The 144179-nt window shown below is 41.4% G+C and overlaps 2 protein-coding genes across 4 annotated transcripts; both read right to left on the bottom strand.

Annotated features, from left to right (window-relative positions):
* Window positions 1-2398: 2398 nt before the first annotated feature.
* On the bottom strand, window positions 2399-109679 carry NUDT3 (nudix hydrolase 3). 3 transcript variants are annotated; one of them, XM_060162623.1, is made up of 6 exons: window positions 109304-109388; window positions 84834-84893; window positions 55260-55370; window positions 14976-15020; window positions 13766-13850; window positions 2399-10634 (listed from the first exon to the last, which is right to left on the bottom strand). In XM_060162623.1, exons 2-6 carry the CDS (start codon window positions 84834-84836, stop codon window positions 10456-10458), a joined length of 423 nt encoding a protein of 140 aa, XP_060018606.1. In that variant the 5' UTR covers window positions 84837-84893; window positions 109304-109388; the 3' UTR covers window positions 2399-10455. The 3 variants fall into 3 exon arrangements, with proteins under 3 accessions (XP_060018606.1, XP_060018604.1, XP_060018605.1); XM_060162621.1 differs by lacking the exon at window positions 84834-84893 and having other exon boundaries at window positions 109304-109673; XM_060162622.1 differs by lacking the exons at window positions 2399-10634; window positions 84834-84893 and adding an exon at window positions 10901-11127 and having other exon boundaries at window positions 109304-109679.
* Window positions 109680-129183: 19504 nt separating this feature from the next.
* RPS10 (ribosomal protein S10) lies at window positions 129184-134999 on the bottom strand. Its single transcript, XM_060162624.1, has 6 exons — window positions 134905-134999; window positions 133922-134071; window positions 133519-133690; window positions 131954-132031; window positions 129914-129969; window positions 129184-129278 (listed from the first exon to the last, which is right to left on the bottom strand). The coding sequence occupies exons 2-6, from the start codon at window positions 134069-134071 to the stop codon at window positions 129237-129239; spliced, it is 498 nt and encodes a 165-aa protein (XP_060018607.1). The 5' UTR covers window positions 134905-134999; the 3' UTR covers window positions 129184-129236.
* Between the last annotated feature and the right edge of the window lie 9180 nt (window positions 135000-144179).

The following is a 144179-nucleotide window of genomic DNA, read 5'->3' on the forward strand; positions in this document are numbered from 1 at the left end:
ACTGCTGTTTTAAAACCTTTGCTGGCTTCCCAGTCATGCGGAGTAAAGTTCAAACAGCCAGCCAAGCCACCTGACCCCAGCTGACCTTTCCCGTGGCACCTCCTGGCTCTCCCTCCTCCCTCCCCATCACAGCTATCATGTTCCAGCCCCCGCAAACTCGCTGTTAACCGAGCACAGCACCCTTGCACATGCTGTCCCCTTGGTCGAGAATTCCTTTACCCTTCATGAATCCTCTCAGACGGTGGCTCCACTGGGATGGAGTTAGTCACTCTCTCTGCCTTCTTTTTATTGCATTTGTCACTTTGCATTGTGATTGTGTCTGTTGTGACTTGTCTTATTTAGTGAACTCAGCACAGTCCTTGGCATTTTCCAAACAGGTGTTCACTCACAGCCACTATTTAATGATCACACACCAACTCTGGCATCACATACACTCCTTCACTTACTTAACGCTCACGACGACCCCACAAAGTAGACTTCTCCCCCAGTGAGTAGGAAGGAACACAGATGGTAACTTGCCCAAGATCACAGAGCTTGTCAACGGTTCAGCGGAGACCTGAACCCTGGTCTAATTCCAAAGCTCACACCTTCTATTATAGCAGGCAGCCTGCCCTATCCTCCCTCCCTTTTCCGAATCCCTTACTCATCCTACCCTTCCATGGTCCCCCTGCCCAAGCTCTCTCCATCGGCCCCTCACCCCACCTCCAGGCACCCCAGCAGGTGCCTCTGTGAGGACTGCATGTCCTGGCTTGAGCACATTGCTGGAATTCAGGCCATAGAACATGGAGCCTCATGGCTGCATCGCAGATGCTGAGATGTTAGCTGGGTGTCACAAGACCAAGGAGATAAAAGAAACCTTTCACACCTCAAATGTGTTTGAAACCACAAAGCAAACAAGTCCATGGTTTATAACAACAGGGTTTCTTCAGCATGGTTATCAGGTCTCCAGAGAGGATGGGAGCCAGCCTGACTGGGGTTTGGGCAGGAATTCTGCCAACTCAGTCTGGCTTGAGTTGGTCAAAGCTGCCACCTCAGAATAACAAAGGGCGTAGGAAGTGCAATGCGTGTCGCAGCACTGTCCCCAGTGCTGGTTTCAGCAATGTCAGGGAGGCATTCGTGTTCTTTGGGCTGATTTCCTCTGGTCACTCATGCTCAAAGTTTTGGGGCCTTTTGAGATTTCTCTCCCACTCGCCCTCCCTCCTGCCACAAGTCCTGCAGACTATTAGGAGACTGGGCTGCAGCAAGGTAATCCCAAAGTTTGCATTTACCCTGAGAATGAAGAACAATCAACATGTAGTGAATGTGATGGGGATGGGTCACCTTTAGAATGGCCCATCATGATCTGATGTGGGCGAGCGGAGAGTTTCCGGAACCCCAGATCCCAATTAGAGGTGGCCATTTGGTGGTTTCCTGCATGTAGCACTTGCATCGGCGTTCATAAGCTCACAGCCTCATCACACACACTAAATCTGGCAAAAGAATCCTTTGATAGAGGAAGGGACGGTGATCATCATGGGATAAAGGAGGCCTGCAGAATCAGAATTTTAGGAGGAAAGGGTGCTCTGACCAGTTGACTGGGAATTTGCCCTGGGGCTGAACGAAGTGGTGATGCCACCAGAGTCCCAGAGAGGCCAGGGGCCCTCAGTGGATGAACGCGTTTATCTGATTGTGATACGCTCTTTATTCTTGCTTCTCCAGCCCTCTCTCCATCCCCAGGTCCACTCCTTGAGTCTGTAAGGCCTGGCATCACAAGTTTCCAGGTGGCTCCCTTCCAACCTCTCCTGTCTCCTCTTCAAACATGGCTGATTCTACACGACTGCCCTGCTCAAGAGCACTTCACACGTACGCAGCCAAACTCCTTGGCCTGGCTTTTGCGGCTTTCCCTAAATTGGCCTCATCATGCTTTATTTTTCAGCCCATAATGCTTGTCATCTGTCTTCAGCCGGAGGGGCACAGCTAACTTCATGTTGCTCTCCCCCTGGCGGTGCCCTGCCTGTTCTCTGCCTGCAAGTCCTACCAGCATGCATCTTCAAAACGCCGCTCCAGCCCATCCTGACTCCACCAGGCCCAACTTCTGCTTCCACACAGGAGAGCACCCCTTGCTGTGCTCCCTTGTTGTCCTGGATGTGGCTCACCTCTGTCCCCTCATGCCCCTCTGGGCTCCTAGTGAAGCACTGGGTGTCTGCCGGGGGGTCCCTGGCACTGACTCTCACTACCTTCCTGGGCTTCACTTCATTCCTTACTTGAACTCCCTGAACAGCAAATCTTCCATGCGGCCACCTCTGACCTCTGGGGCAACTCTCAAGAGTCCAGCAGAGGGTGGTGGTAAAATCAAAAGAAGACTGATGAGAAGGACTCGAAGAAAACTTTTAGAAAGAAACCAGAGACTAAGCAGGGATGTGTGTGAAATACTGGTTTTTATTGGTTGGCACAATATTACAACCTACAGTTCCAATGCCCTTCCCTCCCACACAGTTCAAGTGGAAAGAAACTGATTAACACACAGAAAGGAACAGCACACTCACAGGTTTAAGCATTTGTTTTTACAAAAAGGAGTCAGATATAGGGGTGGTGGGATTTTAGGGATAGTACCAGAGCTCCAGCTAGACTATGGGGGAGGGCTTTGCTGTCCTCTGCTGCCGGCACACATGAGGGGATGCTTTAGTAAGGGGACGGTTACACACGGCTGGCTGGCTATTAAAGGGGGAAAAGGGGGACTTGCATCTGCTGTGCACCTGTCTCAGACCCAAACCTGAACTTTCTTTTCAGCCCTCCCCCACAACCCGCCTGCCCCCACGGGAAAGAGAGGTATGAAGGAAGCCTAAGAACAGCCTCCTAGAGAAAGGGTGCAGGAAAACTCAGTTTCCTTCCACCTCCTCTGGACCCATTCTGCTCCCCGCAGCTCCTAAGAGCACTGAGAGACTGGGGAAGAAGCCAGGCCTGGGCAGGCGGCTCCAAGTGGGCAGGGAGGAAAACTCGCTTTTCCATACAATACCAAGCAAGGTTGTTTTGCAAACGAAAAAATGGAAAACAAGACCATGCACCCCTGGGTTAGGAGCTCCTACGTCCTGGAGCACATTTGGATAGGGGTAAGGGCGACGTTATTCCAAACCCCAGTTGTGAAAGGTCGCAAGAGGCTAAGGGACCATAACCAACCCCTCCTCCCACACAAGCGCCTTTCCTTGGATTCCCTGGGGTTTTGTTGAGCTCATCTGGGGTTATTCTGCTACCCTCTCCAAGGATGAGTACTCAGCCCATTGGCCACTCCACTTTTTACCCTTTCTAGAAATATACAGCACACTGCCTAAACAGGTGATCCATTCTCACTCTGCAGAATGGTCACCAAGGAACCAGGTGACCCAGGGGTGGAAAGGCTAAGCTGTTTGCTTTTCTGGGTGGTCCTGATGGAAGGGGACAGCAGTGGAGTTCTGGTGGAATCTGAATAGTCTGGTTTGAGTCTGTGTGATCCCCAGGGGACTGGTCCCTGGGTACATGGGCCCCTGGCTCTGTCTCAGTTCTGGAGACTTTGTCATTTAGGCCTCAGCTAAAACATGAAGGGAAAGGGACAAAGACTTTGTCCTTCAGAAAAAGTTAAACTCAATACATCTTGGCTACTTTATCTCCATCCAAAGGGTTCCCTGGAAACACCTGTTGAACTTGGCCAAAGGGAGACTGCACCTGTGCGATACACTTGAGAAGACAGGGTTCGGAAGCACCTCTAGTTCATCTGTTTCAGAACTGGAATGGTCCCAGGGAGTTTAACCCTTCTGGTGCTGATGGTAGATGAGTGGAGTGGAGGTGAGCAGAGTTGGGAAACCCCTCAAATACGCCTCATGCTGTTTGGAGATCATACCCTGTAGCTCAGCAAATAGAGCTGGGGCCTCACTGCTTCTTCCTTAGAGCCCATCCCCTACCAAGGTGATTGAGTAGGTGGGAAAAAGGTCCTTGAAATAAAGACTGGCCTCTTTATACAAAATCAAATATAAAGATGCTACTAACAGGCTTCCACATCCTCCCTCTGAAACACTTGGGTAGGCCAGAGATACCTGCTTTACTTTTACAACATCCTCAAATGCTCCTACTTCCTTAAACACATGGTGTACACTGGTAGTTATCTTTAAGATAGATGCACTAACTGACATTTTATTCATTTTAACCACCAACTTTTTCTTCAATTATAAATCAGTTTGAATGTTTTCAGACCATGAGACAATAAAAACGGACCTGACATTTATAAAACTGCACCCCACACTGTGTCTCTTTTATAATAGAGTGGACCAACTGTTTTTCTAACTACAAAATGCAACACTGTGCAACTGCTGGGCCCTGGACTCCCTCGTGAATCTGTGCCCTGAGCAGCACTTCTATGGCCATGAATGGGTGAGTGCAAGGGTGAGGTTCTCAGAGGCAGAACAAAACACCTGAAGCAAACTGGATTTTGGAGGACAGAATCCCTTTGGATTCTGAGCAAAAAATGCTCTCAGTCACGTGGGAGGAGGCAAAAGGGCAGGTTTGTGTCTGCGCACCGTGGCTTAGGTGCCTGCAGCTCCCTCGAATCCTTCATGTCCTCAGGAGGAGCACAGGCCAGTTGCTGGCTGGGCGAAGGCCCTTGAAGTCCTCCCCTCCCCCCAGTGCTTTGGAAGCTCTCCAAGACCTAACTTCAACCTGCCCCCGTGGAGGCCTTACGTGGAGCAGGCCTATCTATTCCGGTTGTGGGTGTCTCCATAATCAGCCTCTATCTTCCCTGGCATAAGTCGTATCTATTATGTTAAGACCAAGCCTTAACACTGAAATGCTGTTTTTTTTCCAATGGGACAGTAATGAGGTAGAAGAGGCTACATGGATCTATTGCTTTAGGTTAACATTTTCAATTCAGCACAAAAGTGTTCAGAAAGCCAGGCTCGTATCAGTATTACTTCCAGTATTACTGGAGAAATGACTTCCTGAAGGTGAGCCACTCCACCCCACTGTACAGACAGGGAGTCCAGTCTCAAGGCCCAGCATCGGGAATGGGTATCTTGCTTTCTTCCTGAGAAGTTCCAAAGACTTAAGATTTTGATCTTAATGCCTGATTAGGGCCTCAAGCCCAGAAGAGTGATTTTACTGTATTGGTGAAAGGTTCCCTGAAAGGCGCATCCCATGGATAACGTCCACAGATGGTGAGCAATTTAGTAGGTAATTGTTCCAGAACCAGAATTTATGTTCCCCAACTCAAATATTTATAGAATCTTCACATCTGGCCTGGCTGCAGTGGGGGTGGAAGGGCGGGTAGCACATCAAAATGGTGATGAACCTGGAAAATGACAAGGCTGCTGCTTTTGTATCTTTTAAAGCCTATCTCCAGGGGGTTAAATGCCTTTTTTTTGCTGTTCTAGTGGCCCCTGTTTGGGGTTAAGAACTCAGAATGTAAACTGAAGGAAACCTATTTAATTCAACAACCTAATTGCTGGAGGAACAGAAGCAATGACTCGCCACCTTCTAGATATTAATCTTGCTTTTTCAGCCAAAAGCACTTCCTTCTTCCGCAGAGGCCCTCCTGCTGTGCTCAATTCTGAGTTAAGGAGGCTTGTCTTTGCGCTCCCCTTGCCAGGTGGACAGTCTCATTTTCTAGGACAAGCTCAGGCTCACAGATCATCACTATCAACAAAGATTTAGGGGAGAGACATGCCCTTTTCACTTCAAAAGCTTCACGTAGCAGACACACAAAATCAAATCACGTGACTGCCAGCCTCAGCTCAAGGAGTCTGTTATAATCAACACCAAATGGGATTCTTTATTTCTCTTTTTATTTATTAATTTTTAAGGGGATTAGGAGGACAAACTATTGGATTACTCTGAAGGTGAGAGATACCATTTTTTAAATGTCCTGATTAGGCTTCACCCATCCCTGAAAGGTTATCAAGCTAATGCAAAAACATTGTCGAAGTGTGAAGCCGCCTTTTCAGAGACAGGAGTGGAAGGCTCCTGGCTTCCAAAGGAGAGTCTGCCTAAAAGGAGGTTCCCAGGGCCTGTGATGACCTCAAGTCAACCTGATGTAGTATATTCTATAGATTGCAGTATTTAGCAATTAACAATTTACTTGAAAATCTCAAATGTCTTACTGCTTTAGGTGACATGTCAGGTGACATGGAAAACACAGCTCTTCTGGATGGTGTGGTCTCTGTTGCAAGCTCACCCCAGAGTGCAGAGGCTGACTCGGGTGCTTTCCCACCTACCCCAAGTGGCGGGGGGGGTGCCCTGATGGAGCAAGGCTAACGCCACTAAAGTTGACAGCTGCAGAGCCTTGGGGAAATAGGTTCCAACCCAGCAGTGCTCAGAAGAAACGACTGCCACCCCAACTGGGCAGTATAAACTGCACAGCCTCAGGTCTGACTTCTTTTAGAGTCTTCAAGAATAAGAACTCAAAGAGCCATCTGCATTATTTAATCACCATTAAACAATCTCCTCTCCCTAGAAATGCTTGAGTTGACTATCCTGCATGTCTCCTATTTTTTGTAAAGATGTAGATGTGAAATGCAGGTGGGACCAGGATATAGAGTTATATTATCAACTCTCATTTCTCTTTAAGCAAAAATTCATCCCACTGTGGAGATTTCTCCAGGTATTTCTTCTAATGCTAAATCCACTCTCAACTAGGATGGGCTTAGAGAACACTTCAGAAATATTAAAAATTATACAGTTGTGGCAAAAATCATATTGTGGTTATTAAATCCTTTTTGTAAATGAACAAAAATATGGCTCAGGCTAAGCTGTTTAAAAAAAAAGATCAGGTGGGGAGATCAACAAAGATATTAACACAGCACTAGATGGAGATGACAAATATGTTAAGTACAAGGTATGAAACGCACATCCATGTCCATCAGAAGACCGATTACTCCCCTCTGTTGAAGAGGTTTAGAAGAAGCCCCCAATAAGCACTGTACGTGGAGAAGAGAAAGGGGAAGGAGAAGGAGGAAGCATGGTTCTATGGGGAACTTCTTCCTCCTAGAATTCTCAAAACAAAAGGTGACTTTTTTTTTCTTCTAAGCAAGTCTAAGAGACTTTACATGGGCTGACTCCTAACACTGAAACAGAAAATATTTCTCTGCCATGAAGGAACTTGACTATGTAGCAACAGTGTACAAAAAACTGCAAACGCTCTCAGAGGGCAGTGACCCACTCTGCTCCCCAGAGGCTGCGGGAAGCAAGGCCTCCAGTGCCTCACTTTCCACAGCACTGGCAACGCAATGCAGAGGGCGGAAATCCTGTGGCGAAGCCACCTTCTAGGCCTTGCTCAGCCTTAGCAGGGTGATACTCCCACACTCTCTGATCCCTCCAGATGGCCTCAGCTCAGACTCAGCAGTGAGGAAACCCTCTCCTCACAGGGCAGATAGGGCAGCAGACACTTGTAAAAATAAAACAGTCAGTTCAGTAACTTTTCCATCCTGTTTTGTTTACCATGAGAAAAATCAAGACTCCTCTTTCATGGGCTGCACTGTTCTGAGAGGCGACCAGAAAACCTAACGTGGCCGACTCCTGGTAGTCCTCTTTCTCTCTCTCTCTCTCTCTCTCTCTCTCACACACACACACACACACAAACACACACACACACTCACTCACTCACTCACACACAGTCCTGGTCCAAAAAAACGGCATGATCTCACTGTTGTTTCCCCAAGGGCTGCAATTTATAAACCAAAAACAAATTTTAATTTAAAAAAAGCCATTGCTATCTTTCTCCATCCTGAGTATGGTGGACTCTGATGGGCACTCTGGTAATAATCAGAATCTAAGATGTGCCCGTTCACTGTGAGAGAGACTCGATATCTGCCCTGAACACAGGAACCTGTTTCTGCCAAGCCTGAATAAGGCGAGTACTTGCAGAATTAATGGCAAATCAGTGTTGTCTAAATATTCTGCAAGTAGGGTAAACTTTGAGCTTTCCTCTGTTTTTCCTTGCTTTCTTTGGGGGAGATAGAAAGGTTACTGCAACCATGTGTCTAAGTAATGTATCACAAAAGGGCTGTGACTACACGTCAGGAGATAGCCATGGTGTTTATGATGCCAGGGAGGGAAAAACACCGACCCCTGCTCACCAGAATCCCAGTGCAACAGATAACCGCATCAGTTTCAACAATTCTGGTGTTGGACAAAGCCTCCTTTTGTCAGTTAAGGAAGCATCAGCACAACCTCGCCAGTTAACTGCATTAATGGGATCCATTCATGTCACTGACAAATACTTCTTGGCACAGTTCACTTTCCTGACCCAAAGACGCCAACAACCATCCAAACAGGACTTTGTAGGGTAGTGTATTATTATACCAGCCCAGTGAAAACATCTTCAGGTCACTAAAAACTGCACAAATACTATTAACAAATGCAGTTCCTGTTTCAAGAGTACTAATCGTTTTCCTGCAAAGCTCTTTCAATCTGTATCATAAAGGTAGAATTTATTTTGAAGATTGTTTTGGGGACTCCATTTAGTGCTGAGCTGAACTTATTTTATTGTCCCCTTTATTTATTTGCACAGAACCTCAGAATGCTCTAAATCAGGTAATAAGCAGCAGTGTGTTCGTTTTTAAGTAGGACACATGAACAGTGAGTTGGCATTTAGATTCAAATCCCATGGTGCTTTCTATCCACTGGGACCCTTACTTAGGGACAGGATTCCTTTCCCAGAGGTAGAGCGGTCTCCTAAGGAAACTGCCGGCACTGCTTTTTGGCTCCGTGTTTTAAGACTGGGAGAGAAGATGCAAACCGAGAATAGATAGCAAAAATTTAAGTTCATCAACTGATGTCCCCTAAAACACTGAACATTAAATGACACAGGCCTACCAGATACTATATTTCTTTTAGTGGGAGGGAAGAGCAAAAGCTTTTCAAAGTTTGAGTATTTATTAGAATTTTTAAATAAAGAGAACTACGATTTTAATTTCACATCTTGGCTATGTTTTGACAAAGGAGATGCCACCAAGAGTATAGCAACAAACTCCTGTCCCAAGCCAGGGATTGATCAGTGCCCCCCACCCCCAGCCCCGGTCTCAAGACCCTTTTCTGCCTACTTCTCGACTAAACAACACAATTGGCAAATGAAGCCAGCATCAAACCTGTATCAAAACCCAACAAGACAGTTTGCAGGGAGCCAATGCATTATGTTGCTGTTCTAATAACTGATTAAGCATTCTCCCATACCACTTCTCAGCGGACGATGGACCTTTCACATCCCAGTGGGAGACATATTTAATATTTCTGAGCATGCTCCATGGTGCAATTACAAGTGCTATAACATTACAAAGACAAGCAAACATCTGAATTTTCCTCCTGTGTACTTTTCAGGAACGTAACATGGTTACCCAGAACAGGGACAGGACTGTACAGCTGCACTTGCCAAGTATAGTTGGATGCTTCAGAGCACAAGGACAATATCCAGTTCAGCACGGTGTAAGGCATGGATGCACAGGGAGAGAGGCCTTTGTCGGCGATAAGTAGCATTATGGAAAAAACTCCAAACCAGCAGGATAGAAACAGTGCTCGACGCTCCAGTTTTTTAGATAGTAATCCCAAGAATCCAGTTCAAATCCCTATTGTCAACATGTAGGGAGGAATTCAATTTCTAGCATTGTTTCTCCAGATCTGAGCTGAGGCCATTTGCTCCTGGCTTGGTAATAAAAAAGAAAATAGGTTTCTTCCTGTTTCTTTCTTGGCATGGAAACACAGCTTTGAGAAGAGAAGGCCATGAGTCCTGGGAGCACTATGAAGGTAGCTAAACTCTTCCCATACCCTACATAACTACAGTCGATGACTGGGAAAAGAGAGAGGACAGGGAACTTTACCTAGCCACTAGCATCAGAAACAAAAAAGTAAATTAATTGTGAGGCTCTCCACTTCAGAAACACCCTGAATTTAAAAAACAAAACTTTGAAAAATTAAACAGTTAAATCCCTCTTCTAAAAGTCATTTATTTACATATTATATGCCCAGTATATAATGTGTAGATAAATGTATCTTAGAGTGAAAGTGACCAGCCTACCAGACTTAACAGCACATTACAGGACAAATTCTTGAAAGATTTCATCTCATATTGGTATCTTTTAATAAAAAAAAAAAAAAAAATTAAAAAAAAAATCTGGCCAGGGCTGGGATGAAACAGACAGGAACACTTCAGAATCCAAGGCAGAGGGAAGGCTGTTTGCCTCTTTAGAGAATTGTAGGGGTGTGAAAAGGGAGAGACAGATCATGCACAAAAGTACTGACAAATTACACATCCACCCCCCACCCCCTCAATAAAAAGAGAAGAAAAAGCCCCATCACTTAACACCAAACAGCAACATTATCAATAAACCCTTTCTCTGCTGCCCATCATGCCTTATTTGAAAGAGGAGGCCTGTGAGGAGAGGTGAAAGAGCAAGGGTGAGAGGGAAGACCTGCACTTCAGTCTAGTTTCCAATTTCCATTTCTCTTACAGGAAATCTTCAGTCATCTGATGCCTGGCATCGAGCTCTGAGCAGAAACTGAGTAAGTGGTGGCCACGAGCGGGGTGCCATTGTTGGCTGAGTAGCCTTGCCTCAACGTTTCAAAATACGATGCTTGCACCGGTTTGTGATACTGCAGCACTTTTATGGCATCTTCTATTTTAAACCATTCCCGCTTCCTTCCTGTCGAGGCAGAGAGAAACAGAAATCAGTACAAAAGGAAAGCAGCAGGTTTCTGACCCTAAAACTTTTGAGAAAATGTAGAAAAAAACACGGAAGCAATGGTTATCAGTGTTTTTCTTTTCTTTTTCACATTGAAGTATAACTGACCAACAACACTATGTTAGTTCCAGGCGTACAACATAGTGATTTGATATTTCTATACATTACAAAATGACCACGATGGTTATCAACATTTAAAAAACATGTAAGTTTATTTTTCCTTATTTTCTTTTCCTACAAGGGTGATGCAAGCACTTTATATGCTTCAAATATTACACAAATGTCTAATGCAGAAAACAGGTAAGAAATCTGGAAACTGAAGAGCTGAAAGTCATTGTGTGAAACCTGTCCTCTAAAGAGAACCACTGCTAGTGGTTTCCTCTTGAGCTCCGGGGCCTCTGGGCCTTCCTCGGCTTGTACATAAGTGCCTGAAGCCCGCCAGCAACCCCATCTCCTGCAGAAACAGACATGAGCATCAGCTTCCAGAATTACCAGGATGGCTGACTTGTAATCAGTTATTTATTTTAAAATTTTTGTATAAGAGTGATATATCTACAAAAAAGAAAATATTTTCTCAAAAAGAGGAAAATATAATCTCAACACAATCATTATTAACTTTTCAGTGTATTTACATTTTTTTCAAATGCATGTTTTAAAATCCTCCATTATTTTTTCTCTTACAAAAATAACAAAAGATCATTGGTTAAAATTGGGAAAACAGAAGAAAGCATAAATAAGATAATTACCTGTACTCTTATAAACCAGAAGTAACTACTCTTAATACCTTAGTGCATTTGCTTTTCTTTCATCTTATTTGAAAAAGACACAGTTATTTGAGCAACTATAATTGAGATCATGCTTTAAGGTGCTCGGAATCCTCAGAGGCCCTGATGGAGTGCTGTTGTTAGGAACATGGACACTGAAGCTAATATGCTGGGCTCCAATCACATCAATGGCTCTAATGAGCTGCACAGCTTTGGGCAAGTTACTGAACCTCTCTGGGCCCCACTTTCTTCATCTATAAAATAGAGATAATAAATAATGCCTATCTCACAGGTCTGTTGTGAGGGCTAATATGTAAAGCATTTGAACAATACCTGGGACAGAGTACATGCTGTAAGAGTTTGCTTTACTATTACTGTTGTTATTGCTTCTTTTCCACTTCACATTGTTTCTTAAGCATTCTTCTCTGTTGTAAAAGTATGATATTTAATGGCTGCATTACATCATAATATCTAGCATGGATATAATGTCATTCACTTAACCATTTCCCTATCATCGGACATCAACAGTCTGCAATTTTAGTTATTATAAATAATGCTACACTTAAAAAAAATTTGAACACTATAGGGCTTGTGATACTGTCAAACAGCTTTCCAGAAGGATGTACTGATCCCCAATCCTGCTTTTGTGTGTTGGAATGTCAGTCTTACCACACTCCTGCCAGCACTGTTAACTTTTGTTTGGCATTGCCAATTCTTTAGGTGAAAACCAGTACCTCATCTTTGTTTTCACTTCAAATTCATATTTTAATGTAGTTCTAATGAGTGTATATACAATTCTGTATCCTGTTTTCAGTCACCAACACGATCTCATAAGCACTTTCCCATGGTGTAGAGCTTTCATAAGTATGCGTTTAACTGCCTAACGTTCCATCAGATGAATGGACCTTAGATCACTTAACATTTGCTGAACTGTACATTTTAAGACCCAATTTTTCATCTGAAAAAGGCTCATCTGAAGGAAGGCTCATAGGCTTATTCCCATATTCAGATTGTTTCATTAGAGTCAATTCTCAGCAGTGGGAGTACAGGTGAAAGGCTTGTTTGGATATTAATAGAGCAATGGTACCTTAAAAATTAGTATCACAAGTGTGTGACTCCCACCAGACAGAGTACTCTGAGGACAGGGCCAGCCACACCACTCACCTCTGTTTCTTTTTCAGGCCCCAGCACCGGCTGTCAAGGAGTCTATTTTTAATACCCCCCACACTGAATTTATTTATACTTAAGTTTATTGCATTCTTACCAAACACAAAGCCATTAAAAGCTGAAGAGCTATGAAATGCCCAGATCAACAATGTGAGAGGCAAGATGGCAAAGCATATACTAGCAATAAAGGGAGAGGCTTTGGTAAATGAATTATATCTGTTTGCCAATTTACAACAGAAGATAATAATATTATACTTTTCTAGAATATACTTTCCTTCAGAGCTAAAAGATTAAACCATGAGCCAACCATTAAAATCACCTCAATTTTTAGGTCAAAAGACATATATACAGACTTCCCTAGTGGTGCAGTGGTTAAGAATCCGCCTGCCAATGCGGGGTACATGGATGGGTTCGATCCCTGGTCCAGGAAGATCCCACATGCCACAGAGTAACTAAGTCCACGCACCACAACTACTGAGCCCACACGCCTAGAGCCTGTGCTCCGCAACAAGAGAAGCCACAGCAATGAGAAGCCCGCACACTGCAACAAAGAGTAGCCTCCACTTGCCTCAACTAGAGAAAGCCCATGTGCAGCAACAAAGACCCAACACAGCCAAAACAAAAAAAAAGGACATATACATGCAATAGTGATCTGAGATCAAAGAAAATGGCTCCTTAGGAGAAAGTCACGTGCACCTGAAGGGTAACATGAATATAACTGGAAACTACTCCCATCACTCTACACCTACTATACAGCTCTGGAGGGAGGGGCTCACACAACCAAACCGACAGTTTTCTCTAACAGTATGAATAAGCACTGCAAGGAACAGCCACGGCCGTGCTCCCGCCTAAGGTTCATGGCCAGCAGCGGGCCTAGCATTGCGGAGGCCTTGATCAATACCTGCTTGGGAGGATCCAATTTGGTTTTAGAATCAACAGGTCTTATTTTTATGGGCCGCATTTCTAAATGTTGACTATGTACCCAACTCTGGCTTCCTCTTAAACATTTCAAAATAGTACCTTTCACAAGTTCAGAAATGGACATCCTTCTGTTATTTCTTTTCTTTATCAGGCTCTCATTTGTGGTTGTGGGTAATGACCTACGGCACGGCCAGGGCCGGTTGTGGGGAGCTCTTTGGAGGCCATCTGGGGATAACTTACCAATGTTAACTGAGTCTTCCCAGTCTTCCAGCACTTCTGTGACAATGAGCACATAGACATACGTTCTGTGCTTCCTCTCCTGGTTCTGAAGGGCAAAGAGGGACAGAGAGAGTTTTTCCTTAGAGAGCTGAGATTATGTAAACGTCCAGAGAGCTTAGACCCAAGGATTCCTTTCACTTTTTATCGTCCTACAATCAGATATGGAATAGCACCAACTGGCCTATTTAAAACATGCCACACTTGAATCTGAGGGTGAGCTCTTTGCCTGGGCTTCCAAAGCCAAGGCTTTACCCTCTTTTTTCTGCGCAACTTCTCAATACTGAGAAATGGATTTGGGACCTCTTGAGAAAAAGGCACCAGGTAAATTTAACTAGCTAGAACACCAGAAAGAGAAGAGACTGTGGTGGGCAGGGGTCCCATCAATGTGAGCAAGCTGATTATCTCACACATCTCCCCTCCTCCTACTAACCCTGCTCATCTTTATTCCCTGATTTCCTACTTTCTCCAAATCTCTAGTCCAGACTATGTCCTTGTTTGTCTCTTGTGCTATAGCTACTTATCTTCCACTTCTCCTCTGTCTCCTTTACACTTATCTATCCCTCCTCACATCCTGGGAGGAGAGGAAGAGAGGTAGACACGGGAAAAACAATTCTAACAAATAATTCTAGTTAATTGGAGGAGATTATGGGATTTTAAAAAGAACGCATGTTATTCTCTGCTGGTGCTGCACTGTTGTGAAAACTTGGTGAAACAAAGATGGCATCTTTCCTAGATTAAGACTGCAATGGACAATGTTTATGTCCTCCCCCGCACCCCCCCCCAATTCATATGTTGAAATCCTAACCACCAAGGTAATAGTATTAGCAGGTAGGGGACAGTGGGAGGTGACTGGGTTATGACAGAAGACCCTCATGAATAGAATTAGTGCTCTTATAAAAGAGACCCCAGAGACATTCCCTCTTCTGCCATGTGAGAACACAGAGAGAAACCGCTGTCTATGAACCAGGAAGTGGGTCCTCACCAGACACTGAATCTGCTGGCATCTTGATCTTGGACTTCCTAGCTTCTAGAACTATGAGAAATCAATTTCTATTGTTTATAAGCCACTCAATTTCTGGTATTTTGTTACGGAAGCCTGAATGGCCCATGGTGAAGATATACGTGGTTATTAATATGATACCAATTGCACCAAAGATTTTAACAGACTTACCTCAAAAATTCCGACTAATCTTCCCAATGTCCCTTTCACTCCAGCCTGAAAAATAAAAAAGAAAGATTCATACATTGACATTGCTTACATTGCTGGCTGGTCTCATTCTGAATCTTCTTTTTCTTTTTTTTTAAAATAAATTTATTTATTATTTTTGGCTGCGTTGGGTCTTCGTTGCTGTGTGCGGGCTTTCTCTAGTTGCAGCGAGCGGGGGCTACTCTTCCTTGAGGTGCGTGGGCTCTAGGCGCACAGGCTTCAGTAGTTGTGGCTTGCGGGCCCTACAGCACAGGCTCAGTAGTTGTGGCGCACAGGCTTAGCTGCTCCGCGGCATGTGAGATTTTCCCAGACCAGGGCTCGAACCCGTGTCCCCTGCATTGGCAGGAGGATTCTTAAGCACTGCACCACCAGGGAAACCCTCATTCTGAATCTTCTTGACCAATTTGTAAAACAGAAGTAAAAAAACGAGAGGACACAGCTCAGGTGGATTCTAGGTCTGTGGGGGTCATACCAGAGTGTTGTCTGTGTCACAGACTGATAACAGCAGGGTATGCTCTAGGGAGAGAAATTCCTCTCATCTCTTCCCTGTCTCTCTCACCAATGCAAAACTGGCCAAACAGAGAAAGATAATCAAGGCCATAGCCATACAAAAGATATTTTGAGGTATGAATTACTTCTTTCATTTACCCATTGATTGAACCAATATACCTGAATGCCTAATCTGAGCCAGACAATGGTGTAGATGCCAGAGGTATAGTGATGAATAGGCTAGAACACAAAGTCCATGAGAGCAAGACCCCTATCTGACTCGTTCTTGGCTGTCTGTACCCAGCATGACTAGAAAAGAGCTCAGCACCTGGCAGGAGCTTTATAAAGAATAAGTCAATAAAAACATAGACCTGGTGGGACTTCCCTGGTGGTCCAGTGGTTAGGAGTCTGCCTTCCAGTGCAGGGGATGCAGGTTCGATCCCTGGTCACAGAACTAAGATCCCACATGCTGAGGGGCAACTGAGCCCGCATGCCTCAACTGGAGAGCCCATGCGCTCTAGAGCCTGCACATTGCAACTAGAGAGAAGCCCACGCGCCACAACGAAGATCCTGTGTGCTGCAACTAAGACCCAACACAGACAAAAATTAAAAAAAAAAAAAAAAAGATCTGGTAATTCTGCTAAATGATAGGTTTTATGACAGGAATGCACAGAGCATGTGATGGACAGAGAATTAGGCGAGAGGGGCAACTTTACACAGTGATTAGGACTTTGTAGTATATACTCTGTTTATCCCATCAGCCCTTTAGTATTTTTTTTTAGATCTGCGTCTTTCTGAGGCATTATAGGTGACTTTTTCACTCTATTCCAACTTACTAATTTTCTTTTCAGCCATATCCTGGTTAGAGTTATCCATTTCTGGTCCACTTTTTATTTGATTTTTTCATCTTTACTTGTTCTTTACATATCTACCTGCTTCCATTACATACAGCTCTGTTTCCATGATTTAAAAAATATTTATTTATTTATTCATTCATTCATTCATTTCTGTGTTGGGTCTTTGTTGCTGTGCGCAGGCTTTCTCTAGTTGCAGCAAGCGGGCTTCTCATTGTGGTGGCTTCTCTCGTTGCAGAGCATGGGCTCTAGGTGTGCAGGCTTCAGTAGTTGTGGCATGTGGGCTCAGTAGTTGTGGCATGTGGGCTCAGTAGTTGTGGCTTGCGGGCTCTAGAGCACAGGCTCAGTAGTTGTGGCACACAGGCTTAGCTGCTCCGTGACATATGGGATCTTCCCGGACCAGGGCTTGAACCCGTGTCCCCTGCATTGGCAGGTGTATTCTTAACCACTGCACCACCAGGGAAGCCCTTCCATGATTTTTGTTGTTGTTGTTCTTTTAAAATAAAAGTTATTCCTTTATTTACGTTTTGAACATTCTGAAAATATTTAACTTCTTTGTCAGGTCATGCTATAAAATTCATTTTACCTGAAGTAAATTCACGTTCCAACTGGTGAAGGGCTTACTTGTGACGCTGCTTTCACCAGGCTCTCCAGAGCCACGTCTTAAAGTGAAAATTTAGGGGTCCTGCTTCAAGGTCATATAGTGAATACTGTAGATAGAGCCCCATCCTTTACTGTGCACTGCATCTGCATCCTCTCCCTACCTAGGCCCATATCTTTTTTTTATACAGCAGATTCTTATTAGTTATCTATTTTATACATATTAGTGTATATATGTCAATCCCAATCTCCCAGTTCATCCCACCATCACCCCCCCACCCCGCTTTCCCCCCTTGGTGTCCATACATTTGTTCTCTATATCTGCGTCTCTATTTCTGCCTTGCAAACGGGTTCAGCTGTACCATTTTTCTAGATTCCACATATATGCATTAATATATGATATTTCTCTCTCTTACTTCACTCTGTATGACAGTCTCTACATCCATCCAGGTCTCTGCAAATGACCCAATTTCGTTCCTTTTTATGGCTGAGTACTATTCCATTGGTATATATGTACCACATCTTTATCTATTTGTCTGTCGATGGGCATTTAGGTTGCTTCCATGTCCTGGCTATTGTAAACAGTGGTGTAATGAACACTGGGGTACATGTGTCTTTTTGAATTATGGTTTTCTCAGGGTATATGCCCAGTAGTGGGATTGCTGGGTCATATGGTAATTCTATTTTTAGTTTCTTAAGGAACCTCCATACTGTTCTCCATAGTGACTGTATCAATTTACATTCCCACCAACAGTGCAAGAGGGTTCCCTTTTCTCCACACCCTCTCCAGCATTTGTGGTTTGCAGATTTTCTGATGACGCCCATTCTAACCAGTGTGAGGTGATACCTCACTGTAGTTTTGATTTGCATTTCTCTAATAATTATTGATGTTGAGCAGCTTTTCATGTGCCTCTTGTTGGCCCATATCTTTCTAAAAGTCTCAGCTCCTGGTGTCCTTTCCATTGGGTACTTGGCCTCCCCCTTACTCCAAGGGCTCCAACCACCAGCCATGCAAGGCCATGGAGGCTGAAACTTTCCTCTGCTGTTCTGCAATTCTGCTCTGTTACTGATCTACGGAGGTATCCACTTTGCTTTGAGTCAGGCAGTCTTTTTAGCTTTTGCCTTTTATATCTGTCTCTGCTAGGAGTAGAGGGGGTGAGAAGTGAGGGAAAGATTTCCCTGGAAATGCCTGGGGGATGCAGTAACTTCTTTTCTATTACAACTGCCATGTTATTTTGTACAATACATTAAAAATCAAGGCAAATATACTTTCTGGGCTTCCCTGGTGGCGCAGTGGTTGAGAGTCCGCCTGCCGATACAGGGGACACGGGTTCGTGCCCCGGTTCACGAAGATCCCACATGCCGCGGAGCGGCTGGGCCCGTGAGCCATGGTCGCTGAGCCTGCGCATCCGGAGCCTGTGCTCCGCAAGGGGAGAAGCCACAACAGTGAGAGGCCCGCGTACTGCAAAAAAAAAAAAAAAAAAAAAAAAAAAATATATATATATATATATATATATATATACTTTCTAAAGACAGTAGGTGCTCAATAAGTTTGTACAGAATGAATAAAAATTTAAAATAAGTACTCCAAAAGTTCCTTAGAGATATTCAATAATAGAAACAACAGAAGCCAATTTAAAGGCCTAGATTCCTAAATGAGCTCTATTTTGAAATTAATTTTTGCTAATTATCTGTCAAGGAATTACTTTCCTTTCTCTTGCCAACATGCCTATTTCTTTTCCTATTCTTTTCCCATCTATTCTTTTCCCCATGTGGCTTTTGGTCTACTTCAATAGAAGTGTGTACCTTTTCTTATTTAAATTGCTTTTCTATGTTTTTAGAAATAATTGCACTCCACAGCCAGCTAAGACTAGCTAGACTGTACTTCATGAATTAACCAATGAAGCTGCCTGAACAAGTGGGACGAGCTGGCAGGCTCTCCTCATCTGGAAAGCCAATGCTGTACTCTGATCCTAGGCAGCCCAAACATGCTCAGATCAGCTCCTGAGATGTGTCACCTGTGCTCTTGCCACAGGCCTCCACTGACAGGGCCTGGGAATAGAGCCGTCAGGCTTTGGGGGAAGGAGGCCCGCAGTGGGTTGGCAGAGGGGAGGCGGCACAAGGAAAGATTCATAGAGGTTCACAGAAGACATCATTCACATTTCTCTTCTGCAAAGTGGAGAAAGTTATCTTCAGCAGTTACTGTTCAATTATTTACTTTTCTTAAAAGAAAACAGAAATGCAGAAAAGGAAATAATCTCCAAATTTTAAAGGCATAAATCAACTTAATATTATGACAATACAATTTACTTAAAACTTTTAATTATAGTAATTTCTGCATTCAACACCAACATGTATCTATGATTTACTCTGTGTCAGAGGCAGTTGGGCAAAGTATAAAAACATTTTTCTTAATGAAATAGATGCATTTTTATAGTCTAGAGTAAATCAAATAATGCTGTCATCCGTACACTGAAATACACTGGCCTTTTCACTTCTAATTAATCTAATTAATCACTTCTAATCAACACTAGTGTTTTTTGTTTGTTTTTGTTTTTTTCTGTTTTGCAGTACGCGGGCCTCTCACTGTTGGGGCCTCTCCCGTTGCGGAGCACGGGCTCCGGACGCGCAGGCTCAGCAACCATGGCTCACAGGCCCAGCCGCTCCGCGGCATGTGGGATCTTCCCAGACCGGGGCACGAACTCAACACTAGTTTTATTTCTTAAATGTTTCTTTCAAGTTTTATCTTGAAAGATCTACTTGGGAGAATTCTATCAAAGGTGATTCTACCAATGATTATCTATGGTAAAAAGCAAAGAAATATTCCTATATTTACCAGTTTTTAAAACTGGGCTTTAGCAGTTTTCTTAGGAGGAGGCTCCTCTTTTGTAAGAAAATGGATTTCAGTTCTTTAAAGCCATAGTGCCGATAAGAGGAAGATTCCTCATAGGCAAAGTTTCTCTGAGACAGAGTTCACTGTAACCATTTTACTTTTTCACAATCTTCCACAGTCCAACTTTCATATCCTAGCTCTCTCTCAAATGCTGCCACAAGCAACTGGAGAGAGATATTTTTACCTCTCATATGATTCTTGCACGCAGGATGGGGTAGGTGTCAGGGTCACATCTGACAGATATTTGGCTCAGACATTTGGGGATAAGATTTGATTCAGGGTATATGTAAGTTTGGTCCCGTCAGGTTACTGGTATAGACCTGTTTTTCTAAAAATCATATGAAAGCAGTTACAATTTCTGTCTGTATTGTCAAAAGCCCCTAATCTAGAGAAGTCTTTATTTAAAAGCCCATCTTAGCTAGGAGTAAGAATTCCAAATAAAATATCTACTACCCTTCATTATTCAACCATATGCAGATGAGTGCTTTCTTGAACTTCAAAGTATACAGTATCAATTCTAATACTTGAGGTCTAGTTGACAAAAATTACCTGAGTAACTGGCTACTTTTTAAAAAGGAAAAAACACAAATGTCTTTTTTCCTTTCGGGGTGTTTTACTGAGATTGGAAGTATTGGGTTGGCCAAAAAGTTCCTTCGGTTTTTAAGTAAAAATAAAAGACACATTTTTCATTCTCACCAAGAACTTTATTGAATAATGTACTCACCATGTTGTTCCACTACCTTCTGCCATTTTTCAGGCAACTTTGTAATTCTACCTTCCCAAAACGTTTTTTTTTTTTAACATCTTTATTGGGGTTTCCCAAAACTTTTTATCTTTTTGAGCAAAGAACTGTTCTACGTGCCTTTTACAGTCTTTCAGGGAATTGAATTTTTTTCCATTAAGAGAATTATGTAAAGACCGAAATAAACAGAAACCTGAACGTGCAATGTCTGGTGAATATGGTGGATGAATCAGAACTTCCCAGCCAAGCTGTAACAGTTTTTGCCTGGTCGTCAAAGAAACACGCAGTCTTGCGTTATCCTGATGGAAGATCATGCGTTTTCTGTTGACTAATTCCGGATGCTTTTCATCGAGTGCCGCTTTCAGTTGGTCTAACTGGGAGCAGTACTTGTTGAAATTAATCGTTTGGTTTTCCGGAAGGAGCTTATAATAGAGGACTCCCTTCCAATCCCACCATATACACATCACCTTCTTTGGATGAAGACTGGCTTTTGGTGTGGTTGCTGGTGGTTCATTTCACTTGCCCCAAGATCTCTTCCATTCCACATTATTGTACAGTATCCACTTTTCAAAGCCCATCAAAATTTGTTTGTTTAAAAACAGAGTGTTTTCGTTATGTTTAGGTAGAGAATCATGTGGAAATATGGTCAAGAAGGTTTTTTTCGGTTAGCTTATGTGGAACCCAAACATCAAAGCAATTAACATAACCAAACTGGTGCAAATGATTTTCAACGCTTGATTTGGGCATTTTGAGTATGTCGGCTATCTCCCCCATGGTATAACGTTGATTGTTCTCAGTTAATGTCTCGATTTGATCACTACCAACTTCAACTGGTCTACCCGACTGCGGAGCATCGTCCAGCGAGAAATCTCCAGCATGAAACTTCGCAAACCACTTTTGACACGTTCAATCAGTCACAGCACCTTCTCCATACACTGCACAAATCTTTTTTTGTGTTTCAGTTGTGTTTTTACCTTTCTTGAAATAATAATGCATAATATGCCAGAAACGTTGCTTTTTTTCTTCCATCTTCAATATTAAAATGGCTACACAAAATTCACCAATTTCGATGTTTTTTTTAAATGCATGCTGATATGACAGCTGTCAGAATACAATCTAACAAATTTTTTTTAAACAATTTATTTATTATTTATTTATTTTTGGCTGTCCTGGGTCTTAGTTGCGGCACATGGCATCTTTGTTGAGGCATGCAGGATCTTCATTGTGGTGCGCGGGCTTCTCTCTAGTTGTGGTGTGCGGGTTTTCTCTTCTCTAGTTATGGCGTACAGGCTCCAGGGCGTGTGGGCTCTATAGTTGTGGCACACGGGTTCCAGAGCATGTAGGCTCTGTAGTTTGCAGCACACAGGCTCTAGTTGAGGCACGTGAGCTCAGTAGTTGTGGCACGCGAGCTTAGTTGCCCCGTGACATGTGGGATCTTAAGTCCCTGACCAGGGATTGAACCTGCATCCCCTGCATTGCAAGGCAGATTCTTTACCACTGGACCACCAGGGAAATCCCAACAAAATTGTTTTGAATGAAGTTAAAGATAACTAAGTGCTACTACAGTCATCTTACAGAAAAAACCGAACTTTTTGGCCAAACCTATATTTATCTGTAAAGGGCTGGACTGATCAGGGACACTCCAGTACCCCCTCTTTCCCTCTAGCAGTCTCCCGGGGTGTGTAGTTGAGGTCTAGGCAGAGGCACTGATGTGATGGGCCTTTGAACCTGCCCCTAAAATGATCTCCTACCACAAAGATCCCTGGCTTTGCTGCTTAGTTTGGATGGGCATAAAGTGGACCATCACCTTCTGAAACCAATTTTTTCACTCTCAGGTGGATATGGTGGCAGACACAGATGGCTGTCTAGTCCACAAGAATTCTCCCTTCCTCCTTGCTACCAGTAAGACTCAGATTCTGTTCAGGTGAGAGCTATGGCACACTTGGAACCGCATAGGGAGTTCTGCTGCCCTCTGCAGTGACAGGTTTAGGGGTGCTGTGTATGACCCAATTCTGGGTCAGTGGTTCCTGAGAGGACGTTTCTTGGAGGCTTCTAAAAAAGATTTCCCATCATGATAAAAAGAGCTGTACAAAAAGAAACCCTATACCTCCTTGCTTGTCAGGTGGGGACCTGAAACTTGGAACTGCAACAGTCATCTTGTGATCATAAGGGTAAGGCCTAGAAAATCAATAAGAAGTGAACCAAAGTCCTGACGGCTGAGCTGCTGAAGCAACAGGGTAATGGCCAACCCCTGGACCTCTTATGTGAGAAAAATAATTAGTGATGTTAAAGCCACTTTTAGTCAGATACGCTGGCACCTGTATCTGAAAGCTTCCTGCTACTTCCCTTGATTTAAACGGCAGCTCTCTGAGGAAGACTGCATATCCCAAAAGAAAAATTCTGTACATTCAGGGGGCTGTAGTATAAAATCTTCCTCTATTAAAGCAGTAAGCCCAGGTGCAAAAGGAGCTCAGGGGAACAACTCTAATGCAAGTGTCTATATGAGGAAACCTATGAACAAAAATACATGGTCTTCAATACACATAACTTTCTGGTATCCACCAAACTTGTCAATTATAGAAGGAAAGAATCACAGTGAAGACAGATGGAAGTAGATGAGAAGACAATTTAAGTCCACTGAAATCCCATCCCAAGGTTTTTTGTTTTGCTTTTTAAATGAAATATTTCAAGTATCAAAAAAGTAAAGAAAATAATAAAATAAACATTCAGGTAGTCAGGTAGTCACTAACCAGCTTTGTCAAATAGTAGTGTATCATTCTATGTCATTTTTTTTCTTAAGAAATAAAACTACTAGTACAACAGAAGCCTCTTGTGTATTCCCCACCTCCTGCCAGAAGTAACTAACTACTACTCACCTAAATTTGGTTTTTATCATTCGACTGTATGTTTTTACACTTCTACTACTTAGGTATATATCCACTAGTAATGGTATATAGTATTTCCTGCATGTTTCTCTACTTGATTAAAAAAAAGGATTATAAAGTCTGCAACGTTTTCCTCTTCAATATCATGTTTCTGACTTTTAGCTATATTAATACATGTGGTTTTAGTTAATTCATTCTAACTCTTGATCAATAATTTTAAGAATTTATCACAATTTATTAATCTGTTCACTTGTTGGTAGACATTTAGTCATGCTATTATAAAAAACATCGCCGGGCTTCCCTGGTGGTGCAGTGGTTGAGAGTCTGCCTGCCGATGCAGGGGACACGGGTTCGTGCCCCGGTCCGGGAAGATCCCATATGCTGCGAAGCGGCTAGGCCCGTGAGCCACGGCCGCTGAGCCTGCGCGTCTGGAGCCTGTGCTCCGCAACGGGAGAGGCCACAGCAGTGAGAGGCCCGTGTACCACGAAAAAAAAAAATTGCCAAAAAAAGAACTTCTCTTACAGATATCCTTGTTACTTACCATGTGTGGGAGTTTCTCCAAGATCTATAACTAAATGTCAAATTTCTGAATCACAGGGTAAAAGTACATCCAATTTTCCCACTTATTATCACGTTGCTCTCTGCAGTAGATCAGCTGCAGAAATGGCTGCAATTCTCTCCCTGTATCCATGTCCTTTTTTTTTCCGGCTGTGCCGCGCAGCTTGTGGGATCTTAGTTTAGTTTCACTGCCCTCAGCAGTAAAAGTGCAGAGTCCTAACCACTGGACCACCAGGGAACTAACTCCCTGTACCCATATCCTCTGAAGTGTAATTTTGCAGTTCTTCCTATCAAGAGATAGAATCTATTTTCCCACCCCTGGCCTTGTGACTTGCTTTGGCCAACAAAATGCAGAAGGATGGTATACCAGTTCCAAGTCTTGGCCTCAAGAGGCCTTACAGTTTCCACTTTTTCTCTTGGAACTCTGCCACTGCCATGTGAGCTAGTCTCCTAAAGGATGAAAGACCAGTCTCAGCTGAGGATATCACAAAGCAGCCTACAGCCAGCTGACCGCCAAAGTGAGATAGCCTAGCCAAGATCAGCACAGCTGCCAACTCAACGCAGAGCTGGCTATAGATAACTGAGTAGTCCAGCTGACACGAGAAGCTGACCCATGGGCTTGTGAGCAATACTTGCTTTTTTAAAAAAAAATTTAATTTATTTTATTTATTTTTGGCTGTATTGGGTCTTCGCTGCTGTGCGTGGGCTTTCTCTAGTTGCGGAGGGTGGGGGCTACTCTTCATTGTGGTGCATGGGTTTCTCACTGCAGTGGCTTCTCTTGTGGCGGAGCACGGGCTCTAGAGCAAGGCTCAGTAGTTGTGGCACATGGGCTCAGTAGTTGTGGCTCGTGGGCTCTAGAGCACAGTCTCAGTAGTTGTGGCACATGGTCTTAGTTGTTCCGTGGCATGTGGGATCTTCCCAGACCAGGGCTCAAACCCATGTCCCCTGCATTGGTAGGTGGATTCTTAACCATTGCGCCACCAGGGAAGCCAATACTTACTTTTTAAGCCAATGAATTTTGGGATAGTTTGTTTTACAGCAACAACTAACTGACATATTCTCCCAGTTTAGAGGCAGTATACAAGTTCTTGTACCTTGTACCTCTTGTTCCTCTTTAACACTGGTGCTTGTTATCAGCTTTTTTTAAATTGTGGGTCAATATAGTGAGTGTAAAATTATAATGCATAATTTTAAAATTGAAATCGTGCACTTTTCCTATGTTTAATGAACATTCAGATTTCTTCGTCTGGGATTTCATACTCTTTATCCATTTTTCTTATGTGTTCATTGACCATCTTAATGATCTTCAGAAATTATTTATATCTTATCCTCTGTGGTAAATATTTTCTCCCAATCTGGCATTTGTCTTTTATCGTTACTTTTGAATGTCCTTTGCTAAACATGTTTTTACCAGACATTGCTGATTTTACTTCTTTTTTCCTTTGTGTGTGTGTTTAATGTCTTTTTAAGAAACATGTCCCCGTCCCCATGGCATAAAGTTGGTCTCCCGTATGTTTTCTATGATCCAGCAAAATAAATTTGGGAATTTATTCCCAAGTAGCCAGAAGAGTCCCATGGATATTACTTTGTTTTACTAATATAGTTGTTAATTTGTGTACTAATATAGCTTTATCTTAATACCTGGAAGAGTAGTCTCTGCCTCTGTTCTTTTTCAAAAATTTCAAAGCCATTTTTGCACCTTTATTCTTCTATGCGAATTTCAAAAATCAGTTTTTCAGATCTCTTGAAAAATCCTTCGGGGATGTTTACTTTTATTTTTGAATTTTGGTGTTAATTCGAGAAAAACTCACATCTTTACAATATTTAGTTTTTTCATTCAAGAATAGACTCTCTCCATTTATTCAGGTCTTTTTAAATTCCTTTAATGAAGTTTTATTATTTTTATTGTAAAGATTCTGCATTCTGTTAGTCTACAGCAAGGTATTTCAGTTTTAGTATAGTTTTGTTGCTATTGTGAATAATGTATATTTTTTAAAGTTGCATATTTTCTAGTTGATTGTCACTTGTTTAAAGAAACATTGCTGGTTTCTGCATACTGATCCTTTATCTTGTAACCTTTTTAAATGCTTTTACTAGTTCTACTAGTTTCTGTTGTGTTTCTTTGGTTTTTTATAATTAATGGTCACACCATCTGCAAATAATGACAATTTGCTTCTTCCTTCTGAATCTTTATTTTTGTCTTACTGCAGTGGCTAGGACCCCAGTTCAATAACAAATGGCAGCATGATAGCAATCATAACTGTCTTATTCCTGTCTGCCATAGGAATGCTTTGAAAATTTCAAAAATATAATGTTTGCTGTAGGTTTTATTACTCTATCAAGTTAAGGAATTTCCTTTTATTTTATGTTTGCTGACAGTTTTTAAGATGAAAGGGTACTGAATTTTAATAAATAATTTTTCTTCATTTACTGAGATGATAATTTTATCTGTTTTAAACTCTTACTGAAGTAAATTACATAAACATATTTTCCAAGACCGAACTATCCTTGTACCCTTGGGATAACCCAGTTGTATGATATTTTGACAAAGCATTAGATTCTATTTGCTGTTATTTTACTTAGGATTTTCATATCCATGTTCATAGTTCAGAATTTACTGTTCTTTCTACTTTTAAGTATCAAGATCAGGGGTCAGCAAACTATGGCCCACAGGCCAAATCTGCCCTTCCATCGGTTTTTGTAAATGAAGTTTTATTGGAACATAGCCACGATAATTCATTTAAGTATTGTCTATGAGGGTGTTCGCATTACAACAGCAGAGTTGAACATTTGTGACAGAGACCATATGGCTTCTATATCTCAAGTATTTATTATCTGGCCCTTTATAGAAAAAGTATGCTGCTTGCTGAATCAAGATCATACTTGCCTTACAAGAGGTGTGTAGTTATCCTTCTCTGGAATAGTTCTTTAAGGTAAGAATATATATTTTTGGAAGTTTTGGTAAAATTCACCTCGTCTGATCTTGGAATCTTTTTGCTGGGGAGATTGGCGATTACCACTTAATTTCTATAAGGATTAATGATCTACATATAGGCTTTCTAATTTTTCTTAAGTAAATTTGGGTAGTTTCTCCTAGAAAATTTTTATCGAAGTTTTCAAATTTTTTTGTTTGCAGCTTTTCATAGCATTCTCTTAATTTAAAAATCTCTATTATATCTGTGGTTATTTCCTTTTTTATTGCTTATTTGTTGCCTTCTCTCTTGTTTCCTTTATGGATTCAGTGAGAGGTTTGTGTATTTTATTAGACAAATAAAAATAACCCACTTTTGGTTTTGCTGATCATTTCTGTTTTCCCCCATTAATTCATGCTCTTTTCCTTGTTATTTTCATCCTTTTACTTCCTTTGAGAGTATCCTGTTGTTTTTATGCTAGTTTCTTGAATTGACTGCTTAGTTTATTTAATGTCTATTTTGCTTTCTAATAAAATCATCTAGGGCTCAAAGTGAATGAGCTGCATCCATAGGTCATGATATGAAGTTTCATGATATGAACTTTCATAATTGTTCAGCTCTATTTGCTTACTAGTTTTTGTGATTTGTGCTTTAACTCAAGGATTATTTAGAACATTTTCTTCTGTTTCCAAGTATGTTTCTCCATCAAGCTGGCTCTATTATTGATTTCTAATTTTACTGCACTATATCACAGTATGTATAGTCTATATTATGGATGCTCTGGGATTTTTAATACCTCTTTTATGGCTTAACATAGGGTTACTTTTTTATAATTCTTTCATGTGTGCTTAAAAATTTACATATTCTTTCTTGGATGCAAGATTATTCCTCAATATAGCTATTTGATCAACCCTATTAATTGTTACTCAATCCTTTCTTTTTTTGCTGCTTTTCCTATCAGTTTCTAAATGAGATGTTTTAGTCTTCAATATGGCTGGAGATTTGTCAGCTTTTCCCCATAACTCTGTCAGTTTTGCTTTATGCTGATGAAGAGCTTGCCAGGTACACACAAGTTCATGACTGCTATCTTGTCCTGGCAGATTGTTCCTTTTATCAATATTAAATGTTCCTCTTGTCCCTTTAATGTTTTTCACCTAAACTCTGTTTTGCCTGATATTATAGTTACTATCTCAGTTTTCTTATGGTTAGTATTTGCCTGATATATCTTTTACCAGCCGTTCATTCTTAGTCATTCAGTATTACTGTGTTTGAAAACAGCCTATGGCAAGTTTTATTTTTTTTTAAGTCTAAAAGTACGTGTCTATTAATTAGTCAGTGTAACTAAATATAATCAAGTTACATTTATTGTGATTTAACCTGGAAACTTAGCTTTAATACTGAGCCACATGGGGTCCCTTGGAGATAAGTTAGAATGAGAATCCTTGAATTTACTTCCTGTGTAGCAAGCTCTGCACTAGGCAGTTTGCGTTTGTAAGTTCACTGAATTAAGAGGAAGCTGTTAAGTGGCACTTTAGCCAGATAAGTTAGACCTGTCCAGGTCCAGTGGCTGTTAGTAGTTTAAAGACTGAGGAGTCTCTAGAGGCAAGGATTGCACTTAGTATTTGCTGAAGCCACTGTGAATTGTATTGGAGTCAACGGAATATACTTCCTGATGACTAAAAATCCTTTCCTGGAATGTGGAGCTGGATGGGAAAGCAAATACATCTGTTTTGGAAGAGTCATCTGGAATCAATTCATTTAGCAGAAGGCAACTGGCTCCTATCCCAGTAATTCAGTCTCTACTCAGGTTTCCAATAGAAACCAGCTCAAATACAGTACTATAGTCTCTAACTGGGCAGATTCTAATCTCCACATTAGACCACTGAATTAACTATTCATCAATGTGTAGCATTCAATTATGTGTGATAATGTAGACAGATAAATTGAGTAAAAAGATATCTTTTTTAAATTCCAATGTTTAAAAACAACAGCTGAAAGATAATTTAGGAGTAGTTACTTGCAGTAAGAGAGCTAACCTTTAAATTCGGTTCTCCTAATAAGCTTAAAATAAATAAAATATCAATTCCTTGATTTAAAAAGTGATTCTTTTAAAAAGCTGCTAGTGTTTAAGATAAATCAGAAATAAAAATGAGTCAATTTATAAACACATGACCTACCTGCGTTATTTTTTTATTTTTTCTTGCGGTACGCGGGCCTCTCACTGTTGTGGCCTCTCCCGTCACGGAGCACAGGCTCCGGACGCGCAGGCTCTGCGGCCATGGCTCACGGGCCCAGCCGCTCCGCGGCACGTGGGATCCCCCCGGACCAAGGCACGAACCCGTATCCCCTGCATCGGCAGGCGGACTCCCAACCACTGCGCCACCAGGGAAGCCCTACCTGCGTTATTTTTGATGGGGGATATATCTATTGAAAGAAAGATACTCCTATTTAGTACCTTAGATGATTAGCTTAAACAAATAAAAATATTTATAGCATTACTTCAGAGTCAAAGGCAAAGAGGAGATATAATTCTAAAAAAAATTTTTTTTTTTTTTCGATACACGGGCCTCTCACTGCCGTGGTCTCTCCCGTTGCGGAGCACAGGCTCCGGACGCGCAGTCCCAGTGGCCATGGCTCACGGGGCCAGCCGCTCTGCTGCATGTGGGATCCTCCCGGACCGGGGCACGAACCTGTGTCCCCTGCATCGGCAGGCGGACTCTCAACCACCGCGCCACCAGGGAAGCCCCCTAAAAATAATTTTAAAACTTGTTAACGTGCAGGCACACCTTGTTTTATTGTGCTTTGCAGATGTGTTTTCTTTACAAACTGAAGGTTTGTTGGCAACCCTGCGTCAAGCAAGACTATCAGTACCATTTTTCAAGAGCATTTGCTCACTTTGTGTCTCTGTGTCACATTTTGGTAATTCTCAAAATATTACAAACTTTTTCATTATTATTATATTTGTTATGGTGATCTGTGATCTTTGATGTTACTTCTGCAACTCGCTGAAGGCTCAGATGTTAGCATCTTTTAGCAATAAAATATTTAAGGCATGTACATTGTTTTAGGCACAATGCCACTGTACACTTAACAGACTACAGTATAGTATAAATATAACTTTTACATGCACTGGGAAACCAAAAATTTGTGTGACTCGCTCTACTGTGCTATTTGCTTTACTGCATGGTCCAGAATCAAATCCACAACATCTCCGAGGTGTGCCTGTAGTGGTATACTGACTAAGCATAGTATCTCTTCTTTCTCCTAAGACCTCATTAAAATGGAAGTAGAGGAATACGACTGGAAAGCAGGTACTGGAAGAAAGGAGATTTCAAAAAAAATTCCAAGAATGTGCAAAGTGATGAATGAGGGTTGAAAGATGAAGAAAAGCAAAAGAAGCCAGCTTAGCTTCCAGACTCTGGAGAGATTCAAGGATAGGATATGGCAGGAACACAGAGAATGAGAAGGGGTCCTGAAAGCCAAAGGTCTAAATACCAAACAACTATGCCCATACATGGAGAATGGTCTGGACCCAGGCATCTATCACCCAGACAACTCTGAGGGCTCTAATCGAAGCAGAAAAACAGAAAAACTGGAAAGAACTACTGTAGCTTATATGTCTATACACATCCCCAGAATAAATCCCTCCTATTGTGGCACTCTTTTAGAAAGGTCCTGGCACAACTGCTCCACTTCCCTCCAGGTCACTCTATATGCCCACCCATTTACACAGAGCTCCCACTCAGCGCTGCTACTGCCTCAACCCTAACTGTGATGAGACAACCATGGGTCACGAGACATACAAGGAAAGTTGCCAAAAGAAAGATCAAAATAAGTTAATGAAAATTGGCTCTGGTCAAAAGAAAAATTCAAGAAACAGAAGAAAACTTGGGGAATATTAGTTATCCTTTAAAGAAATTAGAGAAGCTATGGCATGCTAAACAAGCACAAAATGTATGTAAAAGCAAACAAGAATAAAAATGATATCTTAGACCTTAAAAATATGACTGCTGAAATAAAACACTGATTAGAAGAGTTAGAAGATAAGTCAACGAAACTTCCCAAAACATATAGAAGAAAACAAGATGAAAAATATGACCAAAAAAGAATAAGAGTAAAGGCTCAGTCTAGAGGTTCTAATATTTAATTAATAGAAATTACAGACAAATCAATGAGATACTTCAAAACCTCAGGGGTAAAGAGAGAGAAAAAATAGGTTATCTCCAGAGGAATAAGAACCAAACTGGTATCAGACTTATATCCATAATATTGATAATAATACTCTTAATTTTAAGCAACAGTGATTTTCTTTCTTTCTTTTTTTTTTTGGTACGTGGGCCTCTCACTGTTGTGGCCTCTCCCGTTGCGGAGCACAGGCTCCGGACGTGCAGGCTCAGCAGCCATGGCTCACGGGCCCAGCCGTTCCACGGCATGTGGGATCTTCCCGGACCGGGGCACGAACCCGTGTCCCCTGCATCGGCAGGCGGACTCTCAACCACTGCGCCACCAGGGAAGCCCACAACAGTGATTTTCAATAAAAAAATTCTATTTAGCAAAACCTACAGTGAGACAGTGAAAGTGTGAAGCAAGAAATAAGATACTACCTACTGGGTGTTTTTCCTTAGGGAATTACTTAAGGAATATTTCTTTTCATTCAAAGTCTTCCAGCCCTATTTTATTTTTGAGCCATGTACCATGAACAAATATTATTTTGATACAATTTTAGAACTCAAGGGGGAAAAATATCTTTTAAGACATTCTATTAATAGATGGATAGGTGTATTTATTATGCTTGACTCCCTCAGTCTTAATTTCCTTCTGTAATAACCAACACATAAGGAAACACTGAATCTTAGCAAACTACTGCGCAGATAAGAGTGGAGTGAATGGAAAAGCATCAACAAGAGGAAGTGAAACCTGTGAGGAAAGTAAAGGAATCTCTGCCCAGGCCCCCGACACACTCCCTGTAAACGCCCCTGACACACACATACACAGTCCTACTAAACTCTGCATGCATGAAGCAGAGGTTAAACATTCAGCAGAACTCTAACCTTGTAGGGTATGGGGAACAGGGGTCCTGTAAGATGAATCAGTTTATAAGGAGCGAGCTTGGCAGGCTGGTTTAGCATGGGTCACTGCTGAGGCAGATGAGCTGGAGAAGCTATTGTCATGAAGAAGAGACTGTTTCTAAGGAGAAGATTCATAATCATCAGAAGCATTTATTTCAGTTATTAACTACCAAACAAACTCAGACTTCACTCTAAAAATGAGTACTCAGAGAAAAGTTAAACGTATGGAAAGATACTAGTTCAAAAAAAGGGAACCAATCTGATGATTTAAGAAACAAGGTTATTCCAAGAAAAAACTAATTCTTATTCAGTAAGATTCAAGATGTTACAATTAGAAAAAAAAAAAAAAAAGGCAAGCTGTCACAAATACAGAGCAATGTGAAATCAGAAAACAGTTCTTAAATAACATCACCATTATTATTAACAAACTAATAACCCTAAAAAGGCAATCAACGGTTAACTGGATACAGCAGAAAACTAGAGATATAGAAGGCCAAAATTTGAAGAATTCTCCCAGCACACAGAGTAAAAACGCAGAGATCAAAATTGTCACAAAAGATAAGGGGGACTTCCCTGGTGGTGCAGTGGTTAAGAATCCGCCTGCCAGCGCAGGGGAGATGGGTTTGATCCCTAGTCTGGGAAGATCCCACGTGCCACAGAGCAACTAAGCCGCGCACCACAACTACTGAGCCCACATGCCACAACTACTGAAGCCCGCACACCCAGAGGCCATGCTCCACAACAAGAGAAGCTACTGCAATGAGAAGCCTGCACATCGCAAAGAAAAGTAGCCCCCGCTCGCCACAACTAGAGAAAGCTTGTGCTCAGCAATGAAGACCCAATGCAGCCAAAAATAAATAAATAAAAATAAAAAATAAATTAAAAAAAAGATAAGGGAATATAATGTCATAGGAGTTTCAGCAGAAAAAAATGAAACTGATGAAGATGGGGTAATAATTGAAGAAGAAAAGATATGAATCTCCATACCAAAAGGGCTTGCCAAATAGGAGGCATACTCCAGTGACATCTCTGCGCCAAGAATAAGAAGAAAAGTTTTCATGTGTTTACATAGGTGAAAATTTTTTTGATACCAGACTTTTCCTCTATAACACCCAATGCCTGAAGTCAAGAGTCCTGAGGAAAAAGATTATTCAAGGAGTCTAATAATTAGGCAAACCATTCATGTGTGAAGAAAAAAATTTTTTATCAAACATTTAATGACTCTCATATTTTTCTTATAAATAATTACCAACTGGGGCTTCCCTGGTGGCACAGTGGTTCAGAATCCACCTGCTAATGCAGGGGACACAGGTTCGAGCCCTGGTCTGGGAAGATCCCACATGCCACGGAGCAAACAAGCCCGTGTGCCACAACTACTGAGCTTATGCTCTAGAGCCTGAGAGCCACAACTATTGAGCCCGCGTGCTGCAACTACTGAAGCCCGTGTGCACAGAGCCCCTGCTCTGCAACAAGAGAAGTTACCGCAATGAGAAGCCCGCACACTGCAATGAAGAATAGCACCCCCCCAAAAAAAGAATAGCCCCCGTTCTCCTCAACTAGAGAAAGCCCGTGAGCAGCAACGAAGACCCAACACAGCCAAAAATAATAAAATAAATAAATTTATTAAAAAAAAGAATTACCAACTGGTTGACTATAGTCCTCATTATAACTCACCACCAAAGGTAAACAATTGAACTGAACCACCTGGTCGGTGTTACAGTAACAGATAATACTTTTATCTATTATTATTTTTAAATAAATTTATTTATTTATTTTTGGCTGCGTTGGGTCTTCGTTGCTGTGTGCGGGTTTTCTCTGGTTGCGTTGAGGAGGGGCTACTCTTTGTTGCGGTGCTTGGGCTTCTCATTGCGGTGGCTCCTCTTGTTGCAGAGCATGGGCTCAGTAGGTATGGCTCGCAGGCTCTAGAGCACAGGCTCAGTTGTTGTGGCGCACGAGCTTAGTTGCTCCGTGGCATGTGGGATCTTCCCGGACCAGGGCTTGGACCCGTGTCCCCTGCATTGTCAGGCGGATTCTTAATCACTGCATCACCAGGGAAGTCCAATACTTTTATTTTTTGAAATTCCAAGTTTGCTTCCTTGATCTATTGCAAGGGCAAACGTAGACAAGAAACCAGGTCTCAAAGCATGCTCTGGAGCATTATCATTGGCCAATAAGTCATTAGTCAACCAATAATGCATGAGAAAAAAAGCACACAAGAAAGAAGAATATATTGGAGGCAAAGCAAGAAAAAGCTGTGATTAATGAAAGCAATAAAAATTATTGGTCTTAAATTTAAATAATTATTGTTATGGTTGTTATCAATGTAACAAATAACTTTTTGTATTTTCAAGAATAATATCTTATTAATAATGATAATCTATACCCAAAGTTACAAACTGAAACAAATGAGAGCTGGGCAATAAAAGGATACTAGTTATGTGTGTGTGTGAGTAGACTGTTTTATCTGGTTGGAAAAATAAATACCTGTTCAAATGTGTTATTTAAATGTAAAGGAGACTTCTAGTTTCTGGTCCAGCATGTAAGGAGCTTAGAAGGTCCCACACTGTCACAACAACAAATAAAAAGCTGAACAAACTGAAAAAATAACAACTATTCTTAGATTTATCAGAAAAGTGAAGCCAAGGGGCAAACCACTGCCCTCAAATTGGAGAGACAGCCAAATCAGAGAATCTCAATTTACCAGAGCAGAAACCACCAAGGGAAGGGAGTGAGGGGCGGGGTGGAAGAAAACCTAAACTGTAACTGATCAATCACTGGAGGTTCAAGGACAAGCCTAAAATCTTCAAGGGGGGCCACCATGCTTTTTGTGTGTTTTACCTCCAGGAGCTCTAACCAGGTTTTCATAGTGAATACTGGACAAAAATCCCCTCCTGCTTCTGGAAAGGAGAAAAATAGCCATTTTTAAATACTCCGTAACATTTTGCTCTTAACAAAGGCTGACTTCAAGAGAAACTATTTTACCAGAGCCTAATCTATTGGGGTTTTATCAGAGTCTAGCCAACTTGGGAGAAGGGAAATACCCAATTACAGCCCCACCATCCATCCTGTCCCATCTTAAGTGGGGGTGGGAGGGCGAGGAGCTGGAACTACTACGAAGCACTTCTGAAGTTCATAGCCCAAGGACACAGGCTCACTGAAAGACGGAGACCTAATCATCACAGGACTACAGAATGCACAACTTACCACTATACTACTAAAGGCCTATTACCACAGCTCCTTACATCCAGTCATCACGTTCAGCTTTCAACAAAAAATTACTCTTACTAAAAGGAAAAAACACATTTTGAAGACACAGAAAAGCATCAGAAGCAGACTTAGATATGACAGGGATGCTAAAATTATCAGGCCATGAAAAAGAACCATGATTAATATGCTAAGAATTCTAAAGGAAAAAGTAAGAAATAATGGCTAACACAAGCAGAGAGAAATTCTAAGAACGAATAAAAAAGTAATGCTACAGATCAAACACACGCTGTCAACAGAAAGGAAGAATATCGTTGATGGGCTCATTAGCAGACTAGACATGGCTGAGAAAAGAAACCTTGAACTTGAGGATATGTCAAGAGAAACTTTCAAAACTGAAATGCAAAGAGAAAAAATACTGGGGAAAAAAAGCACACAGAACAGAATGTCCAAGCACTGTGGGACAACTATAAAAAGTATAACACTGTATAACACTGTATAATGGCAATACCAGAAGAAGACAAAGGAACAGAAGCAATATCTGAAGCAATAACGACTAAGAATTTCCCCAAATCAATGTCAGACACAAAACCACAGATCTAGAAAACTCAATCAGGATAAATACACAAAAAGTTATATCTAGCTGGACATACTATATTCAAATTGCAGAAAATCAAACATAAAGAAAAAAAATCTCAAAAGAAGCCAGAGGAGGGTGGGAAACAGCTTACCTATAGAGGAACAAAGCTTATAATTATATCCAACTTCTCCTCAGAAACCATCCAAACAAGAAGAGAATGGAGTGAAATATTTTAACATGTTGAAAAGAAAAAACCATCAACCTAGGTACTCTTTAAAGTGAAGACAAAATAAAGACTTTCTTAGACAAACCAAAGTCGAGAGAACTTGTTGCCAACAGACCTGTCTTGAAAGAAGTGTTAAAAGTTCTTTAGCGAGAAGGAAAACGACAGAGATTAGAGACTCAGATGTACACAAAGAAAGGAAAAGCATTAGAGATGGAATAAGAAAGTAAAATAAAATCTTTATTTTTCTTACTCTTAATTGTGCTAACAGACAATAGTTTGTTAAAAATAATAACAGCGGGACTTCCCTGGTGGTCCAGTGGTTAAGAATCCATCTTGCAATTCAGGGGACGCCGGTTCGATCTCTGGTTGGGGAACTAAGATCCCACATGCCGCAGGGTAACTAAGCCTGTGTGCCACAACTAGAGAGCAAGCATGCCACAACTAGAGAGCAAGCGTGCCACAGTTACAGAGCCCACGGGCGTCACAACTAGAGAGAAGCCCGCACATTGCAACAAAGAGCCGGCAATGCTGCAACGAAAGATCCCATGTGTTGCAACTAAGACCTGACACAGTCAAAAAATAAATAATTAAAAAAAATAACAGCAACACTGTATTCAACTATGTATGCACAGACATATGCATGAGGATAAGTGAAATGAATGACAGCAACGACAGAAGGGAGGGGAGGGAAGCATTAGGACTATTTTGTATTATAAGGTACTTGCATAACCTGTAAAGTGGTATAGTGTTATTTGAAAGTGGACTTGGATCAGTTATAAATGTGTATTGCAAGCTCTAGGGCAATCACTAAAAAAGAAGCATAACTGTTATGTTAAGAAAGGAGAGAAAATGGAATAATTTATTCTAAAGTACTCAACTTTATAATACACACAAAAGGCAGAAAAGGGTGGAAGACAAAAACAGAAACAAAAAATAAGGGTAACAAATAGAAAACAGTATCAAACATGGTAGCTATTAATTCAAGTATATCAATAATCACTTTAAGCATCAATGACCTAAATATATCAATTAAAAGACAGACTGTCAGGGGGGACAAAAAAATAATCTGTTGTCTCCAAGAAACCCACTTTAAATATAAAAACACATATAGATTAAAAGTAAAGGGATGGAGAAAGATATACCATGCTAACACAAATCTAAGGAAAACATAAGTATATTAATTTCAGAGAGAGCAGATTTCAGAGCAAGGAAAATTATCAAGGATAAAGAGTATTTACATAATGCTTCATAAGAGTGTTACATAAGGGGTCGATTCTCCAGCAAGAGAGCATAATGATCCTTAAAAGTACATGCATCTAACAACAGAGCATCAAAATATGTGAGGCAAAAACTGACAGAACTGCAAGGAGAAGCAGATGAATCCACTAGTACTGTTGGGTGACTTCAACACTCCTCTACCAGAAATGGACAGATCAGCAGGCAGACAGGCAATCAGATATAATTGATATTTATAGACTACTTAATCCAATAACAGCAGAATACACATTCTTCTCAATTTCACATGGCACAGTCACCAAGATAGACAGCATTATGGGCCATAAATGACACCTTAACAAATTAAAAAGTATAGAAATCATACAATATATGTTTTCAGGTCACAATGGGATTATGTGAGAAATCTTTAACAGGAAAGGTAGCTGGAAAATCCAAAATACTTGGAAATTAAACGACACAATTCTAAAAAACACATAGGTCAAAGAAGAAATCGCAGGGAAATTTTAAAACACTCTGAATTAAATGAACATAAACACACAGCTTACCAAAATTTGTGGGAGGCAACAAGTAACAGTGCTTAAAGGTAAATTTATAGCACTGAATGCATATATTAGGTAAAAAAAAAAATCTAAAACCAATAATCTAAGCTTCCACTTTAGAAAATGAAGAGCAAATTAAATCCAAAGAAAGCAAAAGAAAATAGGCAATAAAATTCGGTAGAAATCAATGAATTTCAAAACAGAAGATCAATAGAGAAAAAACAAAAAAACTAAAAGCTGATTCTTTGGAAAGATCAATACAACCAAGTTTCTAACAGGGCAAACCAAGGAAAAAAGAAGACACAAATTACTAATATCAGAAATTAAAGAGAGGACATCACTACAAATCCCATGGACATCAAAAGGATAATAAAGGAATAAAATAAACCAAGGAATACTATATCCACAATTCAATAACCTAGATGAAACAGACCAAGCCCTTGAAAGATACAATCTGCCAAAACTCACACAAAGGACAACCTAAATAGGCCTATGTCTATTAAAGAAATTGAATCAATAATTAATAATCTTCCAAAACAGAAAGCATCAGGCCCAGATGGGTACACTGATGAATTCTACCAAACATTTAAGGAAGAAATCATACCAATTCTCTATAATCTCTTCCAGAAGATAGAAGCAGAGAAAATACTTCCAAACTCATTCTATGAAGCCATCATTACCCTAATACCAAAACCAGACAAAGACATTACAAGAAAAGAAAACTATAGGTAATATCTCTCATGAACACAGATGTAAAAATCCTCAACTAAATGTTAGCAAGTTGAATCCAACAATGTACTGATATTAAAAAAAGTATACACCACAAGCAAGTGGGATTTATCCCATGTATGCAAGGCTGGTTCCATATAAAAATCAATTAATGTAATCCATCACATCAACAGGCTAAGGAAGAAAAATCACATGATCATATGAATAGTTGCAGAAAAACCACATGAAAAAGTTCACCTATTTATGATTAAAAAAAACCTCTCAGTAAACAAAGAATAGAACTTGATAAAACTTGGTAAAGAACATCTAAAAAAAAAAAATCTACAGTTAACATCAAAATGAATGGTGAGAAACTAAAAAAGCTTTCCCACTGAGATCAAGAACAAGGCAAGGATGTCCCCTCCCATGATTCCTCTTCAACATTTTATTGGAAGTACTAGGATAAAGTCTAGAATAATGAAAAATTACAATCAAACTAAATGCTCAACAAAAAATGATCAAGCAAACTATGGTATATTTAAACATGGACTATTATATAGTCTTTCAAAATAATCATTCACATGTAAGCCTATTACCACAAAAGGATGTCCACAATATAATGAGCTAATGAAATGGCTAAATTCCCGTATTATTTTTAAAAAGAAATACACATATTTTTAGATGTGTAAGCATGTATGAAATTACTAAAATGTTAACAAAGGTTGTCTTTAGGTGATGGAAATATAAATGACTTTTTGTTGTTGTGTATTGGTTATTTCTTAAGGTTTCAATAACAGATGTAAGTTAAGTGATAAAGCAAGTACAGTAAAGTGCTAATGGTAGATAGAATCTAGGTAGTGAGTTATATGGACGTTTACAATAAAATTTTTTCTGTGTGGCAATATGTCTGAAAATTTTTATAATAAAATACTGGAAAAATTTTCAATCTTGAAAAATTACAGAACAAAAAATCATTTTAAAATCGAAAAATAAAGTATCCCCCTTTGCACTTCAATCTTTTTGACACTTCACAAAATATGCTACAGAAAACTCTAAAAGGTGGTGGTGGCAGCATTTTTGCCAATCATATGAGCATTTTAAAAAATGCAACAATAAAACAATTTAAATAAACCCAATGCCAAAAATATAAATCAATTTTCTTTCCTAAATATATATTCAAAGCAACCTAAAATGCTCATATAGTTCAATAATCTCACTAGCATCCTCCTGATGAGGGTATCGGGAATGGGAGTGGGGGAGATGAGGGCTTTAATACGGTTGGTATGTGTACAGGCTTTGGAATCAAATACACCTGAGTGGTCAAGTCATGCTTTGCTGTGTGATTCAGGTCAAATCATTCATCTTTTCCAATAATAATAACAACTAGTATTTGAGTTCTTACTAAATGTCTACCTATGAAGCAGGTATTATCATGATTCCTATGTTCCAGAAAAGAAAACCGATGCTTAGAGATGATAAATAATTTGCCAATGCCACGCAGTTACGCGGCAGCACCAGGATTTGGACGTAGGGGTCTTTTGATTCCACAGTCCGTGCACCTACCAACCATACCAATGCCCTCCTCATCTCTGCTGCTGAGAGAATAAATTAGGACACCTTCTGGAGGGCAGGCAAGATTATATAAACGTTATCTTATATAAACGGAATCTTAAACGGAATTTTAAATCTTAAAAACGGAATCTTAAATCTTCCGTTATATAAACGGAAATCTTAAATTTTTTGAGTTTGCAATAACTGAGGGTGTATTACATAAATCTGCCCTCTAGACTACCTGAGAATCTGAAAAAATAGTATGAGGATCAATTTTAAAAAGGAGGGGCTTAAGAGAAGCTGGTCTAGCAATTTTAAGTGATTCTGGTGTTCTTTACCTGATAGGCCCCTCAATTTTCTTACCAATAATCTAGGTTTTATTTTAAAGGCAGAACTGGCAATTTCAGTTTGAAATGACAAAAAACTTCATGTTGCCAAGTATCACTGTAAAGGTGATCTTGCTATTTCTGAAACATTTAAAACTGCATATATTTAATTCACTCAACAGGGATGAACAGTTTATTTGAAAGCAGCAAGAAACTACAATTGCATTTCTTACTCTCCATCTGCTGTTGAATGGCATGCATTTAAAAATTTTAGCCATTCTAATAGGTGTGTAGTGGTTGTTTCATTGCTGGATGGCATTAAAGGTTAACTCATTAAGATAATGTACAAGAGTTAGTATATTTCAAACATACATATTCAAAAGAAAAAAATGAAGGCTTGAATGTTAGCTATGCTTGACTAAAAGTGTAGATTTAAACCAGATAACCTCTTGATGTCCTTTTCAACAACGTGCTTCCATAACCCTATAAAAATAAATTCCACTTAACATCATAGTCCTTACATAGACAGGCACACCCGCTGTCTACAGATCTTCTCAGCAAGGTCCTCATTCAGTTTTGCACCCAGAACTTTGCTGGTCATACAGGCATAAATAGTTGATCGTCTTTCTTTCAGCTCTCATAAATCTCAGTGAAACCATGTCATGGAGGAGCTCTTGGTTGAAAATGATACTCTTCCCTTCTTTAACTGCCTCCCTCTCCATTCTAAAAAACCACTTCAAAAGCTCAGCCCTTTTTAGTGTTTTTATGACTTACTTTGAAACCAAAACCATATCTGTTCTAGGGCCTGACATGGAACCCTACCAAATCTCTAAACTGATAAAACTGGCTGTTCAGATGGCATCCTAGACAGCCCATTTATGTCCTCAAGTCACTCCTCAAGCCCAAAAGGGAGTAAAGAGAAAGAAAAATCAAGCCAAATGAAATGAACAACTGCCACCTCATCTGGATTGTTTAGTATGGAAGAGCTCTAAATGAGCAAGAATGGCGGGTAGATAGGTGGAAAAGGTATTTCATTTGGCACAGACGTAAATGTGTAGACCTGCTGGGTATAGTACAAACACATCTGTTTTTTGAAACTGTTTATTTCCCATCTTCAATACTATGGTATTTCTTCACCAATAAAGGGCAATTACTATATAAACCATTTGGAAAAACCAGCAGGATGGAGGCTCTCTACTCTAGATTCAATGTCTAAGACTGTATATACCACGGTGATTACAGGCAGAAGGAACAGCAAATCTGTTGCTGGAGGAGCAGCAAGGGTGCTACCATGGTGGGTGAAGCACAGTGATCAAGAGAGAGGAGTGAGAGATGAGGTGCCAGAGGAAGCCAGATCACAGGCTACTCTAAGGCTAAGAAGGCCTTCGAGTGGCATCATCTGACCAGGTTTTTAAAATAGGATCATTCTGCCTGCTGTGCTGAAAATAAACTTAAAGGGGTAAGAGTACAGGGGGGAGCAGAGGAATTGAGATGAGAGGTGATAGTGGCTTGGACCAAGGTGGTAAGGACAGAGATAGTGAGAAGTGGTTAGATTCTGCATATATGTATTTTGAAGGTAGACCCAACAGAATTGGCTGATGAACTAAATACTAGGTGTGAGAAAAGAAAGAAATCAGGGATGACTCTTAGTTTTTTGAGTTAAGCAACTGGAAGGATGGAGGTGACATTTACTGAGATGGAGAAGACTGCTGGAGGAGCAGCAGTCTTGGGAGAAGATAATGGGATCACAAGTTTAGTTTTATACATCTTAAGTTTCAGATGCCTACTGGACATCCCAATGGAAATACCAAATAGGCAGGTTAAGGAGAGCTGTGGTTGGGGATGGATGGGTCATCCATCCACCCATCCACCAACCTACCTACCCACTAACCCAACTACCCACCTACTATATTTAAATCCTTGAGATTGGATGAGACCACCAAGGAGTAGATGAGAGACAAGGAAAGAAAAGACAAAGAACTGAACTTCAGGACATTCAGCCTTCAGGGAGGAATCAGCAGACAACTCAGATGGAGGGGAAAAATCAGAAAAGTGTTGAGTCCTGGAAGCCTAGTAGAAAAAGTTATTCAAGCTTTTTTCTCAACAGTATTCTGTTCCCAGTCTTTGATTCTTCCCGCTGAGGCGCCAGACATCATGGACAAGCCATCCCTGCTGCATGCTGTCTGAATTCATGTCTCACAGAAACTATGAGATAACATGATTATTCTTGTTTTAGGTTTTGTGAGGCAGCAATAACTGTTTCTAAATACACAACTGTGTCAGCATCACCAATAAAAGAGTTCACATAAATCTATCCAGCTGCAATACTCTTTAGTTCTCAGGAAGATTAGCACATTTGACGATTCTTCATGGATTACTTCTATTCATACTCCTTTAAGGATTAATCTAGTCATCTGGAAACAGTAAACTGTCTTGATGATCTCCATGTGAACCATCCCTTGCCCCAATAACATTATCTTCATCAATCATTCTAACTTAAATTAAAAAAAAAAATTCTTTGAAGAACAAGATCAAGTCTCAAGCCTAAAAAAAAACCAAAAATAAAAACAAAAAATGTAACTGAAGCTTTGTCATCTGCCCCCAGCGATGGCTTTGCTTTCATTTCCTTGCACCCAAGAAGACAATACAGGACAAAATTTCAGCAATGCTAATTTTGATCTTTCTGAACCCAAATATATCCCCTTAGAATTCCTTGGGGGATTATGGCTATGCCATTAAGCACTTTAAATACTGACTTTTTCAACTGCTTGATCTCTTCACGTTTCTGCCCAGACTCTGGGGTTGTAAAAAACTAAAAAAAATTTAGATAAAATTTCCCAGGGGCTTCCTTCCAGTCCAACTTCGTTCCCCCAAGGCTATTTATTTACTTATTTATTTACTTATATGACCATTCTCTCTCCAATGACTTTATTTATTTATATATTTTTGGCCGTGCCACACAGCACATGGGATTTCAGTTCCCCGACCAGGGACTGAACGCGTGTCCCTGCAGTGGAAGTGTGGAGTCCTAACCAACCAATCCATTACTCCAGTGGGGTTATTTAAAATAAGGAAAAAGGGGGGTGGGGAGGGAGGAGGAAGAGGGCTTTCTTTTAAAGAAGAATTTCAGCTTAAAAAAAAAAAAGAATTAGAAAATCACTGTTCTTCAGTCTCTGCTCTTTTATCTGATTTGGTAAGGTTCAGCAGTAGATGCTAAAACTGTTAGTTGAAAGACTGCTGGGGGCTTCCCTGGTGGCTCAGTGGTTAAGAATCCGCCTGCCAATGCAGGGGACACGGGTTCAAGCTCTGGTCCGGGAAGATCCCACATGCCGCGGAGAAACATGTGCCACATAAGCCCGTGTGCCACAACTACTAAGCCTGCGCTCTAGAGCCCGCAAGCCACAACTACTGAACCTGCGTGCCACAACTACTGAAGCCCGTGTGCCTAGAGCCCGTGCTCCGCAACAAGAGAAGCTTCTGAGATGAGAAGCTGGTGCACCGCCATGAAAAGTAGCCCCTGCTCTCTGCAACTAGAGAGAGCCCGCGCGTGTAGCAACAAAGACTCAACACAGCCAAAAATAAATAAATTAAAAAAAAAAATGTTGGGTTGTTGGGAGACAAGAGATTCATATAGCCTGGAAGAACTGTTCAACAGATTACTTACCAATTTTGCTACATAAGGAGAAATGTACTTCTACAATGGAGAGACTGTCAGTTATTACCTGATCAAACGTTTTATCACGAATGGCAAGGCAACCTGACATTATGTGCCTCATGACATTAAGTATTAGGAAGTACTTGACATCACCTATGCAGCAACTTGTCAAAAATGCTTACCCTAAATCTAATCAAGCCTCTAGACGTGTGCTATTCAAAATGGTAGCCACTATCCACATGTAGCTACTGAACTTAAAATATGCCTAGTATGACTAAGGAACTGAATTTTAAATTTTATTTAATTTTCATTCATTTAAATAGGCATATATGGCTAGTGGCTACCACACTGAACACCGCAGATATAGAACACTTCCATCATTTCAGAATATTCCACTGGACGACACTGCTCTAGACTAAGTTGCTGGAAGTACAGAGGATAAGGAAATAAGTTAAAAGACACCTGGAAGAAACAATCAAACAAAACCATAATATGAGACATTCTATCAGACAATGATCCTGGACTCTTTTAAAAAGTCAGCATCATAGTGAGCAGGGTGTGAAAACGCTGAGATTATGGTTCTATTTATTGTATAAATATATCTATATCATTTAGCCTGAAACGACATACCTCCAATTGTAATGTGTGAGGAAACAAACAGATATAATAGACATTTCATGATAGTTGGGGACATTTGAATACGGAGTAAATATTAGATGATGTTATGGAATTTTCTTAGGTGTGACAATGGTATATAGTTATGTAGGGGACTGGCCTTATTCTAAAGAGATGCATGCTAAATAAAGAACAGAACTTAGAGGTAATGTGCCATGATAGCTACAACTTATTTTCAAATGGAATGGCCAAAAAAAGGGTATGGATATAAACACAGAGAGATAAAGCAAATATACAGCAAGTCAACAGATATTATACCTAGAAGAAGATATACAGTGTTTGTTTCACTCTTTTAAAATATTACTTACGTGTTTGTAAAATTTCTTAATTAAATAGTTGGAGAAAAACTAATCAGCCAAGGAACTATGGTAACATACCATCATCTTTGCACTGTCTGGCTTTTCATTCTGCTAGGAGCATGTATTACTTTTATAACCAGAAAAATGGTGAGCTGAAGTAGTCACCAGCTTAATTACTTAAGTAATCAAACTGGCTACACTAATAGCATCACTAAATGCTAGAGTGAGCACTTAAAAGCCCTCAGAATAAGAGTCCTGTTCAGATTATACTGTTTCTATTCTTAATATTAAAATTTTTACAAATAGCTCTAATGGAAATTCCTAGTCAAAAACAGCTGTGTAGGACTTCCCTGGTGGTGCAGTGCCACCTGCCAATGCAGGGGACACGGGTTCAATCCCTGGTCCAGGAAGATCCCACATGCCGCGGAGCAACTAAGCCCATGCACCACAACAACTGAGCCCACATGCCACAACTACTGAAGCCCACGCGCCTAGAGCCTGTGCTCCGCAACAAGAGAGGCCACTGTAATGAGAAGCCCACGTACTGCAACGAAGGGTAGCCCCCACTCACCGCAACTAAAGAAACCCCGTGCGCAGCAACGAAGACCCAACACAGCCAAAAATAAAATAAATAAATAATAAACTTTAAAAAAAGCACCTGTGTATTTAAACAAGGTCAGTAACACAAATATGTAATAACATTTTGAATAACACTTTTCATAAAGCCAAGAGTATCCATTAAGTATTTTTACAAAAGCCAAAATGACAGTCACTAAAAATTCTCAATCATTTTAAGGTTGACTCCAGAAGTCATCGTGGAAGTAACCTAGGAGTAGCCATTTACCATTTCGAGGCAGCCTAGGAGCAGAGAGGAGTCCTCCTCTGAAAGGAGAAAGAGGCCTCCCTTGCTCTGGGGCCAGAGTTGAATTACATTCTCGGTCATGTGAGCACAGAGCAAAAACTGAGCACAGGGATTATCACAGCTGCCTCAGCCAAGCCCTTCACTGGAGGCAGTGTCTATGCCAAGGTCTCCTTTCATCCCTGAACTGTAACTGAGAGGAAAGGCCCTTTCTAAGTTCTCAGCTGCCAGAAACAGGAGATTCAATACGGATTTACTTAAGGGCCTTTGCCAGAGATCCGCGGGATTCAATCTGTACTCTAACATAAAACGGCCTCACACCAGCGGTTTTCCACCTAAGACATGGTATGTTTTCCCTGATCATTTTATATATTCAAAATGACTTTTTCTAAGGAAAAGCTCTTAACTTCTTTTGCTATATTTTGCTATATTTTGCTATATTTTGCTATATTTCTGTGTATATGCAGAAATGTGTATAACATGTGTATAAATGTGTATAACATGTGTATAAACATGTTGCCACACACAAACATGTATCCCCATGTTAGGTGAACAAAGGTTTTCCTGAAATGTTTTACCACTGAGGCACATTTCCCATTAAATTCTTAAAAAAGAATAAATTACCAGGATAAGATAATTAAATATAATGCATTAAGAGACATGACTCTTACATTTTATAATGCTTTGACCAAAGAAGCTAAAAATATCTATCTTTTTACCAAGTAAAAATAAAGACATGGTAGTACTTATAAAAACACAATTTTTCTTGGGGAAAGTAGCATCCATCATTGTTGTATTTCGTGGTTTCCACCTGAAGACTTTGAGTGTAGGTGGCAAATGATAAGTGTTTAAGCTTATTTTCTTCCGAACTTTTTATTTTGAAAAATTTCAACCATAGAAAAATCCTTTGCCTACTTTTGAAAAAAATTTTTTTAATTTATTATTATTAATTTTTTGGCACGTGGCTTGTGGGGTTCTAATTCCCTGGCTGGTATCGAACCTGGGTCCCCTGCAGTGGAAGCATAGAATTCAAATCACTGGACCACCAGGGAATTCCCTTAAATCAATTTTAAAGATAAATCTATAGGTGCATATAACATACATGTACATCATTATTAATAATTCATTTTCATGTGGTTTTTAAAATTAAAAATTAAATAACAGAAATTCAGAAAATGCTATCTAAATAAAGCCTGCTTTTCAACAAACAAATGGGGTTGGTTTGTGATCTCTCTTGATTTACAGTAATTTACATCTGGATATATTTTCTCATATTAACATTTCTATTAAACAATGCAGTATTCCCAAGGTTAAAAACCTTTATTTGCCTTCATTTATCATTTAGGAGACTAAAAAATAAAACTACCTTCTTCCAAGAGCTTGGAGTTTCTCAGTTTACAGTTCAAAATAAAGTAAAAATCTGCACAACAGATCATCCACCTAATTAAGAACACATCTTTTGGTTGTTTTCCATTATGAGCCTTTTAGTACTACTACTGCTGTTGTTTCAATCTACTATGTGTATATTATTTGATTGACATTTTAAAAACGAATTATAAAAAATTAGTTGCTTATGTTGAAAGATCAGGAGATCTCACATAAGAATCCAGTTTTTGGGGCTTCCCTGGTGGTGCAGTGGTTAAGAATCCCCCTGCCAATGCAGGGCACACGGGTTCGAGCCCTGGTCCGGGAAGATCCCACATGCCGCGGAGCAACTAAGCCCGTGTGCCACAACTACTGAGTCTGCGCTCTACAGCCCGCGAGCCACAGCTACTGAAGCCCATGGGCCTAGACCCTGTGGTCCGCAACGAGAAGCCACCGCAGTGAGAAGCCCGCTCACTGCAACAAAGAGTGGCCCCCGCTCGCCGCAAGTAGAGAAAGCCCGCGTGTAGCAACGAAGACCCAATGCAGCCAAAAATAAAATAAATTTATAAATATATATATATATTAAAAAATAAATCCAGCTTTCATGCTTCTCTTAAAACAGCAGAGTCACACTGCGTCTTAACTGCCACATGAAAACTACCGGCTGGGCCTGAAGAGGACCGTCTCTGGTCTAGGGTAGGCTCTCCCCACTTTACCAGAGCTACACCCACCGTCAACTGCCTGACTGCTTCCCTACAAGCTTATGAGCTGGAGACCCCTGGTCTACATTACTTCCCCCTGTTTTATTTATCATGTTGAAATGACTGAAATTATTCTTAATATATTATGATATATATTTTGTGGTTAAAGTTCTAAATAAAAAAAAATTAACGTATTTCCCTAATAAATTCTGTGATACACTATCCCCATCTTCCATTCATAACTGTTTAGGCTGGGCCAAAAAGTAAAGATGAAAATACAACACAGTCACACAGAGCCTTCACTTTTTTTTTTTTTTTTTTGCAGTACGTGGGCCTCTCACTGTTGTGGCCTCTCCCATTGCGGAGCACAGGCTCCGGACGCGCAGGCTCAGCGGCCATGGCTCACGGGCCCAGCCGCTCCGTGGCATGTGGGATCTTCCCGGACCGGGGCACGAACCTGTGTCCCCTGCATCGGCAGGCGGACTCTTAACCACTGCGCCACCAGGGAAGCCCCAGAGCCTTCACTTTTTTCTCCACTCCAAACAGAGTCTAACACTATGAGCTAAGAAAAAGGCTGACAAAACTGTATTTCAAATTATTCCCAAGTAGTCACAGGCTTTTCAAATGTTCTACTTGCATATAACAAGAGACATGAAACACTGCTTCCCTGTCAGAGACAGTTCTGAGATACCAACGGGAGCCTTCTGGTTGCTATGTTACATAAAAAAGAGAGTACAACCTTTTTTTTTTTGCAGGGACAGGGAACACATAGTACAGGAATTGGGATAAGAAGATATAGATTTTAAAAATAAAGTTCACTATGGCATTTTCCCTGGTCTTATCTGAAAATACAAATGAGATCAAGAAGGGTTACAATAAATTCTTGATAGGCTGACATAAATAAGATTAGTAAGGCTAGAGATAATCAGGAAGCAGCTCTGGGCTCAAGGCAACCAGATCCTTGATACTATATTAAAGCATCTAGATGTTCAAAAAACTATCTTAAATGAAGGTGAATTCAGTCAAACATGCTGTGAAATGTTTACATAAGACAGTGTATCAAAAACTTAACGGAATTCCCCCCTGGCGGTCCAATGGTTAAGACACCATGCTTCCACTGCAGGCAGTGCAGGTTCGATCCCTGGTCGGGGAAATATAAGCCATGAGCTGCGCGGTGAGGCCAAAACAAAACAAAAAACCCCAAAAACTTGAGGGAGGGCAGCAAGGTACAGGGAAGTTTAAGGCGACATCACTGACTTGAAAAAATTTCCATGATGGTGAATTTATGTGGCAAAGCAACAGGTGGTAGGAGACAAAGGAGCAGCACAGAAGTGTGATATTAGGACACAAGTGAGGAAGTCAGAGAACAAGTTCTTTTTTTTTTTTTTTTAAAGCTAGGCCTATGTCACAGGTTAATTATCAGGCTGCCTACAAAATCTTTATAATTTATATGCTAGAAATGGATATGGATATGGACCTTGTCCAGACATGAGGCAGCAGATAAAAGGAACTGGCATTTGGCCACACTCTCAGTTATCACTGGCTACATTCCTCTAAAGGCAGAAGGTACCCATCTTTGTCATCCTTGAAGAGAATGCAGCTGAAGTTTGCACATAATATTTTCCTGTTTCTGTTTTCAGATGTACTGTATCTTTGTGATAACATTCCTGGTTTGGCTGAGGTCAGAATGGATGAAAGAAATGGAAACATAACAGCTGAACAGAGGACAGAACAGTTTCAGATCCAGCGTCTCTTCTTCCCTGTCAGCCAGCAGTTTTACCTTTCCCATTGAATTAGCAAGAAAGAATAGCTCTGAAAACCTCACAAAGAAGTGCTTTTCTTTTTTATTACAGAGGGCGCATCACATGGCTGGCTCATACTAGCCTTTGCTAGAGATGCACTGTTACCAAGGCCCATGGTCAGTCCTGGGAGAAAGCCTCATCCCTTTGAGGGGTCACTACAATAGGACTTTAACTAGAAGCAGCTAAAAAATGGAAGCTAGTTTCCAAAAGGGAATATTTCAGCCCTTTAAAGATTTTGGTTTTTTTTTTCTTTGATGTGGACCTTTTTTAAGTCTTTACTGAATTTGTTACAATATTGTTTCTGTTTTATGTTTTGGTTTTTTGGCCGAGAGGCACGTGGGATCTTAGCTCCCTGACTAGGGAAGAACTGTACCCCCTGCATTGGAAGGTGAAGTCTTAACCACTGGACTGCCACGGAAGTTCAGCCCTTTAAATGTGACTGGTAATGTTTCAAGTGCTACAGATTTATCTGTTTCTGAGATTCAGCCAATATGCTAAAAGTTTTAAGCTGGGTTGAACAAAGCTTCAGAACAGGTTGAGTTTTATGGTATGTAGGACTGACAATGCCATGATAAACTACTTAATAACCTCATTCCATTCACGTTTATACAGAAAATTTTTATAGTAACAAATATATGTTCAATGTAGAAAACTTGATAATCTAAGAGCTAACCCAAAGATAACCACTGTGAACATCTGATGGGCGTTCTTTCAAGGCATTAGGAGTGTGGGTGCTAAGACTAGATGTTCTGGATTCAAATCTTACCTTGAGCATTTGAGCACATTTAGCTGGGCACAATTTGTCCTGGTGTGCCAGGACAAATTACTTGATCTCATTGAATCTCAACCTGTAAAATGTAGATAATAACAGTTCCTACCTTATTGGATCTGGTGAGGAAATGAGGCGACATATGCAAAACCCTTAAACACAGCTTGGCACATAGTAAGTGTACAAGTAGTGTTATCTGTTCTTTCTGTACAAATAGACACACATATTTCTTCCCCACTAAATGGTTTTCTATCATAAATATTGTTTCATAACCTGCTTTGATCACTTAGGAATGTGCTACAAATATTTCCCTGTGTTATTAAATATCTTTTTACTACATACCATTGGTACAGCTGCTGCAGGCAGTACTTAAGCACAGGCTGTCATGGTTTTTTTGTGGTTTTTTTTGCGGTACATGGGCCTCTCACTGTTGTGGCCTCTCCCGTTGCGGAGCACAGGCTCCGGACGCACAGGCTCAGCGGTCATGGCTCACGGGCCCAGCCGCTCCGCGGCATGTCGGATCTTCCCGGACTGGGGCACGAACCCGTGTCCCCTGCGTGGGCTGGCAGACTCTCAACCACTGAGCCACCAGGGAAGCCCCAGGCTGTCATGTTTTATAGCACATGACCTTGCCACTCTGAGCTCAGTTAGAGGAATAAGAAATCAGCAACTGATGCAAAGGTAAAGCAGACATCTTCAAAATGGCTAGAAACTGATGTGGCCTGGCAGCTCTGAAGGTTGTAAGTAGGCAAAACCCATCAAGTCCTCTCTCAGGAAGGCTGAATGTGAGATACACAGACAGAGTGAGTCAACAGACAGGTTAGTGATGCACAAGGGAGGAAAAACACCAAACAAAAAGTAGTAAGCTGGGACTTCCCTGGTGGCGCAGTGGTTGAGAATCCGCCTGCCAATGCAGGGGACATGGGTTTGAGCCCTGGTCCGGGAAGACCCCACATGCCGCGGAGCAACTAAGTCCATGCGCCACAACTACTGAGCCTGCGCTCTAGAGACCGCGAGCCACAACTACTGAGCCCACGTGCTACAACTACTGGGCCCTCGCACCTAGAGCCCGTGCTCTGCAACAAGAGAAGCCACCGCAATGAGAAGCCCGTGCACCGCCACGAAGAGTAGCCCCCGCTCACTGCAACTAGAGAAACCCCGCTTGCAGCAATGAAGACCCAACGCAGCCAAAAATAAATAAATAATATAAATTAAAAAAAAAAAGTGGTAAGCAGAAGCTGGGAGGCTAAGAAGACATTAGAAAGGCAGCGCTCCACAGTGGAAGAGAGGCGCTGGGCCTCTGGTATGGTGACCAGGCTCTTGAGCTACAGTGCGTTCCCACATCCATCCACCCACTGCGAGCAAGGCCTGCCTGTGCTCTGTGACCTAAGTTTCCAGTTCTGCACAGCCTGGCTGGACAGCTGCTGTGATACTGCCATATTCTTCTCCCTCAATTAACTGAGGGGCCTGTAGATGTTATGTCTACTCCTGACAACCCAAAAGGGCCTACCTCAATTGCATTTATGTGGCTGCTCTAGCGGTCACGCCAAAAACTGCAGCACTTATTTTGTTCAGCACTTGTTATGTGTTAAGCATTGGGGATTCAACAGTGAGCAAGAAAGAATGGTACCTGGCTACACAGAGTGTAAAGTCTAGCACAGAAGACAACTAGACAAGCGATATGAATAAAACATGATAAATACGATGCTAGAAGTACAGACTGCAATGGAAACACATACGGAGAACAAGTCTGCAGCGAGGAATCATGAAGACTACAGGGAGGAATCATGAAGACTGCATGGAGGAAGAGACCTTCAGGGTGAAGCACAAAGTTAGCCTAGTATGCCAGATACTACAGATGGCTCACTCAGTACCCATCACCACCCACGTGGATTCCATGACCGCTAGTCAGCCTTGTGAAGTTATAGTCTTGACTGAGCTGCAGTGAACTGGATCGACCTTTCCTAACAGGCCACCCCTGAGTCCTGGCCTCATTTAACAGGAAAGATGAAGGAGACCAGACATATTTTATGATTTTCTAATGTTTAAAAGAATTTGGCCTATTAGACGGTAACCTCAACTTTGAAAGTATAACTGAATAACTTATTTCTGACTTGTGATTTTAAGTTGAAAATCTCAGTAAGTTTATATATACTATGGGAATATTTAAGATTCATCTGATTTATAAGTTTAATACATGACATTCACAGGACTTTTTGCTGAAGAGCCTCATAAGGTTTTCATTTTTTTAAAGTCAGACAACTGACGTTCTTTAAAAAGCAATCAAATTAATTAAATTTATAAATGTAATTTGAAACATCTAAAAGTCTTCAATGAACTGGCCTAAGCATTATCCAAAGGCCCCTTAAAAATGACATTATCCAAAGGTCCCTTAAAAATCTCCTATGCTTATAAATATAGCAATCAGATCTGCAAGCATTAGGAAAGAACAAAGTTTTTGAATGTGTGCTTTTAAAAAGTCATAACATTTTGAAAACTAAATAAACCCCTGAACAGTGGTTTCTGCTTACAAAAGCTACCCTTCAAGGGTAATAAAAAACATCTACCTACATCCTCTCTGATTCAAGTCTTATTCTCCATTGATAGACGTGGAATTAGAAAAGCCACCCCCTCCATTTTATTTTGATGTAAGCCATGGAAATGTTTGTCTTTATAATGACACATTTCTCTAATTTATAGTGTTTGTACGAATATTTGGTTTATTTGGTACCTTATTCTTTATCCTCTCAATAATGCTGGAATAAAGAACAGGGTATGATATGACTCTTGACTGGAGAGTAAAAAATCTGCTCAAAGTCAGGCAGGATTCTTCAGGGCTGAGAATGGCAGGCAGCGTTTAATTTCAAGCTTGGGATTCCCTTTAAGACAGGAGGTAGGTAAGATACTGACCATATGAAAAGTATACTTTAATTATTTGTGCTGCATTGTTCACCTTCTCATGTCCCAACTCCACTTTATTCTCCACTTTATTCCCCCTTTTACCTACTGAAGGATGGTATGTAATTTCCAGGAAACAAAAGGGTAACCCTATATCCTTTTCAACTCCCTCACGTACTTCCTATTGCAATCATCTAGTTTTCTACATTTTAGTTGCAATTATATAACCCAAGGACAATTCGACTGTAGCACTCAACGAAACAATAGTAACAACAACGGGTATAAGTTTTCCTGAGACAGATGCCAAATCCAAATGTGCTCTGCAGAGGTAAAGCTGTCACACTTCACCCACAACTTCTAAACCAGGCAGCAAGTTTTGCCCAAAGGTCTCTGAATTTTTTCCTTCCTCTCTATTCTAGAACCATCAGTCTATTTCAGGTCTTCCAACAACCTGTCTGAATCCACAGAGCCGCAATAACTCTGTCAAACATCACTTTTGCCTTAGGTGCCTCAGAACTCACAGAAGCCAACTGGATTGAAATCAAAATTATGTAGCTTAGGTCCACCAATTGGCCCTACCACACTTATTTGAATAGTCAAACCTTTGAGATCCTCCAGAAAGAACTCTGATAATTTCCAATTGGGGTATTTCTTCAGGACTTTTATGTTCCATCTGTCATAGAAGCATGTATTAATTACTTTCTATTCACCCAGCTGTGTACTAGGCACAAGAAGGGAGGATTTAAAATGGGCAATATAATCTTTGCCCTTAGAGGTTACAATCTAGTTATAGATACACAGATATATGATAAAATGAGAGTGGCACAAGTCAACACAAGTTTGCAGGACTTCAGAGCAAGGAAAGAATTCCTTGGGTATTCCAAAGTAAAATTAGTCGAAGAAGACTTCAGCAAGGGCTTGACCCAAAAGAAATGCAGAATTTAGACTTTTTCTAAACTCTACTTTATGTCCTTAGAATCAGTCTTAAGTCCCTTCTGGAACAAGGAAATGGATCTAAAAAGCACTATGTAGTCAAGGCAAGTAAATGGAGGTAGTAAAACTTACACCACTGAGTTAGGACTCCTAAAGGAGATTAGCATAAGCAGAGCAGAGCGTGGTATTGCCACAAGAGGCTATGGAGAAACATTAGTTCCTTCCTCCTGGTTTTGAATTGCAATTTGTTTCTCAGTTTCCCCAACGAAATTGTAAGCCCTTGAAGTAAGGGAACCAAGAGATTTGACTTCTGACTGTTTATTCTAGAGTATCTAGTAAGATATACTGGGCATGGCCCAAGAACTCAATATATATATGTTGAATATCATGTGCCCAAATAAAAAAGAAGATACTATTGTCTCTCAAGGTGCACCATTAACAACTTCTGGCTAACAGAAGTATTGCTTTAGCCACTGCTCTATTGCCAGGACCCAAGGAGCATAGGAGAACAAGGGCTGCCTCCTCCTCACCCAAAGGTTAATGAGAATAAGCCATTAATACCAATACTGCTTACTCCTCTTATTTCTATGGGCTGATGAACTATTTGATTCTTGATCTTCTGCCACAGGTAACAGAGACAGTGTGGGAAAAGATCCATAGGAAATCACAAAGGCCTGTCTGGTATAATCACATACGGTCACTACTATGAGCCCTCCCCTTGCACAGAGTGCCTGATAAACATCACCATGTCACAACCCGACTGCCCCTTTAATCAAGGAGGCATGTGGTAACTGTTAAGTGCTTTCTTTCTGTGATCATGAGTCTGTTCATTCAGTGAGTGGTGATAAATTAATGAACTACACAGACATGACAGGTTCATGATGACAAGGTACAGCCATGCCCTTGTTTGCAGTGCACACCTCCTCACAGACTTCACGGACTGCTGCCACACTTGGCTCCTCCTCGGGCTCCATGCCTCCTCCAGGGACAATCCATCGGTCTGGATGGCGACTACTGCTCACGAGTAGCACCTGAAAGTCACAGAGGTCACATGGGTAGTTAAAAACTCAAAAAGACACATTCATACAAATTCAGAGTTTAAACACCACAAAAAAATACCTAAGATCCATTCTTTGTTGATACCTCTCCAAATCACTTCTTGAAAAGTAGCTTTCATTTCTGTATGAAAAAGCAGACAATCTGCCTAGTAAAAGCAGAAGGGCATCTGAACCAGTGGCCATTATGTGTTCCCCCCTCGGACTCTCACTCAGTTGTCCAATCTATCCTCTCCTTTGTTCGTTTCTCTAAAGCCCTTTGAACACACAGCTGACAAAGACACTCAAAAAAACACAAAAAACAAAGATTGTCACTGATGAGCCTGTGAGTGCTATGAAGAGCTGGCCTTGGCCCTAGTTGGCACCACAGTCCCAACTTTCCCTCCAAGGTTCTCACTCCTGTGTGCCCCAGTTCCTGCTCCATTAGATGGCCATAGGCCGATACTACACATCACCCTAAGCTCTAAGTATGTGCTGAGAACCTAACTCTCTCACTGACATGAGGACTAGAAAGATTTCTTTTCGTCATTCTTTCAGCTGAGATAAAACTGGAATTCCTTTACTAGGAAACTTTATCAAGAAATGACATTTAATGGCCATGATTAAAATGTCTACAAATAATAATGCTGGAGAGGATGTGGAGAGAAGGGAACCCTCTTAAACTGTTGGTGGGAATGTAAATTGGTGCAGCCACTATGGAAATCAGTATGGAGGTTCCTCAAAAAACTAAAAATAGTGTTGCCATATGATCCAGCAATCCCACTCCTGGACATATACCCAGACAAAACCAAAAGGATACATGCACCCCTATGTTCACAGCAGCACTATTTGCAATAGCCAAAACAAGGAAACAATCTAAATGTCCATCAACAGATGAATGGATAAAGAAGAGGTGGTACATATATATACAATGGAATACTACTCAGCCATAAAAAAGAATGAAATAATGCTATTTGCAGCAACATGGATGGACCTAGAGATTATCATACTTAGCGAAGTAAGTCAGAAAGAAAGACAAATACCGTATGATATCACCTATATGTGGAATCTAAAATATGACACAACTGAACATATCTATGAAACAGAAACAGACTCACAGACACAGAGAACAGACTTGTGGTTGCCAAGGGCAGGGTGGGGGGGAGCAGTGGCAGAGGGAAGGATTGGGAGTTTGGGACTAGCAGATGAAAACTAGTATATATAGGATGGATAAACAACAAGGTCCTACTGTATAGCACAGAGAACCATATTCAATATCATGTGATAAACCATAATGAAAAAGAATATGAAAAAGAATATATATATAACTGAGTCACTTTGCTGTACAGCAGAAATTAATACAACATTGTAAAGCAACTATACTGCAATAAAATTAATTTTAAAAAAAGAAATGAAAAGAAACCAAACAAACACAAAATATTGATACAGAATATAGGTTACTAATTCAAACTTAACCAGTACTGGAGTCATGGTTGAAATAAAATCTAGAATTTCCTTAGTTTCTTTTCCTTAACCCTCCCTAGGACAGATGTTAAATAAAGTTAGCTTTACTCCTAATTCGGAGGTAGCACTGGGTTGGCATTATTTCCAAAACTAAAGGAATCCTCAATTGCTCCCTAAACAATCACTTTCTGATGATGTCTTTTGGGCTTCAGGCCCTATTCCAAACCGTATTCCCCACCCACCCCTCCACTCCCCAGCACTTAACTTCTACTCTGCAGTCATCTTTGTTGCCTGAAAGAAATCACTCCTTCCTCTCTGGCACTCACAGATCCCACCACTAACTTCCAGTTACCTACCTTCCAGTATTCTCTCTCCCACTTAAGGTCTCTGCAACTATGAGCCCTTGGAAATTCTACCTTTTTCTTCATCTTTAATCCCTTTTCTTCTTGCCATGATAGATTCTCCTGATGCTCTTCTACAAAATCTATGATCTGCAGACTTAGACGGGACCACAACATATAAGAAGGTGGGCCATCCTGGTGGCGCAGTGGTTGAGAGTCCGCCTGCCGATGCAGGGGACACGGGTTCGTGCCCCGGTCTGGGAGGATCCCACACGCCGCGGAGCGGCTGTGCCCGTGAGCCATGGTCGCTGAGCCTGCGCGTCCGGAGCCTGTGCTCCGCAACAGGAGAGGCCACAACAGTGAGAGGCCCGCGTACCGAAAAAAAAAAAAAGATATAAGAAGGAAATCCATGAATCCATATACAGTCACCAATATATAGCCCATGGACTGAGAAAATAATGTCTTAAACTTACAAGCACTATTTTTAAAAAATATATATAAACTCTGCTTTGATTAATAGAACATGGAATAGCTTAAAATAATATAAATCCACAGTAGTTTTAGGTTGGTGTGTATATATATTTAATCAAGGGATATTAAAAGTACCATGTGAGGGAATTCCCTGGCGGTCCAGTGGTTAGGACTCGGCACTTTCACTGCAATGGCCTGGGTTCAATCCCTGGCTGAGGAACTAAGAGCCCGCAAGCCACAGGGTGCGGCCAAATAATTAATTTTTAAAAAGTACAATGTGGAGGTTTCATGAAATTATGCTTTTAAATAAGAGTCTTTGTTGGACTCCTACTTCATGCCATATACAAAAATTAACTCATAGTGGACCAACAACCTAAACGTAAGAGCTAAAACTATAAACAGGGGTAAATCTTAATGACCCTGGATTTGGTAACATAGGCCAAATTCTTAGACATGACAACAAAAGCCTGAGAAACAAAACCAAAAAATTTTTGATAAATTAGACTTCATCAAAATTAAAATCTTCTGTGCATCGAAGGGCATTATCAAGGATGTGAAAAGACAACCTACAGAATGGGAGAAAATATTTGCAAATCATCTGATAAGGGTCCAGTATCCAAAATATATAAAGAACTCATACAACTCAAGGACAAAATGACAAACAGCATTTCTCCAAACAAGATATACAAATAGCCAACAGGCACATGAAAAGATGATCAACACCATTAGTCACTAGAGGAGTATAAAGTAAAACCACCACGAGATACCACTTAACACCCACTAGAATGGTTACAATTTTTTAAATAATAAGTACTGACAAGAATGTAGAGAAACAGGAACCTTCATACACTGCTGGTAGGAATGTAAAATAGTTTAGGCACTGTGGAAGTTAGGCTGTTCCTCAAAAAGTTAAACATAAAATTACCATATGATCTAGCAATTCCACTCCCAGGTATACGCCATACCCCAAAGAATTGAAAACGGGTACCCTAACACTTGGACACAAATGCTCCTAGAAGTATTATTCACAATAACCAAAAAGCAGAAATAATTCAAATGTCCAACAATGGATGAATGGATAAACAAAACATGGCATATACATACAAGGATTAGTTTTCAGCCATAAAAAGGAACATAAATGTTACGCTTGAGAACATTACGGTAAGTGAAAGCCAGACTCAAAAAGTCACATGTTGTATAATTCCACTTATATAAAATATGCAGAATAGGTAAATCCATAGAGACAGAAAGGAGATTGCTGGTTGCCAGGGACTGGAGGAAGGGAAGAATAGGGAGTAACTGCTTAATGGATACAGGTTTTATTTTGGAATGATGAAAAGTGTTTTGAAACTAGACATAAGTGGTGGTTGCTAAATGCCACGGACTTATTTTAAAATGGTTAATGTTATGTGAACTTCAGCTCAATAAAATAAAACTAGTTTTAAGATCACAGTAATTTTTTAAAAGCTAAAGTAGTCAGTGTCATCACTATCTTCTTCAGAGTCTACACTCCAGAGGAGTGGCCTCTCAGGTTACCCTTAGTTTTACTATATTAAATCATTTCCATAAAGGAAAAAGGGGATCACTGCCATACCCATTCTCCTCGATAACTGTGGCCAATTTTATATTTTCAAAAATTCCTTATCAAAAGAAAAATAAACCCAAATATAACCATCTTTGTTAATTCAAGCCAAAAAGTTTTTAAAAAGTCCTCCAAAGACTCTCTAGACAATGGCATTTAAGTCATATCTATCTAATCTGTAAGGGAGATTCAAGAAGAAAAAGTAGAAAAATGGGTTAATCCTTCACTGATTTGTTATATAAATAACAACATGTAGTCTTTCTTCCTAGAGATTTCCCACTTCTTGGCAAAGTGTTTACCAGCCATTCTAAACCTAAGCATTTGCTTCAAAGCCTGACTAGGGCCATCCAATTAGGTTATAGTCCAAATGAAAGACCTTTAAAGGGACATTTCAAAGCTAAAGCAAAGAAAAGCAAACTTGTACCACAGAGTATAATTTAATTTCTAAATATCAGTAAATGTGCAATATTAATGAGTAAATCTAGCCAGTGTTATTGCTTTGTACATTCAAAGCATGACTATATGAGGTAAGACTACATATAACACTGCAGCTGGAGGAAGAGAGCTGCATTACTTTGTAGTCATACTTCAAAGCAAACACTATTACCAGCAAATAGTTCTTCTCCTCAGTAAGTTTCCTTGACAACCCATTGAAAATTTACTGCAAAAACCAAAACAAAATATTCTTTATTTTAGCCAGAGGGTTTACTCCCTCCTACCTTACAAAACAGTAAGTGGTGTTCTGGTCAGTAAATTCTTATTCTGAAGCTTGATTTTTAAATACAAATTATCTAAAAAGAAATAAATGGCAAAGCTCCTAAGAGATTCTGAAAATGACACACTAAGAAAAAAAATTTTGTCATTTATTCAATATTCATTAGGCATTACAATGAGCCAGGAACAGGAGATGCAGAGGTTAGAACCTCTGCAATTTTGAGGCAGATCAAACTGGGGGACTAGCCAACCAAGTGTATCAGACCTCTTGTGAAGCTCTTTTCATCAAGATAGGTGATATCCCTGCAGAGATGGAGAAACGAACCCACAGAACACACCCATCCATATATGAACTCTTGGATTCATGACATTAGGTGGTCCTCCTCGGACAACTTAATATCCTCATGGACACAGAAAAATCATTATATTGATTAGGGACAAGGGTGTAGTGAAAAAATAAAGAAATGTGGGGAGATTTACATAAAGGGCTTCAGCTAAAACAGTAATATTTTATTTCTTTTTTCTTTTTCTTTTTTTTGCCTGCACCACGCAGCTTGCCAGATCTTAGTCCCCCGACCAGGGATTGAACCCACGCCACTGCAGTGAAAGCACCGAGTCATAACCACTGGACCGCCAGGGAATTCTCAATAATTTAATTAATTAATTAATTAATTAATTAGGCTGCGTTGGGCCTTTGTTGCTGTGCACGGGCTTTTCTCTAGTTGCAGCGAGCAGGGGCTACTCTTCGTTGCAGTGCGTGGGCTTCTCGTTGCGGTGGCTTCTCTTGTTGCAGAGCACAGGCTCTAGGCTCACGGGCTTCAGTAGTTGTGGCAGTGGGCTCAGTGGTTGTGGCTCACGGGCTCTAGAGCGCAGGCTCAGTAGTTGTGGCGCACAGGCTTAGCTGCTCTGTGGCATGTGGAATCTTCCCAGATTCCACCACTTCCCACCACTAGGGAAGCCCAATGTTTTATTTTTTAGGTTTTAAAAAATTGCTTTAAAATTGTTTAATACGAATTTTCAAAAGAATATAAAATTCATATTTCTTTTAGAAATATGAATTTCTAAAAGAAAGCCATAGTCCCTGACCTAGAGAAACTGAGTATCTAGTGGACAGAGGAGAAAAAAAAAAAAAGTACTAATACAGGGTGAGGAGTGCTATGGCTGAGGTATGCACAGGATACCACAATGACAATGGGAAGAGACACCTAACCCAGGTTGGCAGGGGGGGTGGTAGGGGGATGGTAAGGGAAGGTTTCTTAAAGGAAGTGACGTGAGTTGAATCCAAGTTCAAGGACACTCATTCAACAAAAAAATCATCAGAAGCCTACTGTATGACCCTGTGCTTAGGATACAAAGCAAGGCAGATACAGCCTCAGCTCTTGAGAAACTTAAAGTTCAACGGATGAGGGACTTCCCTGGTGGCACAGTGGTTAAGAATCTGCCTGCCAATGCAGGGGACGTGGGTTCGATCCCTGGTCCAGGAAGATCCACATGCCGCGGAGCAACTAAGCCCAAGCACCACAACTACTGAGGCTGCGCTCTAGAGCCCGCGAGCCACAAATACTGAGCCCGCATGCTGCAACTACTGAAGCCCGCGTGCCTAGAGCCCGTGCTCCCCAAGAGAAGCCACTGCAATGAGAAGCCCGCGCACCACAACAAAGAATAGCCCCTGCTCGCTGCAACTAGAGAAAGCCTGCATGCAGCAACGAAGACCCAACTCAGCCAATAAATAAAGTTCAATGGATGAGATTGACAATAAGTCAGGTGACCAATTATATTTCAGTGACTGTGCTACAGACCACAATGCTCACTAGATATTGCATGCTCTTGCCTACGGTACCCAGCCTCCCCTTGCTGTTAGGTGGGACCATTTGACTAGTTTTGCGTAATGAAATATGAGCAGAAGGGACACGTGTCACTTTTGGGCTGAGACAGGGAGAAGCCCATCCAGTCTCCTTCCTCCTCTGTTACAGTGCCCAAGAACATTGTGAGTTCCAGCTGGTGTAGCTACAAGCCTGAACCCCTTGAATGGAAGAGAGTTCCTGTGTGGAGCAGAGCCTCTGAAAACCCATGACTGATAAGCATCATCACAAGTAATAAAACTCTGTTGTGTTAAAACAGTGAGATTTCAGGATAAATGTCACGGCAATATAACCTAGTTGATCCTGATTAAGAGTGTGAAAGATCAGTGAAAGGTCTAAGGATTGGTTCCGTTGATTGCCTCATACTTAAGCATAGTGCCTGACCCATATAGGTGGCCAATAAATGTTTGATGAGCAAATGAAAGAATGGACCATTGACTGAGGGAACAAACTATTTTAAAAAAGGAATGCAGAGAGCAAATAGACAAGGTTAATGAGGGAAGTTGAACAAAAAGGCAGAGGTCCAATTATAAAGAGTTTGGATCGAAACCTGAAGGCAATGGGTAAGTCACTGAGGTTGTCAGAAGAAATGACATAACCCAATTTGGGTTTTAGAAAGGTCACTCTGACTTGGGATGGATATGGGCAGACCTGCAGAAATACATTTCTGCAGTTGATTCAGAGAAAGAACGAGGACAAAAGTGGGAGTTGGAAGGAAGGGACAGATTTCCAGATATACAGAAGGGAAAAGTCCACAGGACCAGGTGACTGACAGGATGTAGGCCAGGTCAATGGTGAAGCTGCCCTCCAAGGAGAATGTGGAAGGGTGGGGGGAGGAAGGAACCACAGGGAAGCTGTCCTCCGAACATATGAATTTGAGAGTTCAATAAGATGTCTAACAGATATTTCTAGTAGATAATCATATAAATGTTGGACAGGCACTAAAAAGAGGGGAAGAGACAAACACAAGGGAGAAAATGTGCATTTGCAAAGCTCTAGCTGGAGGAGTTATCCCCATTCCCCCTACTTACCCTCCACTCCCCGTGGTGTCCAGCAAGTTTCCAATCTCAACTGCCAACAGTGTAGTAGGGGTAGATATATTCTAGGTATTCCAAGTTAAAGTTCTGGAAATATTTTTCTTAAAAAATCAATTATCTATGGTGATAATCTACAACACGGAAAATCCTGATTAGCAAGCTATATATCTTAGACACATTACTAATTTCCAGAAAATTGCAGGCAGTAACGCACCTAACATAATCTCATTTCCAACAACGCAATGCCCCTGGCATTCGACAGCCCCTTAACAATGCCATTACTGCCAGATAGCTCTGCTGGTAGCCCAGATGGCACAAGGGCTGCACCCTATCAGATCTGTGACATGCTCTGCAAACTGCTTTTACAGTTAAGCCCATTCCAACCGTTTATGTGTCCCTTCTTAAAAACAAGAAGACTTCCCTGGTGGCTCAGTGGTTAAGAATCCTCCTGCCAATGCAGGGGCCACGGGTTCGAGCCCTGGTCCGGGAAGATCCTACATGTTGCGGAGCAACTAAGCCCGTGCACCACAACTACTGAGCCCGCGTGCCTAGAGCCCGTGCTCCACAACAAGAGAAGCTCACGCACTGCAACGAAGAGTAGCCCCCGCTTGCCGCAACTAGAGAAAGCCCACGCTCAGCAATGAAGACCCAACACAGCCAAAAAATTAATTAATTAATTAATTACTTTAAAAAAACAGATCCATAATAGTGAATAATTATCTGCACTTGTTTGGATTCCAGATAAATTTACCTTTTTTTTTGGCTGCGTTCTCTGGCTCGTGGGATCTTAGCTCTCCAACCAGGGATCGAACCCGTGTCCCTTGCAGTGGAAGCGTGGAGTCCTAACCACTGGACTGCCAGGGAATTCCCCAAATTTACCATTTTTTACAGAATGTTTTAAAGAACAGCTGCCACAAGTTCTTGGACACAAGGACCCTATAAAATGTCTAAAAGATGAATAATGCTGAGTATGAGGTGAAATAACTTGTTCAAATTAAATCAATAAATTATCACAGGGCCAACCAATAGCAGTTTCAGTTCTTAGAGTTTTAAAGCCATTTTACCCTTTAGCTATTTTTTTTCCCTACACAGGAGCTCAGAATACTGCTAAAAAGGAGGAACAAGTAGACATAAACAGTTTACAAAATCCCTTCATTTTATCTAGCTAATCAGGTTGTTTATTTAACAAAAGAGGAAATTCTCTGCCTAGTACACAGACTGTGATATGACCAGATATTCTGCACAGTTTTCACTTTGGGAGGAACAAGGTATTTTAAGAACAGATATCCCAGGGTATGGCGTAAACTGCTAGAGGTCTATGTGATTGAGTGTCCTACCCTGTCTTTCCAAATGAACGTCCAAATGTTAAGATAACCACACACAGCACTTTATATTACCTGGTATTCAATGACTTTTTTAATTTCTAAAAAGACGACTAAAGAAACCCAGTAAAGGGACTTCCCTGGCAGTCCAGTGGTTAGGACTTCACCTTCCAGTGCAGGGGGTGAGGGTTCAATCCCTGGTCGGGGAGCTAAGATCCCACATGCCTCACGGCCAAAAAACCAAAACATGAAACAGAAGCAATATTATAATAAATTCAATAAAGACTTTAAAAATGGTCCATATCAAAAAAAAATCTTGAAAAAGAAAAGAAACCCAGTAAACTTGGCTGTATTTGCAGGTTATATAAAAATAAAAACAAAGACTTAAAGTTGCTGGATCACACTGTCTGAACATAACTTACTGGAATGATTGAGTTGTTCCTGTAAACCTTAACTCCCTCCCACAACTCTTGTAAATAATGAAAAAAAAGACTAATACTGGGGGAAACAAACAAAAACAACAGCAGGTAGTATTTATTCAGTGCCTACTTTGTGCTAGGTGCTGCCGTTTTACATGTGTTTTTAATATACTATCCCTAATTTTCAAACAATCATACAAACCAGGCATTATGTAATTCTTGCCATTATACTGATGAGGAAACCAAGCCTTAGATGATTTGGTGATGTGGTGAAGGACATAGAAAGGATAGCACTGAGCCAGGATTCAAACCACAGGCTATAGGCCTGACTGACAGCCAGACGACTGAGAGCCTGTTACATCCATGATGTAGCTAGCAGCATATGAAAAACCTTCTGAAAACTTAGCCACCACTGGGTAAAAGCCATGACATGATTTTCTCCGGGCCAGGTACAAGGAAAGGATGGAGAAGCTATTTTAATCTAATCTCTGATTCAAATCAAGAATTTGGAGCACTTTCCACTATTCTCTTCTGTGAACAGAGACTATTTGCTTACTTATTATATCTTTCCTGGCCAGAGCTGTCTTCTACATAGAGAGGCACTACGAGCTCCTCTATATTATGCAACTTTTTAACACTTTCTTTTCTGAAAATGTTTATTAATAAATATAAAAAATGACTAGTAATTCTCAATGTGAAGTTCCATTAATCTTCACATTTGTTTAGAAACTACATAAAAAAAGAATATATATATGTGTATAACTGAGTAACTTTGCTGCACAGCAGAGACTGGCACAACATTGTAAATCAACTATACTTCAAGTTAAAAAATATTGGAAAAAAAAAAGAAACTACATATCTCAAGTGATTCTTTACTTAAGTATTTATTCCACAAAAAAATGCTATTCAGTCATTACTTGCTTAGAAATGAATTGAGGCATGGGGGGTTGGGGTGGGGGTGATGTACAAAAATATACAAAGCCTACCCTTGAACGGCCCACCCCCTAATGCAAACTATGGCCCCTGGGTCAAATCTAGCCTACCACCTGTTTCTGTATGGCCCATGACTTAAGAATGGTTTTTACATTTTCAAAAGGTTGAAAAAAATCATAAGAAGAATATTGTGACATGTGACCTGATATGAAATTCAAGTTTCAGTGTCCATAGATAAAGTTTATTAAAACACAGCCATGCTCATTCATTTACCAACAGTCTACGGCTACTTTCAAGCTACAGTGGCAAAGCTGAGTAGTCCTCACAGAGATCAAAAATATTTACTATCTAATCCTTTATGGAAAAAGTTTGCCAACGCTTGATCTAATGAAGGGCCCAAGCAGCCACAACATCATGTTGATAAGGACTATTATGAAGGAAAGAAGATTCTGAAAGGGTCCCAGAATACCTCTCAAGAGGGAACATTTGAGTTGGGCCTAGAGGAGAAATTTACTGAGCCCAGAAAGGAGAGGTGTTCAGGCAAGAGGCACTGCAAACACAAAGCCACAGATGCAGGAAACAGTATATTATATCCAGAGAATGCTGAGAAATTCAAGTAGTTTGATATGGTGAAGGGTACATGATGGGAAGGAAGAAGAGGGCAACAGAGGAGCTGATAAATTAACTGAGACCAGTATAAAAAGTTCATATAAGTACATCAAAGAGTTATGGCAACTGAAGGCAACTGGGAATCCTCCTTGGTTTCTGAGGAGGAAGAAGGCTATCTCACCTGTGTTTCAGAAGCTTGAATCTGGAGGCTGAATGAGTGATGGGTGGGAGGTAGGACAGAGTTCAGTTAGAGAGGATAAGGGAGCTGGATGTAATCCGCGTCCCTGGAGAAGGGGAGCAGCAAGTGGATTCAAGTCATATTTAGGAGACAGCAATGATAGGAACTGGTAATTAAACAGAAATTAGGGCGCCGTGAAAGGGATGCAGAGGCTATGGCTTCTAACTGGGGTCAGTAGGTGGACAGAGATATCCATTTCTCAAGAGAGAGAAATACAGGAGAGAAGCAGGTGGGAAAGGAAAAAACAGTTTGAGATACTACAGGAAAACTTAAGTTTCCTACACTTTCCGTATATTATGGGAACTTCTAAATCTCAATGTAAACGTCCATTTGAAAGCATTCACCCAAGAAACAGTGGTTGCCTCTGTACAGTGCAATTGGTGGCACTGAGGAGGAGGAGGCATTTCACTTTAAAACCTTGTGTATAGCTTGAATATTTTAGAACAAGCATTTCGGACTTTTATAATTGAGCAAGAAGAATGCCAAGCATTATTCCCTAGGAAATTTCTGAAAGCCAAACGGAGTGAATGAAATATTCAGAATGCTCAAGTTTCTTCAGGTCATTAAAACAATGCCACAGGAACAGCATTCCTGACATCCATAAACTACCTTTATGTTCAAGTCCTCTCAATAACATTTTTAAAGTTTCCTTTGCACAGATCTCGCCCATTTCTTAAGTTTACTGTTTTTTGTTACTGATATAACTCTATCCTATTGCTTATTATTTAAAAGAAGTCATAACAAATTTTTACAGGTTACTATTAAAATAATCTTAATTCCATACATAAGCACAATCACAGGACTAAGAGAAATTATTTTTAAAAGCAAAAAAGAAATTTTTACTTTACACCAGTGTATTCTAAACCATGACGGTTTATTTCATGGCTATAGTTTGCCCAGCTAAACTATATTGATCAGATATAGATAGACACAACCAGATGTACAGGAAAGGCAGGCCTTATGGTGGGGCCAGAAGAGCAATAAGCAGGGGCAGGCAGGTCATAAACAACTGTTCTTTTGCAATTCTGACCACATGTGTGTGAACTCCAGCTTATCGTTCTTACAAAAAATAAGAACAAAAACTGGGCCAGATATACATGTGCACCAGGAACAAAACAAACATTTAACTATACAAGAGTTAAGATAGAAAGATAGTTTTAAAAAGGAAAACAGTTTTATGTAATTTCAAGTACTATATTTCACAAATTTTTGTGTTCCTAACTGAACTAAATTTAACTGTCAAACTTTCATTTTACCTCAAATTACACTTTACTTACTCTATTTAGGAAGGTGCGGGAGGCTCAAAAAGGAGGGGACATGGGGATATATGTATGCATATGGCTGATTCACTTTGTTGTACAACAGAAACTAACACGGTATTGTGAAGCAATTATACTCCAATAAAGATCTATAAAAAACTAAGTAAATAAAATAAGAACAACAACATAAAAAGGAAGATGGGGGAGTATCACTAGAAATCACAGAAGAAAACTAGGTAGCAACTGCATTAAGATTGAGAATTCTTGGCTAAGAGTTCTTTACTTGAAGACAATCCAGTGCTCTAAGACTCAGAATAGACAGAAGTAAATGTAGGAAGAGGGGGTTTATTACAGACCCAAGATGTTTTAATTACTCCAAATCCACAGAAAATGAGTATTAATAAATCTTTTTTTTTGCAGTGCGCAGGCCTCTCACTGTTGTGGCCTCTCCCGTTGCGGAGCACAGGCTCCGGTCGCATAGGCTCAGCGGCCATGGCTCACGGGCCCAGCCGCTCCTCGGCATGTGGGATCTTCCCAGACCGGGGCACAAACCCGTGTCCCCTGCATCGGCAGGCAGATGCTCAACCACTGCGCCACCAGGAAAGCCCTAAATAAATCTTATATAATTAAACAACTACTGTAAGAGTCACAAGAAACTGATAACACAGGTTGTCTTATGCGGAAAGAAACTGGGTAACTGGGGGAATAGTATGGAAGGGAGAATTTTCACTGTATCCCACTTGTGCCTTTTAAATTTTGAACCATGTAAATGTACTGCCTATTCAAAAGTAAATTTAACTTAAGAGCTCATTAAACATTATAAATGACCAAATGAAGAACAATTCTGAATCTTCTACGAACCACATTTTTTTTTCACATCTTTATTGGAGTATAAATGCTTTACAACGTTGTGTTAGTTTCTGCTGTATAACAAAGTGAATCAGCTATATGTATACATATATCCCCATATCCCCTCCCTCCCACCCTCCCTATCCCATCCCTCTAGGTTGTCACAAAACACGGAGCTGATCTCCCTGTGCTATGCAGCAGCTTCCCACTAGCCATCCATTTTACATTTGGTAGTGTATATATGTCAGTGCTCTCTCTCACTTCGTCCCAGCTTCTTCTCCCCACCGCCCCCCAACCCCGTGCCCTCAAGTCCATTCTCTACATCTGCGTCTTTATTCCTGCCCTGCTACTAGGTTCATCAGTACCGCTTTTTATAATTCCATATATATGCGTTAGCATATGGTATTTGTTTTTCTCTTCCTGACTTACTTCACTCTGTATGACAGACTCTGGGTCCAACCACCTCACTACAAATAACTCAATTTCATTCCATTTTATGGCCGAGTAATATTCCATTGTATATAGGTACCACATCTTCTTTATCCATTCATCTGTTGATAGACATTTGGGTTGCTTCCATGTCCTGGCTATTGTAAATAGTGCTGCAGTGAACACTGTGGTACATGATTCTTTTTGAATTATGGTTTTCTCAGGGAATACGCCCAGTAGTGGGATTGCTGGGTCATATGGTAGCTCTATTTTTAGTTTTTTAAGGAACGTCCATACTGTTCTCCATAGTGGCTGTATCAATTTACATTCCCACCAACAGTGCAGGAGGGTTCCCTTTCCTCCACACCCTCTCCAGCATTTATTGTTTGTAGATTTTTTGATGATGGCCATTCTGACTGGTGTGAGGTGATACCTCATTGTGGTACAAACCACATTTAAAGGCATTATCATATGTTCAAATTCCCTACATATGATAATTTGCTCTATAATGCATCTTAAAATGTAATGTCAGGAAAAGTCTATTTCTATATTAACTTGTATGTGTTCTTTTATCAGACATTAAAAAGCCATTACGCCTATCATCTTTTCTTCTTTCTTTTTAGCTAATGCATGGGAGAACTAGATTTAGCAGACAACTGTTCATTCCTGGAACATCTCTTCCACAGATCTTTCTTAATTTTTAGCTGATCTGTTTCATATATTTTTTATTTATTATTTTTTTAATTTTTTTGGCCACACCACATGGCATGCAGGATCTTAGTTCCCCAACCAGGGATCAAACCCACGCCCTCTGCAGTGAAAGCGCGGAGTCTTAACCGCTGGACTGCTGGGGAAGTCCCTGTTTCATATATTTTTAATGCAAGCTCTCTCAAATCTTTTTCTTAAAGTAAAGAATATCAAAATTATAAATTAGGGCTTCCCTGGTGGCGCAGTGGTTGAGAGTCCGCCTGCCGATGCAGGGGATGCGCGAATGCCCTGGTCGGGGAAGATCCCACATGCAGCGGAGCGGCTGGGCCCGTGAGCCGTGGCCGCTGAGCCTGCGCGTCGGGAGCCTGTGCTCCGCAACGGGAGAGGTCACAACAGTGAGAGGCCCACGTACAGCCAAAAAAACACCAAAAACCAAAAAACCTCACAATAAGAAAATGACCAACCTAATTAAAAAACAGGTAAAAGACCTGAACAGTCACCTCACCAAAGAAGATATACAGATGGTAAATAAACATATGAAAAGATGCTCAACTTCATTTGGCATTAGGGAATTGCAAATTAAAAAAAAAAAAAAAAAGGCGATACCGTTACACACCTATTAGAATGGCCAAAATCCAGAACACGAAAACACCAAAGGCTGGTAAGAATGCAGAGCAACAGGAATTCTCATTCACTGCTGGTGGGAATGTAAATTGTACAGCTACTTTGGAAGACAGTTTGGTGGTTTCTTACAAAACTAAACATACTCTTACCAAAGGGTTCAGCAATCATGCTCCTTTGTGTTTACCCAAAAGGGTTGAAAACTTGTGTCCATACAAAAACCTATACACAAACATTTATAGCAGCTTTATTCATGATTACCAAAACTTGGAAGCAACCAGGTGTCCTTCAGCAGGTTAATGGATAAATATCCAGACAATGGAATATTATTCAGTGCTAACTATTAAGCCATGAAAAGACATGGAGGAACCTTAAATGCATACTACTAAAGGAAAGAAGCCAATCTGAAAAAGCTACATACTGTATGATTCCAACTATGACATTTTAGAAAAGGCAAAACTATGGAGACGGTAAAAAAGATCAGTGGCTACCAGGGACTACAGGAAGGGAGAGATGAATAGGCAGAGCATGGAAGATTTTTAGGGCAGTGAAACTATTCTGTATGATACTCTAATGACGGACACATGTCATTACACATTTGTCAAAATCCACAGGATGTACATACAACACCAAAAGTGAATCCTAATATAAATTATGAACTTTGGGTGATAATGACATATCAATGTGGAATCACTGATCGTAACACACGCATCACTCTGGTGGGTGATGTTGATAGTGGGGAAGGTTAAGTGCGTGGGGGCAGAGGACATATATGAGTACTCTGTACTTTCCACTCAGTTTTGCTGTGAACCTAAAATTGCTCTAGAAAATAAAGTCTATTAAAAAAAAAAGTATTAGGGACTTCCCTGGTGGTCCAGTGGTTAAGACTCTGTGCTTCCACTGCAGGGGGCACGGGTGTGATCCCTGGTTGGGGAACCAAGACCCCACATGCTGTGTGGTGTGGCCAAAAAAAAAAAAAGTATTAAAATATATTTTTTAAAGGTATTGAATATATTTTTAAAAGTTATTGCTGGATTCCTTTAAAGGACTAGTAAAGGCTCAATCTGAACTCACAGGATTATTAGTAACAGTTGTAACTAACATTTTTATAGCAATTTAGAATGTCCCAAGTGCTATGCATGTAAATATAATCTAACTTAATTCTCACAATGACCCTAGGAATGAGATGATGTTAGTGGACATATTTCTATTTTACACTTGAAGAAACTGTGGTTTCAAGAGGGTACAAACCTGAAGTACACACATGACTACAGTAATCAAGACGGTGTGGTACTGGCACAAAAACAGAAATACAGATCAATGTAACAGGATAGAAAGCCCAGAGATAACCCACAAATATATGGTCACCTTACCTTTGACAAAGGAGGCAAGAATATACAATGGAGAAAAGGAAGCCTCTTCAATAAATGGTGCTGGGAAAACTGGACAGCTACATGTAAAAGAATGAAATCAGAACACTATCTAACACCATACACAAAAATAAACTCCAGATGGATTAAAGACCTAAATGTAAGACCAGATACTATAGAACTCTTAGAGGAAAAACACTCTTTGACACAAACTACAGCAAGATCTTTTTTGACCCACCTCCTAGAGTAATGAAAATAAAACCAAAAATAAACAAATGGGACCTAATGAAACTTACAAGCTTTTGCACAGCAAAGAAAACCATAAACAGGATGAAAAGACAACCCTCAGAATGGGAGAAAATATTTGCAAATGAAGCAACTGACAAAGGATAAAACTCCAAAATATACAAACAGCTCATGGAGCTCAACATCAAAAAAACAAACAATTCAATTAAAAAATGGGCGGAAGAACTAAATAGACATTTCACCAAAGAAGATATACAGATGGTCAAGAGGCACATGAAAAGATGCTCAACATCACTAATTATTAGAGAAATGCAAATCAAAACTACAATGAGGTATCACCTCATACAGGGCAGAATGGCCATCATCAAAAAATCTACAAACAATAAGTGCTGGAGAGGGTGTGGAGAAAAGGGAACCCTTCTGCACTGTTAGTGGGAATGTAAATTGATACAGCCACTATGGGGGTTCCTTAATAAACTAAAAATAGAACTACCATATGACCATAGTATATGCCACAACTGGGCATATACCCTGAGAAAACCATAATTCAAAAGGACACATGTGGGCTTCCCTGGTGGCACAGTGGTTGAGAGTCCGCCTGCTGATGCAGGGGACATGGGTTTGTACCCCGGTCCAGGAAGATCCCACATGCCGCGGAGCGGCTGGGCCCGTGAGCCATGGCCGCTGAGCCTGTGTGTCCGGAGCCTGTGCTCCGCAACGGGAGAGGCCACAGCAGTAAGAGGCCCGCATACGGCCAAAAAAAAAAAAAAAAAAAGGACACGTACCCCAGTGTTCATTGCAGCACTATTCACAATAGTCAGGACATGGAAACAACTTAAATGTCCAATGACAGATGAATGGATAAAGAAGATGTGATACATATATACAATGGAATATTACTCAGCCATAAAAAGGAACGAAATTGGGTCATTTGTAGAGATGTGGATGGACCCAGAGTCTGTCATACAGAGTGAAGTAAGCCAGAAAGAGAAAAGCAAATATCGTCTATTAACTCATATATGTGGAATCTAGAAAAATGGTACAGATGAACCTATTTGTAGGGCAGGAATAGAAACGCAGACGTAGAGAACAGACATGTGGACACGGCGGGGGAAGGGGAGGGTGGGCCGAATGGGGAGATTAGGTTTGACATAAATACACTGCCATGTGTAAAATATATAGCTAGTGGGAACCTGCTGTATAGCACAGGGAGCTCAGCTCAGTGCTGTTATGACCTAGATGGCGGCGGAGCGGGGGAGGTCCAAGAGGGAGGGGATATAGGTATACATATAGCTGATTCACTTCATTGTACAGCAGAAACTAACACAACATTGTAAAGCAATTTTACTCCAATAAAAAAAAATTAAAAATTAAAAAAACAAACAAAAAACATGTTCTTTCCTCCACACCCGACTCCATTTGACGGCTGTAGCACTATCCATTAGCTAACACTCGTGAGAGTCCTGGGAGTCTGCAGCTGAATAAAGGGCAAATAACACTTGTTGCAGCTTCAGTTCTACAGCAAGTGGTTTAAATTTGCAAAACATGCTCAGCATATACAGTAACAATCACAACACTCAAAGCTAGCGAGAATATCATCTTCCTCTCCACTTTTCTGGGTAACCAAAAGCCAACAGATGTTTATAACTGGTTTATGATCTGTGAGGCTGTATTATACACTAGCAGGCGTGCCAAGGTTCCTTCGGTTCCAAGCCAGCAGAGCTTGGGAGTCCTCCAGATTCACACACTCACCTCAAGAAGGATAAGGGGTTACTTAGGTCCCTTTGCAAGTTAACAAGTACTGGCTTTTAGTCACTTCCACTAGAGGAAGGTAGCTATGCAAAATATATTAGCAGAAGTGACAAACAAGGGAAATAAAAACACAAAGGGCAGACTTAACTCCTCATTCACCTGCAGCATTGATAAATAACTGAATTTTTATCCTAGCCCATTAAAAGGAGGGAGGGAGGGAAGCAGGCTTCTCATTTAAGGGTAGGTAGCAAACTCAGCAGTTGTGGGAGATTAGGGAGTCTTGGCAGTGGGAAGTGGGCCCAAAATAGACGTATTAAACACCACTAGGTGAGAGTTCCGATCAGCACATATTTTTAGTAATTGCACATTTATAACTTTCACATGTCCAGTTCAAAATTAGTCTAGCTATCAGTCTCTTGAAATGCCAGAAAAATGATTCCTACTCCACAGGCATCCTCACAAAGGAAAAAATCATGTAGTCAAAGCCCAGCACTGATTCTGCCGCTGCGCTGGATGGAACCTTGTAACCCATCTTGACAGTTACAACTGTCACTCCCACCATTCACCTTTACTCACCCTGCACCCCTGCCTCCAGTCAAAAGGAACTTCCTCTACCCTCCATGCTTGATTTGTGGGTGGGGGTGATGGTGTGGCAGCCTAGGGAAAGCAGGAAGAAGAGAAATGTGGCAGAGACTCCTGGTTGTCTCCCAAAATCTGTTCCCAGCTTCATCCTTGGGAAGCTACACAAGGAATCCATTTGCTAACTAACCAGATTGAGTTAAGTTCTCAAACTTGACCACACTTTGTTTCAGGTCACAAATTTCTCTGCTGGTATTTTCTACTGCTGTCAAATTACAATATTACGAAGACTGTTTTTATCTACCTCTGTTGGACATCAAGAAACATGTTTAGATGATTGTAAAAAGTCAGAAAACAAGACTGGCATAGGAAATTGTAATAGCTCTTAAGTTGTCCTTATTGTCAGTCACTGCAAATATAACTAAATTTAAATGAACTAAGGTTTTGCTCTCACACAGAAACTCAAGCCTTTTGTTCTCTAGCACTGAAAAGACTCCTGCATCATTTTCAATGTTTCCAACAAGAGTTTAACCTGTTGTTTCCCTTCTGGAGAAGCTTTTTTAAAAATGCTTATATTTTTAAATATGTATTTTTACTAACAACAATTTCGAAATTGATGACAGCACCTAAATCTAAACAACAAAAAAATCAATATGTAAATCCTACCCATCCTTTGAGATACTATCAAAACAAATGATTATCATGTCACAACCTATAATAGATCATTGAATCTATTATAGTTGAATACAGGATAGAGAAGGAACACTAGTATAAAAATGTAAGTTTACAAGGAACATAAATATATTTATGTAAATTTCTTTCAAAATTATTTCTACGAGATCTGTAAGTTGCATTCAACGGATCAAAATCTGTATGTGACATGAATATGTCCCCATACAATAGCAAAAGAAAAAATATAATGATAAGTAATATCTCCATCTTGACTTTTTACTAGTGGGAATTAAAGGTTACTCACACCTTCAATGTTATATACTGAAAGATACTGTACTTGCAAAAAGCATCCTGAAATCTCTCATTTTTCATCAGTTAGAAATAAAATTATTCTAAAATAATGAAACAAACTAGTAGTTTAATTTAATGGTAAAAATTCCAAACTTCATGTTAGCAACTTTTGTCTGTTTTGTAAACCATAATGCATAGCTACATCTCACTGTGCGTTTTAATATGCATTAAGTACTAAACAATTTACCTGTTGACAAATCACTTCTCTTATGTGATTATTTTAAACTATGTGAATGAGAAAGGTAGAAATATATATTGACATTCACTGATTCATTCAAAAACTATCTCTTGGGAATGTGTATTTGTCTTGTCTAGGCACTGGGCTACACTGGTAAGCAAGACAGAGGAGACTGCTGCTGTCATGGACTCAGTGTTAAGGGAGGGAGCCATGTAAAGGGGAAATATGGTAATATTAGACAGTGATAGGTGCTAGGAAGAAGATGAAAGAGCATGATGTGACAGTGTGTGACTTGGAGAGCTATGTTAAAGAGAGCCAGGGAAGACCTCTCTGAGAAAAACCAATAAATTGATCTAAAGTGATTCATCTTTTACTTAAAATCATTTGTTTATCACATGCCACCCCAGGATGGTGAAGAGATTTTTAAAAAATTTCTACAGACGATTACAGCTAGCCATGAGCTGAGCAGGGGCCAAGAGGGTCTTCTCAGGAACCGTAAGCAGCACAAGCAGCTAGCTGGTAGAGACTCCAGAGACAGGAGACTAATCCTGACTTCTCCCTAAAAGGACTAACACAAGTGCCTCTGCTAAGACATGTAATACTCATAATCTTGGAGACAAAGCCAAGATTTCCTAGAGGCAGTTTATTATAAGTCTATTACCCGAAAGATTAAAAAGAAAGGAAATTGTTGAATAAGACCCTGAAACAATATTTAGAAAGTGTTACATTTTTTTCTGGTTTATTTTAAAGAATTGATGACTCCTCAAAGAACATGGCAAGTGTTACTCAAAGTCCAAAGAAAATGTTTCTGACTACTTGCACCTGTCCATTAGGACAGACTTTGCTTTGCTGCCTTCCTGGCCCCATTCTACAAGACATCTTCGGGATGTTCTCTGAACCCAAACATGACCATATCCTTTGCTCTGAAGAGGGTTAAGAGAGCACAGTTCCAATTCAGCTTAGTTCTTTGGCCTCAGTGTGAGAAACCATGCTGTCACGTAACCTGGAGAAAGGCACAGAATTTGAAGTTTAAGGAGTTGGTAAGATGGTGAAACTGGCTGCCTTCCTTCTTCCTGTGCTTGGTCTTCACACTGTGATACCACCAACCATCCTTCAAGTTCAGGATCCTTCAGCCATCCTAGATTCAAGTCAGAAACCTAGGAGTCACCAGAGTCAACTTCTCCCTCTCCTTGACCTCTCATATCCGACCTGTTACCAATTCTGGGATCTTCCTCTCTACATCTCTGAAATCTGTCCACTTCTCTCAGCTCCTCTGCCACTAACCTGATTCAAGGCATTTACCTGGACAGAATTACTATAGTGACTGCCTAACTCGTCTCCCAATATATGTACTCTCCCCGCTCCAGTCTACTCACTCTCTGCAGTCCAAATTATCTTTCAAAACAAAAATCAAGTTTCCCACCTACTCCTGCTCTTATTAAAACCCTTCAAATGCCTTCCATTACTTTTAAAATCACAACTATAATCAGATGAAACAAGATTGACCAAGTACTGATGAAAGCTAGATGATAAGTACGCTGAGTGTCTCTCTTCTGTATATGTTTGAAATTTTCCACAATAAAAAGTTTAAAAATAATGAACAACCAAAAAAACAAAGAAAGACCATGGCTGACAAGGATTCCATGGTCTGGCCCCACCTACCTCACTTCATGCTTGTACTCTGCACCTCTGCAGCACTGGCCTAATTTCATTCTTCAACTGCTCTAAGCTCCTTCTTACTACAGAGTGTTTGCACATGCTGTTCCCTCTATCTGGAACGCTTTCATTAACTCCTACTCAGAGATCAGGGCAGCCTCCCTGAGACACCCCTGCCCACTATGTCCATATCAAGGTCTTTTGTCAAATGGTGCTATTAATTGATGTTCCTTTTTCCTAGACAATGTCACCTCAGTTTGTGAGCAAATATTTCTGAATGTGGTTAACTGTAAACTTCATAAGAGCGGAGTCTGTATTTTTGCTTATCAGTGAATACTAAGCATTTAGCACAGGACCTGGAAGAGAGCCAGCACTTTAAAAGTGGTTGTTGAATGATTACTATCTAAGACTACCAAGGGAATCGCTTTCAAATTTTTATAACAAAACACATTCTAAATTTATAAAAAATTATTTGTTATTTTGGTCTCAGTTTCCCTCAAGTTGCTACAGAGAAATCGTTCTTATTTATTCCCTTTGGAGAGTCTTTCCTTTGAGATATTGGAGTACTCAACATTCCTGTGATGGAAGTATCATGATTACCAACCAAAAATAACCACACAAATCCACACCCTGGTCTTGTCTCACTCTTCTTCATAGTTGCTTCTCCTCCTCCCTCACCCAAATCAACATCAAAGGACTAGAAGACACTTGCAGATAAATTCCCTAACAGACCCCAGAAACTTCCTTTCAGTTCCTGCTCCAGATGGCTGGCAAGCAGATATCCCTTAGGGATGCTTCAGCAGAGGCCCCAGGACTTCGCTCCGTTCTGCTTCCCTTGTGATTACCACTAACACTCCTTCTGCAATATATTCCAGGCATCATCACAGGGCCATTTACTTTGTATCATGTGGTAAATTGACATTAAAAGGGCTTATCTTTTCATTTTATCAAAACTTCTAGGAGACAGGCATAAAACAGAAGCTAGAAACTAAATCTGATTTAAATGATTTTATTTTATCATGTTAACATTCAGTGTAACAATTCATGTAACTAGAGAGTGACATCCTGAACATTAATTCAATATTTCTTAGAACTACAGGGCCATTAAGACCCTAAGAAATAAATGGCCAGCAAGGAGACTAAAGTTATCAAAATATCTTCTAGACAAAAAAGCACATGAAGCATCTGGCACAGGCTTCATGAATTAATTCAGACATCATCCAAATTCCAAATTTATAATTGAGGAACCAAGTAAAAATTTAACTTTAGTCTATCTATGACCTGTGAAGTAAATCAACAGTAGAGTCAAAAAAAAAATGTGAACATCCTCAAGTACTTGTTCATATGAAAATAATCCGTGTTAACTACAAATCACTCTTGTCAGGTAAGGCTAAACAGGGAGGACCCCCCCCCCACCCCGCTGACAGGGAACACTCTAATGCTATGTAAATATGTATCTGTGAATCAAGAAAGCTCCACAATATGTTGTTCAAACTGCTAACTGGCATTATTACTGGTAGATAAATCTGAATTAAGAAGGTTCTTTAAAAAAAAAAAAAAGAGGTCCCATTATACTTTTAAATCATATTTTTGAACACAAAATTGGCTTCTAACACCAGAGCAGGAAAGTAAGCAAATTTTAGAATTCCTCTTAAGGAATTTCTTTGAGGCAACCATTCTTCATAAATTAAGTAATTACCAGGACATCCCTGGAGGTCCAGTGGTTAAGACTCCGCGCTTCCACTACAGGGGGCATGGGTTCAATCCCTGGTCGGGGGACTAAGATCCTGCATGCTGCACGGCACAGCTAAATAAATAATTACTAAAATTATAAGAATAAGACTGTCTACTCAAAAGCTGAATAAGGGTACTTAAAGACCTTCATGCATTTTTAAAAACTTTTTTGCCAAGTTCAGTAAATAAAAAAAGTTTAACAGAAATTATCTTTTTATCTAGAAAGGAGAGTTAAGACTGCTTTATCATTTGCTAATTATAAAACCAGTGCTAGAGGAGAAACCTTCTGAAAACTAGATAATTCTCTTCCTGCAGGTAAGGCTGCATTTCAATTTTAGACAGATGGAGCCCATCTTTAAGGAAAGACTTAATAGCCTATTACAGTGTTTATTTGCTGATTGTCACTGGTGTCAGATGTTTGCCCTTGTATTTAACTAACTCCCCCTGCTATCATTAGTCCCATTCTGGTGTTTACTGGATGTTGAGTAACCTGCTTACATATACCAGACCACTTATTAAGTAATCCCTCTTCTGTGGCTCTTCCTCTGGTAGTTACTAGAAGACTTAGGTATCCTGTACTGCCAATTAATTGTATGCATGGTGGCACTGACCAAATGTTTAAGTAAGCCATTCAGTGTGTCTACACCAGCCTCAAGTATCAGAGCCCTTGAGAAGGCTGTTCATGTCTATCACTCCACAGAGCTAACTTCTTTGGCAGAGAACTTGGTGTCAAATTCATTGTATCAATACAATTTGCCTGCCATATCTTAAAATGTGTATAGACATTTTTTTTTAATCAGTCTTCTATTTCTTTGTCTGTCAGCATAATGCCTATGGGTGGAATTAGATGACAGCTTCCAGTTCTGAACTCCCAGGGAACCAGGGAAAAGCTTTGCCTGTACACATGATTCTTCTGGTAAAGTTTGAGCTTTTTTTTTTTTTATTGGAGTATAGTTGCTTTACAATATTGTGTTAGTTTACACTGTACAGCAAAGTGAATCAGCTATACGTATACATATATCCCCTCTTGTTTTTTAAAATTATTTTATTTTATTTATTTTTGGCTGCGTTGGGTCTTTGTTGCTGCATGCGGGCTTTCTCTAGTTGCGGTGAGCAGGGGCTACTCTTTGTTACAGTACACGGGCTTCTCATTGCAGTGGCTTCTCTTGTTGCAGAGCACAGGCTCTAGGCACGTGGGCTTCAGTAGTTGTGGCTCACGGGCTCTAGCGCACAGGGTCAGTAGTTGTGGTGCATGGGCTTAGTTGCTCCGCGGCATGTGGGATCTTCCTGGACCAGGGCTCGAACCCATGACCCCTGCATTGGCAGGTGGATTCTTAACCACTGCACCACCAGAGAAGTCCCTATATCCCCTCTTTTTTGGATTTCCCTCTCATTTAGTTCACTACAGAGCACTGAGTAGACTTCCCTGTGGTATACAGTAGTTCTCATTAGTTATCTATTTTATACCTAGTACGTCTACGTCTAGGTCTGTGTCTCTATTTCTGCTTTGTAAATAAGATCGTCTACACCAATTTTTTCAGATTCCACATATATGCGTTAATATACAATATTTGTTTTTCTCTTTCTGTGAAGTCTGAGCTTTAACCCCAGCCAGCTTCAGAATTACTCAGTCCAAAATATAGTGCCAATTCTGCAGAAAGGGCTGTGATCTTCCTGAGCACAACCAAGACAATTATCATTATCAAGAAGCTCCTAGATCATCAATCCAGAATGCAAAAGAAACAGGTTAATAAGGACACTAGAACTCAACCTACAACAATGTAACAGCTGGGGCAGGCAGGGAAACAACTGCAACAGTAAGCTGATCAGCCTGATCACTTCAGCAGGGATAGCCAGCTCTTTCCTAGCATGGTCACTGTGCTATCTTTAAGAGGTGACACCAACCAAGACGAGATCCATAAATCCTGGTCTCAGCCAGACAGTAAAATTCTCTCCAAATAAGAAAAAAGAGGGCTTCCCTGGTGGCGCAGTGGTTGAGAGTCCGCCTGCCGATACAGGGGACACGGGTTCGTGCCCCGGTCCGGGAAGATCCCACATGCCGCGGAGCGGCTCGGCCCGTGAGCCATGGCCGCTGAGCCTGCGCATCCGGAGCCTGTGCTTGCAACGGGAGAGGCCACAGCAGTGAGAGGTCCGCGTACCGCAAAAAAAAAAAAAAAAAAAGAAAAAAGAAAAAAGGGGTAATCATCTATGTATTGTCTTTTCAAACTTACATATGAAATAACACCAGTCTACAACATCATTTTTAAACACAAAAAAACCGTGATAATATATGACATGCTAAGGATCAAGAGCAAAGAAAGAACTGCAAAAGCATGGAAGAGGCAGCACTGGTTTTTGTTTATTTTGCTGCTTCTCCTAAAGTTAACTGTTTAAAGGCTTTGACTTTGATTATACACTTTAATAATGAACCTAAATTTGGATTTCATTCAAAAGAGTAAATATTAAGCAACATACTTTCAAATGCATAAAAAAAATCATTGATTAGGCGAAGTCCTTAAACAGTTCTAGGAATGGATGACTTGACAAAAATGTGAGTTATGAATCTGTTTGCATTTCTTCCTTCATTAGGAATCATTTGGGGGAGTTACCGGTGGTCTAGTGGTTAGTATTCGGCGCTTTCACTGCCGTGTCCTGGGTTCGATCCCTGGTCAGGAACTGAGATCCCACAAACTGCGGGGCATGGCCAAAAAAAAAAAAAAGAACTCATTTGGCCACTGGTTTTACAGATCTGCGTTTTATATCAAAGTTAATAAACACATTTATGGACTTCCCTGGTGGTCCAGTGATTAAGACTCCGCGCACCGGGAGCCCGGGTTCCATCCCTGGTCAGGGAACTAGATCCCGCGTGCCACCAACGAAGATCTTGCACACAGCAACGAAGATCCTGCAAGCAGCAACTAAGACCCAGCGCAGCCAAATACATATTTAAATATTTTTTAAAAAGTTAATAAACATATTTTATATAACTGATGGTTTTTTTCATTAGTGTTATTAGCATATAAAACAGACCTGATTAATCAACTGTTTTTACCCTTTTGATTTCCTATTAATAAATTTTTCTAACATTTTTATACATTACCTATAAAAAAACCTGTAAGTTATAATATGACCATTAAAACAAGGATAATTCTAGGGTAAAACCTGACTGTGAAAGCTAATCATTGGAGCACATATAAAACATTGCACCCTAATCAGACAGTACACTTAAAAATATTCCTTGACATGGAGGATAAGATGTTATAAATTTAAATAAACTTAAAGAAATTTAAGGGCTTCCCATGTAGCACAGTGGATAAGAATCCGCCTGCCAATGCAGGGGACATGGGTTCAAGCCCTGGTCTGGAAAGATCCCACATGCTGCGGAGCAACTAAGCCCCGTGCACCACAACTACTGAGCCTGCACTCTAGAGCCTGAGAGCCACAACTATTGAGCCTGCAATCTAGAGCCCACGAGCCACAACTACTGAAGCCTGTGCGCCTAGAGCCTGTGTTCCGCAACAAGAGAAGCCACTGCAATGAGAAGCCTGCGCACCACGATGAAGACCCAACGCAGCCAAAAATAAAATAAATTAAAAAAAAATAAATTTAAGTATACCTCATTTAGTGAGAACCTTGAACCAAAATGGGAAGTTCTGTAATGGTTAATCCTAGAATTCACTTGAGATAACCAGATGTGAAACTCACAAGTAGGCTAATTTGTTGCTATATTACATTACCCCAGACTGTCCTTTTGCAGCTTCTTTGCCATTTTCACAGCTGTATTTGACATTGTGTATTACCCTTAATTGCCCCACCCTCAATCTCTTGGTTTTTTGTTTTGCTGAGAATATAGAACACCCACATGTTTCCATCTCTACATTCACCTACCCACCTACATCCACGCCCACATACCCTGCCTCTCCTTCTGGTACTACAGAGGCACTATCTGTGCTCCAGGTGAAAATCAAACCCTCCACCTGTGCATTAGATCTTCTCTCTGCCCTACTTAAGGACATTGCTCCAACAATTCTCCCCCCCTCTTCTGCACCATAACATTTTACCTTTCTCCCAGATCAAATCATTTCCATCATCATAAAACATGCTTTAATTTCTCCCTTAAGAAAAAACAAAACCCTCTCGACTCTACATCCCCCGTCTATCTACTGCTCCTCTTTATAGCAAAGTTATTCAATAAAATTGTCTACAATAACCGATGTATATTCTCCTTTACCCATTCTCTCCTGAACCCACCACAAACAGAATTTCATTCCCTATCAAGGTCACCAATTAATGACCTCCAATGGTCAACTCTCAATCTTCATCCCACTTGACGCATCAGTAGCCTTGTCATGGTGACATTCACTCTGCGTTGAATCAATCTTTCCTTGGCTTCCAAGACACATACTCTTCTGGTTTTGTTGCCCCCTTGCGTGCTACTCTTTCTTTAACTCCTTGCCTCTAAATCATGCAGTGCTGAGGGACTTGGTCCTCAAGTTGTCTTCTCTTCTATACCTACACTCTCTTTGTGATCTTGTCCAGGCTTGTGACTTAAAATACCACTGACAGGCTGACAACTTCCAAATTTATATCTCTAACCCATACTTCTCCCCTGAACACCAATTTCTATGTACAGCTATTTTTCCCCATCCCAAACCTGCTCCTTCAGTAGTCTTCTCCATCCCAGGAAATGGCAGCTCCACCCTTCCAGTTACTTTGGTCAAAAACCTTAGGGCCATCCTTGACCCAACTCCCATTTCACACTCAACCAATTAACAAAATCTCACCTTCAAATATAATCCAATTGTGACCTCATACCACCTCCTCTGCCAGCATCCTGATCTAAGCAATCCTTAGCTCTTACTTTGATTAAAGTAGCAGCTCCCTAACTGGTCTCTCTGCTCCCATCATTGCCCCTTTGCTGACATAGGCTATTCTCAACACAGAAAGAAGGGAAACCCCTTTTAAACTCAGATCATGGGCTTCCCTGGTGGCGCAGTGGTTGAGAGTCCGCCTGCCGATGCAGGGGACACGGGTTCGTGCCCCGGTCTGGGAAGATCCCACATGCCGCGGAGCGGCTGGGCCCGTGAGCCATGGCCGCTGAGCCTGCGTGTCCGAAGCCTGTGCTCCGCGACGGGAGAGGCCACAACAGTGAGAGGCCCGTGTACCACAAAAAAAAAAAAAAAAAAACAACAACTCAGATCATATCCTTCTTCTGCTCAAAACCCTCTAATGACTCCCCATCTCACTCCAGATCCACATCCTCATATTTCACTGCCAAAGTCCTTACAAAGACTTTGATTAAATGAGATTATATCTTGTAAAGCTCCTAACACAGTACCAGGCAAAAAAGCACTTGACTAATAACAATGCCCTTCCTCCCATCAGAGTTTCACATCCGGCTGCAGTTACAGTCACTTAGTGCAGCAGTTCTCAAAGACTCCTGAAGGGCCACAGGCCTCTGAGGGGCCGGTACTATTTTCATATTAATACTAAGATGTTATCTGCCTTTTCCACTCTTATTCTCTCAGGTGTATACAGTGGAGTTTTCCAGAGGCTACATGCCATCACTCTGACAACTAATGGAATGTGTGCTTGTATAGTCTTGTGTTATCTGGAATTTTCTAAGATAACAGGTTTAGGGTACAAATACGTTTTTCAGAGATTAACTCAGTTTCATCTCAGTTCTGCACTCTTACCAGCTATCATCACTTACACATGCTATTCCTATAAACTGAATATTGTCTAATATACATATCGATAACTTCAATTCTGAAGCTTTGCTTATGCCTACACAAAAACACAAGCAGTACATTTTGTTTTATTTTGCAATGTTTTTAAATTTTTTAAACTTTTCTAAATTTTAAAATTTTATCTAAAACTGCTATTTTAACATTTTATGCCTGTAACAACATTTTATTCCCAAATAAAAGAAAATGTGTCTATAATAACTTTTTTAGATTTAAAAATGAATTGTTTCCTTAAAAAAGGAAGGTTAGAAGACATGATTTCTCAAACCACAGCTGTACCATCCACGTCAAAAGATGATGAAAAAGATGAAACTGACCATAGCAGGGAGTTGTCTGATTCATGAAAGAGGAGTCTATGCCAAGAAAACTGGATGAAACTGAAATAAGAAACAAAAATATGATGGCTTGATGATGTTAATTATTTACCTTATTGTGTCTTATGCAATGACATTTTCTAATATTATTACTGAGGTACCATTCTGAGGCTAATCATTTCGAAGTTTTTTTGGTTTTGTTTGTTTGTTTTACTGCTATTTATTTATTTTAGATTTTTTGATGTGGACCACTTTAAAAGTCTTTATTGAATTTGTTACAATATTGCTACTGTTTTATGTTTTTTGGTTTTTTGGCCCCAAGGCATGTGGGACCTTAGCTCTCTGACCAGGGATTGAACCTGCACCCCCTACACTGGAAGGCAGAGTCTTAACCACTGGACTGCCAGGGAAGTCCCTCAAAGTTTTTTAAAAAATAATATTTTATACACAGTGATTAAGCAGGATTTATTCCAAGGATGCAAGGATAGTTCAACGTCTGCATATCGATGAATGCGATACATCACATTAACAAAATGAAGGATAAAAATTTATATAATCATCTCAATAGATGCAGAAAAAGCTTCTGACAAAATTCAACATCATTTATGATAAAAACGCTCAGTGAGGGGCTTCCCTGGTGGCGCAGTGGTTGAGAGTCCACCTGCTGAGGCAGGGGACACAGGTTCGTGCCCCGGTCCGGGAAGATTCCACGTGCCGTGGAGCAGCTGGGCCCGTGAGCCATGGCTGCTGAGCCTGTGCATCCGGAGCCTGTGCTCTGCAACGTGAGAGGCCACAACAGTGAGAAGCCCGCATACCGCAAAAAAAAAAAAAAAAAAAAAAAAGCTCAACTTAGTGGGTATAGAGGAAACATACCTCAACATAATAAAGGACACATATGACAAACTCACAGATAACATCATACTGAAGGCCAAAAAACTGAAAGCTTTTATTTTAAGATCAGAAACAAGACAAGGATGCCTACTCTCACCACTTATTTTCAACATAGTACTGGGAATCCTAGCCAGAGCAATTAGGCAAGAAAAAGAAATAAAAAGCATCCAAGTCGGAAAGGAAGAAGAAAAACTGTCACTATTTGCAGATGACATGACCTTCCTTACAGAACACTCTATCCACCAAAGTTAAACAAATTCAGTAAAGTTGTAGGGTCCAAAATCAATATATAAAAATCAGTTGCATTTCTACACACTAACAATGAACTATCAGAAAGAGAAATTAAGAAAAAAATCCCATTTATGATTGCATCAAAAAGAATAAAATACCTAGGAATAATTTAACTAAGGAGATAAAAACTATAAGAAACTGAAGAAGGGCTTCTCTGGTGGCACAGTGGTTAAGAATCCGCCTGCTGATGCAGGGAATATGGGTTCAAGCCCTAGTCCAGGAAGATCCCACATGCCACGGAGCAACTAAGCCCGTGCACAACTACTGAACCTGCGCTCTACAGCCTGTGAGCCACAACTACTGAGTCTGTGTGCCACAACTACTGAAGCCCACACACCTAGAAGCCGTGCTCTGCAACAAGAGAAGCCACTGCAATGAGAAGGCTGTACACCACAATAAAGACTAGCCCCCATTCACCACAACTAGAGAAAGCCTGAGTGCAGCAATGAAGAACCAATGCGGCCAAAAAAAAAAAAAGAAAGAAACTGAAGAAGACCCAAATAAATGGACAGTTATTCCATGCTCAAGGATTAGAAGAATATTGTTAAAATGTCCATATTACCCAAAGCAATCTACAGATTCAATGCAATGCCTATTAAAATTCCAATGGCACTTTTCACAGCAATAGAAAACAACAATCCTAAAATGTGTATGAAACCACAAAAGACTCCAAATAGCCAAAGCAATCTTGAGAAAGAAGAACAAAGCTGGAGGCATCATGCTTCCAATTTCAAACTATATTACAAAGCTATAGTAATCAAAAGAATATGGTACTGGCATCAAAACAGACACAGATCAACAGGAAAGAATACAAAGTACAGAAATAAACCCCTGCATTTATGGCCAATTAATGACAAAGGAGCCAAGAATATACAATGGGGTAAGGATAGTCTCTTCAATAAATGGTGTTGAGAAAACTGGACAGCCACATGCAAAAGAATAAAACTGGGCTACCATCTTACCCCATATACAAAAATCAACTCAAAATGGATTAAAGATTTGAACATAAGATCTGAAACCATAAAACTCCTAGAAGAAAACATAGGGGGTAGCTCCTTCGCATCAATCTTAGTGATGATTTTTTAGATTAGATACCAAAAATAAAGGCAACAAATGCAAAAATAAACAAATGGGACTATATCAAACTAAAAAGCTTCTGCACAGCAAAAGAAATCATCAACAAAATGAAAAGGTGATCTATTCAATGGGAGAAAATACTTGTAAATCATGTATCTGGGGACTTCCCTGGTGGTCCAATGGTTAAGACTCCACGCTCCCAATGCAGCGGGCCCAGGTTCAATCCCTGGTCAGGGAACTAGGTCCCGCATGCAACAACTAAGACCCAGTGCAGCCAAATAAATATTTTTAAAAAATCATATATCTGATAAGGGGTAATATCCAAAATATATAAAGAAGTCATACAACTCAACAGCAATAAAAGATCTGATTTTAAAAACAGGAAGAGGAACTAAATAAACATTTTTTTCAAGGTGACATCCAAATGGCCAACAGGTACGTGAAAAGGTGCTAATCATCAAGAAAACATCACTAATCACTAATTATCAGGGAAATGCAAGTCAAAACCACAATGAGATATCAGTTCAGACCTGTCAGAATGGCTGTCATTAAAAAGACAAGAGATAACAAGTACTGGATATGGAGAAAAGGGAACTTTGTGCACTGCTGGTGGGAATGTAAATTGGTTTAACCACTATGGAAAACAGTATGGAGGTTCCTCAAAAAATTAAAGATAGAACTACCATATGATCCAACAATCCCATTTCTGGGTATATATCCCACGCAAACAAAATCACTATCTTGAGAGATACCTGCACACCCGTGTTCAATGCAGCATTATTTACAATGGCCAAGACATAGAAACAAACTAAGAGTCCATGAATGGATGAACGAGAAAAAAAAATGTGATACACACCCCCACACACAATGGAATATTATTCAGCCATTAAAAGGAAACCCTGCTCTTTGTAACACTGATGGAACCTCAGGGAATTATGCTTTGTGAAATAAGACAGAGAGAGACAAATACTGTATGATCTCGATTATAGGTGAAATCTAAAAAAACTGAACTCATAAAAACAGAGAACAGATTGGTGGCTGACAAAGGTGGGGGTGGGGTGGTGTGCCCATGGTCAAAAGGTACAAACTTTCGGATTTTGGGGGGGTTTTTTGCCACGCTGCATGGCTTGTGGGATCTCGGTTCACCGACCAGGGATTGAACCCAGACCACAGCAGTGAAAGCTACCAGGGAACTACGTGGCTAACCACTAGGCAACCAGGGAACTCCCCAAACTTTCAGTTTTAAGAGAAATATCAATAAGTTCTAGGGATGTAATGTACAGGATGGTGACTACAGTTAACAATATTGTATTATATATTTGAAAGTTTCTAAGAGAGTAAATCTTAAAAGTTCTCATCACAAGAAAAAACATGTTACAGTGCAGAAACCAGAAAGACCTCACCTTAACCAAGCAATCAAGGTTAATATCACCAGTAATAAGACACACTGACATCATGTACCCTTTTTTTTATGGTGGTTTTGTCTTTTATTGATTTATTTTTATTTATTTATTTATTTTTGGCTGTGTTGGGTCTTCATTGCTGCGCACAGACTTTCTCTAGTTGCAGCGAGCAGGGGCTACTCTTCGCTGCAGTGCACGGGCTTTTCCTTGCAGTGGCCTCTCTTGTTGCAGAGCATGGGCTCTAGGCGCGCGGGCTTCAGTAGTTGTGGCCTGTGGGCTCAGTAGTTGTGGCACACTGGCTTAGTTGCTCTGCAGCATGTGGGATCTTCCCAGACCAGGGATCGAACCCATGTCCCCCGCATTGGCAGGTGGATTCTTAACCACTGTGCCATCAGGGAAGTCCCCATCATGTACCCTTTGATATGATGCAATGACAAGGGCACATCACTTCTGTGATATTATTGCCAAAAATGCATGACCTCAATCTAATCATGAGAAACCACCATTAGACACAAGTTAAGGAACATTCTGCAAAATAACTCACTACATACTCTGTGTGAGACTCAATTTTCTTCAGATACTTATATTGAAAGACTCTGAATGCAGTAATGAAAACCCAGCTATCTTCAATTAATTCAGACATTAAAGAGATTTGTAAAACCTGTAAAATACCACCACTCTTTTCACTAATCTCACATTTGCTTCTTATTAATGAGCACTAGGGGAAGAGGGTGGTAAACGGAGGGTGGTAATTCTTTAAGATGGTTGGTTGCCATATTCCAAAAAAATGTGTACTTCATGAGACTGGAGAAAGATAAGCCAATAATTATTACAGTTGCCAAATATTATCTTCTTTTGTGATTTAACAATGTCATTTACAACAAGAGTGGAACATTTAAGTAAATTTTTCATCCACTCAATGGGTACATAAACATTAAAATGTGTATGCAGAGTTCAGATTATAAAAAATGTTTATTATACAGGAAAAAACAGATTATAAAATTGTATTTAAATAAATCACAAAGTTATAAAAACTAAAAAACCATAATGATTAAAGAAAAGAATTTCCTCCTTATGTTTTAGAAGAAATTATTTGGAGGTTGAATGGTATTTATCCGCACAACAACTGTGGGCCTACTATGTGAAGAGCACCATGGAGAATAAACTATGAGAGACACATTAGAACTCTGGTAATTTATAATCTAGTGGGCTCAAAAGAGGGGGTGTTTTTCCCACATTTGCTACAGTGAGTGTGAAATATCTTTATAATGGAAGAAAACTAATAAAACTGCCTTCAAAAATATTTCGCTTTGGTATTCAAAATATGCCCAAAAAATCCATGTTTCTGATAAATTCAACTTCTTCCCACAATACACACATGCTACCTCCGGATGCATGATCAGCTGCAGCTAAGGGTGACAATGAGCAACAGATGCTGCTGAAGTTGGTACAGATTATGCTCCTATAATTGTATCACAGCCTCTCATTCCACCTGCTTTGTTGTGTTTTGTTTTGAATGCTAGTGTGGGGAGTCAGTTTTAGAAACATATCTTTATTCAAATTTCTCCATTCCACTCATTTAACTCCTTTTGTGGATCTGTCAAAAGAAATTTATATTCTTTCTACCTCTGTACATTATTTTACCAGAAATATCACAGTAGACGGGTATGAACACCCTTCTGGTTTCAGGTCCCTTATCTCCCTGAAGTGACTAGAAAGACCATGTCTTAGTTTACTTCTACAAATTTAAAGATTCTATAAACTTAGGTCCTACCTCCTTCCATATAAAGCCCTTTCAAAGTAAACCCACACAGCTCCATTTATGCATTAAGTCCTTTCTTTCCCAGTTCCTATATTTTTGGATCACAGTCCACACCGAAGTCTATCTTTGTGCAGCTGTGTTAGGCTGTCATGATCAGGATCTGACTTTTTTTATGCCTGCACAATTTGCATTAATGTAATGACAACAAAATTCTACTCACCCTTCAATACCCAGATTTACTTCTTTCCCGCTGTTTCCAACTTCCCAATTCAGCACTAGTCACTCCTCTGTAGCCTAAAGCCTTCGGGAAAGGGTTTTCTTACAATACTTACAACTATCTGTTGACCATTGTGATTCAGGCCTTAGTAACAATGGCTAACAATTCCTGAGTGCTCAAGATGGACCGGGAGGCACTTTATCTATCTTTCTTCACTCAGGTTTCATAGCAACTATAGGAATTAGGCACGACTTATTCCCATTTCACAGATGAAAAAACTGACTCTAAGCCTCCCACTCTTCTGATCTTACACGATACTCCCAAATCAGTCCCAGACCTTGGAACATCTCCACTGTTCCCCTTCCCCTCTCCAGCTCCTATGTGAAAAGGGATAAGGAAACATACAAAAGTTAAACACCATCAACTCTATCCTCTTTTGAGCCCAATAGATTATAAGTTACCAGAGTTCTACAAGTGTCTCTCCTGCTCATAGTTTACCCTCCATGGTGCTCTATACACAGTAGGCCCACAACTGTTTCTAAGGATACATACCATTCAACCCCCAACCTTAGAAACTATCATTTCAATCCCAACCAAACCACTGCAACTCTGCCAGACTTCTTGCCTCTCAAATTCCTATCACCAGACCACTTCCAGTAAATATACTTCACTTCTCTTTCTCAGAAGGATGGGGTCATCTGGAAGGAGTTTTCTCAAATTCGCATCAGTATAATTCAGGCTCTAGGTTTGTTTCCTTTTTTCTTTTCTTTTTCTTTTCCTTTATTTATTTGGCCGCACTGGGTCTTTTTAGTTGAGGCACATGGGATCTTTGTTGCTGAGTGGAGGATCTTTAGCTGCGGCATGCGGGATCTTTACTTGCAGCATGCAAACTCTTAATTGCAGCACGCGGGATCTAGTTCCCTGACCAGGGATCAAGCCCAGGCCCCCTGCATTGGGAGTCCAGAGTCTTAGCCACTGGACCACCAGGGAGGTCCCTAGGTTTTTTTCTTTTATCCACCCTCCAGTCTCAGTAGAAAGTGCATTTCTTTCCTAAAACCTGTCCTAATCAACCCAAATCTATGAGTCCATCTCACCATTTTACTGGAACAGCTTTCGAGAGCCATCGTTCATTCCATTACTCCATCTCACGTTCACACTATTTGACTGCTCTAGGTCTGACACTATCGCCCACCATTCCCTTCTGAAATGTTCTCCTCCCTCTCTGGCTGCTATGGGGCCCCAAGCTCAGGCCCTGCCCTCAGCTTTTCTCCTTGTGCATTTTCTCTTATGCTGACTCTCCATTCTCCCAATCTAAGTCCCTGACACTCAACTCTCTACCCATAGTCTTGACTTCTCACTCCTCTAATCCCACAACATCAGTTCACTGCATTACTTCCAATTTGACATGACAAAAACCAAAGTCTCATCTTCTCTCCAAAACCAACCTCTCTTCTAAATTTCCATTTTTCCTGTCACCCAGGATCAAAATTTTAAAGTCATCTTTAACCAAAACCCCCTTCAGGGATTTCCCTGGTGGCCCAGTGGTTGAGAATCTGCCTTCCAATGCAGGGCACACAGGTTCGATCCCTGATCGGGGAACTAGGATCCCACATGCCACGGGGCAACTAAGCCCACTTGCCTCAACTACTAAGACCGTGCGCCACAACCAGAGAGCCTGTACGCTCTGGAGCCCGCACACCACAGCGAAGGATCCCGCATGCCGCAGCTAGGACCTGACACAGCCAATAATAAATAAATATTAAAAACAAAAACAAACCCCCCCTTCATCTTTAACATACCATCCTTCACTAAATCTGTCCATTCCTTTGATTGCAACTCCTCCTACTTCAGTCCTTCACTTCATTCCCCTGCTGCTATGGCTCTCAATTCTAGCACAGAGTAGCATTCTCCCAACAGTTCCTTGTGGTGAAAAGCCCAGCGTTTATCCTACATTCCAATCTCAAGCCTTTCCACAACAACCCTTTGAAGGACAATTATGGTTCCCCACTGTGGGATCAAACCAAAGTCCTCATCCTCTGAAATCAAGGTTCTACACCATAAACCTCCCCCTTCACCCTGCCACACCACTAGCCCCACCCCAGGCTCAGGAGCTCAGTCTCGAGCATGCAACAAGCTCATTCCCAACCCCAATCATAGTGAGCCCCCTTCTCCTAACATACCCTTTCCCCTCCTTCCTATCTATCTAAATTCCATCCATTTCTTAAAGCCCAAGATTGACTCTTTCAGTATTTTGCCTCCAACCTGATGTACCTCCAAAACACAGCTCTTTTTTTTTTTTTGGAGGTACCTCGCAGCTTGTGGGATCTTAGTTCCCCAACCAGGGATTGAACCTGGGCCCCAGCAGTGAAAGCACCAAGTCCTAACCACTGGACCACCAGGGAATTTCCTACATATTTTTCTATTTGCTCCAAGTACTGTTAAGTCTTGCCTTTTCAATTTTTCTATCTGACCCCACACAAGACCCACAGTAGCCACATGTTCAACTGTACTGAAATGGCTAAAGAAAATTTAATTCATCAGTTTAGAAAAGTATCTTCCTGGAGACTAGGGAACATGTCCACAGTTTTAAAAATCATCACTGCACCTAGAATAGTGCTTTGTATAAAGTAAGGACTCAATAAATTCTTGTTAACCAATATAGAACTTGGTTACGATGTGCATTTTAAGAAGCATCCTACAGGGCTTCCCTGGTGGCGCAGTGGTTAAGAATCCTCCTGCCAATGCAGGGGACACAGGTTTGAGCCCTGGTCTGGGAAGATCCCACATGCTGCAAAGCAACTGGACCCGTGTGCCACAACTACTGAGCCTGCACTCTAGAGCCCACGACCCACAACTACTGAAGCCCACGCGCCCTAGAGCCCGTGCTCCACAAGAGAAGCCATGGCAATGAGAAGCCCGCATACCACAACAAAGAATAGCCCCAGCTCACTGCAGCTAGAGAAAGCCCGTGCGCAGCAATGAAGACCCAACGCAGCTGCAAATAAATAAATTTATTAAAAAATAAAAAAGAAGCATCCTACAGTTTTCATAAGCTTGCATTTTTAAAATTCATTTTTTATCTGAACCTTGACACCCATAAGTTTTAAAATATTAAAAATTCACACATTCTCATGGGGCTTCCCTGGTGGCGCAGTGGTTGAGAGTCTGCCTGCCGATGCAGAGGACATGGGTTTGTGCCCCGGTCCGGGAAGATCCCACATGCCGCGGAGCGGCTGGGCCCGTGAGCCATGGCCACTGAGTCTGCGCGTCTGGAGCCTGTGCTCTGCAGCGGGAGAGGCCACAACAGTGAGAGGCCCGCGTACAGCAAAAAAAAAAAAAAAAAAAATCACACATTCCCAAATATTCTATAGCTCAACTCTAAAAAGAGAAACCATAAGCATCAAGGGTAGGTGGGTATGATGCTGGTAAGCGTTTCATAAAAATATCAGTTCAGGTCAGTGTTAGTTAAATTTGCTCTAATTTGACTGGATTATTTTTTGGCCATTTAAATTTTACAAACTTTAGCATGAAAAAATTTTTACCACAAAAAAGGGAGGGGGGATGTTAAAGTCTGCTCCATAAATAAAACGGAAAAGCTCTCCCAGAAAAATAAATAAATGAAAATTCTGACGCAAGACACAGACATCTGTCTGGTACACTGGATTAGTAAGGAGGTTACCTTAAAAAACGACCCAGGGGGTATATTAGACAGGGTTCTTGGGTTGCTAGAACAGAAACCAAGTCTGGCTGTCTGTAGCCAAAAGGAATGTAGTGGAAGAAACATCAAAGGCTCAGAAAACTGGAGTGGCAGGGACTATAGGGCCAGGTTTGGAAGATGGGCCCATACCACGGGCACTCCAGGGCTGGCAGCAAGAGGCACAGCCTGGGTCTACAACACAGACATCTGGTCAGCATACAGCCATTGCCCTCCACTCGCCCTCCAGTAGCCTCCTCAGAACCCAGCCTCCAAGCACTGAGCAGCCAACTAGTGGAGCCTGAATCCTATACCCACACAGGCCCATCAGAGAAGGGAGCTAGCACACCGGCCCATTTGGTTTCTGGGGTGGTAAGTGGGCTCTTCTTCCTCTCCAAGAGGGGCTTTCTCCAAAAAGCAGAGAATGCTCTGAGGAAGGAAGAGTGGGCCAGAGACCCTAGAAATAATAAACACTTACCCCTCTCTCCAGAGACACACCCACTTCCAAAGTTATTCACAGAACGACTCCAGAAACATTATTCTATGCTCTCTGATTTTCTGCCAGAAAAATCATTCAGTACACTCCAAATCCCTGCACCATAGCCCCAAACTCTTCTCCAGAGGCTCTCCAGTGTATGCCATTGCCTCAACTGCCCTTGGCCTCTTCTGCTCAGTCTGACCACAGCATACTCTCCCCCAAGTCTCCTGATCAAGTTCTCTGCCAAGTCCTTCCAAGCCACACACCTTCTCAAACCCAAGAAGAATTCATCTCCCTTCTTCTTTCTCCCATAGCACTGTATTTCTACTTAAAAAAAAAAAAAAAGTTTAATTATAAAAGCAAAGCAATCCACAGGAATTATTTTAAATAAATATAAGTTGTCACATTGGTTTTCTTTCATGCATTTAAAATTATTTCTTAGACATGCAACAAAGTACTAATTTTTAATGGTACATCGTATTAACATCATGAAATAAAAATAAGTTAAATTTTGAAAGATTTTCCTGGTTCCAGCAGCGGCTCCAAAGTTCAAAACTGGTAGGGTTCTCTGCTGAGCTTTTTGTTTTCAAGTCCGTGGGGATGAGGAGGAAAAGTATCTTTCCCCCCACCCCAGATATTGGTTGGGTTGGTCCCTCTTAACTTCTCTCTCTCCCAGCACAGACTGGGGGCAGAGCAGGGAGGCAGGCAGAGGATAAGAGCTTTCTTTATCCAGAGAAAGGCTTCTCTTTCCCTTTTTTCCGCCTTATCAATGGTAGCTGCTCCATAAACGATGATCTAAGTGAAGAAGGAAAGATGGTGGACCACTTGCAGTGCCATGCTCCTATGAACAGGGCTCACCATCACCAAGTACTCTGTCTGCCCTGTCTGGTACCTTTTCTAACACTAAAATTGCCACAAAAGATGAAACCAGAGGATCACTGAACTTACTGTAAGATCTTCTACTCCAAATACCGCACTATATTGCAATTGCTGGCTTATCTATCTCCACTGTCAGATTGTAAACAATGTGAAGGTCGGGGCCTTGTTCACTGAACACAGAACAGTGCCTACAGCTCAAGAAGCACTAGCTAAATTAACAAACAAATACAAACAACTGAGGTTCAGAAACTCCCCAAACCATTTTCTTATCACAATTTACTACAACCCCAAGTTAGAAGTAGAAATTGCCTTTTTCTTGGTTTTATATTTACATAGCTAACACTGAATATTAACTTGTGCCAGCCCCTGGACTAAGTGTTCTATATAATAAATAATTTCACTTCATTTTCCCACACTACAATGAAATAGGAAGGTACTATTATTACACGGGAGGAAATGACATGTAGAGATGTACAGTAATTGGCTCAAGATCACAGACTAGTGAGTGTAAGAGCCAGGGCTCCCTCCCTGACTGACTCCAGGGCCCAAGCTCTTCACCACCACAGACACCAAAACTCAAATGCCACCATATGGGGCCTGGGCAGGGTATAAGTGTGTGAAGTCCATCAGATTATTCTGACAGAGACACATCATGTTTCCAAAGTAAAGAGGTAAGAAGAATATTTTCATCTCCACAAAGAAATCAGCACTCTCCCATTTTTCTTGAAACATGTAGCCTTTTTTATCTTCCATCTTCCCACTTTTGAGAGAAATTTACAAGGGTACGAGAAATATTTGACCTTCCTCTGAACTCTACCTTCAGAAGGCAAGAACATCTCAGCCACCACAATAAATGGCAGCTGACCCTGGGCCCTGGTATCACAGAGACCACAGGGAATGGGATAAGGGCTGTTGGCCAACTGAAGGGGGCGGAAAGTCCAAAGAGCAGCCACCACTCAGCTCTGGCCATAGTCCTCACATAGGAATGCTAGCCCAGTGCTGCTGGATCTTCTGATTTTTCAAGAAAACCCTAAAGACCAGATTTCTTATTTGAAATTTTTCAATATTAGTATGTTGGCTACTAATTTTTTAAAATTCTTGGGCTTCCCTGGTGGCGCAGTGGTTGAGAGTATGCCTGCCGATGCAGGGGACACGGGTTCGTGCCCCGGTCCAGGAGGATCCCACATGCCGCGGAGCGGCTGGGCCCGTGAGCCATGGCCGCTGAGGCTGCGCGTCCGGAGCCTGTGCTCCGCAACGGGAGAGGCCACAACAGTGAGAGGCCCGTGTACTGCCAAAAAAAAAAAAAAAAAAAAAAAATCTTTAATCATCTTGCAGCCCAAACACAGCCACAAGCCAACAATCTGTGGTCCTCACAACACTTTAGGACAAACAGGCTTTCAAGGGCTATATATCCAGGCCTCTGACTTTCCATGGCCTACCTGGCCCCATGTCTCCCACCTGGAATATTCTTTGTCAGCTACTCAAATCCAACCAAGACATTTAGGTGTGGTGCCACACACCCCATAAAATTGTCCCTAATATTCCATCTCATCTTCACAGACTCCTTCAAATTCCTCTCCATCACTTTTGTATTTTACATTTTATAATCTAAACTGCATCTTGCAAAAGTTTAAAGCTCCTCAAGAGCTCGGATTCTGTATTCTACACATCTTAAACCCCTCAGTTTGAAGTATTCTTTATAGATACAATTACTTTTGTACTAAACAAAAAAATTCCTTTTTGAAAGAAAAAGTCACTCAGAGTGCCTGGCTGAAGGATGATACTAAGCTTGCTCCTTATTAAACAGTGTCAACACCATGACAATACCACAGAAATATAGTTATTACATACAGAGACCTCCTAACTCATTTTACCAATGAAATCTAAAGGTTCCGTCTTGGGCTTCCCTGGTGGCACAGTGGTTGAGAGTCCGCCTGCCGATGCAGGGGACACGGGTTTGCGCCCTGGTCAGGGAAGATCCCACATGCCGCGGAGCGGCTGGGCCTGTGAGCCATGGCCGCTGAGCCTGCGCATCCGGAGCCTGTTGCTCCGCAACGGGAGAGGCCACAACAGTGAGAGGCCTGCATACCGCAAAAAAAATAAAAATAAAAAAAAAATATATATAAAGGTTCCGTCTTATTATTTTATTTATTTATTTAATTTTATTGATTGATTGATTGATTGGCTGCGCCGGCTCTTAATTGCAGCACTCGGGATCTTCGTTGTGGCATTCGGGATCTAATTTCCTGACCAAGGATCAAACCCGTGCCCCCTGCATTGGTAGCGTGGAGTCTTAGCCACTGGACCACCAGGGAAGTCCCTCGTCTTATAATTATTAAAGGCAGTCTACTCAAACTACAAAACCTACTGGGAAGAAATAAGCATTGCAGTGATAGGTATAAAAACCCTGAGTCAGGGCTCCACACACTCAGTAAATGATGACTGAATATAAGTCTAGTAAATGAGTCATTTCTGCAAAGAAGAAAATGAAAAATTAAATAATCAAAAGTTCCCATTACTTAAAATATATTAGTTCATACTACTCACTATAAAAAGTGTTTTATAAAAGCATATAACTTTTCTTTTAGCATATTTTACTAGGATTCTTAAATATTCAAAGAAACATCACCATCCTTCCTCCTTCTTATAGAAGTAGAAGCACTGTATGTCTAAGTTCACATCCATTTCTGTTCATCATTGCTAAGCTGCTCTCATAAAGCAAATGAGAGAAGTGTTAAATAACAGACTCAAAAAAGATTTTCCAGGCATTTTTTTTTTTTTTTTTTTTGCGGTACACGGGCCTCTCACTGTTGTGGCCTCTCCCATTGCGGAGCGCAGGCTCCGGACGCTCAGGCTCAGCGGCCATGGCTCACGGGCCCAGCCGCTCCGTGGCATGTGGGATCTTCCCGGACCAGGGCACGAACCCGTGTCCCCTGCACTGGCAGGCGGACTCTCAACCACTGCACCACCAGGGAAGCCCTCCAGGCAGTTCTTTAAAAGGACTTTACCCTTTTATGAACAAAGACATCAACTAACTGTATACAAAGAAAGTCTACCTAAGGGATCATTTCTTTTTTGTTTATGTTACTCTTCTTCTCTTTATAACATTTTGTTTCTACTTGCTTTAAATTTTTATTCTTTTTGTAATAATTTTTTAATATGGAGTAGAAATTCACTGTCTTTATCTCCTTTTGGAAGTGCTCACAAAATACTTACCACAACATAAGATAATGCTTTTTTTAACATCTTTATTAGAGTATAATTGCTTTACAATGGTGTGTCAGTTTCTGCTTTATAACAAAGTGAATCAGTTATACATATACATATGTCCCCACATCTCCTCCCTCCTGCATCACCCTTCCTCCCACCCTCCCCATAAGATAATGCTTTATGACACTTGAGTTACTAATTTTCCACTTTAAAAGGAGTTAAAAAGCATCCTACACTGCTTACCAATTTTTTAAAGTATATTTGGACAAAGCACACAAAAACCACGCTCTTACCCTGCCTCAGATACCTAACCAAAAGTGGACTGTTTCTACGAATCTGGTTACACTAAGAAAGCAGCAGCAGAACACAATTTAAAAATAAGATGTCAGGGCTTCCCTGGTGGCGCAGTGGTTAAGAATCCGCCTGCCAATGCAGGGGACACCGGTATGAGCCCTGGTCCGGGAAGATCCCACATGCCGCAGAGCAGCTAAGCCCATGCGCCACAACTACTGAGCCTGCGCTCTAGAGCCAGTAAGCCACAACTACTGAAGCCTGCACGCCTACAGCCCGTGCTCCGCAACAAGAGAAGCCACCGCTATGAGCAGCCTGTGCACTGCAACAAAGAGTGGTCCCCGCTCTCTGCAACTAGAGAAAGCCTGCGTGCAACACGAAGACCCAACACAGCCAAAAAAAAATAATAAACAAAAATATAAATTTTAAAAAATAATAAAATAAATAAACGATAAGATGTCCAAAAAAAAAGGAAAAAACCCACTCATGTTTGCTCTGAAATACTTTTGGTGCTTACATTTGAATATAGGTGTATCATTCAGTAATTTGTTTTTACTTCCAATTAAATCAGGAGGTTGCACTGTGATGACCTTTTTCTGTCAAGTCCTCCCATACCCAGCTCTGGGTTGGCACTTTGTGGGGAGTGTTAGGAAGAGAGAGAAAAGAAGTTTAAGGCATGGTCTATGAGAAGGAAAAAAATCCAGTTTTCTTCCTTCTTGAGTACAGAAGAACCTAGTTCTTCCCTGCTGTGTATTTCTTCCCTGTGAGTCTCCTTTACTACTCACACAGAATGCTTCACTTCTGGGACTTCCTTGGTGGCACAGAGGTTAAGAATCCGCCTGCCAATGCAGGGGACATGGGTTCAAGCCCTGGTCCAGGAAGATCCCACATGCCGCGGAGCAATTAAGCCCATGAGCCACAACTACTGAGCCTGTGCTCTAGAGCCCACGAGCCAGAACTGCTCAGCCCGCGCTCCACAACAAGAGAAGCCACTGCAATGAGAAGCCTGTGCACCACAGTGAAGAGTAGCCCCTGCTCGCGGCAACTAAAGAAAGCCCGCGCGCAGCAACAAAGACCCAACACAGCCAAAAAAAAAAAAAAAAAAAAGAATGCTTGACTTCTAAGACTTCTGATTACCAAATACGTGTGTGGTTTTCCACACCAAGCAAGTCTCTGCAACACCAGCTGGGTGTCCTACAATTTAACTCAATTTTGTCACTATCTACCCAGAGGAAGTGTCTACCTGAAGATCCCACAGATTAAGGGCTCAGTCCTACAGGACTGTCCCTCTCCCCCTTCAGACGCCAGTCACAAGCCCAGGTGCTTCTGACCAACCAGCTATAGATCGAAAGTTCCAATCACCCCCACTCCTTGGGTTCCATTAATTTGCCAGAGCGGCTCACAGAACTCAGGGAACACTTGCTTACATTTACCAGTTTATTAAAGGATACAGATGAACAGCTAGATGAAGAGATACATAGGGTGAGGTCAGGAAGGACCCTGACCTCAGTGCAGGAGCTTCTGTTCCCATGGAGTTTGGGTACACCACCCTCCCAGTGTGGATGTGTTTGCCCACTGGAAGTTCACCGAACCCCACAGAGGCTTCATTACATAGGCATGATCAATCATTAACTCCATTTTCAGCTTATCTCCCTTCTCAAGAGAATGGGGGGTAGGGCTGAAAATTCCAAGCTTCTAATCATGGCTTGGTCTTTCCAGTGACCAGTCCTCATCCAGGAGCCATCCAGGTGCCCACCCAGAGTTGCCTCGTCAGAACAAAAGACACTCCTATCACCCAGGAAATTACAAGAGTTTCAGGAGCCCTGTGTCAGGAACAGAGGTCAAAGACTAATATTAGATTAAGAGACACTCCTAACTGTTCTTGTCACTTAGGAAATTACAAGGGTTTAAGGAGCTCTATGCCAGGAACCGGGGACAGAGATCAATATATATTTTCTGTTATCTCACAGCCTGTCTCAAGAAGAGCTGAAAAGCCACAATTCCATTCAGAATTCTACTTGCTCCCCATTCCACAGTTGGGGACAAAGGCACATGGCTAAAGCGAACAGCACCCTATATTTAGGCTCATACATTACCTTGAGAAGGAAGGTACTATGGCTTAATCAACTCTGAGTAGTCTAAACGATGAGAGTTCAGAAATCAGTAAACCCAGTCGGACTCGGACGACTGCTCAGCTGCTTTTCAACACACACACACACACACACACACACACACACACACACACACACACACACACACACACACACACACACACACACACACACACACACACACACACACACACACACACACACACACCACTCCATTCCCAGCAGTTCCCCACTCTAGAAGAATCCCTGGCACTTAAGGTAACCAAACCCTCAATAAAACTAGGTAAGTGTTGAAAAGTCATACATACTCGAGTGGCCTGGGTTCAAAAACATTTCTAGGAAAAACTGGCAAGCCTTTGTTCTATTAAACAAAAAATGTCCTCCAACCTTTTATTAGCAATGCATTGCAGTACTAACTTTTATAAGCTAACTACCTGACTTGTGTGCAACTGCCTACTACACACACACACACACACACACACACACACACACACACACACACACACACACAAAACCTCTGAAAGAAGAACTGAGGGTGAGAAACGGTGTGGCTAGAGAAGACAGGTGGGAAGATTTACCTTTCACTCCATATCCTTTGTACCTTCTGAATTTTGTAGTGTGTGCATATATATTACCTATTCAAGATAGTCTTTCTGAGTAAACTACCCTGAAAAGAGTGTAAAGAAACTTTAGGGTCTCTACTTCGTGTCCTTTCAGACTTATCTCTTGAAAAGATTACAGTACTTTATTTTATCTCCACCTGGATATTACTTAAATACAGCTTTTTCTCATAAACTCTTTTACCATGCTATTCACTTTACACCTCATATTCAAAGGAAGGAAGGTGGTTTCACGGGATGTTACTGGTTTGTTTGCTGGCTGGCTTTGCAGAACGGGGTAAAGGAGAGCCAGGAAAACTGGAAAGGTGACAAAGGCCCCACAGGATCTGGTTCCCTCCCACCTCTCTAACATCTCCAGCTATACTGGCTGGCTTCCAGTTCTTCCTCCTTCCCAAGCTCATTCTCCACTTGGGGCCTCTGTAATTGCTCTTCCATCTACCTTGCCTTTCAGGGACCACCCTATCAAAATTTGCCAATTCCCCCCCACACACACCAGTCTCAGCCACATCCTACACTTACTTTCTGCTCAGCACCCGCCACTGCCTAAAATCATCAAGTTCACTGATATTTTTGCTCATTTACTGTCTCCTGGCATTTATATCAGATGCTTCACAAAAGCAATGACTTCCATTCCACCTTGTTCATCACTGTGTCCCCAGAACAGTGTCAAACTTGGAAGTAGGCACTCAGTAAAAGTCTGTAGAACAAATGAGTAAATGAATGAATGAATATAAGAATAAACACTTTTCCCTATTCAAAGGGTGAGGAAGCAAAGGCTTCAAGAAGGCTTGGAAAAACATTGTGAACACTCGAGCACCCATGTTACTTTAAGGCAGAAATTCTCAAACTGGATTCAAGAAGTTTTCTTGGATGTTACGAGGATTTTACTCAGAAACTCAGGTGCATATGTTTTATTACTAAATTTTAAGTTTGAACCTTATTTCCAAATTCAATTCTTTATTCTTCTTTTAACCGCATAACATCTTATTATCTTTTTTGCCTATGATGGTTTCTTTGTTCTGTTTCACGTTAACCACCATCAATCAAATGCTTTAGACTCAGCACCCATAAACTTTACATTGTGTTTCTCTTACTCTGACCTACATAAAGAACAAAGCAATAATGACAGGAAAATTTAATGGGCATCCCTATCAACCTTCATCTTCAAATTAATTACGTTAATATTAACTAAACTTTAGAATACCGATTTGACATACATTGTTGACTATGAACCAGTACCAACAAGTCATTAAAACAGTATCCACTACTTGATTGTAGTCTGTTGGTGCATTTATTTACTTATTAATAAAGGGTTCCAGGCTATGAGCAAAATGAAAATCCTTTTCCCTCAGGTACTGCACCACTAGGGCTGGGGATCAGCACATTATATCAGTTAGCCAACACAAATCTTGTGAGATGGCACAGACTCTCAAGTTCAGCATCTGAAAGAAATCCTAAATGCCCTATGATGGGATGATCCAATAAGATTCTGAAAGTATTTACAACCAAATACACACATACGTTCGATGCGCTGATACTCAAGATTATCAGCCACCCTGTCACTAAGACTGGAAATAAGAAAAGAACTGGGAGACTTCTCTGAAACCTACATACGAACACATTATTGGTAGACACTAGCATTCGGTATATTTTGGTTATTTTCAGTTCCTCCACTAGACTGCAAGCTTCTTCAAAGTAGGGACTATGTGTTCATTCATTCATTCACACAGTCAACAAATAATATTGAGCATCTACTACTGTTCTAACCACTGAGGACACGGAAGTGAATAAAACAGACAAAAGAGACAAAAATTCCTATCCTCAGGGACTAGCTTGCATTCACTTGAAAGGAAACAGACAATATATAGATGAATACATAGCATGTCTTGATGGTGACATGTGATGCCAAGAAAAAAAGCATAAGAGATGCACAATGGACTGGTGTTATCTTATATGTGGTGATCATTAAAGACCTGTCTGATAAGATGAAAATTAAACAAAGACCTAAAGTGAAGGAGCGAGCCATGCAGATAATATGGGGGAGAAACAGCACAGAAGCCAGTGGGCTGGAAGAGAGGGATGAGTAAGAGGGAGAGTGGTGAGAGATGAGGTCAGAGCTATGGCAGGGGACCAGACCATCCAGAGTGCTGAAGATCATGGTTAAGACTTTGGATTTACTGAGACAGAACACCACTGGAGCAGAGGAGTGACATGACCTGACTTCTGTGTCAGAAGAATCACTCCACCAGCTGTAGTAGTGAAGACTAGAGGGGTAAGGGCAGAAGCAGGGAGACAAGTTAGGAAGATAAAGCAATAATCCAGGAAAGAGGCAATAATGGGTTAGGCTAAAATAGTACAGTGGAGGGACTTCCCTGGCAGTCCAGTGGTTAGGACGCCACGCTTCCACTGCAGGCGGCACGAGTTCCATCGCTGGTTGGGGAACTAAGACCCCGGAAGCTGTGCAGCCAAAAAAGAAAAAAAAGTGTGCTGAAGGAATGAATAAACAAATGCATTCTTGAACAAGAGCCCTTCCTTTTTGTACTATTTTATGAAAAAGAATATAGACTGCTTCACACCCAGTATATACATAACACTCTGTTTATTGAGAAATGAGAATCACCCAAAAGCAAAAGATTGGGGCAAGGAGTGGAAAAGAAGAATGAAGACTGCAGTACAATTTCAGACCAGAATTCACATCTTGGGAAGTAGGTAGAAAAGGAGGTAATGGGAAAAACATCTGACTAACCCATATTTATTAGGCAGACACAAGGGAAAGGGCGTGTGTGTGTGTGCACGCGTGTGCACGCACGCACACAAAGCCTCAGAAAAGATTTAAAGAAATGAGGATCAGAAGTGTCCAGTCAGATGACTGGATCCATGCACACATGGTGATCCTAGAACAATGTAATACTGTACACGACCAAGATATGCTGAAAAATGACTCCCCAACCAGCCTGGGATCCACTAGAAGCCCTTCGTCATGGTTTTCGCCCCTGGGATTGCCACCTGAGCCTTATTCCCCACTCTAGAGCCCGGGGGAAGGTATACTCAGCAGAGACGTCCTTCCACCTGCTCCTCTGGGCATTTTTACTGACACTCAGGCCACCAGAGACTCCACTCACTGAGGATCTTCGATGTCAATCATCTTCTCATCCAACCTAGTGAGCTCAAGGATCTGAGAAAATGAGAACCAGGAGCCCCATGCCAAGAGATGCAAGGCTCCTGATGGAAAAGCTCAACAAGCAAAACTAAGACCTTTAAGGACACTTGTCCTCTCCTTTTAGAAACAGTTGTAATGCACAGGGAAATCTAACTGAGATGATCCTATCAGTACTCACTTTTCTCCCTCAGTAAACACAGACCCCTTAGGAGCAACTTCAACTTTCCCAGGCACTGTGATGCCATCCAATGTACAGTCAGTACCACCAGACTTTCTAAGAGTACTGCACATTGCTAGATACTCCAACTGTCAAAAATGCCTGTGTTACCTCCCCTACCCCCAGTCCAGGGAGGGCACATAGAGTACAAGCAATCCCACCCCTAGTATCTCTCACTTTCTGTAAGCACGGAGGCTCCAAAGGAAAAGAATGGAGGAAGAGGGAAAATTTCACTGGAAGTGCTTTAGGAAGGCCCAAGGTGAATAACATGACAAAGATGAATGTCGTATCACCCAACTTAGTTTCTATGAAGAAAAAAAAAACCCTGGGACTTCCCTCGTGGTACAGTGGTTAAGACTCCGCGCTCCCAATGCAGGGGACCCAGGTTCAATCCCTGGTCCAGGAACTGCATCCCACATGCATGCCACGACTAAGAATTCACATGCCACAACTAAGGAGCCCACGTGCCGCAACTAAGACCCAACGCAACCAAATAAATAAATAAATATTTTTTAAAAAAGAAAAACCTGAAAACATTCATGAAGTTATCTATGTGCAGAGTCCTTCTAGACTTTTAAGACTCCTTCCCTCTCCATCTTTTTCAGTATACTAATCCATATTAATTGAGCAGCAATTTTTTTAGTGACTTGAAATTATTCCAAAACATTTGAAATACTTTTCACAAAACCATTCCAAAGCATTTGAAACACTTCTCACAAAACCATTCTTTTTGAACTCAAATTTCACCAGCTGACGTCATATTTAATTACACTGCATAACTACAATAACAAGTACAACGAACATAAACAGATATAGGGATAAATATAACTGAGTCTTTGTAAGCACATGATTGGCTGGCAGGCCACATGCTCCGGGGCCTGTCAGGCCCAGCAAGTTACAGAGTAAAAGCAAGTGTTCAGGGCACCAAGTGGTTAAAACACAGGCTGGGCAAGAGACTGTCCACAGTACATCAGGTTCAAAGCACTGTAAGAAATGTTAGTTGGACTTCCCTGGTGGCGTAGTGGTTAAGAACCCACCTGCCAATGCAGGGGACACGGGTTCGAGCCCTGGCCCGGGAAGATCCCACATGCTGCGGAGCAACTAAGCCCATGCACCACAACTACTGAGCCTGCGCTCTAGAGCCCGCGAGCCACAACTACTGAAGCGTGCGCGCCTAGAGCCCGTGCTCCGCAACAAGAGAAGCCACCGCAATGAGAAGCCCATGTACCACAACGAAGAGTAGCCCCCACTCGCCACAACTAGAGAAAGCCCGTGCAACAAAGACCCAACACATAATAAATAAATAAATAAACTTATTTAACAACAAAAAAAAGAAATGTTATCAGGATTGCCCCAACCTAAAGATATTAATTTATCAAAATGTGTCACCATAATTAGTAAAACGTCTAAGGAGGGGGATTTTCCTGCAGTTGATGCTTGCTTATCAACAGGAAAAGCAGCCAGAGGTTTGAAGGAAAGGGAACTCATTTTCATCATGTTGTTTAGTCTGTCCCACTAGCCTCTAAGCTCCCTCACTGTCTGTCTCCTTTTAACTGTATCACAGAACCTGACACTTGGTGAGTGCTCAATAAACTTGCTCAGTAAACTTGCTGGATATGTTCACACACCCTAACCTGGATCAGTATTATAGCTGCTATCACTGCTGGCCTATAAATAAAATTTTCTGGGGCTGGAAAAATGGAATGTTAGAAGGTTTGACTCATGGTCTGTTATCTGCTAATACTTTCCATCTCTTTTTCTTTACATTGTAAGTACGTTTCCTGACATTGGTTAACTAAATTTATAAATCAGGGTCCTATTCATACTTACATTATTGTTGTATTAATGCTAATAGTATTCTGTAACCTATTCTATCTTGATTAAAGCCATTAGTGCTCATTAAAAAATAAAATTGGGTTGAATGTCCTATTGAGTTTGAATTTCACATTCCCACAATGTGTGGCAGCTAATACTTCCAGTTTCTAGCACTACTATTGAGAACATAAAAGTTCTCCGGGAACTAACAAATTACTTCCCTTCCAACACAATTATATAATCTGAGAGTTGAATGGCACCCTAGAGATTATTTTGTGGTCCAAAATCCCTCCCAATTAAGGGTTCCAATCGATAACTACTCAACTTTTGGGGGCAGGGAGGAATGTAAATCTTTAAATCCCACATTACAGAATGCTGCACCTATACAGCATTCTGTATAGGAACACACAAAAGAGCCTATACAATAGGCTCTTAATACATATTTGCTTAACTGAACAAATCTAAAATAGGTTCCATTTCATTATTTTCTTATTCTTCCTAGGCTTTAGCTGTAACATCTACTGAATTTGAATGAAAGATCTGCATCAATCTTCTGCTCATTAACCAATGTTCAAAAAGAAATTCAGCAAACTCCATGATCAGTCAAGTGTTTTAACAATGATGCTGCTTGTACCAGTACATAAAACTTTAACAGAAAATGGAAAATCAAGTCTTCATTACTTTGCTTATGATCTATAAAGGGTTTCCAACTTACCCAAAATACTCATGTGTTCTCAATTTCTAGTATGATTTTTTAACAAAGTCTTGCATCATTCATACAAGTAAATTATACACCCTTCTACTTATAATTGGGGTGCTCACAGATTTAACCATAGTGTTATAGTAAGACATGCTATTATGCTAATTAGTTTTCCCTCTAGTTAACAGCCTGTCATCTCATCTGATTTCCCATAATATGATATGACAATGAAGAGAACAAAGCCTCTGGAGCAGTAAACATCGCCAATAATTCTACTTAACTCAAGCATATATTCCAAAACAAGTACATAATTTACAGCAAGGCCCTGCTTAACAGGCTATTACAATGCATCTGTTTTGAGGACTTTTACAATATATTCTAGGACACAAGTATATATTTCCAAATGCAGTTTCCTACTGTTTTGCTGAAAGGGAACACACAAAATCTCTCAACAGCACAATTACAGTGCTTTTAAGTTTTTTTTTTTCAGGCAATAAATTCCCACTTCCTCCTAAATATCTTTGGACAGCAACTTCTGGCAACCCATCTGTGTCTTTCATCACAACTTCTTTTCATAACTAACGGGTCAAGTTCTTTTCTCCCCATTTCAACACGATGTACTGTACTTGCAGCCCTGCCACGATAGCCCACTGCTGAATGCCGGAATACAGCATATTGAATTTCACTGTCCTTTATTGTTTCCAGTTTAACTGCCATTTTACCACCATACACACGAGAGAAACGCGTTCCCACAGGCATCTTATGAATTTCCGAAGCAGCTATTCTGTGAGGATTTACAAAACATTTGCCTTCTCTGAATTCCCTTTATCACCACAGAAACGGCTGTGAGGAGCTGAGATTTTTTTAAGTACCCTATGCAAAAAGAAACTGATTTTAAGCATTTCTCTTCTGCAAGCAAATTTAATCCTAAAGGCCTTCCTATAGGGCAGTGGAGGAATGTCAGGGCAAAGATCTTAAATACCGCTTTTGGCCTTCCCAATTAAAATGAAAAATTTTCAACACACAAAGATTATCTAATCAAATGTCCTTTCTTCTCAGGCTACACCCTAAGGACTACCCAGAGCAGTGTAAAATAAACAACTGGCTTTGGCTTTTGCACAACGCCCTAAATCCTAAAACACCCCCACTCCGGCTCACAGACGCACATAATCCCTCGGCAAACCCCCAACCTGCCAATGAAGTGGACTCTTTCTCTGTCACAAAGGGCCGGCCCGCGCCTCGTGCACGGAGGCCTCTACACACATGTGCTGGTCTGACAAGTGCGGAGCTGCCCTTTCTGGATCCAAAGCTGCAGGCCTGGACCGAAAGCCACACGCTCTTCCCACCCACTGCCTTCTACCCGCCGCCCCTCTCCCCAGTGACAGGAGGCCCGCTCCGAAGTGCCCCAGCCGCCCGCCCGCCCGCCCGGCCCGTGCCGCATGGCCACGATCAGACACACTTCCCCTCCGCCCACCGTCCTCTTTCCTTCTTCCTCTTCCTCGCCTCAGGAAATTCCGTCGGAACTTCATTGGGGCCTAGAGGAGCGGCCCAACCCGGGGCCCGGGCAAACCCTCTCCAGCGGCCGCGCCCCCCGCGCCTCGGCCCGGGGCGGCCACCGACCCCGGGGACCCCAGGCCCGCCCGGCCCGGCGCCTCACCTCCTCCTCACTCTCGCTACGGAAACATAGGCACGCGGCCCGCTTCTTGTAGCCGTCGCCGTCATAGGTGCGGGTCTGGTTCGACTTGAGCTTCATCATCCTCCGGGCCCGGTGGGGGTGAGGTGCGGGTCGCTGGAGTCGAGGGTGGGGAGTCCGCTCCAGACGGCCGCGCGCGCGCGCGCCCCCGGCTCGGCCAAGGGAAGCAGGGAAGGGGTGCCGCTTCTCAGCTACACGGCTCCGCCGCTGGCCCGCCGCGGCCGCCTCATTTCCCCCAGCCCAGGCCCCACGCCGTCGCCGCTGTCACGGCTGCCGTCGCCGTTGCCGCCACGGCCGCCGCCCCCTCTGCCGCCGCCACCCCGGACGACGACTGCGTCGCCATCTTGGGCGCGCTACGTCAGGGGCGTAAAGCCACGCCGGCCTGCCGGACGGCCGCGCGCTCGCAGCGCAGGCCGCGTTCGGGAATCGCGCCCTCCCATTCCGCGCAGCGTAAACGAGCGTATGGAATGAGGGGGCCGCGCGATTGGAGGTGGCTTTGACGCCAATAGCGTAGAGGTGGGGACGGTGAGGCGCGCTTGAAGACAGCGGGGGGAAAAGGGATGCGGGTACAGGGCCGCCCAGCTCCGCTGAGGAGGGGGAAGCGAGGATTTGCCCAGGGTCACGGCGCCCGGGCCTTGGCTTTGCCCATCCATTTGGGAGCGGGTGAGGGGGAAGGTCTAGAGGTAAAGGTGGGATGCAGTTAAACGCAACGGAGAGCGCAACCTGAGATGCCTGGATTAAGCACTGCAGGGAAACGGGGCGGGGGTGTGTGTGTGTGTGCATTGACATCCAGAAGCTCTGGACGTCTTATGGGCTGGGGCATGTAGTACATTGAAAGAACAGATGTTTATCCTGCATTCCTTTATTGGTGCAAAAAAGCAAATGCTTCCTCTTTAGGTATACAGGAGGGCCAGAAAAGAGTGAGAGAGTATGTGTGTGTGTATGTGTACACACAATGCAAATCATAAGGCATCATCATTTTGGGCAGTAAAGGAGGAGGATATATTGTGGTGTCAAACAGATTCTCCAGGGAAGGATATACAGCCAGATGCCCTCCAGCAAGGAAAAGGGAGTATGACTTGTGAAAGTTCTCAGCAGCCCAGACCAAACCTAGTACCATGCCGATGTCCTGGACATGCTGAAAATCATGTGCAGGATTTGTCTGTGAATTGCTTTTTTGAATTTGCTTATATTTAGCATAGTCAGAAAATATCAGGATTTGAAACCAAACAAACCTAGGTTGGAATCTCATTTACATAATTTATTTACCCCTGTAAAATAGAGATAATAAACTCACTTTGCACCTGGCACATAGTACTCACTCGATACATTGTAACTAAAGGCATACCTCAATTTATTGTGCTTTGCTTTGTTTTTTACAAATTGAAGGTCTGTGGCAACCCTGCACTGAGCAACTTTTATCCAATTGCAATTTTTCCAACAGTATTTGCTCACTTCTTGTCTCTGTGTCACATTTTGGTAATTCTTGAAATATTTCAAACTTTTTCATTATCCTATGAGCAGTGATCTTTGAAGTTACTACCACAACTTGCTGAAGGCTCAGAAGATGGTTAGCATTTTTTAGTAATGAAGTATTTTAAAATTGATATATACATTTTTTTTAGACATAATGCTATCGCACACTTAATAGATTACAGTATAGTATAAACACATGCCATAGGAAACCAAAAATTCCTGTGACCTGCTTTATTGCAATATTTGCTTTATTGCATGGTCTGGAACTGAACCAGCAATATCTTCAAGGTATGCCTGTAATGTTATTGACATTTCACTAAGCCCTTGACACATAAGATATGGAATTTCAGTTAGTTTTAGTCAATCTTCATGCGACAGAATTCCAAAAATCTTGGTCATTTTGCTTGTCTTTCTAGCCTTCTCTGCCATATGTCTCTAATTTAAAAAAAAGAAAGATAAAGCCCAAAGTTCTGATTGTAGAAATACTGTAACATGCCCACTGTCAAAAATTTGAAAAAAACATAGTATTTTTATTTTATTTTATTTATTTTTGGCTGCACTGGGTTTCTGTTACTGCGCGTGGGCTTTCTCTCGTTGAGGCAAGCAGGAGCTACTCTTCGTTGCAGTGTGCAGGCTTCTCATTGCGGTGGCTTCTCTTGTTGCAGAGCACGGGGTCTAGGCGGGCAGGCTTCAGTAGTTGTGGCTCACGGGATCTAGAGCGCAGGCTCAGTAGTTGTGGCGCACAGGCTTAGTTGCTCCGTGGCATGTGGGATCTTCCCAGATCAGGGATCAAACCCATGTCCCCTGAATTGGCAGGCAGATTCTTAATCACTGCACCACCAGGGAAGTCGCCATAGTATTTTTTTAATTAAAAAAAACTAACTTATGGGGGGGGATATGAGGGGAATGACACTTGACTTAAAAAAAAAACCTAAATTATGGACATCTTTGAGCACATTCTGTAGAGATTTGTATCCTGCTTTTTTTCTGGTCTTTTCCATGTCATTAAGGGGTTTTTTTTAAATACCATTTCTAATTACTATCCAATAGTCCATCATAGGGATGAACCATCAATTTTACCATTTCCCTCCTGTTAGAAGCTTAGGTTGTATCCTCTGTTTCATTAGAACAGCAACAAACATCCCTGCACATAAATTCTTGTCTCTGACTCAGATAGTTCCTCAAGATAATTTCCCAGAGGCGGATAAGGGGGTAGGAACACACTTATGGCTCTTGCTGCTTTTCGTCAAAGGCTTCCCAGAAAAGTTGTATGAGTACAATTACACCAGTGGCTAGAGAGCTACACCATACCGTCTGCCACTTTCATAAGGTAGAGAGCAGAATTGCAAATGGCATTCCAGGTTTCAGCACACCAGAGTAAAGATAATAAGCAAGTTAAATTGTCACATCTTTGAAGGCAGGCACTGTGTCTCATTTACCTGGATATCTCCACCTCCTAGCACAGGGCTTTGTCCACAATAAGAGCTCAGTAAATGTTGATTGACTAGATGGATGGAGGTTTTCTGTTGGTTTCTAATTCCTTCTCCACCTTTTGTGGGCCTCTTTAGTTGCAAGAACTCACTAGATTGCTCCCAGATCCTTAGTAGTAATAATTAATTTTTCTTCATTCAGGAAACATTAACCAGGACTTCCCTGGTGGCACAGTGGTTAAGAATCCTCCTGCCAATGCAGGGGACACAGGTTCGAGCCCTGGTCCAGGAAGGTTCCACATGCCGTGGAGCAACTAAGCCTGTGTGCCACAACTACTGAGCCCTCACGCCACAACTACTGAAGCCTGTGCATCTAGAGTCCGTCCTCTGCAACAAGAGAAGCCATTGCAATGAGAAGCTCGCGCACCGCAACGAAGACCCAGTGCAGCCAAAAATAAAATTAATTAATTTAAAAAAAAAAGGAAACATTAACCAAAGAATTGTACCCTTTCCTGGAAGATAATGGGTAAATACTAGATTTAAATTCATAAAATAATTGTACTTATTAACATTATTCCAGTTAAATTCTTCTCTGAAAGTCCTATAAGAAAAAATTAATATGTAAAATGTTGCTTGTTTCACTATGACCATAGTAAAGAGTAAGGTAACTCTTCAGGTGCCTAAGCCAGAAAGCTGGGAGTCAATATAACTCCTACCTTCCATCCCATTGATAATAAACTCCAATGCTTCTGCCTTCTGGACATCCTCAACCCCTTCCCTCTTTGCCCTCTGCCATTACTTCATTAGGACTCTCCCTCTTGCTTAAACAGTGTTCTTCTTGGCTCCCATCCAGCCCTGTTCAGCCCCATTCACCCACTGCAGCAAGAGGAATCCTTCCCAAATGAAGATCTGAGTAAGTCATGGCCTTGATTAAACACCTACATTTGCAAGCCGCGCAGTGCGGCCAAAAAATAAACAAATAAAATAAGGAAAAAAAAGTCTATTTTGGGGAATTCCTTGGTGGTCCAGTGGTTTGGATTCCACGCTTCCACTGCAGGGGACATGGGTTCTATCCCTGTTCAGGGAAATAAGATCCCTCAAGCCATGTGGCAAGGCCAAAAAAAACCAACCAAACAAAAAAAGAAACACCTACAGTTGCTCCTCAGTGATCTGAAGAAGATAAAATCCAAATTCTACCAGGAAATACAAGACCCTGCAAGAGCTGGTTTCTTGAACCTCCAGACAGCCTTGCAAGTTTTTGAACATGCTTCCTTGCTGTCTGGAGGACTCGTCTTCCAAAACCCTCACACATTCCATTGTCCCTCTACTCCCACCCAGAGACCAAATTATATTTATTTATATTCTTCAGAACGCAGGTTAAAAGCCCTCCTAACTGCCTTTATGCTTCCTACTGGTCTAGGTTTGTCCTGCTTTGTTACATTATTTGTCACATACTGTTGTCATTGTTTTCTTGCCAATCTCATATTTCAGATTTCTTGAAGGCAAGGTCTGTGTCTCACCTATCATTGCTTATCTTGCTCAGCAGTTATCCCAGGACCTGACACAGACACATCTCAAAAAAAAACAAAATTGTTAATGGAAGAACAGCTGTTGCCCTTCTAGAACCTGACCTTTAGTAGAGAGCTCAGTCACTTGCCCAGTATGGAATGACACTCACCTGTCTATAGGAATATCCCCTATGACACACCTAAAATCAGTCTTCTGAATGAAGATCACACAGCATTCTCCTGATTACACATTTTGGAGATCATCTGTAGCAACTTTTTAGAGCCAATCCTGGATGAAATGGCAAATAAAACAGAAAACTGGTTTTCACAGATTCCTTACTCCACCCTGCTCCCTTAACATGCCTCTCACTCCTCCCGCCTCCCAGGACTACCTTGTCCATCCCATTAAGTCCTCCAGGAGCACCTTCTGTTTCTGATCTTTGCTTTTGTATTTGTTACCTTTTGCTCCCCAAAACGTAGTAGCTTAAAACATGAATCATTTCTAATTTCTCATGGTTTCTATGGGGTAAGAATCCTGGAGTGGCTTGGCTGAGTGGTTCTGGTGTGGTGTCTCTCATAAGGTTGCAGTCAGATGTTCGCTGGGGCTGCAGTCATCTGAAGGCGTGACTGGAGTAGGAGGATCCACTTCTGGTTGGAAGTCCACCTTTCTATGTGGACTTCTCCATCGGGCTGCTTGAGCATCCTCATGCCATGGTGGCTGGATTCCTCCCAAAAAGAACAGTACAATATCCCAAGACTGAACTGCAATGCCTTCTATGACCTAGCCTTGAAAGTCACACTTTATCGGTTCCATAGTTTTCTACTGATCACGTTAAGTCAGCCTGACTCAATGTGGGAGGGGGTTACACAAAGACACGAATAGCAGGATGCAAGGATCGTTGGGGGCCATATGAGAAGCTACCTACCACAACTTTAATAAAAGTTGCCTGGGCTTCCCTGGTGGTGCAGTGGTTGAGAGTCCGCCTGCCGATGCAGGGGACATGGGTTCGTGCCCCGGTCCGGGAAGATCCCACATGCCGCAGAGTGGCTGGGCCCATGAGCCATGGCCACTGAGCCTGCGCGTCCGGAGCCTGTGCTGCACAACGGGAGAGGCCACAACAGTGAGAGGCTCAAGTACCGCAACAACAACAAAAAAAGTTGTCTGACCTGTAATTCATTCATTCATTGCCCATATGTCCCAGACAGTATACTTAACAGCGGGAAAGGAGATAATTCTTGAGAAGTGGCTACCCTTCCTTAGGTGATGATGGGTGCTAATAGATTTAAATCAAATAAATTAATCCTAACAAATATGTCATTCTACTAAAAATGTTCAATTTTCTAAAAGTCCTGTAGGGTAAAGCTCTAATAAATATATTTCAAGCTCCACATTAGGCCTGAGGGTAAATTTTTTAATAGAGCTAGGGAATCAAACATGCTTACTCATCCCTTCCATGGGGCTAGTCACAAGTTCTGGCCCATGCCTCCACCTACTTTGACATCACTACATTTACCTCTATGTGGTTCTAGCCCTTCTCACCTGACGAGGATTTTTTTCCTGTCTGCTTCAGAAATGCAATAACATCAGAGGTAGAGACATTTCAAGAAAACCTAACAATTGGGACTTTCCTGGTGGTCCAGTGGTTAAGACTCTGCCCTTCCACTGCAGGGGGCAAGGGTTCAATCCCTGGTCAGGGAAGTAAGATCCCTCATGCCGCAGGGCAACTAAGCCTGCACACCACAACTACAGAGCCCTTGCACCACAACTGGAGAGGAGCCCACATGCTGCAACAGAAGATCCTGCATGCCGCAACTAAGACCCGATGCAGCCAAAAGTAAATAAATAAATAAATATTTTTTAAAAATTAGCATCAAAAAAACCCCCCCAAAAATAGACATCATCAAAATTTAAAACTTCTGCTTGTCAAAGGAAAGAAATAATAAACAAGAAAATAAGAAACAAGAAAATAATAAACAAGACATCATATATAAAAAACAAATGACTGTTATCCAAGATGTATTTTTATATTTACAGAAATCAACAATAAAACAAAAAATTGTTTTGTTAAGAAACATTAAGAAAATAATAAACAAGACATCATATATAAATAAGAAAATAATAAACAAGACATCATATATAAATAAGATTAAGAAATAATAAACATTAAGAAAATAAGAAAATAATAAAGAAAATTATAAAGAAAATAATAATCATTAAGAAAATAATAAACAAGACATTAAGAAAATAATCATTAAGAAAATAATAAACAAGACATCATATATAAAAAATAATAAGAAAGTAATAAGACATCATATATAAATATGATTAAGAAAATAATAAACATTAAGAAAATAATAAACAAGACATCATATATAAAAAACAAATGACTGTTATCCAAGATGTATTTTTATATTTACAGAAATCAACAATAAAACAAAAAACACCCCAATTTTAAAAAACGGAAAATATAATTGAACAGATGCTTCACAAAATAAGACAAAAATGCCCAACAAGCACATAGAAAAATGTTTAAGATCATTATTAGGTAACTATAAATTAAAACTACAATGAGATACTCATTAGAATGAATAAAATGAAAAAGACTTACAACAGCAAATGTTGACTATGCTGTGGAGCAAATGAAACTCTGATACAATGGTTGTGTGCTGGTTGTACAATGAAACACCACTCCAAAGAACCTTTTGGAAAATTCTTATTAAGTTAGGCAGATCTAGCCTATGACCCAGCAATTCCACTCCTAGGCATTTACCCAACAGAAGTTAAGACAAATGTTCACAAAAACTTAACAAAAGAATGTTTATGACAGCCTTATTCATAATAACCCCAAGCTGGAAGTTGCCCAAATGTCAAAAGGAAAATAGATAAATAATGGTATATTTGTGCAATGGAATACTACTCAACAAAAAAATAAATTACTGGTATGTGCAACAATATGGATAAATTCCAAAAACATTATAAGTGAAAGAAGCTAGTCATTTTGAAAAGTGTATACTATAGAAATCCAGTTCTATAAAATCTAAATACAGACCAAACAAATCTGTGGTGATAGTAATCTGACAGTGGTTGTAGGAATGCTGGGGAAGGAATTGGCTGGAAAAGGGCAGGAAAAAACATCCCAGGGGGATAAAAATGTTTTATCTCCTGTTTTAGGCAGTGATTATATAGGAGTATGCAACTGTCAAAACTCAATGAACTGAATATCTAAAATCTGTGCATTTTTATTGTATATTCATTACATTTTAATTTAAAGGGCTAAAAATCAGTGATTTTTAATATCCTAGAAGAAAACAATTAGAAAATAAAATTAAAAAAAAAACAATTCCATTTAAAATACCATTAGAATACTCCGGAATAAATTTAACAAAAGATTTTGCACTAAAAATTACAAAACACTGTTGAGACAGATTGAAGAAAATCTAAATGAATGGAGAGATATACCATGTTAATGGATTGAAAGACTTGAGCACATTAAGAAGTTAATTCTCCCCAAATTGATCTGTATATTCAAAGCAATCCCAATCAAAGTCATGCCCACGTTGTAATCCTTAGAATCTATGAATACATCACCTTTCACAGAAAAGGGGACTTTGCAGATGTGATTAAGTTAAGGATCTTGAGATGGGGATATTAATCTGCCTTACCTGGGTGGGCCCAATGTAATCATACGGGTCCTTATAAGGGAAAGAGGGAGACAGGAGAGTCAGAGACAGACAAAAAGATGTGATGACAGAAGTAGAGGTCAGAGGGAGAGAGATTTAAAGATGCTGGCTTTAAGATGTTGGAAGGGGACTTCTCTGGTGGCACAGTGGTTAACAATCTGCCTGCCAATGCAGGGGACACGGGTTCGATCCCTGGTCAGGGAAGATCCCAAACGCCGTGGAGCTACTGAGCTTGCGCACCACAACTACTGAAGCCCGAGCACTCTAGGGCCTGCGTGCCACAACTACTGAGCCCATGTGCTGCAACTACTGAAGCCCGTGTGCCTAAAGCCCATGCTCTGCAACAAGAGAAGCCACCGCAATAAGAAGGCTGTGCACCACAACGAAGAGTAGGCCCTGCTTACCACAACTAGAGAAAGCCTGCGTGCAGCAATGAAGACCCAACACAGCCAAAAATAAATTAAAAAAGAAAAAAAGATGTTGGAAGGGGTCATGGAATGCTGCTAGGTTCCAGAAGCTGGAGAAGGCAAGAAAACAGATTCTCCCCAAAGCAGCAAGAGGAACACAGCCCTGTGGACCCATTTGGGACTTCTGACCCCTAGAACAGTAAGATAATAAATTTGTGTTGTTTTAGACCACTAAATGTGTGTGAATTTATTACAGCAGCAATAGGAAACTAACACACGTAGCAAAAATGAAAACATGTCCACAAAAGGACCTGTACAAAATGTACACAGCTGCTTTATTCGTAACAGCCAAACAACATAGAAGTCCATCTGTGATAGGGGGTGCATTAACTGGGAAGAGACGTAAGAGAATTTTATGGGAAAGTGAAATATTCTGCATCCGGATAAGGGTGTCAGTGCCCTCCAGGTCAAAACCAAGCATATACCTGTAGTTGAACAAGTTGGGATTTTTGCTCTTTACAATGATGGAAAACACATACCATGGAGAAGCATAGAGCATCTCAGAAAGGTGATTTTTAAAATGCCTGAGGTGATTTGGGGGAGGTTTTAAGGAAACAGGGCTTTGTTCTGGATTGGATGCTGTTAGGAAGCAGAGTAACTCTATGATTGGGTATCTTAAAAAATCTTTCCTAGAAGAAGGGAGAACATGACTAAAGACATAACTGGTAGAGAAGCAGTCCCTCATATCATCTGAGACAGGGGCATGCTTTATATTTTAGTGCTTTGTACAGTTAACTTGTTTTGGTCTGTGCTTAGACAGGATTATAAAGTTTTTTAACTCTGAGTCACAAAGTCACCTTGTCTGATGCTGATGTTTGATGACATTGTTTATATCCAACAGGAGAGTGACATGGCCTCAACTGTGAGTGCCAGGCCAACTTCTAACAAGCCAAGGCCTAGCTGCAAGGGTCAGGCCAGTTCCTGGATGTCAGGGACTGCTTTTCTCCTTCTCAGAAAAGTGAGTTACATGGTTGTATCCATTTGTCAAAAGGGTGGAGTTAGGATTTGTATATTACAAGGTGAGTTGAACCCCGAATGCCTGTATAAAGAAAATCAGACTCTTCAATATACGCAAATCAATCAATGTGATACACCATATTAACAAACTGAAGGATAAAAACCATATGATAATCTCAATAGATGCAGAAAAAGCTTTTGACAAACTCCAACACCCATTTATGATAAAACCCCTCCAGAAAGTAGGCAGAGAGGGAACTAACCTCAACATAATAAAGGCCATATATGACAAACCCACAGTCAACATCGTTCTCAATGGTGAAAAACTGAAACCATTTCCACTAAGATCAGGAACAAGACAAGGTTGCCCACTCTCACCATTATTATTCAACATAGTTTTGGAAGTTTTAGCCACAGGAATCAGAGAAGAAAAAGAAATAAAAGGAATCCAAATCGGAAAAGAAGTAAAACTGTCATTGTTTGCAGATGACATGATACTATACATAGAGAAACCTAAAGATGCTACCAGAAAACTACTAGAGCTAATCAATGAATTTGGTAAAGTAGCAGGATACAAAATTAACGCACAGAAATCTCTTGCATTCCTATACACTAATGATGAAAAATCTGAAAGAGAAATTAAAGAAACACTCCCATTTACCACTGCAACAAAAAGAATAAAATACCTAGGAATAAACCTACCTAAGGAGACAAAAGAACTGTATGCAGAAAATTATAAGACACTGATGAAAGAAATGAAAGACGATACAAACAGATGGAGAGATATACCATGTTCTTGGATTGGAAGAACCAACATTGTGAAAATGACTATACTACCCAAAACAATCTACAGATTCAATGCAATCCCTATCAAACTACCAATGGCATTTTTCACAGAACTAGAACAAAAAATTTCACAATTTGTAAGGAAATGCAAAAGACCCCGAATAGCCAAAGCAATCTTGAGGAAAAAAAATGCAGCTGGAGGAATCAGGCTCCCTGACTTCAGACTATACTACAAAGCTACAGTAATCAAGACAGTATGGTACTGGCACAAAAACAGAAATATAGATCAATGGAACAGGATAGAAAGCCCAGAGATAAACCCACGCACATATGGTCAACTAATCTATGACAAAGGAGGCAAGGATATACAATGGAGAAAAGACAGCCTCTTCAATAAGTGGTGCTACAATAAGTGGACAGCTACATGTAAAAGAATGAAATTAGAACACTCCCTAACACCATACACAAAAATAAACTCAAAATGGATTAAAGACCTAAATGTAAGGCCAGACACTATAAAACTCTTAGAGGAAAACATAGGCAGAACACTCTTTGACAGCAAGATCCTTTTTGATCCACCTCCTAGAGTAATGGAAATGAAAACAAAAATAAACAAATGGGACCTAATGAAACTTAAAAGCTTTTGCACAGCAAAGGAAACCATAAGCAAGGTGAAAAGACAACCCTCAGAATGGAAGAAAATATTTGAAAATGAAGCAACCGACAAAGGGTTAATCTCCAAAATATACAAGCAGCTCATGCAGCTCAATATCAAAAGAACAAAAAACCCAATCCAAAAATGGGCAGAAGACCTAAATAGACATTTCTCCAAAGAAGATATACAGATTGCGAACAAACACATGAAGGGATGCTCAACATCACTAATCATTAGAGAAATGCAAATCAAAACTACAATGAAGTATCATTTCACAACGGTCACAATGGCCATCATCAAAAAATCTACAAACAATAAATGCTGAAGAGGGTGTGGAGATACGGGAACCCTCTTGCACTGTTGGTGGGAATGTAAATTGATACAGCCACTATGGAGGTTCCTTAAAAAACTAAAAATAGAACTACCATACAACACAGCAATCCCACTACTGGGCATATACCCTGAGAAAACCATAATTCAAAAAGAGTCATGTACCACAATGTTCACTGAAGCACTATTTACAATAGCCAGGACATGGAAGCAACCTAAGTGTCCATCGACAGATGAATGGATAAAGAAGATGTGCCACATACATACAGTGGAATATTACTCAGCCATAAAAAGAAATGAAATTGAGTAATTCGTAATGAGGTGGGTAGACAAACTGTAGTACATCCACACAGTGGAATACTACTCAGCAACAGAAAGGAAAAAACTAGTCAGGCAGCATCATGGATCAATCTCAAAACCATATGCTGGGACTTCCCTGGTGGTGCAGTGGTTAAGAATCCACCTGCCAATGCAGGGGACACGGGTTCGATCCCTGGTCCAGGAAGATCCCACATGCCGCGGAGCAACTAAGTCCGTGAGCCACAACTACTGAGCCTGTGCTTAGAGCCCGCTAGCTACAACTACTGAAGCCTGCACAACTAGAGCCCGTGCTCCGCAACAAGAGCAGCCTCTGCAGTAAGAAGCATGCACTACAACGAAGAGCCCCCACTCGCTGCAACTAGGGAAAGTCTGCGCACAGCAATGAAGACCCAACGCAGCTAAACAATAATAATAAATTAATTAATTAATTAATTAAAAACAAAAAACCATATGCTGAGCGAAAGAAGTCAGACACAAAAGCGGACATACTGGAACTTCCCTGGTGGTCCAGTGGGTAAGACTCCACAGTTCCAGTGCAGGAGGCCTGGGTTCGATCCCTGGTCAGGGAACTAGATCCCGCATGCATGCTGCAACTAAGAGTTCGCATGCCACAACTAAGAGCCCGCATGCCGCAGGAAGATATTGCCTGTCGCAACTAAGACCTGGCACAGCCAAAATAAATAAGTAAAGAAATAGGGGGGGAAAAAGGACATACTGTATGGTTCCAGTTTTCTGATATTCTGGAAAAGGCAAAATTATGGAGACTAAGAACACTGATTGTCAGAGTGCTGACCACACAGGGGCAACATAGGGGACCTTTTTTAGGGTGATGGAAAAGTCCCATAGCTTTGCTGTGGCAGTGGTTACACGCCTATATGTTTATCAAAACTGAGAACTGGGCTTTGCTGGTGGCACAGTGGTTGAGAGTCCGCCTGCCGATACAGGGGACACGGGTTCGTGTCCCAGTCCGGGAAGATCCCACATGCCGTGGAGCGGCTGGGCCCGTGAGCCATGGCCGCTGAGTCTGCGCGTCCAGGGCCTGTGCTCCACAACGGGAGAGGCCACAACGGTGACAGGCCCGCGTACCGCAAAAAACAAAAAAAACAAAAAAACAATCAAGTTAGGGGTAAGAGGGCAGTGGGTATAGGGATTGATGTAACAAGAGTGGCAGAATGTTGATGACTGTTGAAGCCCGGTGGTGGATATATGGTGGTTTATTACACTCTTATGTTTACCTTATATATTCTTGAAATTTTCCATAATATATATTTTTTTAACAGAAGGGAAAATCTCTGCGATGGAGGCCAAGATGTCAGAGTCATTTGACTGTTCATCCCTCCCTCCCCTCCCTCGTACACTCTTTGCACATTAATGAACTGATGACCCTATATTCTCAAACTGACCTCCTGCTTCTCATGCACTTAAATAAACTAGAACAATTTACTTTGACATTTCTTGCTGGTACTTTTCAGAATTTTTTAATGTCATTTGATTTGTGGCTTTTACAAGTTTTGCCCAATTTTGAGGTCTCTTTATTCCCTCAGCTTGGGTATCCTCTCCCATTTAATATTTATTTTTAAAGATGCCTTTCTCCTCACAATGGCCTCTTTGATATGTCAGTAAACCATGCAGGGCTTATTTTTCAAGTGGCTGTTCTTTTGGATTTGTGCCATGCATTTATCACGGGCTTCCAATAAAGCACTTTTAATAGAAATGGGCTCCAGGCTTTCTATGGGCTGTAACTTTTTAAACAATTCCTTTCATTTCTCTCCCCTTAATGCCCTCATTCTGTCCTAGTTTCCCTTTCTAAAACTGAGCAATCAAATGATGGACTTCCCCCCCTCCCTATTCCCGTTAGCAGGCTGAATGTGTATTGTGGTCACTATTGACTGAGTGGTTTACCCATGACCACTCAGTGCCCCAGTGTGGTCACTGCACAGACCCAGATTCAGTCTACAATTTCCTGCAGTGGGGATTCAAGTGTTTGCCAAGCATCCAGCACTCCTGGCTACATCAGTCCTCACCTTTATATTGTTAATTGGCTTACTATCAATCTACAGGATAAAATCCCAACTCTCACACCTATTAGACTGGCTAAAATAATAAGACTTAACAGACCAAGTACCCATGAAGATGAAAGCAATTGAAACTCATGCTATTGGCAGAAAATGTAAAATGTAAGACTCTGTACTCCCGATGCAGGAGGCCCAGGTTCGATACCTGGTCAGGGAACTAGATCTCACATGTGTGCTGTAACTGAGAAGTCCACATGCCACAACTGAGACGTCTGCATGCCGCAACTAAGCGTCTGCATGCCGCAAGGAAGATCACTTTAGAAAACTTTCCACTTTGGAAAAGTTTGGCCATTCCTCAAAATGTTACAGAATTACTATATGACCCATATAGTAATATATACTTAGGAACTCCATTCCTAAGTATATACCCAAGAGAAGTGAAAATACATGTCCACACAAATGAACGTGAATGTTCATAGTAGCATTAGTCACAATAGCCCAAAACAGGAAGCAACCCAAATGCTCACTAAGAGGTAAATGGATTGAAAATTGTGCTATATCCATACAATGGAATACTACTTAGCAACAAAAAGGAACTTGATACACGCAATGACTCTGATGAATCTTAAAACGATGTTGCTAAGAAGCCAGTCTATAAAAGGGTGCATACTGTATAATTCCATTTTTATAAAACTCTAGAAAACGCAAACTAACCCATACTGACAGAAAGCAGATCAGGCAGAAAGCCTGGGGATGGGGTGAGGGATTACCAATCATTGTCTTGATTTCATGGGCTTATACATGTCAAAATTTATCAGACTGTACACTCTAAATACAGGCATATCTCGTTTTACAGCGTTTCACAGATACTGCGTTTTTTACAAATTGAAGGTTTGTGGCAACCCTGCGTCAAGCAAATCTATCAGCGCCATTTTTCCAAACAGCATTTGCTCACTTCATGTCTTTGTCACATTTTGTCAATTCTTGCAACATTTCAAACTTTCTTATTATTATTTATTATGGTGCTCTGTGATCAGTGATCTTTGATATTACTACTATGACTCACTAAAGGCTCAGATGATGGTTAGCATTTCTTAGCAATAAAGCTTTTTTAAATTTTGTAAATTAAAAAAAAAATTTTTTTGGCTGCGTTGGGTCTTCGTTGCTGCGCATGGGCTTTCTCTAGTTGCAGCGAGCAGGGGCTACTCTGCGTTGTGGTGCACGGGCTTCTCATTGCAGTGGCTTCTCTTGTCATGAAGCACGGGCTGTAGGCATGCGGGCTTCAGGAGTTGTGGCACACGGGCTCGGTAGTTGTGGCTCGCGGGCTCTAGAGCACAGGCTCAGTAGTTGTGGTGCACGGGCTTAGTTGCTCCGCGGCATGTGGGATCTTCCCGGACCAGGGCTCAAACCTGTGTGCCCTGCATTGGCAGGAGGATTCTTAAACACTGCTCCACGAGGGAAGTCCCAAGCATTTTTAAATTAAGATATGTACATTGTTTTTTAGACACAATGCTATTGCACACTTAATAGCATATCATAACTTTCATATACACTGCAAAACCAAAAAATTCGTGTGACTCATTTTATTGCAATATTTACTTTATTGCAGTGGTCTGGAACTGAACCTGCAATATCTCTGAAGTATGTCTGTATATGTATTTTATTACATGTCAATTATACCTCAACAGAGCTGAAAGTAAGTAAAAGAATAAAAATAATACAAACTCCTAGACTTGGGGAAGGGAGCCCCAGGTTGCTTCTCCAGTCACTCTGTGAGACATCACCTGGGCCTGCCTCATGCTACTTTAGTTCAAACTGTAAGATTCAGCTCAGAAGGTCATAGTGGCCACTATGGGAGGACTTCCTCCTGATAATGTTTGCTTTCCTCATCCCCAGAAGTCACCAGTTAAATTCCAACCATAGCCACTGGACCACTTACCACTTGGTGTATGTTTCTAGGTCTGTCTCCCCAACTCTGGCAGAACCTCCACGGTCAGGATGTGTCACAGTCAGTTTTGCATTCCCAATTCAGGCTCCTGCAGAGATTTTTGTTTTCCCCACCAGTGTTCTTTCTACAGAAGGGGGAGGCTTCTCAGAGATAACTCCCTCCAGGACATCATTCATGCAGTGAACAATTACAAAGGAGCTACTGGATAACCAACAAGGACCTACTGTATAGCACAGGGAACTCTGCTCAATATTATGTAACAACCTAAATGGGAAATTGTATAACTGGATCACTTTGTTGTACACCTGAAACTGTCACAACATTGTTAATTGACTATACTCCAATATAAAATAATAAAAAGTTAAAAAAAAGAAGACTAGGGACTTCCCTGGTGGTCCAGTGGGTAAGACTCCACGCTCCCAATGCAGGGGGCCTGGGTTCAATCCCTGGTCAGGGAAATAGATCCCACATGCATGGTGCAACTAAGAGTTCGCATGCCGCAACTAAAGATCCCCTGTGCCGCAACTAAGACCTGCACAGCCAAAATAAATAAATAAATAAATATTAAAAAAAAAAAAAAGGAGCTACTACCTATGAGACTCTGAGCTAGGCCACTGGAGCGAGGCTCAGTGTTAGAGAGAAAATGGACCAGTGTCCAAACAGTTCCCACCCAGCCTGCGAGAGCTGAGACGCCACGGGCACGCACGGGAGGAACCCCTAGCCAGGCTTTGCAGTCAGGTGGGTTCCGTCAGGAAAGGCTTCTCAGAGGAGATATTTAATCTGAAGAATGAACAAGAGCCCCGAGTCGGTGGGGGTGGGAGAGTTTCCCCACATGTGTAACACCACATGCAAAAAAACCTGAAGTTGAGAAAGGGCGTCAGTGTAGCTGGATTCTGGAACTTGGAGCCTTATTTTGGTAGGCAGATGAAACTGTTAGGCCATGCATGGAGCCTGGCATTTGTCTAGATTCTAGAAGACTCTAGAAGGCAACATGGAACTTTGGAAGGATTTTAAGATGAGGAGTAGCTTGTTCACATCTGTTTCTGAAAAATAACTGTGGCTGAGGTGGGGACAGTAGTTGAAATCAAGGCAAAGCTAGAGGCAGGGGACCTCTTAGGAGGGCACTGGACTGGCTATGGGGAAGTTCATGGTGGCATGAGGCAAGGTGGAGGACAGAGGACCAGGTCAGGAGGATGTCTTACACTCCTGCCCCGACACCCAGCCTAGTCACCTACCCGCCAGCAGACCCCCGCTTCCCTCCATAACATGCTGAGACTTTGTCCTGAAAGCCCAACCTTTCAAAAGGCCATCTCTCACCTCAGTCACTGATCCATCCTCTGAGAGCCAAGAGTGCTTTACGTTCATTGAAAACTTGGGCAAACCTGGTCCCAGGACAGGTTAAACCAGGTCTGCTTCATCTGTGGGCTTTGAAACAATTGCCCTAGTTAGCGCTATCAGCAAGATTCCTTTCTCCCATCTCATTTCTCCCAGGTCTAAGAACTGATAAATCCATTTTGAGGCTCAGCATCAAAGCAGACGTGGTGGGAGCCCATGACCCTGCATTGCTGTGCGGCTACTACAGGCTGCATTCCCAAAGCTTGGAGAACAGTCTGGGCACAGGCATGCCTCTTGTCTTTTAGTTCTCACTGAACAGGCCTGGCTTCTGGAGACAAGGGTAGGGATGCGGAATTCCCAGGACCCACACTGCGCTGCTGGAGGCCTGGTCAGGCACTCGTGGAGGGAGGGTCCAAGTGGGCCCTCACGTCTTCAGGGCTAGAGGATGTATCCTTCTCAAAAACATCTTTGTCTCCCAGCACCTAACGTAGGCATATGGTAGCTGCTTCTCAAAGGTCTATTAAATTAATCAAACCAAAATCTGGACTTCTAAAGAACCAGGGCACTTGTGAGATGGCACTTGGCCCCACCAAGAGACTTAAAGCTGTTATTGGCACTCCCTGTAAGGGGACCGTATTTTTCAGGGAAAGGGGATTTGCGTCCATATAGGGAAGTTTGTATTAGTAAAATGTACCTTCAGCTGTCAGCTTCCAAAATCCCTTAAAAATCCTTTGGAGCCTGTTTTTTGGTGGTAGTGGTGGTGGGGATTAGCTGGTGAGCCATATATGGGGCTGGTGCGCAGATGCCAGGCTTTCACGGGCCTCGAAACCAACCCTGGAAAAGAGGCCGAAACTTCTCCAAAGCTTTCGCCCGGTGATGGATGTGCCCATGCAGGTGGTCAGGGGGACCTCTCTCTGCCCCTCGGACTCCACCCACCCCAAGTGACTTTCTCAGGCATTCATAATAGCAAACATTTGTTTTTCCCAAACTCATTAAAAAAAAAAGCCTTAATTTTTGACATCTGCTTCATAACCTCACAGACACCATCTGACAGTTTTATTTTTCCAATCAAACCTCTTCAAGACACTGACTGGTCTCACCCCTCCCCTGCTCTACATCCCCACCTCTGGGTCACTTCAGCCTTCATTCACTGCCCCTGCCCTGCATTTCCTTTCACTCTAGACTAAGAATTTGCCAATTGTAGAGCTTTGGTTTTGCTTTCCTAACTGGACAGTTAGGTCCTTAAAGGCAAATTTCAAGCCTTCTGTTTCCCAGAGCATTTATCAGCATTGATCCCCAAGGAGCTAGTCAATGATTATTGATTGGCAGGAGCCATTCAATTTACCAAGGTAGGGTGAGGGAGGGGGGCTGACAGGCAGCAAGAACCACCTCCATCTGTATATTTTTATCCGTAGGCTCTGACTCTACTTTGTAGATTCCTTGGGTTTTCCCAGAGTCCATGGTTAATCTTGGAGAACACATTCTGCAACTAATTTAAATCACGAGGGAAAAGTCTGGCAAAGAGCCGTAGCTGAAAAAGTGACATTTTAGGGCTAGAAAATCACCAAGGCTATAGAGGAAACCCAACTGCTCACTTGCTGGCCTCGGTGGGAAACAGTAAAGCTGAGAGCTAACATTTCACAGTAGAATCCAGGTTAAACAATCACAAGGCATGTGAACACGGGCAAACCACTTGACATCACTTGAGCCAGCAGAAAAATTGGATATAAAGCAATCTTTGGCAAGGCAGCCAAGGCTGCTCTGAAACAGCTTCCCCCAACACCACCTCCTTCTGCCAAAGCAAGCTTCTACTCATTGGCAGTTCAGAATACAAAGCTCACCTCCCAGGACTAAGTGTAAGTGCACAGTCAGGGCTGCTGTCCGCTGCCACCTTGTGGTCTAAATTACAACTGCCGGTCAGGACTGAAATAGGTGGTTACCAGTGCAAAACCACCTGTGCAGTTTAGGATTTTTATCAGTTATCAGTTTCACCTGGTTAATTATCTGCCTTCTCCATACAATGCTTGGCCCATAGTACCCCACAAATTATTCCCAAGTCCCCATACCCCTTAAGAAGAGCCACTTCTATTAGTTATCCATCTTGCTGGCTTTCCTTACCTTGGTGGGCCTGCTGGTTGACCCAGAGTTGCTGCCTCAAAAGCTTTGACCTCTGAGCAGGAAGTGCAGATTTACTGCAACCATCAGCAGCCCAGGTTTGACCTGCAAGTCAAAGTTGGTATCTCAGCCAGCAAACTTGCCTGCAGGCTTGTGCCCCTGGACTCTTACTGGGCTGCACCTTCAAGGCTCACTTACTGGCACTGCACCAGGCAGGTGGTGTTTCCAGTGCAGGCCCACAGAAATGGTCCCATCAAACCCCTCTGGATACTTACATGACACTTGGCCCCACCAAGAGAAAAACTAACACACTGTTCTTGCTCATGTACTCATGTCGTATGCCGGCTCATCACTGACAAACCCCAGGAAAATGGGACAGTGGATTTCCTATTTTCAAGGAGCCCTGGTATAGCAGGACCTCCAGTTGTCTAGTATTCCTGGCGGGAGGCTGGGCAGTCCCTTTAGGGTGTTTTTGTGCAATGTTTTCTCCCTGATTCTTGAAAACCCTGAGCTTTGAAGATTAATAATTCCAGGTCCAGAATAGCAAGTGAGCCAGCATGGCTGGTGTGGTAAAGACGCCCAGCTTTCCAACCACCTCCCAGAACGGTTAACCACACTGGACAGGACCCCACAGGGAGGCTTATGCTGGAGCAAAGAGGGCCCAGGTCAAAGCCAAGTACTGCAGCTCTAACAGCAACAAGTGATGTCACCCTGGATAAGGACAACACCCAAAACCAATCCGCTCTTACCCCACTTAACACTCTGATCCTTAAACCAGTCCTGTTCAGGCTACATAACGCACAAAACAGGGCACACAAGATTAATTTTTTCTGGCTACACGTTTATTCAACACAAAACAATCTCTTCCAAACTTTACTGAGGTGGCTGACCACGTCCACGACCAAATCCGCCTCTCTGCAAGAGAAAGCACATGACATCAGCATAAGTGGTATGCCGGGCAGCAGGCCTCATCATCACTGGAGAGGTCCCCATATGTAAGGGCTCAGAGAACCCAGCCCTGCCTCTTACAGGCTCTGGGGCCACATTCACCTCCTAGGCCCATTTCCTGCTGCCCAGGACAGCTGCTGTCCCAACAGTGATACACCATCCCCGGGGTTAATCCTTTACTTGGATTAACTAGTCTCACAACTACCTTGAGACAGCTACTACTTTATAGATGAGGTAACAGGCACAGAGGGGCACCTGCCGAAGATCACACCATCTGGAGTCTAGAGCCTGCTCAATCCCCAGTGTTCAGGTTTCAACCCTGTTTTGGTTCATGAAACTAATCCAGGGAGCCTATGATGGCCATTAATGAACTAGAAAATACCACTATGCCTCATGTAGTATTGATCTGTGAGACGTGTTTCAGTAATTTATATATTCACAGATGTTTGCATACTGTGCCTTAATATAAAAACCTATCTGGAATATGTGCTTGGGAAGAGGGGTGGGACCCACCACACTATACTGCATCTCTGGATATGCAGATCCAAAGGGCTGAGACCAGAATAGTGACTGCTCATGAAGAGCAAAAAGGGGATACTTACAAACTGGAATTCGGTTGCTGACCCAGCCCCGGCCTCGGCTTTCTTGTCGGCACCAGCTGGAATGAGAAACACCGATTTAGATTCATCATATGATCTGATCCACTACAGAACAAGGACAAGTCACCCAACCCAATCTTGCAAGAAAAGCCATGTCAGCAAAGGTACCATGAAGTACAAGTAAATTACAACCTACAGTGGGGAGACATCTTCTGAGCCACCTCTGCCCCATCCCTCTCCTGGGGCAGCCTTCCTTAAGTCACCTTACAAAACTCACAGCCCAAACTATTGCATCCTCCAGGAAGGCTGCCTTGACCATGAAGTCTGGATTATGTGCACTTCCTATACGGCACTTCCCATCACTGAGTTACTTCCATGCTTCAGACCAGCACCTAGCTCAGAGGGAGCTCAATGAAGGGGGAACTAAGAGGTGAAGGGCCCACAGAAGCAAAAAGCAACTTTATTATGACCAAGGGAAAGTGGCAAACAAGATGAAAGATCTAGTGCTGCTCCGTCCTATTATGTCAGCCACTAGCCCAAATTGAGATGTGTGCAAACTACCCATCAGATTTCAAGACTTAAGAGAATGCAAAATATCTCATTAATGTTTATACAGGTTACATATTAAAATAACATTTCAAAATACCTGGGATTAAAAAAATTAATATACACATAAACCATTTCTATTTGCTTTAAATGTGACCACTAGGAAATTTTACAATTCACATTTGAGGGGCAGGGCTAATAGTCAGTGCGGTTTCAGTAAATCTTATTCAAATCGGAGCCCACCTTTGGCCCATTTCTGACCACACCCACCACAGGCTCCTGTCTGCTCACCCCCTGGCCCTTTGACCAGAGCCACAGTATCCTCCCCAACTCTGTACCTTTGTCCATGCCGATCTCTCCCTGAAATGCTCACTCCCCCACCCTCAACTTGGGGACCAACTGTCACATCCTCTGGCTGACTCCTTGTGTGGTTTGACTTCTAATAAAAGCGATGACGAACTTTCTCTGAACTGAGAGCCTGTTTGCTGGAGGAAATCTTTCTTACTACTATCCTATAAGCTATTTAGGTTAATCGCTCACTTCTCACACCTGAAGAATCAGGCACCACAAGTAGGAGGCAAGAGCAGTAGAAGTTAGTAAAAATTCCCTTTACACCTTTCTTTTATATCACAATTAACTGCTTCTGCAGCAAGGACAGAGTCTCTTTAAAACAAATTGAATGGCTCCCCACCTTATTCCGGAGTAAAATCCCAAGTCATACCATGGCCCACAGAACTATGAGACCTACATCCTTATCTGACTCTCCCACTATCTTCTGTTTAGACAAGTCAGGTGCCTTCCCCATAGGACCTTTGCCTGTAATGCTCTTCCCCCAGGTAGCCTCACCTCCTGCAAATGTTTGCTTCAATCTCACTTTGACAGAACTTTCCCTAAAAATCCAATTGGAAGCTGCACACCCCCCGCCCCCATTGCACCCACGATGGACATGATATATACTTATTGTTGTTTATCCACCCCCTACTACTAAAATGCAAGTTCAACAAGAGAAGGGCCTTTTGTCTCTCATGTACACTACTAGCCCCCCAGTTCCTAGAATCGTGTCTGGCATACCACAGGCACTCAGTATATATCTGTTGAATGAACAGACATCTGTTGTTCCCATCAGTGCAAACATGTGCTATTTAAAAATAAGATTTTGTACTATTTTTGCAATAAAAAAGCAACAAAGGTGATGTGAGTGGGCCCTGCCCTCAAGCACAACTACAAAACAAAGAAAGCATGTTGCTTTCCTAAAAGTCTTCAGTTTTGCTCTAAAGGTCTTCAACTAAAGTCTTCGGTGTCCCCAGCTCAAAGGGCTTTCCTTATAATCCCCATCCCTGCATAAGACAAGAAGTACAAAGGACTCCAGCTGGAGATGATCTGAGATGAAACGGAGGATCTTTACTGGTTACCTTGGCATCTACAAGGGCCGAGCCCCAGCCAGAGTAGAATCCCAAGATTCTACCTCAATACCCAGATACAGATGATGCTACTCACAGGGCACAGCGCTTCGTCTGTAGGTGTCTCTGTCGGCTTCCCCTCTTGTGAGTCTTGCAGGTCGCTCTCCTTCCAGACCTACACAAATTAAACCACAGTATGAACACAGGGCAACGTGGGAACTCTGTTCCCTTCAGGCCAAAAGAACGAACTGCTCTCCATTCTCACTGGGCAACACTTAGTTATGATGGGTTAATGGGGACAGGAACTCCTACACCCACAACAGTCAGGTAGAAACCTGCCATCGCTGACGTTTTGGCTCCTCTAAGACCTAGGAAAACGCACATCTTAATTAAAATGTCGTACACCTGCAAAAAGTTTGCTTTCTTCTGTATTTCTCAGCATAAACACACATTTTCCAATTCCTTGGCAAATTAAGAAATCCACCCATTTCTACAAACATTTGAATAGCCAAAATTTTGAACCTGACCCATCTCTGAAATGGAAAACTTCCTGTGCAAACAGGAAAGGAGACACCATAAGCTGCAAGCCCCACCTCCAATGTAAGTATATAAATACAGAGGCCACTGAGAATCCTCTAGCTCCTCCTCGCGTCTCACTAGGCTGTGGGATAACATTCTCATGAACACTGAAAGGTTAATTTAGTATTCTCTCTACCTTGTTATGCTGGAAAATTACCTATAGAGTTCATGATTTGAAAATGGACTTTTTTAGATTGAATCTGTAGTAAGTGGTCAAAGTAAATAAACGCCAGGCCCCACCTATGGCAAACTGGAATCTGTGTGGGAACAAACAATGGCATTGGCAACACTCCCATGCCCCCAAAGATTCCAAGATGCAGTGAAGAACCTTTGCTCTAAAGATATGTAATCCTGCCTAACCACCTAGGGAGCTTTCATAAAAAATGCAGATTCCTGAGCTCCACAAAGTGCTATTCCAGGGAACCTGACAGTCTGATTATCATGTTTTTAGAAATCTCTGCATCTTACCTCATCAAACTCACAAACTGCTCTTTCTACAAAGTTCCAGTGACAAATTTTTTCAAAACCTAAGGAAAAGGAACCATAGCCCTGAAAAATGCCAACTGTAAGCCAACAATGACCTCGAGTCAGAAGGTAATTCCCCACACACAGACCCCTTGCACACTGCTAATATACACACACGCACTCTCTACATCCATTCTCCCCTATCTGTCGTGATTATTTCTGCTCCCACTGCCAAGAAACTCTAGACAACTCTTCATTTATTTCACATGGTAAACAGCTTTGCTTTGGACTTCTTGGGGGGGATAAGCACCTCGCTCTACTGGAAAAATTTCAGGAGAAAATTTCAGTAATACTCTATCACATTTATCTTGCCACTGACTAATATCCTGTGTTTAATGCCATTTCTAGGGATTGCCTAAAGACCTGAGTCCAGTTCCATTAAAGGTTCTAGGACTTGACCTAGGTCTTGCGTGTCAGAGTCCCTCAAGAGCTGATTCCAATGTTATATTACTAAGACCACCTCCATGCCCCACACACAAAAAAACCACTGCTTCACCTCTCTCCCCAGAAAGAGCAACTTCAGAGAATGCCTTCAGAGGCATTATGTGGGCACTATACCTTTGGGCCGCGGCCTGCCAGTCTCAGGACGACTGCGGCGCAGGGTGGCAGGCACGATTTCAGGGGGCAGGTGAAGGTAATCCCGGAGATACTGGATACCCTCGTTGGTTAGGTACCAGTAGAAATGTCTCCAGGCAAACTGTTCCTTCACGTAGCCTCGTGATTTGAGAGACTGTAAGACAGAAAACCACGGTTAAGACATAACTAGAGGCTAGAAAAGCAGTGCAAATGGGAAGCTCAACTTCACAGTAGACAAATTTTCACGGTGTATCTACCTCACAGCCCTTCAAGGCAGCAAGCAGCTCTGGCTGTCCTGACTTCTCCTTGGAATTTGCCTTGAACACCAGCGGAAAATCCCTCCATCTGCACCCCACTCCAGCAGCCACCCCCCCACCCCCACTACCTGCATGGCCTTCATGACGTGAAGATTGGGCACATTCTTGTCTGCCAGCTCGGGGTGCTTAGGCATGTGGACGTCCTTCTTGGCCACCATCACTCCCTCCTTAAAAAGGAGTTCATAAATGGCAATCCGGTTCTTCTTAGGCATCAACATCTGCAAGAAGGAAGCGATTATCAAGAGCATTTTTGAGCAGTGTGGCCACGGGCCAGTAACCCAGTTCATCACCCCCAAAGACCACACACACACACAAATCGCTGTCCAATGGACTGAAATCTCAAACACACCATGAAAAACAAGAGTTCAAACTCGGCTAACTTAAGTCCAACAGTGACTAGTTCCCTCCCCCACCCTCGAAAACACGATTCAGGTGAGAAATTGCCAGGACGTTAAAATAAAACGATGGAGGTACATACTTGCTGCAAGACTTTCACACTCACAACAAAAGTATAAAACGGGAAGCAGACCCTGTACGCTCGGACTATTTGGGGACCATCAGCAACAGTACCTAATGCGGAATGGGCGCGGCGGTACCTTCAGGTGCGCGGGAATGACCCAGAGGAAAGCCCTCGATTCATGACAGGCCGCTGACCCCAAACCAAAGGGCTGAAACCTTCACAGCCTACCACTCTTCTCCCAAACTAAACTTCCATGACCAGGCAAAGAGGCAACTCAGGGTGCGGGGTTCTGCCCCGAAAAACAGCGTGCAAGAGGAGCACAGTCTCCCTAGCCTCGCCCGGATCTTCCCCGCCACGCAAGAGCTTCATCTTCCTCTCCCCTCCGCCTTCCACTATCGGGACGCCAATCTTCGCCTGCCAGGGCCCCACTACCCAGCGAAGTGCGCCCCTGGCTCCTCTCATTGCTCAAAAATGGACGGGAGGGGAGCGGGAGCGAGCAGCCTCCGCCACAACCCCGGGGAGGAGCAACGACTACGGCGGCGAGAAGGCCAGGATGGGGGCCGATGGAACCCGAACTCCCGAGGAACTAACCGCGACGGCTGCTGGGTCCGGGGCCGGAGCTGGAAAGGAAGGAGTATGTGCGGCGCGGCGTCTCTTCCGGGCTGCCGTGCCCCGCCCCCTGTCAGGACCCGCGCGCTGCCTGAGGTGGCCTCGGCGGTGCCTGAGGGACTGGCGTCTCCGGGCGACCGCGAACCCTGGCTTCCTTGAGGACGAACGCACGTGGAAACCGCCGCTGGGGGCTTCTGACACTGCGTGCTTTATCAATAAATGGTCACTTTTATTGCGTGGGCAGGCCCTTTAGAAAGTCGCTACGTGTTTCTTTTGTTTCCCGTCGGTAACTTATTATTATGTAAATAATATATGCTCTTTGGGGGGGGAAGAGAAACCAGACGAAATAATAATAACTGCAATAACAATAATAATAAAAGAATAAAAATAGAATCCCATCAACCGAAGGATCGCTATTAACATTTTGGTATATATTCTTACAAGCTCAAAGGAAGTGTATTTTTTAACAAAAATGGGATGTTTTGTATGTACGTTATGGTATGATGTTTGGAAACCTGTTTTTTTCATTTACTAATACATCATGAATCTCTTCTTGTTGATTAATACCTTCAGTTGTAATGACTACGTAGTAGTCCGCTGATGGATGGTTTAATCAACACTCTACGACTGGATATATATTTTAGAATTTTTTCACTATTATAACTAACGATGCCACACACCTGCACACTTCTCAAATATTTACCTTAGGACAAAGTCCTGGCAGTGTAATTGTTGAGTAACAAAGTACACATTTTTAGGTTTTTGACACATGCCACATTGACTTCTGGAAGGCGTTATCAATTACATTCTGGTCAGCTGTTATCAACAAGGCTCACTTCCTCATTATTAACCCTGCCGACATTGGATATTCATTTTTCTCAGTCTGATAGATAAGAAATATTAATCTCATTGCTCTTTTGATTTGCTTTTCTTGATTACTTTTGTGGTTAAATAGTTTTTCTTTTTAGGCTTTTGTGTTCCTTCTTTTATAAATTCACTTCCATTACCTGTTGTCCTATTAAGTTTTTTCTTATTGATTTGAAATTACTCTATGTATTAAAGCTATTAACCCTTTGTCACATATTTTTCAAGAATTTCTCCCAGTTTTTTTTCATTTGTTCAATTTAAATAGTATTTCGAAGAAGTTTCACTTTTTTTTCACATTTCTTTGTATTCAAATCTTTATGGTTTCAGACTTTGATACAATGCTTAAAAGGTCACTCCACATCTGAATATCATATTAATATTCACCTAGGGACTTCCCAGGTGGTGCAGTGGTTAACAATCCGCCTGCCAATGCAGGGGACACGGGGTTGAGCCCTGGTGGGGTTGAGCCCTGGTCCGGGAAGATTCCACATGCCCCGGGGCAACTAAACCCATGCGCCACAACTACTGAGCCTGCGCTCTAGAGCCTGTGCTCTGCAACAAGAGAAGCCACCGCAATGAAAAGCCCGTGCACCGCAACAAAGAATAGCCCCAGCTTGTCCCAACTAGAGAAAGCCCGCGCGCAGCAACGGGGGCCAATGAAGACCCAATGCCACCAAAAATAAATTAATTAATAAATTAATTTTAAAAATATTCACCTGTAGTTTCTTCAAGTATTTTTGTGGTTTCGGTTTCACTGTTTAAAAATAAGTACTTGGCAGTTTTGCAGGATGGAAAGAATTCTGGAGATTGGGTGCACAACAATGTGAATTACTTAACGCTACGGAAATGTACACTTAAAATGGTTAAGATGGTAAATTTTATGTGTATTTTGTCACAAGTTAAAAAATAAGTATTCATAACATGTTTACAGAAAATTTTTTTTAAAATCTTGGACAAGAAGAAACAAGGAAGAAGGAAAAACATAATCTAAGGACTGGTAAAGCAGATTTGGAAAAGAATACAATAAAATTCCTAGTAATGAAAACTAAAATGATTGAAATTTAAAACAATTAAAAAAAGAATAAACAATAGATCTGACACACTTGAAGAGAAAAATCATGAAAGGGAAGATAGATGTGAAAAAACATAACATTCACAATGTAGTCCAGAGATTAAAAGAGATGGAATAAGTGGGTGTGGGCAGGAATAAATTAGGAGGCTGGAATTAACAAATACACACTACTATGTATAAAATAGATAGCCAACAAGGACCTACTGTATAGCACAGGGAAATCTACTCAATATTACATAATAACCTATAAGGGAAAAGAATCTGAAAAAGAATATATGTATATATGTATAACTGACTCACTGTGCTGTACATCTGAAACTTACACAATATTGTAAATCAACTATATTTCAGTAAAAAAATTTTTTAATAAAAATATATATAACTGGAAAAAAAAGAGATGGGATAGTTGAAAGAAAGGATTTGAGGTGTGAAGGATAGAGAGGGAAAGTCTAATACATGTCTATGTGAAGTCACATAAGAAAATGATAGAGAATATGGGAAAGAGACACTGTCAGTATCCTCAAGAATTCTTGGAAGACAACACACTTCAGAGTCACTGAGATCATCAAATCTCAAGTTGGATAAATAAAAACAGATCCATGCCTAAACATATCATAATGAATTTGCAGGGCATCAGAGACAAAGAGAAGACCTTGAAAGCAGCCAGCAGGAAGACACAGGGGTGATGGCTCACTTCCCAGCAGCAGCTCTGGGATGCAGTTTACTGAAATACAGTCTCGCAGGTCTCTTCCCTTACTGTGGCTAGAGTGATCCTGCTACAACATCAAACCATGTCACTCCTCTGCTTAAAATCCTCCAAGGACACCCCAGTTCACTTACCAAAATATTCAAAGTCTTTACATGACTAAATTGTTTATGTTTAAATCTTTTAGGGACTTCCCTGGTGGTGCAGTGGTTAAGAATCTGCCTGCAAATGCAGGGGACACGGGTTCAAGCCCTGGGCTGGGAAGATCCCACCTGCCGAGGGGCAGCTAAGCCCATGTGCCACAACTACTGAGCCTGTGCTCTAGAGCCCAAGAGCCACAACTACTGAGCCCATGCACCTAGAGCCCGGGCTCCGCAGCAAAAGAAGCCACTGCAATGAGAAGCCCGCGCACTGCAACGAAGAGTAGCCCCTGCTCGCCGCAACTAGAGAACAGCCTGTGATCAGCAACGAAGACCCAATGCAGCCAAAAATAAGATTGATTAATTAATTAATTAAAAAATAAATCTTTTATCCTCCTGGAATGTCTTCTGGTGTAAAAATTTTCCCTCCAAAGGGTAAGATGGTTTCTCAGCAATAATACCTCAATAAGCTATGCTTTTATCTGAAATATCACTAAATTGTTTAGGAGAGACGGATTCAGTTTTAGATTTTGCTGCATTTGTGCCTGTGAGACACACTGGTGAAAAAACCCAGGATGATTTTTTTTTCTTTTTATATCTCCCTGCACTACGCAGCTGCTTCCAACTAGCTATCTATTTTACATTTGGTAGTGTATATATGTCAATGCTACTCTCACTTCATCTCAGCTTACCCTTCCCCCTCCCCATGTCCTCAAGTCCATTCTCTATTTCTGCATCTTTATTCCTGTCCTGCCCCTAGGTTCATCAGAACCTTTTTATTTATTTTTTTAGACTCCATATATATGTGTTAGCACATGGTATTTGTTTTCCTCTTTCTGACTTACTTCACTCTGTATGACAAACTCTAGGTCCACCCACCTCATTACAAATAACTCAATTTTGTTTCTTTTTATGGCTGACTAGTATTCCATTGTATATATATGCCACATCTTCTTTATCCATTCACCTATGGATGGACACTTAGATTGCTTCCATGTCCTGGCTATTGTAAATAGTGCTGCAATGAACATTGGGGTACATGTCTCTTACTGAATTATGGTTTTCTCAGGGTATATGTCCAGTAGTGGGATTGCTGGGTCATATGGTAGTTCTGTTTTTAGTTTTTTAAGAAACCTCCATACTGTTCTCCATAGTGGCTGTATCAATTTACATTCCCACTAACAGTGCAAGAGGGTTCCCGTATCTCCACACCCTCTCCAGTATTTATTCCTTGTAGATTTTTTGGTGATGGCCATTCTGACCACTGTGAAGTGATACCTCACTGTAGTTTTGATTTGCATTTCTCTAATGATTAGTGATGTTGAGCATCCTTTCATGTGTTTGTTGGCAATCTGTATATCTTCTCTGGAGAAGTGTCTATTCAGTTCTTCTGCCCATTTTTGGATTGGGTTGTTTGTTGTTTTTGATATTGAGCTGCATGAGCTGCATGAGCTACTTGCATATTTTGAAGATTAACCCTTTGTCAGTTGTTTCGTTTACAAATATTTTCTCCCATTCAGAGGGTTGTCTTTTCGCCTTGCTTATGGTTTCCTTTGCTGTGCAAAAGCGTTTAAGTTTCATTAGGTCCCATTTGTTTATTTTTGTTTTTATTTCCATTTCTCTAGGAGGTGGATCAAAAAAGATCTTGCTGTGATTTATGTCAAAGAGTGTTCTTCCTATGTTTTCCTCTAAGAGTTTTATAGTGTCTGGTCTTACATTTAGGCCTCTAATCCATTTTGAGTTTATTTTTGTGTATGGTGTTAGGGAGTGTTCTAATTTCATTCTTTTACATGTAGCTGTCCAGTTTTCCCAGCACCACTTATTGAAGAGATTGTCTTTTCTCCATTGTATATCCTTGCCTCCTTTGTCATAGATTAGTTGACCATAGGTGCGTGGGTTTATCTCTGGGCTTTCTATCCTGTTCCATTGATCTATATTTCTGTTTTTGTGCTGGTACCATATTGTCCTGATTACTGCAGCTTTGTAGTATAGTCTGAAGTCAGGGAGTCTGATTTCTCCAGCTCCATTTTTTCCCCTCAAGACTGCTTTGGCTATTCAAGGTCTTTTGTGTCTCTATACAAATTTTAAGATTTTTTGTTCTAGTTCTGTAAAAAATGCCACTGGTAATTTGATAAGGATTGCATTGAATCTGTAGATTGCTTTGGGTAGTGTAGTCATTTTCATAGTGTTGATTCTTCCAATCCAAGAACATGGTATATCTCTCCATCTGTTTGTGTCATCTTTGATTTCTTTCATCAGTGTCTTATAGTTTTCTGAGTACAGGTCTTTTGTCTCCCTAGGTAGGTTTATTCCTAGGTATTTTATTCTTTTTGTTGTGGTGGTGAATGGGATTGTTTCCTTAATTTCTCATTCTGATCTTTCATTGTTAGTGTATAGGAATGCAAGATATTTCTGTGCATTAATTTTGTAACCTGCAACCTTACCAAATTCATTGATTAGCTCTAGTAGTTTTCTAGTGGCATCTTTAGGATTCTTTATGTATGGTACCATGTCATCTGCAAATAGTGACAGTTTTACTTCCTCTTTCCAATTTGTATTCATTTTATTTCTTTTTCTTCTCTGATTTCTGTGGCTAGGACTTCCAAAACTATGTTGAATAATAGTGGCAAGAGTGGACATCCTGATCTTAGAGGAAATGGTTTCAGTTTTTCACCATTGAGAATGATGTTTTCTGTGGGTTTGTCATATATGGCCTTTATTATGTTGAGGTAGGTTCCCTCTATGCCCACTTTCCGGAGAGTTTTTATCATGAATGTGTGTTGAATTTTTTCAAGAGCTTTTTCTGCATCTGTTGAGATGATCATATGGTTTTTCTTCTTCAATTTGTTAATATGGTGTATCGCATTGATTGATTTGCATATACTGAAGGATCCTTGCATCCCTTGGATAAACCCCACTTGATTATGGTGTATGATCCTTTAATGTTTTTGTTTTTTTTTTTGCGGTGCGCGGGCCTCTCACTGCCGCAGCCTCTCCCGTTGAGGAGCACAGGCTCCGGACGCGCAGGCTCAGCGGCCATGGCTCACGGGCCCAGCCGCTCCGCGGCACGTGAGATCTTCCCGGACCAGGGCACGAACCCGTGTCCCCTGCATCGGCAGGCAGACTCTCAATCACTGCGCCACCAGGGAAGCCCATGATCCTTTAATGTTTTGTTGGATTCTGTTTGCTTGTATTTTATTTGAGGGGTTTTGCATCTATATTCATCAGTGATATTGGTCTGTACTTTTCTTTTTTTGTAGTATGTTTGTCTGCTTTGGTATCAGGGTGATGGTGGCCTCATAGAATGAGTTTGGGAGTTTTCCTTCCTCTGCAATTTTTTGGAAGCGTTTGAGAAGGATGGGTGTTAGCTCTTCTCTAAATGTTTGATAGAATTCACCTGTGAAGCCATCTGGTCCTGGACTTTTGTTTGTTGGAAGATTTTTAATCACAGTTTCAATTTCATTACTTGTGATTGGTCTGTTCATATTTTCTGTTTCTTCCTGGTTCAGTCTTGGAAGGTTATGCCTTTCTAAGAATTGTCCATTTCTTCCAGGTTGTCCGTTTTATTGGCATAGAGTTGCTTGTAGTAGTCTCCTAGGATGCTTTGTATTTCTGCGGTGCCTGTTGTAACTTCTCCGTTTTCATTTCTAATTTTATTGATTTGAGTCCTCTCCCTCTTTTTCTTGGTGTGTCTGGCTAATGGTTTATCAATTTTGTTTATCTTCTCAAAGAACCAGCTTATAGTTTTATTGATCTTTGCTATTGTTTTCTTTGTTTTTATTTCACTTACTTCTGCTCTGATATTTATGATTTCTTTCCTTCTACTAACTTGGGGTTTTGTTTGTTCTTCTTTCTCTAGGTCCTTTAGGTGTAAGGTTAGATTGTTTACTTGAGATGTTTCTTGTTTCTTGAGGTAGGATTGTATTACTATAAACTTCCCTGTTAAAACTGCTTTTGCTGTATCCCATAGGTTTTGGATCGTCGTGTTTTCATTGTAATTTGTGTCTAGGTATTTTTTGATTTCTTCGGTGATCTCTTGGTTATTCAGTAACGTATTGTTTAGCCTCCACGTGTTTGTGTTTTTTTTGGTTTTTTTTCCCTGTAATTGATTTCTAATCTCATAGCATTGTGGTCAGAAAAGATGCTTGACATGATTTCAATTTTCTTAAATTTACCAAGGCTTGATTTGTGACCCAAGTTGTGATCTATCCTGGAGAATGTTCCATGTGCACTTGAGAAGAAAGTGTAATCTCCTGTTTTTGGATGGAATGTCCTATAAATATCAATTAAATCTATCTGGTCTATTGTGTCATTTAAAGCTTGTGTTTCCTTATTAATTTTCATTTTGGATGATCTGTCCATTGGTGAAAGTGGGGTGTTAAACTCCCCTAGTATGATTGTGTTACTGTTGATTTCCTCTTTTATAGCTGTTAGCAGTTGCCTTATGTATTGAGGTGCTCCTATGTTGGGTGCATATATATTTATAATCATTATATCTTCTTGGATTGATCCCTTGATCATTATGTAGTGTCCTTCCTTGTCTCTTGTAACTTTCTTTATTTTAATGTCTATTTTATCTGCTATGAGTATTGTTACTTCAGCTTTCTTTTGATTTCCATTTGCATGGAATATCTTTTTCCATCCCCTCACTTTCAGTCTGTATGTGTCCCTAGGTCTGAAGTGGGTCTCTTGTAGACAGCATATATATGCGTCCATTCAGCGAGCCTGTGTCTTTTGGTTGGAGCATTTAATCCACTCATGTTTAAGGTAATTATTGATATGTATGTTCTTATTACCATTTTCTTAATTGTTGTGGGTTTGTTTTTGTAGGTCCTTTTCTTCTCTTGTGTTTCCCACTTAGAGAAGTTCCTTTAGCATTTGTTGTAGAGCGGGTTTGGTGGTGCTGAATTCTCTTAGCTTTTGCTTGCCTATTAGGCTTTTGATTTCTCCGTGGAATCTGAATGAGATCCTTGCCAGGTCGAGTAATCTTGGTTGTAGGTTCTTTCCTTTCATCATTTTAAGTATATCATGCCACTCCCTTCTGGCTTGTAGAGTTTCTGCTGAGAAATCAGCTGTTAACCTTATGGGAGTTCCCTTGTATGCTATTTGTCGTTTTTCCCTTGTTGCTTTCAATAATTTTCTCTTTGTCTTTAATTTTTGCCAATTTGATTACTATGTGGCTCAGCGTGTTTCTCCTTGGGTTTATCCTGCCTGGGACTCTCTGTGCTTCCTGGACTTGAGTGGCTATTTCCTTTCCCATGTTAGGGAAGTTTTTGACTATAATCTCTTCAAATATTTTCTCGGGTCCTTCCTCTCTCTCTTCTCCTTCTGGGACCCATATAATGCGAACGTTGTTGCATTTAATGTTGTCCCAGAGGTCTCTTAGGCTGTCTTAACCTCTTTTCATTCTTTTTTCTTTATTCTGTTCCGTGGCAGTGAATTCCACCATTCTGTCTTCCAGGTCACTTATACATTCTTCTGCCTCAGTTATTCTGCTATTGATTCCTTCTGGTGTATTTTTCATTTCAGTTATTATATTATTCATCTCTGTTTGTTTTTCCTTTAATTCTTCTAGGTCTTTGTTAAACATTTCTTGCATTCTCGATCTTTGCCTCCATTCTTTTTCCGAGGCCCTGGATCATCTTCACTATCGTTATTCTGAATTCTTTTTCTGGAAGGTTGCCTATCTCCACTTCATTTAGTTGTTTTTCTGGGGTTTTATCTTGTTCTTTCCTCTGGTCCAAAGTCCTCTGCCTTTTCATCTTGTCTATCTTCCTGTGAATGTGGTTTTCCTTCCACAGGCTGCAGAATTGTAGTTCTACTTGCTTCTGCTGTCTGTCCTCTGGTGGATGAGGCTATCTAAGAGGCTTGTGCAAACTTCCTGATGGGAGGGACTGGTGGTGGGTAGAGCTCCCCAGGCTGATTTTAGATAAAGAGCTCAGAATTTGTCCTGTGGGAGAGAGCTGCATTACATTAGGTCAGGGAATCACCTAAGACCCTGTGAGGCTCTGAGATCACCTGGAGAGGTTGTGGAGTGAGAAGAGGATGTGGAGGGACACTGCAGCACTTCCCAGCTCATCCTCAGATGAGGTTCCTGTGGTATCTCCAGCCCTGGATGGAGCCTTCTCGTGGGCAGGGGCCATGACTTGCTCCTCTCTTTGTCCTCTCCAGCAGTTAGCATGATGTCTCACACATGATTGGGATACTAAATGTTTCAGGAGTAAACAGCAAACTCATGGTGAGCAGAGGATATTAGAGGTTACTGAGTCAGGAAGGAGGACGAATAATAATACCCTCTGACATTTAGAAAAGACTTCTCAAATGACAGCGCACCCTTGAGTTCACTGAATTCCATTCAGCAGTGAGGCACAAGGCACCTGGCCCTGGGCCAGGTGATGGGGTAAAAGTGGAGGCAAGAACACACTCAGATCCCACGCCTGGCAACAAATACCTCTATTATGTACTGGGAGCT

Source organism: Lagenorhynchus albirostris, chromosome 10 (genome assembly GCF_949774975.1).
Source record: "Lagenorhynchus albirostris chromosome 10, mLagAlb1.1, whole genome shotgun sequence".
NCBI lineage: Eukaryota > Metazoa > Chordata > Mammalia > Artiodactyla > Delphinidae > Lagenorhynchus > Lagenorhynchus albirostris.

What these genes read in the sequence shown, in the direction of transcription:
- NUDT3 (XM_060162621.1), bottom strand. Translation starts at nt 109,402, where the DNA reads ATGATGAAGCTCAAGTCGAACCAGACCCGCACCTATGACGGCGACGGC. An exon ending in TCCGTGAAGTCTGTGAGGAG is followed by an intron (nt 15,021 to 55,259) that starts GTGTGCACTGCA and finishes TTTATTTTTCAG; the next exon opens with GCTGGAGTGAAAGGGACATT. An exon ending in GGAAGACTCAGTTAACATTG is followed by an intron (nt 10,635 to 13,765) that starts GTAAGTTATCCC and finishes CTGCCTCGACAG; the next exon opens with GAAGGAAGCGGGAATGGTTT.
- RPS10 (XM_060162624.1), bottom strand. Translation starts at nt 134,071, where the DNA reads ATGTTGATGCCTAAGAAGAACCGGATTGCCATTTATGAACTCCTTTTT. An exon ending in ACGTCATGAAGGCCATGCAG is followed by an intron (nt 133,691 to 133,921) that starts GTAGTGGGGGTG and finishes TCTGTCTTACAG; the next exon opens with TCTCTCAAATCACGAGGCTA. An exon ending in CAGCAACCGAATTCCAGTTT is followed by an intron (nt 129,279 to 129,913) that starts GTAAGTATCCCC and finishes TTTCTCTTGCAG; the next exon opens with AGAGGCGGATTTGGTCGTGG.